Source organism: Vitis riparia, chromosome 18 (genome assembly GCF_004353265.1).
Source record: "Vitis riparia cultivar Riparia Gloire de Montpellier isolate 1030 chromosome 18, EGFV_Vit.rip_1.0, whole genome shotgun sequence".
NCBI lineage: Eukaryota > Viridiplantae > Streptophyta > Magnoliopsida > Vitales > Vitaceae > Vitis > Vitis riparia.
This window is the reverse complement of record NC_048448.1, coordinates 32,638,551-32,782,729: the sequence shown is the minus strand read 5'-3', so window position 1 is coordinate 32,782,729 and position 144,179 is coordinate 32,638,551. Positions and strand designations below refer to the sequence as shown.

General features: G+C 32.9%; 6 protein-coding genes across 16 annotated transcripts; 2 read left to right on the top strand and 4 right to left on the bottom strand.

Annotated features, from left to right (window-relative positions):
* The first annotated feature begins 8,366 nt into the window (after positions 1-8,366).
* Positions 8,367-17,872, top strand: LOC117906490 (disease resistance protein RUN1-like). Of its 4 annotated transcripts, none has more exons than XM_034819513.1 (10): positions 8,367-8,383; positions 8,743-9,375; positions 12,053-13,142; positions 13,274-13,603; positions 13,697-13,799; positions 13,884-14,662; positions 14,735-16,183; positions 16,249-16,931; positions 17,035-17,373; positions 17,518-17,872. In XM_034819513.1, exons 2-8 carry the CDS (start codon positions 8,876-8,878, stop codon positions 16,849-16,851), a joined length of 4,854 nt encoding a protein of 1,617 aa, XP_034675404.1. In that variant the 5' UTR covers positions 8,367-8,383; positions 8,743-8,875; the 3' UTR covers positions 16,852-16,931; positions 17,035-17,373; positions 17,518-17,872. The 4 variants fall into 4 exon arrangements, with proteins under 4 accessions (XP_034675404.1, XP_034675405.1, XP_034675403.1 ...); XM_034819514.1 differs by lacking the exon at positions 8,367-8,383 and adding an exon at positions 8,391-8,614 and having other exon boundaries at positions 17,051-17,373; XM_034819512.1 differs by lacking the exon at positions 8,367-8,383 and adding an exon at positions 8,391-8,614.
* An 11,181-nt stretch (positions 17,873-29,053) lies between these two features.
* Positions 29,054-36,348, bottom strand: LOC117906491 (disease resistance protein RPV1-like). Of its 2 annotated transcripts, none has more exons than XM_034819517.1 (7): positions 35,725-36,348; positions 33,353-34,445; positions 32,969-33,259; positions 32,775-32,877; positions 31,122-32,689; positions 30,311-31,054; positions 29,054-29,546 (listed from the first exon to the last, which is right to left on the bottom strand). In XM_034819517.1, exons 1-6 carry the CDS (start codon positions 36,207-36,209, stop codon positions 30,362-30,364), a joined length of 4,233 nt encoding a protein of 1,410 aa, XP_034675408.1. In that variant the 5' UTR covers positions 36,210-36,348; the 3' UTR covers positions 29,054-29,546; positions 30,311-30,361. The 2 variants fall into 2 exon arrangements, with proteins under 2 accessions (XP_034675408.1, XP_034675407.1); XM_034819516.1 differs by having other exon boundaries at positions 29,054-29,541.
* Positions 36,349-50,710: 14,362 nt separating this feature from the next.
* LOC117906492 (disease resistance protein RPV1-like) lies at positions 50,711-60,236 on the bottom strand. 7 transcript variants are annotated; one of them, XR_004649834.1, is made up of 5 exons: positions 59,842-60,236; positions 59,055-59,774; positions 57,355-57,417; positions 55,347-56,064; positions 54,665-54,753 (listed from the first exon to the last, which is right to left on the bottom strand). XR_004649834.1 is itself a non-coding variant. In XM_034819518.1 (2 exons), exons 1-2 carry the CDS (start codon positions 60,112-60,114, stop codon positions 59,106-59,108), a joined length of 942 nt encoding a protein of 313 aa, XP_034675409.1. In that variant the 5' UTR covers positions 60,115-60,236; the 3' UTR covers positions 58,438-59,105. The 7 variants fall into 7 exon arrangements, 1 of the variants encoding a protein (XP_034675409.1); XR_004649836.1 differs by having other exon boundaries at positions 55,910-56,064; XR_004649837.1 differs by having other exon boundaries at positions 54,667-54,753; positions 55,960-56,064.
* A 159-nt stretch (positions 60,237-60,395) lies between these two features.
* On the bottom strand, positions 60,396-62,823 carry LOC117905734 (disease resistance protein RUN1-like). The gene is made up of 6 exons (XM_034818614.1): positions 62,524-62,823; positions 61,835-62,443; positions 61,391-61,678; positions 61,197-61,299; positions 60,493-61,112; positions 60,396-60,437 (listed from the first exon to the last, which is right to left on the bottom strand). The coding sequence occupies exons 1-6, from the start codon at positions 62,821-62,823 to the stop codon at positions 60,396-60,398; spliced, it is 1,962 nt and encodes a 653-aa protein (XP_034674505.1).
* Positions 62,824-66,792: 3,969 nt separating this feature from the next.
* On the bottom strand, positions 66,793-67,441 carry LOC117906494 (disease resistance protein RUN1-like). Its single transcript, XM_034819519.1, has one exon. It carries the CDS (start codon positions 67,391-67,393, stop codon positions 66,872-66,874), a length of 522 nt encoding a protein of 173 aa, XP_034675410.1. The 5' UTR covers positions 67,394-67,441; the 3' UTR covers positions 66,793-66,871.
* A 10,681-nt stretch (positions 67,442-78,122) lies between these two features.
* LOC117906489 (disease resistance protein RUN1-like) lies at positions 78,123-87,604 on the top strand. The gene is made up of 9 exons (XM_034819510.1): positions 78,123-78,135; positions 78,264-78,368; positions 78,495-79,127; positions 82,739-83,837; positions 83,961-84,290; positions 84,384-84,486; positions 84,571-85,418; positions 85,491-86,939; positions 87,002-87,604. The coding sequence occupies exons 3-9, from the start codon at positions 78,628-78,630 to the stop codon at positions 87,587-87,589; spliced, it is 4,917 nt and encodes a 1,638-aa protein (XP_034675401.1). The 5' UTR covers positions 78,123-78,135; positions 78,264-78,368; positions 78,495-78,627; the 3' UTR covers positions 87,590-87,604.
* Positions 87,605-144,179: the final 56,575 nt, after the last annotated feature.

The following is a 144,179-nucleotide window of genomic DNA, read 5'->3' as shown; positions in this document are numbered from 1 at the left end:
CCTATATTTAGCTTCTAATGAAGATCTAGACATTGTTGTTTGTTTTTTGCTTTTCCAAGACACAAGTGTTTTACCAAGAGATATATAGTACCCTATGACTAACCTTCGAACCCAATCCACATCATAATAGCCAACTAATTTCAATTGACCAGGTGATGGGAAGAATAGTCCTTAGCCTGGTGCATCTTTTAGGTATCGAAGGATTCAATGTACGACATCGAGATGTGGTCTTCTTGGTTGTTGCATAATTTAACTGAGAATGGATACCGAATATTTGATTTTTGGTCTTGTAATGGTAAGATAAATTAATTTCCCAACTATCTTGCGATAATGGGTTGGGTCCTTAAGAATATCTCCATCAGTTGGAGTTAGCTTCAAATTTTGTTCCATTGGGAATTTGGCAGGTTTCACACCAAGTAAATTGGCTTCTTCTAATATATCCAAATACCAAAGTATATTTTCGTTGGCAAATGAAAATTCCAAATTTAGAGTGGGCAACTTCAACCCCAAGAAAATACTTCAAAGGTCCAAGATCCTTGATTTGAAAACAAGTGTTTAGATGTTCCCCTATTAACGAAAACTAGGTGTTGAATGCATGTAAACCTTCTCAAAGAATTCCCTATGTAGAAAAGCATTTTGAACTTCCATTTAATAGAGACCACAATTTCAAACAATGGCAACAATCAAGAGGCAACACATAGTGATTAGTTTGGCAACTAGGGCAAAAGTTTCATTATAGTCAATGTCTTCACGTTGCATAAACCTTTTGGCAACTAGTCGAGCTTTATAACACTCGACAATTCCATCGAAATTATATTTAATTTTGAATATGTGTTTACAATTGATGGGACAATGACCAGGAGGAAAAGAGAGCATGGTCCATGTATTATTGTCTATAAGGGCACAAAGTTCGGTTTGCCTTACTTCAACCCACTTAAGATCATGTCGAGTCTACTCATAAAATGCTGGTTATACTAAGTGAAAAATATTATGCACAAATTTGCGATGAGCAGTAGAGAAGTTGGAGTGAGTGACATACCAATTGAGAGGATATAGTGTATTGGACATGGAAGGAGTGATTGTTCCTTGGTCAAGCAACAAGGCATGGTTGATTTGGTAGTCTTTAAGATGAGTTGGGGCATTGGTGGATTGGGCAAAGCAACAAAGGGGGGCTGATGTTGTGGTAAAATTTGTGTGGATTCAATAGGAATGGGACTTTCCATAGAAGATGGGGGTTCATCTTGTGAAAGTGATGAAGGAGGATCAAGAGAGTCAACCATGGTTGATGGTGTAGAGGTTGTGACTTCATCAAGTGGTATCGGTAAAATAGGATAATCAGGTTGATTTTAAAGTGGTAAGATTGAAAAATGAAATGTGTTCATGAAAAACAACATCTTGAGAGGTGAAAATTTTTTTAGTATCAAGATCATACACAATATCTTTTTTTGCTCAAAGGGATGGCCAACAAAAATGCACCAATGAGCACGCATGTCAAATGTATGCATGGGTAGTTGGTTTCATTGCATAAGCATCCAAAAATACAAATATGAGAATAAGTAGACAACTTTCCATGTAAAATTTTATATGGTGACTTGTGAGACAACAAAGGTGTAGGTGGACAATTAATGAGATAGCAAACTGTTTGGACATTATCTTCCCAAAACTCTATAAAAAAATTTGCTTGAAAGCGAAAGGCACATCCCACATTTAAGAGATGGCGGTATTTGCACTCTACAACCCCATTTTGTTGAGGTGTGTATGTACAAAAATGTTGAAAAATAGTGCCATTACTATAATAATAATAAAAAAAAAAGTGCATAAAGGTGAGTTCATTCCTATTATCAATACGTACAACCTTGATATCACGATGAAATTGAGTTTTAACTTAAGAGAAAAATAATTCCAACAATAATTGTGTTTTAGATTTAAAACTCGTGAGGTGAATCCAAGTACAATGAGAGAAGTCATCCATGATAGTTAAAAAAAACTATGCCCCAAAATGAGATTGGACTTTGTGAGGTCCCCAAATATCACAATGAATTAAATAAATAAGTGCATTAAATGAGATTGAACTATGAGAAAAAAATAAACTTGTTTGTTTGGCTAAATGACAAATGTCACAAGCATGTTGAGAATAAAAAATTATTTTTGGAATGGTCTTGGATAAAGCCTAAAGTGCTGCAGATGATGGATGCCCTAGCTGTTGATACTAAAGTTTAAAGGTACAGTTGACACAATGAGCTAGGTGAGGATTCTGGTTGGATGTGAGGTAGTTTAACCCATTATGTTGCTTGCCTAGGCCAATCATCTTCTTCGTAGACACGTCCTATACCACATAAAAATTAGGGTAAAATGTCACATTACATCTCAATGCTTGAGTAAGCTTGCTAACTAACAACAAATTAACTTCAAAATTTGGAATATGCAACACCCCATCAAAAATCAACTCAGATGATAACTTAATAGACCTAGTCGATTTGATTTTAGCTTGACCACCATCAAATAGTTCCACAAAATCATTATTAGTATTCAATTTATTTTGTGACACTGGTGCCTTAGATATGTGATCGGTCGCACCACTATCCACAGTGTAATGTAAAGTTGAATGTGAACTATAGTGAGCATTATTGCAAATGGATGTGGTTATACCTGTAGTATTTGCGAAAGGTTGATTATTACCATTCTCTTTTTGAGCAAAGCCATGAGTTGATCATATTCCTCAATGGTAAGTGCAACTACCCCTGTTGTTGGTCCTTTGATTGGTTCCACTGTATTAGTGTGAATGTTGTGTGCAGTTGGTTTTTTTAGCTTCACATTCTTGCCATGCAATTTGTAACCAACTGGAAACCCATGTAAATAATAACAATCAACAAGGTAGTCAATTTGATTGCAATAGTTGCACTTGAGTTGTTTTCTTGAAGTCCTATTTTCTTGCATCGTGGAAGGTCGACTTGTTTGGGCAACTTGTATCATCTAATGCAAATAAGTCAGTTGCATTGCATGATGGCCAATATTGGGCCCGCATCGGGGACCTGTATTAGCTTTTCTTTCTTGTTAAAGCATTAGGGCATGGGCCTTGAGCATGTCTGGTAGAGGGCTTATCATCAAAATTGATCCTCAGACAGTGGCATAGGATTCATTCAGTCCTATAAAGAACTGCATGACTCTTTCATTTTCTTCTCATTTGGCAAGGCCCTTTAGAACTATTGTTTATGTTTATGTTCAATAATTTCTTATCAAATCTGATAAATTTTGGAGTCATTTCCTTGTGAGAATCTTCTTTTTGAGATCGTTCCAAACTTTGGCAGTGGTCTTGGCATAAATAGCACTACTAGCTATGTCGGGATGGACCGAGTTGGAGATCCATGACAACACCATGTCATTGCATCACCGCCAAATAGGAAACTTTAGATTTATAGATGTTGGTGCCTCAATGGAACCATTGATGGATCCAATTTTATTCTTTGCACTAGGGTTGATACGCATGGCACAACTTCATTGCCCATAGTTGTAACCTTCAAGAAGTTTGGAGACAAACAATTCCTAGATGGTTAAAGTGATGTAAAACAAGAGGATCTGAAACATCAATCATTGTTTCTACGATCTTTGTTTCTTCCATTGTGTTGTGTTTGTAGCGAAGCAAGCTTAGTTTTCAAGAGTCACCAAGATCATGGATTTGATACCATGTACAATGGTGACTGGAGAAATAAAAATAATGGGGAGAACATTATAGAATTTTTCTTTGTATTTCTCTATACATATACTTTTAGTGTTACAAGGGTTTTATACATAGAAAAAAAAAACTATTCTAAGAAACTATTGATTGCTTTGATATTTACATTGGCATAGTTCGAATTCCTTGCCATTCATACCTTCCAAATCACAATTATACCATATACCAAAATGATTCGTTTTCCTTTAATACAACTCCATCTTCAACCTTTTTTTTTTTTGTATCCTCTTGTGTGCTCTGTTCTTTTTAGCTCTTCTAGAAACCATCAACTTGAACTTTGATACCAATTTGTTGTATCAACGGAAGCTTTAATACAAATAATATTAGTTCAAGAACATAAAAATAAAATAATCCACACAAAAGTACACAAGGTTATAACATGATTAAGTCAACCATGTCTATATCCCATGTTTCCCCATTCTGTGTATTTAAACCTGGAACAACGAGCCCTCTCACTCCATCGAGTGTCTCCTATTCTTCCTCATATATTTATAGTACAAAGTGTTATTCCCATGGAATTAGATTCTACTAGTGATATAGTGTGGCATCTTCAAAAGCCTTTCATAAGAAATTTTTTAGGTCTATGTCACTTTCATACATACAATCTTCTATTTCATTTGTTAATTTTTTTTTTAATGTTTCTTATGGGGAAAACTTAAAATGCAATTTTAAGTGTATTTGCAAAATAATGCTAATTACTAAGGTTTCTCATTAAAACAAATATTGTCATTATTCCTCATTCATAGAAAAGTGTTAATTGAATGATACCAATTGGATGTAAATTACAAGAGGTATAATCATATTACATTCATGACATGTAAATTTAGGTCTAGCATAGTTTATAAGACTAAGTACACTAAAACAAAAGTTCATTTCCTATCTTATCAACTCTTAGAGATGTTGTTTTCATTGTCATATCAATGAAGAAGAATGATAATTTTGTCAACCAATTGCAACTATAGAAATGTTAAAAGCATGTTTAAAATTTCAAATTTTCAATTTTGTTGACTTTTTAATTGCAATTGGTTGATAAAAAATTGTTATGCCATATTCTCTTTGTAATTAGTGATAATTGTGGGATACTTTTTTTGCCTATTGAATGCAAATTTATATTTTTTTGCCTATTGAATGCAAATTTATATATTAAGAATATTTGTTTGTACAAAATAAAAATATTAACAAATCTTTTTTTAAATATAGGGTTTAAGTTAACACTTTTCTTATGCAATATACATCGAAGACTAATTTACCTTAAATACACAAAATCATTTAATTGAGTTTCTTTATCGATAGTTATAACTATCTATTAAAAATGTCATCTTAATTTTTCTTATTTTAAAAAGTAAATACCAAAAACAGGATAAAAAGTTTTATTAGATAGCTGAATTTTATTTTATTTTATTTTATTTTTATCCTTTCTTCAAGGATCAAACGTGAGTTAAAATGATAAGGAGCATGAATTTCGACAAAATTTGTAATAGTCAAATCATATACTTTACTTTTGGTATGCATGTATAAAAGAAAAAAAAGAATTGACTATGAATATAAAAAAGTAATTCAAAATAAACAACAATTCATTCAAGCCCTAAAAACATAACTAAATAATAATAATAATAAAGAATTGAGCAACTTTCCATCCTATGAATCCATATCATCTACCCGCTCGTGATGTTAGCATTCCATTCAAAGATGACAAGGAGCCAGCCAACTGTCTCCCACATTTTAATCCGCTAGTGTACAAATGGTAAGAAACAAAAGATTCTTTTGAATTTTATATGTGCTGGTTTCTTCCTTCCCATTCCTTTTAATTGTTTTTTATGGTTTCAAGAAAAACCCACCATAATGTTATTTTGGTGTGCTAAGACTGCTAGTATAGAAATATTTAAAAAATTAGAAAATTTTCTATTGCATAAATAATTAAGAGAAAATTACCCATTAGGGTAGGCTGGGGAAACATATGACCGAGAAGGCTGGGTATATATAATGATTCTTCTGAAGGGTAGGGTGAAATTATGATAATTCTTCCAAATGCTTTATTTTTTTTAAATGCCAAGACTACCCTTAATAAATGAAAAGCAACAGCAAAAAAAAAAAAAAAAAACTTCTTTAACCCAGCTGCAGCTTGGCCCCACAAGGACTCATACCCATATGGGCCGTCGAAAATGCCGGAATGAAGATCCCACTTAACGCTGTCGCAGCTGGCACGTTCTGGATGATCCTACCAACCGCAACCCCTGTCGCGAGACCCCCAAACCAGCCACAACTTAGCCCAGATGGCTAAAGCTCCTGTGTAGAAATTTGCAGACTACATCTCTAAATTCTTTGTTCCTTTGGTAAACATTACAATGCCTTCTAGGTTCATTGGTTTTCTTATGTCAGTATTGAAGAAGAAAAAAGGGAAAGAGGAAAAAACTCCAGTATTTCAAGATATGATCTGAAACCGTATCCACAAAGCTTGTATTTTTGTGTGAATCTAGCAAGAAATCCATTAAAGGTAAGATTTTTTTTAAAAAAAATGACAAAAAAAAATAAAAATAAGTTAGTTTATACAAATAAATAAATAAATAAATAATTTAAAATTTGGATTAAAGGAACGAAATGTTAATAATTTTAATAATGTAGATCTAAAATATTAAATCTAAAATATTGAAGGAGGTTTTGAGAAAGAAATTACATTTTTTTGTATAAAATTTTATTTAATTTTTTTATATTATTTTGGTCATATTGAAGATGTGTTTTTATTTTTAATTTATTTTCCAGGTGGATTGTTTGATATGATTATTATTGATTTCCATTGAAAAAGTTTGTACTTTAATTTTGTTGTTAAGACTTGTTTGACATGGTAGAAGAAAAAAAAATTTCAATTATTTCATGCTTGTGTGAAACCACTTTGTTTGGGTATTTATGAACATATTTGGATTTTCATTGAAAACTGAAAATTATAATCAATTGAGACATATTTTATATAATAAAGAACAATATTTGTTGTATATTAGACATGTATATGCCAAAAAACCCACAACTACCCAGTTTCATAAGAAATTTGAAATTTTTAAAATTTTACCTTATCGTAATGTTATTATATTTATATTGTAATTGTAGCGTATTTTTATTGTATATTTATATTTTTATATATAAAAAACCCACAACTGTCCAATTTGATAAGAAATTTCAAAATTTCAAAATTTTAGCTTATTGTAATGTATCGTAATGTTATTGTATTTATATTGTAATTGTAGTGCATTTTTATTGTACATTTATTATTTTATATAAAAAAATTAATTTTATAGATTTTTTTTTTATACATCATTGAATTACCATCAATAACTTCATGTATTAAAATTACAACATGATAGCCTATAAATGCTAATTCAGTAAAAAACGAATTTAATATTTTATCATTTTGGTATATTGTAATGTATCATAGTATTAATATTTTTTTATTATAACTATATTGCATTTATATTATACTTATACTTTATAATTGTCAGAAAAGAAGATGTACTTTTCAATTGATAAATAGACTTAAAAAATTGAGGATAAATTGGTCTAATAAAAATATTAGGCCTTCATAAGAATTATCAAATCTACCCACCCTTTTCAGTAATTTTTTTTTCCATCCTTAACCCTAACGTTGTGTTTGGTTCGTGGAAAATACTAAAGAAAGAAAAAAAAATGCAAAGGAAAATGATTTTTTTCATATTTGGTTGTCCTATGAAAAATATAAAAGAAAATAAAATATAATTAAAACTAATTAAAAACTTATATATTTTTAAATTATTTAATCTTTATATTGATGAGTTAAAATAAATAAAATGAGTTTGAAGTAACAAAAAAAAATAATTTATTGATTTTTAATCTATTTTTTATTTTCCTTCATTTTTTCTTTTCTTCTTCTTTTCTTTTATATTTTCTTTCCCTTACATTTTCCCTTAAATTCTCTGGAACCAAACATAGCCTAAGTAATTCTCCCAATAATTAATAGCATCTTGGAATGATCTGTTTCATATGGGTCTCACCTTATCATGCCCATTCTTCATCCTTTAGACGATGATTACTGGCTCACGCATGCGAGCTCAAACTGCACTTTGGATTTGACCCTTTCTTTTTCAGAAAAAAGGAAAAAGGAAAAACTAAAAAGGAAAAAGAAAAGAGAAAAAGATGAGGGGACGTTTGGGGACCCACAAGACTAGCAGCTGCAGGCGGTCTTCAACAGTTCATCGCTTCATCCTACACTCTATCCTCCTTACTCTCGTGCCTGGATCTTCCCTCACCTCCACCTCTTTACCTGAAATTTCACCCACTGATCCAACTACAGCTAATTGTTTGCTTATTCCACTCAAAACCCAGTTCATCGGCAGCACCCGAGCCCCCTCACCATCTTCCACTGAACCAGAGTCGTTTTTATCTCCCAAAAGGTAAAGAATGTGTGAGTTTCTCTTGGATTTGTCTCCTCCGGCCACTTGATTTCATCGTGCCTCTCCTTAATTTGGGTCTTCCCTCACCTCCACCTCTTTCCCTGAGATTTTCACCCACCGATCCAACTACAGCTAGTTGTTTGCTTATTCCACTCGAAACCCAGTTCATCGGCAGCACCTGAGCCCCCTCACCATCTTCCACTGAACTAGAGTCGTTTTTATCTCCCAAAAGGTAAAGAATGTGTGAGTTTCTCTTGGATTTGTCTCCTCCGGCCACTTGATTTCATTGTGCCTCTCCTTAATTTGGGTCTTCCCTCACCTCCACCTCTTTCCCTGAAATTTTCACCCCCTGATCCAACTACAGCTAGTTGTTTGCTTATTCCACTTAAAACCCAGTTCATCGGCAGCCACCTGAGCCCCCTCACCATCTTCCACTGAACCAGAGCTGTTTATCTCCCAAAAGGTAAAGAATATGTGTGAGTTTCTCTTCGATTTGTCACCTCCTGCCACTTGATTTCATACACAGGATGCAAAGAAAGTTTATCAAAGAGGCATTATATGTGTGTGTGTTTTTTCTTATAATGTTTGCAGATGAAGCTTTTCAGCTGCCCCTCCCCCCAGCTTGTCCATAATGAAGAGGCCAGGAGCTAGTAGCCGTGAGCATCCGAAGACCCTTCCCTTTTTTCCCCCAACTCTTTCGTAACTTTGGCAAAAGCACTCCAAAATGGCTTCGACCAGCACCCATAGAGCCTCTTCTACTTCTTCTAATCCTCGTAGTTATGATGTGTTCTTGAGTTTTAGAGGGGGTGACACTCGTAAGAATTTCACTGATCATCTCTATACCACTTTGGTTACACATGGAATTCATACGTTTAGAGATGATGAAGAGCTTGAGAAAGGAGGAGATATTGCGGCTGATCTCTCAAGAGCTATAGAAGAATCAAGGATTTTCATTGTTATTTTCTCAAAGAATTATGCCTACTCCAGATGGTGTTTGAATGAACTTCTAAGGATCATTGAGTGTATGACCCGAAAAGAATCAATGGTTGTACCAATTTTCTATCATGTGCCTCCATCAGATGTACGAAATCAATCGGGAAGTTTTGATGATGCATTCACCTTGCATGAAAAAGATGCAGATCAAAAGAAGAAGGAGATGGTAGAAAAGTGGAGGACTGCCTTGACGAAAGCAGCCAATATATCTGGATGGCACGTGGAAAACCAGTAACTATGCTGCCCTTCACTTTTATTTTAGAATTTATTTATTTTTTGTGAGATAACAAGCATTTTGCCTCTTCATATATAAGATTTTGATCTTAGTAAAATTACTTAAATTTTACCATATTTTTAAATATAAGTTTACTTTCTTTTTCTGTAGGAGGTATCTTTTAATACAGAGGATTTGATATTACTTTGTGACATTATTGAAACTTTTTTAATAAAAAGATATTATAGACCTTTTGGATTGAAAATGTTAATAATAAGATTATCCAAAATTTTCAATGAAATATTTTATCGGTTTGTTTTTTTAACTTAAAATTGTGTTTATTATTTTTCTTGCTCAAATTATTTTTCTATAAATTCTTTTTTTGACCAAATTTAATGATTATTTTGGTTGTTTTCAATTTTCATTTGATTGTATACTATTTTGACAAACTTGACTTAACCTTGATTTGCTTTTAATAAATTACTATTTAAAGTGATACATCATGTTTATATTTGGATATATATGTTTGTTTTAATTTTATAATTATGTTTAGACATGTTGATTAATAATAATTTCAAATATTAAAATTGAGAAATTTTATGGACATGATATAACAATTTGATATTCCACAATAAACACAGAATATAATATGGAAAAACCACCTAACGACCTATTAGATATAAAAACTCTCGATGGTCTCTTGATTGTTAAATAATCTACTAATTTTAAGAAAATGATACACAATTTTACCTTTTTGAATGCACCTATTCTCTATGGTCTTATACCACTAGCTAACAACTACCCTCTTTTTTCATGTTCCTAACACACTACTTTCTCATGCTCCTTGGTAGATCCCTCAAAGCCCTTATCGAAGTTTCCTGATGCAAGTCTCTAATCTTTGCTATAACTGAATATTTCTTTGAAGAAAAATCTTGAAAAACTTGAAAGATGAAGGTAAGCTCTAAGAATGGTTATATTTTCTAAGGTTACTCAACTTTCACAAAATAATCCTTTTTATACTTGAAGAAAACCAAGGGCTAGTTTTGGAAAACAATTAAGCTTTTAAGTTCACAAAATTGCCACTAAAACAATTGAACACCCAATTGAATGTTTGAACGCTCCATTTAAGGTGTTCGAACATTTCCTACAAAATTTGAATTTTGACTCAGTTTTCTTGCATTTTCTCCACAACACATGCCTAGAATTTATATTGTACTCATTCCATAAACTTTAATAACCTCAAATGCATACATTCCTCGAATAACATTGCTGCTAAAATAATTCAAAGTTAGATCTGAATTAGTTAAAAGTCGAATTGGCATGTATAAGTCAGAAGGAAAATTTATCAAAAAGACTTATAAATATATTAGAATAACATTTTTATTTATTTGTGAATAAAATACTTAGTGACTTTGGAATAGTTTTCACGATCTAAGTAATGCATTTTTATCACCTTATAAGGGAGCAACAAATTTGTCTTGTTGAGGTTACTTAGCCCCTAAACTCCAAATTATTTGAAAAGGAACAAATCTGTATAATATAATTATATATATATATATATATATAGCAGAAATTTATATTATACAGAAATTTAAAAGAAAAGTATTATTTTTATTGCAGAAATTTATGATAAAAACTAATATGCTAGCTTAAGAACCTAAAACACAATGAATGGGCTCATATGATTTGAGAGTTTGTTTTCGGTAGTTATCAAAATAGAGTGACACTAGCACTTTTTTTATATCATCATGCTTGTTAAGAGATTCTATGCTAGGACATTTCCACCAATAATTTTTTTCTTTTTCTTCTTTGTATATTTCTTTGAAAATGGACTCATAAACACTGATGGAACATCATATCTGTTATTTGTTATTGATCCATTAATAGGACTTAGATAGCATTCCTCTTTAATCTGAAAATTGAATAGACCTAAGTTTGATTTAAATCTAATTCAAGTTTATTGCCATTTAAAAAAAAAAGGACAAAAAAGGGTTTGTCTTTATCATATTCTAAGTTTTTCTTATGACAATTTTTCTAATTTCTGGTAAATTTACTAATAATTCACATTGCATAAATTGGCATACTTTGATTTATTTTAAAGTCAAAATTTGAAAATCATTTTAAAAATGAATTTGGTTTTTTTTTGTGTGGGAATTGGGTTAAATTGCATAAAAAAGGTTAAAGGTCAAAAAAGAAAAAGAGAAAATAAACTTTTTCCATAAAAGTTTATTAAAAAAAAATCACTTCTTCCTTTAAAAATAAAATTATATGTCTTAAAAATTTTATAAACTCTAAAAATATCTTAAGTCTTAAACAAATAAGGCTCTAGTCCAACTCCAATCACTAATTATACCTAAATATAATTGATTCACTATCAAACCCATTTGAATAATTATATTTTCATATTATATCATTCTAGAATAATTAAGATATTTTGTCATTAATCATTCATCAACATTATATCAAATAAGATCTAGTGATAGGGCTCCTTCCATCAAAATTTTAAAATAGTTTTATTAGCTATATTTACTTATTTTTTTTTTTTAACTTTATTCTTTCCATAATGAAAGTTTATTCATTCATTTTTCTTTCTTCCGAGGAATGCTAGTTTTCTATAATTAAGATTAATATTGTTAGTGAACGTAACTATCTAATTTTGGAATAACGAGTTTTATTATACATTATAATTGACAGGTATGAGTCAGAGGTTATTGGACAAATCATTGAGAAAATCCTTCAAAAATTGGGACCTACACATTTATATGTTGGCAAGAACATTGTTGGAATGGATTATCATTTGGAACAACTCAAAGCATTAATAAATATTGAGTTGAATGATGTTTGTATAATTGGAATTTATGGAATTGGTGGAATTGGCAAGACTACCATTGCCAAAGCAATTTACAATGAAATTTCATGTAAATTTGAGGGCAGTAGCTTTCTTGCAGATGTTCGAGAGCAGTCCAAAGATAATGCTGGTCTGCTTAGATTACAAAATCAACTTCTTGATGATACCTTAGCAGGAACATATAAAAAAAAAAGTAGTAGCATTCATGAAGCAACCCATGAGATAAGGGACAAGCTTCGGTTGAAAAGAGTTCTTGTTATTCTTGATGATGTGGATGGGCGAAGGCAATTAGACTACTTATCTGGAGAATGTGAATGGTTTGGTTCAGGAAGTAGAATTATCATAACAACTAGGCATAAAGATTTGGTAGCTATAGACGGAGCAAATAAATCATATGAGCCTAGAAAGTTAAATGATGAAGAAGCCATCAAGCTTTTCAGTTTATATGCCTTTAAACAAAATGTTCCAAGAGAAAATTATAAAAATCTTTGTGAGAATGCAGTAAAGTATGCCCAAGGCCTTCCCCTAGCACTTGCAGTTTTGGGTTCTACCTTATCTAGCAAGAGAGGAATACGCCAATGGGAAAGTGAATTGCGTAAATTGGAAAAAGAACCTAACAGGGAAATTTATAATGTACTTAGAACAAGTTTTGATGGATTAAGTCGTGTAGAAGGGGAAATATTCCTTGACATTGCTTGTTTTTTTAAAGGAAAAGATAGAGATTTTGTTTCAAGAATATTGGATGATGCTGAAGGTGAAATAAGTAATCTTTGTGAAAGATGTCTTATAACCATTTTAGACAACAAGATATATATGCATGACTTAATACAACAAATGGGTTGGGAAGTTGTTCGCGAAAAGTGTCAAAACGAGCCCGGGGAACAGAGCAGGTTATGGGATCTTGATGATGTCTCTAGTGTATTAACTAGAAATGCGGTAAGAGCTACATGCTTGAACTATATTATGTCACCTTTTTTTTTTTTTCTTTTTTCTAAGAAACTATTATATAATTTTGGTAAAGTTTGATACACTTTATTATTTTCTTATTCTTAGCTCTTATTTTTTAGGGGACAAAGGCAATTGAAGGATTATTCATGGACATGTCTGCACAACAAGAAATTCAATTTACAACTGAAACCTTCGCAAAGATGAATAAACTTAGATTGCTCAAAATTCATCAAGATGCTAAATATGATCATATTATGGAAATTGATGGAGATGTGCATTTTCCTCAAGTGGCCCTTCCTGAAGACTTGAAATTGCCTTCTTTTGAGTTAAGGTATCTCCATTGGGATGAATATTCTTTAAAATACTTGCCACCAAATTTTCTTCCGAAGAATCTTATTGAGCTCAACTTGCGGTGTAGCAACATAGAACAACTTTGGGAAGGAAATAAGGTATTATTAATTATTTAATGTCATGCTTTTTCTTTGGATTAGCTTTAAAGTTGATAGACATTTATTTATTAAATTAATATTCTTTTCTTACAGCGTCTTATAAAGTTAAAGGTCATCAATCTTAATCATTCACAACATCTCATAGAGTTCCCAAGCCTCTCAATGATGCCAAATTTGGAGATACTAACCCTTGAAGGTTGTACATTTACTTAAGATTTATTAATCAATTATAATACTAGCTACTTATTAACTAGCTTTTTTTCCTCCTTGAATTGGGTAGGGTGCATAAGCCTTAAGCGTCTTCCAATGGACATTGATAGGTTGCAACACCTTCAGACTCTCTCTTGCCATGATTGTTCAAAACTAGAGTATTTCCCAGAGATCAAGTACACAATGAAAAATCTCAAAAAGCTTGATTTATATGGAACAGCAATAGAGAAGCTACCATCATCATCAATTGAACATTTGGAAGGGCTTGAATATTTGAATTTGGCACATTGCAAAAATCTTGTGACTCTTCCTGAGAGCCTAGAGAGCCTGCAATGCTTAGAGGAGCTTTATTTAGGTTGGCTGAATTGTGAATTGCCTACTTTGTCAGGTTTATCCTCCTTAAGAGTATTACATCTAAATGGCTCTTCTATAACTCCAAGAGTAATCCACAGCCATGAGTTCTTGTCCTTATTGGAGGAACTCAGTCTCAGTGATTGCAAAGTATTGGAAAGAGGGGCCCTGGATCATATTTTTCATCTATCATCGTTGAAAGAATTAGATCTAAGTAACTGCTATCTAATGGAAGAAGGAATCCCGGATGATATTTATCGTCTATCATCATTGCAAGCATTAGATCTCAGTGGAACTAATATCCATAAAATGCCTGCTAGCATCCACCATCTTTCTAAGCTGAAATTCCTCGGGTTGGGTCACTGCAAGCAGCTTCAAGGAAGTATAAAGCTTCCATTCAGTGTACGATTTTTAGATGGCCATGATAGCTTCAAATCATTGTTGTGGCAGAGGTGGCTATGGGGTTTCCTATTCAATTGCTTTAAATCAGAAATTCAGGTATAATTTTCATTGCACAACAACCCTTTTATATAGGCATGGGATTTACATGCTACATTTTTTTCTGTGCAGGATGTTGAGTGTAGGGGTGGTTGGCATGACATACAATTTGGTCAATCTGGCTTTTTTGGCAAGGGAATTAGTATTGTAATTCCTAGAATGCCACATTGGATAAGTTATCAGAATGTAGGAAATGAGATAAAAATTGAGCTTCCTATGGACTGGTACGAGGACAATGACTTTTTGGGATTTGCTTTATGTGCCGTTTATGTTCCACTTGAGAACACCCTTGGGGATGCACCTACAATGTCTTATGGATTAAGATGTCATTTGAGTTTGTGTGGTGATCAATCCAGGTTCAGGGATTATCTCTCCTTTTATTCTGTCTGTGAATGCTATTGTAGTGGTGAATCAAGCGATCAAGTGTGGATGACCTGCTATCCTCAGATTGCCATTCAGGAGAAGTATCGCTCCAATAAGTGGAGGCAGTTCGCAGCTTTATTTGTTGGCTATGGCACTGGATCCTTTAAATTCATAAAGTGTGGGGTCACACTTATATATGAACAGAAGAGCAAGCTTCTTGGATCAGTTGAGAATGTATCTGTTACTTGCTCAAAGTGTCAAAAGAATGGGGAGCTTCAAGAGAAGCTGTGTTTAGGGGAAACTGATATCAATGAACTACTCAATATTGAGTGCCTCTCCGGAATTCAAAACTTATGTTTGCGGAACTGCAAAAGGCTTGAGAGTCTTCCAAGTGACATTTATAAGTTGAAATCCCTTACAACTCTTTCTTGCTCTGGCTGTTCAAAACTGCAAAGTTTTCCAGAAATTATGGAAGATATGAAAAATTTAAGAGAGCTTCGTTTGGATGGAACTGCTTTAAAAGAACTACCATCATCAATTCAACATCTACAAGGGCTTCAATATTTGGATCTGGAAAACTGCAAAAACCTTCTGAATATTCCAGACAACATTTGTAACTTGAGATCTCTCAAAACTCTCATTATCTCTGGTTGTTCAAAACTCAACAAACTACCCGTGAACTTAGGGAGCCTTACACAGCTACAGTTTCTTTGTGCTGCACATTTACATTCAACGAGTTGTCAATTGCCTTCTTTGTCAGACCTTCGCTCCTTAAGAATATTAAATCTAGATCGGTCAAATTTAGTGCATGGAGCAATTCGGAGTGATATTTCCATCTTATACTCATTGGAAGAAGTAGATCTAAGCTACTGCAATCTAGCTGAAGGAGGAATCCCCAGTGAAATTTGCTACCTATCATCACTGCAAGCATTATATCTGAAAGGGAACCATTTTAGTAGCATACCTTCTGGGATCAGTCAGCTTTCTAAGCTGAAAATCCTTGACTTGAGCCACTGTGAGATGCTTCAACAAATTCCAGAGCTTCCATCAAGTTTGCGAGTTTTGGATGCCCATGGATGCATTCGGCTGGAAAGTTTATCAAGTCCACAGAGTCTACTTTTGTCTTCTCTATTCAAATGCTTCAAATCAGAAATTCAGGTATGATTTTAATTTTACTTAAACATCCTTTATGTGAGCAAGAGTTACATGGTAATTTTGTGCAGGAGTTGGAATGCAGGATGGTTTTGTCTAGCCTCCTTCTGCAAAGATTTTTCTATCATGGAGTGAATATTGTAATTTCTGAAAGTAGTGGAATCCTGGAGGGGACATGGCATCAGGGATCTCAAGTAACAATGGAGCTTCCCTGGAATTGGTATGAAAATAACAACTTCTTGGGATTTGCTTTATGCTCTGCTTATTCTTCACTTGATAATGAATCCGAGGATGGAGATGGGGATGGATATCCTTGTACTTTCAAATGTTGTTTGACTTTCTGGACTAGTAAATCTGGATGGCAGTGTGAGCTCCCATTAAAATCCAGATGTACATGCTACAATGATGGTGGTGTATCAGATCAAGTATGGGTGATGTATTATCCCAAGGGTGCTTTTAGAATGAATCCTGTCTCAGTTGAACATAGGTCCTTGAGTGCTTCATTTCATGGTTATATTCATGGTAGAGCAGTCAAGGTGAAAAAATGTGCAGTGCAATTTCTATTCAGCCAAGGATCATCGGTACAAGATGCTCATGTTATCAAGGGATGCAGTGATTACACACAAGATGACCAAGAAGATGACTCACACCATAAAAGATTAAGAACAGTCTAACACTAGTCTCAAGCTTTATACCCAGATGGCTATTGCACACACAAAGCTCTGTTTATGGCTTTCTTTGTCATCATTCAGCGGTACGTCACCCTTCATTTCTCCTTTAAGATCATATACTAGAGGATTAAATTGAGTAGATTACATTCTTTTTACTTTTTCATCATACTAACAAGTTCAGTGTAGGATACTGAATTTGTAGATTACACAAGCCTTCAATTTGTTAATCTGGGTGGAATATTCAGACGGACGAAAGGTGCAAAAGTTGGTCATTGAATCAAAGACGCAACATTGAATCGATCAAGCCATTAAATCTTCAAGGCAAGTGAATTTGTCTACACAAGAATTTCCAACTCGAAGTACTGTCTTGCCAATAGTAGTTCATGCTCTATTTAATTTGTTGTTTCACTATTTTTTCTTAGTCTCTGAGGTAGATAAATGCCTTGAAGAAAGATTAAGAAAGATCAAAACTTTGGAGGGAGAAGACATGTCCAATTAAGAGATTTGCTTTAGATGTGTTGATAGGTAGGTAAATATGTTCTTTCATTTTACTTTATATTCCATTGTATGTTCTTTCATTTTACTTTATATTCCATTGATAACTTTATAACATGCTCCTTATGCTGCATTTATAAGATTAAAATCTTGTATTTCATGGTCTATCTCTAGGTAAGCTCTTCCTAGACAACTGCAATATGTCAATCTTTGACTGAGATCCTCTAGAGAAAATGTCATGGAGGCATACCTTGACTGGGTTTTCAAAGACTAGGAGGGCAGTCTACTTGGCCTATGAGGCTCAAATTGTAAGTGCAACAAGAGGGATGGGTCATTGGGTCAAAATTCTTAAAGCTCCCAATGAAGACACCTTAGTAGGAGTAAGGTTGCGACTTTGTGATGAGAAGTGTTTACTTCCTAAATGTTGAAAACTCAAATTGAAATATGTTTTTGGTAACTATTTCTCTGCTTTCTCTTAGACTCTGCATTACATTGTTGGCATTAACTACTATGAAATCAGTTCAATTAATCCTACTACTAGCTTTTGTCTTATGACATTTTCTTATATGTTCATTGGAAAATATAATTAGTTTCTATGCTCCATCGAAACCTAAATAAATCATGTCAGGAACTATCGATTGCATGGTTGAGATAAGCTAAGAGCAACCATTACAGTCATAATTTGGTCTCTTAATAGCGATGAAACTGATACTGGGTACATGAATAGTTAGTTAAGGGGCCAATAGACCTGCAGGTGTCTGTTGAACATGTATGAGCACTGTGGTGTTTAGGCTAGAATAACAACAAAATTATCGAAGCATTTGGATTAAAACATTAATCCATTAATCAAAATTATGTACATTGTAATAGTGATTTTTATAGAGTAAAAATATTGCATCCACTTTGGTTGTCATAGAATTTGAATCAAACTCTTGGGAATATTTTTCAATTAATAAAATTTGATCTTAAATTATCGTATGGGCTTCCAATAACTGTGTGGTGTGGCCGTCTATGTGAGGTTGTGCTAGTTTGTGTGGAGTTTGGATTGGCCTCAACAATGATTCTTAAATGGGTTGATTACGCCCTCCTATATTGGGCTTTGTTACAATAGGCCCACCTCTAAGCCCAAACTTTGTGTATTGTGTTTGGATTTGGGCTCTTTCGGCTGACTTCGGTCACCCGGGCCTGTCGTCGGATATATGTGCCACATGAGGTTCTTATTTCTATTGGAACAACGCTATTAACATCAATGCTTAAAAACATTATGACCTTGTTTGGAATATATTCCTTATTTTTTGTTTTAGCTGAAAGTTACATCTAAATTTAAAGTAACATATTAATATTATAAAAATCTTACATAAGTCAAAAATAAACCTTTTATAAGAAATAATATATATATATTAAATTTTTTAACTTTTATATATTTTTTTTAAGTTGTAAATTTTTTTTGGTGATGGAACTTGGGTGGATGGGTTGAATTGATGGTTAACTTAAATTAAGATACAATCATTCCAAGTTAAACCCAACCCGAGGTACTTAAATGAATCTCAATACAATCTCATTTATTTAAATTTAGGTTGAGTTTGAGTTGATCATATTAGAGTCGTGTTGGTTGACTTGATAATGTTACATAATTCAAAGCTTATTTATGATGTTTATAAAAAATTGTATATATATATATATATATTTATATGAAAATTTAAATAACAAATAACACAAAATTTTAAGCTGGTAACATAAGAAAAAAAAATGATATAATATATATTTGTTATGTTAAAAAAAATTAAAAGAAAAATAAATATTATTATATAGAATAACATATTTTATAAATATTGTAAAACATTAAATTGGATTCGGATTCAAATTTAGCTCAAGTTGTTCAAATTCTATGACAACCAAAGTGGATGTAATATTTTTACTCTATAAAGAATCTCAATCTTACCATTTGTGATGTTCAAAAAACTTTTTGTGATATTCAAAAAAAAATTTAGACTATATTTGATTCTTATAATATTTGAGGGAAAATGCAAAGGAAACAAAATAAAAAGAAAAAGCAAAACAAAAGAAAAAGTGAATGAAAATAAAAAATTTATTTAAAGTTAATAAATTATTGTTATTTGTTACTTTAAGTCATTTCACTTATTTTAACTCATTGATATAAAGATTAAATAATTTGAAAAGATATAAATTTCTAATTAGTTTTAATTATATTTGATATTTTTCATAGGACAATAAAATATGTTTTTTTTTTTTTTTTGCCTTAATACTTTTAATGAGCCAAACATAACCTCAAATAACCATGTATATTTGTCAGCTCCTCTTCCATCTTTGTATGCTTATGCTCTATTTCTCAAGTCACTCCCAAAAACAGGTGTTGAGACAGCTTCGGTGGCAGGTTTTGTGGGTTTTTAGTTTTGCTGTCTCAACTGTTTTTCCTGTTCCAGAGTCGAAACTGTTGGCAATTGGCACAGTGCTATCCTTGGTTAGGGCGAAAAGTGACCTGTCAATTATTTCATTTAGAGAATTGGGTAGCAAAGGCGCTGTGTTGCATCATATGCTTTCTTTCTGGAACTCATCAATATTACTGTTTTCCCTAGTCAAATTTCCACATGAATTTAGTTTTTCAATGGTATTTACTGTAAAACTTAGTTGGTTTAACTAAAGCTTGGAGTTAGTCTGAAACTAATTATATTTAATTATAAATTAAACCTAATTTAGTGATAATATTAGGAAACATAGAATCTAATTACAACTGCAGGAAATCCTAAACCCAATAAGTATTAAGCCTGCATAGCCTGAGGATCATCAAGCCCAGCCCAAATTAAGGGTGTATGACCCAAGTTTGGATTGGATGGAAGTATGACCCGAACCAGGGTTCTAATTTAGACCCAATCAATCTTAGTGGATGAAATTTCAATCTAATTATATATTTATCTTCATTAATTGTCTGTTAATTATCAAATTTTTATCTTCATTAATTAATTATAAAAAAAATTATCAAATTATTTGCATTCAAGAGATGCAAACGAGTATATATAATACTCGTGCAAGGGGGCATGACTTTTAAGGCAACAAAGTTAAAATCTCCTTTGTCTTTTACCCGACATAACTTGGTAGAATGGATGCTGTTCTTTATTTTTAATTATTTTCTTTTCATTCAATAAGTGAATCGGGACTAGTTTGGTGAGTCAAGAATCAATGTTGTTCTTGTCTCTATTTAAATTCAAATTATATTTGATAGTTTGATACTGATTTTATAAAATGCTTTTTGATATTGATTTTAGGTAATGTTTTTAATATTTGTTATATTTTTAAAAATTTTATTTTTAAAAATTTTATTTTTTGAATATTAAAAATGTTGAAAATACTTTCAAGTATCACTCTCAAACACACTTTAGAATTTACCACTCAAGTCTACATTTTTTTTTAAATCCTTCCAAAGTTATGATCTCACTCCCTTTGTTAAAGATTGATGATTCCAAATTATTTTATCCGATTCAAAAAGCTCGTGATGCGATATATGTAATAAAGTTAAAATTATGAGATTTTTTGAGAGATTTGTGGTGGTAGTGAAGGGATCGGGCCGATAGACCTCATCCCATAGTTGTTCTCAACTCTCTCATATATATATATATATATATATATATATATATATATATATATATATATATATATATATACATATATAATAATGATGTATAGTTTTAGGGTTATGATGATTATGCTTTTATTGTAGTGACTTTCAAATCTCTCATTTTGTACCAATTTTTGACATAATGAATCTTCTTCTTGTCTCCTCATGTTTTTTTCAGTTTAGAGTTTTCCACATATATTTATGTGTTCTTATTCTATTTTTCTTATTATTTATTCTCATTATTTCGTAACACCCCTTTGGTATTCTTCATCAATCTATAACATCGGTGATGGATTGGCAATTTAGTTATAGCCTTTTCTCTTTTGCACCTTTTGCACAAAAAGCACCCAAAAGCCCCACGAAAGATGAGGAAAGTTAGCAATAATCAGACTTAGGTGGTGTTTTTTTTACTTAATTCTAAATAGAGTCTTAATGCTTAATAGTGTTAAATATTAGGTTGTTTGTTTTTGTAGTATTTTATTTTTATTAAGTATTAAAAAGTAAAAAAAAAAACGAATATGTTATTTTTTCTATTTAGAAAAAGTTACATATTTTGGCTTTTTTTATTTAATAAAAAGTTTATAATAGGTCATGAAAAAATAGAAAAACAAACAACCTAAATTCTGAAAACAAATTGCTTTCAACAAAAAAAATTAAAAAACAAGCACCACATTACTTTATCTAATTACTCTGAGCCTACTGCCCATCCTCCAATCCAGCATTAGAGTGCTGATGTTGCAATTTACTACAAGTTAGTATCATATCCTTTGTAATTATCGTATGATTTATAATGAAATCCTCATCTCCCCTACGTATGGTTCATGACTGTTCATTTACTGTAAATAGTGCACAACATGTATGATTTATGATACCTAGACTATCGAATTCGATTGAATATGCTGCAATCAAATAACAATTTATCTAAGATGATCTCATCAAAGATAATATTTTAATTATGTCAAATGAAAAATAAAGACTAACCCATTAATTATGTCTACTCAAATTTTATAAACCTACTAGAAATCAAGGATATATGTGAATATGTTCGGTTCCAAAAAGCATGAGGAAAAATATGAAAGAAAGAAGATAGAGGAAAATGGAAAGGAAAGAAAAAGTGAAGTTAAAAAAAAAAAAATTTAAAGTCAATAAACTACCTTTATATCTGTTTTAAATCCGTTTTACTTATTTAATTCTTTCATATAAAGATTAAGTAATTTAAAAATATTTAAATTTATTATTAATTTTTTTATATTTAAATTAAATATGAGAAAATTATTTTTTTAATATTTATTTTTCTTAAGTATTTTCCAAGAATCAAACACAATTGAAGTGTAATTCAATCACATCATTTGTTCTTCCATGAAGCAAAAATAATGGAGCTTTCATTGACGGTGTTACTTAAATGTCAAAAGTCAAAGCTCTATATTATTAAATAATAATAGTTGATTTATCATTATATCAAATCGCATTACATCAAAAACATGAAGGAATTCAAGGCACAACCATGAAGCAGAATGAATTGTTGTTTGACAAATCACACCCATGGTGTAAGGCTCTCTGGTCAAACATCGAGATCATTTCATGAGACTCGCCTTATAATTAAAATATCCAGCTCATTAGACGCTGACTAAATACAACCCTTGAACCAGTAATGGTTGAATATCAGGGGCCCTCTTGGTGGCTTTATGTTCATGCATTGAAATTCCAAAAACTTCACTACGATGATTCACCTGCTAATGTTATATTGATATTGATTTACTTGGACTCATCGAAAGCCGAAGCTCAGTTTTGTTAATATTTTCTCTGTTATTCTCATCCCATGGCTTCTTTTCTGCACTATATTTGCAGGTCTATTTAATCAATTAATTCAAGAGGGTACTATTCATATGAATGACAAACTATATTTTCTGTGTCTTACTTGTATGAATGACAAACTATTCATAATTGACCAGCAACATGTTCCCATATATGAATGGCAAACTTATGTCTAATCACACTGTTTAAACATCCATTGTTATGGTTGTATCATGAAATGATGGCCGCAGTACTGACAAAGGAATTGGCCTTCTCTGCACTTCCTTTTTTCCTTTGGCCCTTTCCTCCAACAGACTTTGCTCCTTCAACATGGCAGTCTCTTCTTCCTTTCTCAATTCCTCTACCTTCCTGGTCAGCTCCTCTTCCATCTTTGTTTTCTTATGCTCTATTTCTCAAGTCACTCCAATTTCACCCCTCCCAAAAACAGGTGCTGAGACAGCTCCAGTAGCAGGTTTTTTGGGGTTTTAGTTTTGCAGTCTCAACTGTTTTCCTGTTCCAGAGTCGAGACTGTTGGCACAGAGCTATCCTTGGTTGGGGCAAAAAGCGACCTGTCAATTATTTCATTTAGAGAATTGGGTAGCAAAGGCGTCCATCCAAAATCCTCAGTCTGTGCCTTGTGTTGCATCAGACGCTTTCTTTCTGGAACTCATCAATATTACTGTTTTTCCTAGTCAAATTAACTTCCACATGACTTTAGTTTTTCAATGGTATTTACTACAATACCCAATGGTATTAAGAATATAAACCTTCGGATAAGACTTAGGTGGTGTTTATTTTTTTACTTAATTCTAACTAGAAGCTTAATGCTTAATAGTGTTAAATATTAGGTTGTTTATTTTTATAGTATTTTATTTCTATTAAGTATTAAAAAGTAAAAAAAACCAATATGTTGTTTTTTCTATTTAGAAAAAATTACATATTTTGATTTTTTCTATTTAGTAAAAAGTTTATAATAAATCATGAAAAAGTAAAAAAACAAACAACCTAAATTCTAAAACTAAATTGCTTTAAGTAAAAAGCCAAAAAGAAAAACACCACCTTAGTTGGTTTAACTTAAGATTGGAGTTAGTCTCAAACTAATTATATTTAATTATAAATTAAACCTATTTTAGTGTTAATATTAGAAAAGATACACTCTACTTACAACTGCATGGAAGCCCAGACCCAATCAGTATCAAGCCTGCATAGCCTGAGGACCATCAAGCCCAGCCCAAACTAAGGGCTGTTGGTTACTGATTTCTCTAGTAGGGCCAAGATTGAAGCCCAACTACAAGTTTGGATTGGATGGGACTATGACCCAATCAATCTTAATGGACGAAATTTCAATCTAATTATATGTTTATACTACATTTAAATTAAAATTTGAGTTCATCATGAAAGTCACTACAACAAATATAAGATTTTGCCATAAATTAATTTGTGATTAAAAAGAAAATAAAATTATTATGTACTAATTATTAAAAACAATTCTTCACTATGTTTATTATTTTTCCGTATGCAAATACTTGTTATTTATTAATTCAATCAAATATTTTTCAAATACTTTTAGTTAATTTAATTTTATTAAATCATTATTAGTTTTAATTGAGTTTGAATCATTTAGTGAAAAAGTATGCTTTGATACTCTAATTAAGAAAAAAAATTCAAAAATAGGAGCTCACTTGTTTAAAATAAAATTTATCTCTATAAATTAAAAAATATTAAAAATTTATGTGCTCTGATATTACTTTCGAATAAGTTTTGAGTGGGTGTTAGAAACTCTCAAGTGGACTCCATGTTAAAATCTTCTCCAATAATCCATAGGAGGAAGGAAAATTTTCTTTGTTATGAGAGTTAGACTGGCAGATTCCAATCTATGGCTGGGCAAAAAGTTGCATCAAATCTTTCCTTGAAAAATTACATTACCTGTTACTAAAACTAAAAAAATAAAAAATTATTGATTTTAGTTAACGACCATATGTCTGAAATAATGATCTTGAATCTTCAATGACTAGTATAATGCAAGAAAGTATGTAGAGTTAAAGACTGTTTAAACATCCATTATTATGGCTGTATCATGAAAAGGTAGCAACACTCACAAAGGAATTGGCCTTGTCTGCAGTTCATTGTTTCCTTTCCAGTGCCTCCTTAACGTTGGCTTTCTCCTCCAGCAGACTTTGCTCCTTTCAACATGGCTGCTTCCTCTTCACTTCTCAATTCCCCTACCTTTCTCGCCAACTCCTCTTCCTTCTTTGTTTGCTTATGCTCCTTTTCTTCAGTCCCTTCAATCTCACCCCTCCCAGAAACAGGTGCTGAGACCGCTCCAGTAGCAGGCTTCATGGGGTTTTTAGTTTTTGCGGTCTGATTCTTTTGGTTGACCACCTTCAGCACCAATTCATCATCTGCCCCCTCAGCTTCAGCAGGTACCATTTGTTTTACTTGTTCCACAGTCAAGACTGCTGGCACAGAGGTGTGTCCTTGGTTGAGGCAAAAAGTATAATTAAATATGAAAAATTATTTTTTATAATTTTTTTCTTTTTTTTAATATTTAATACTTTCCGGAAGAAAATATAACCACAAGGAGGAAAAAAAAATAAGAAAACAAATATTGAAATTAATTTTGTCACTATTTAATAATATTGAGATTCTCAGCTATAGTTATGAAAAAAATATTGAAGTTGCTTTTGCTCAAATATTTTGTGTGGGTTTCATGTTTCAACTTCGATGAATGATGGCATCCATGTGAATGAGGGAGGCTTTCAGTAAGTCTTTGTCATTGTGCATGTTAGAGGCACCCATGTAGGGTCCAAGATCTTTGCCTTTATAAGGTGGGACTATTAAATTTAAAATTTTCCTATTTGAATATAAAAACTACAATCTTATTTTCAAAACTAGTATAAAATGAAAAGTCGGCAACCCACTTGCAATATAAAAATATATCTATTATATTTTTAATTCACAACCAAGGATTAAATATTATATCGATTAGGAACTAAAGATTCTTGATGTTGTAATTAATTTTTAATTTTCATGATATGTAGGAGGTGAACTTTATATGATATCTTAAAGGGTGTTTAATTGGTAGATCAATTTGATGACTTAAAGTAGCTTAATGACTTAATTTCTTAATTGATATGAATTTTAAACCTTTTTTATAAACATAGTTTTAAATTTAAATAAAAATAAATTAAGTCATTTTTAACTTTAAACAGTGACATCAAGTTATTTTAATAATTTAAATTAAGTTATTAAATCACTTTAAGTCATTAAATTGATTTATCAAATACTTTTTTAATATAGTACTTAATTATAATTATAATTTGATTAGATGACCTCAGTTATTGAAAGTAATAAATTCATCATAGGGATTGATAATTGTAAAGAAAGAATGGTATTATAAGTTTGTTTGACAACATTCTTAAAAATCGATCTTAAAAATAAAAAATAAAAATATTTATATGATATATGTTTGGGAACAATCCTATGGAATTTTTTTTGAAAAGTAAAGATATATTAAAATATCTAGAATTGAAAAGAAAAAAAAATCTGGAAATAAATTTTCTTATGACAAACAATGAGACATACGAGAATGATTTTTTTTTCTTCTTTCAATTTTATCTTAATAATTTAATGTCGGTATCACCTAGTCAAACTTCCATATGAATTTAGTTTTTCAATGGTATTTACTATAATACCTGATGGTATTAGGAATATAAACCTTTGCATAAAACTTAGTTGATTCAACTAAAGATTGGAGTTAGTCTCAAACTAATTATATTTTATTATAAATTAAACCTAATTTAGTGTTAATATTAGGAAACATAGAATCCAAGTACAACTGCATGGAAGCCCAAACCCAATTAGAATTAAGCCAGCATAGCCTGAGGACCATCAAGCCCAGCCCAAACCAAGGGTTGTTGTCAATGATTTCGCTGGTTGGGCCAAGAAATTCAAGCCCAAGTACAAGTTTGAATTGGATGGGAGTATGACCCGAACCAGGGTTCAAATTCAGACCCAATCAATCCTAGTGGACGAAATATCAATCTAATTATATATTTATACTACATTTAAATTAAAATTTAAGCCCATCATGAAAGACGAATGGTAAGACAACACAATCACTACAACAAATATGAGGTCTTGCCATAAAATAATTTATGATTAAAAGGAAAATAAAATTATTGTGTACTAATTATTAGAAAAAGATTTATGCACATTTTCATATGTAATTACTAGTTATTTATTAATTCCATCAAATATTTTTCAAATACTTTTAGTTAACTTAATTTTTTAGATATTATTAAAAATATCTAAAAGTTTATGTACTCCGATGTAACTTTTTAATAAGTTCTCTAAAATGTCCTTTTGAGTGAGTGTTAGAAACTCTCTAGTGAACTCATGTTAAAATCTTCTTCTTAGGAGAATGGAAAAGTTTCTTTTTTACGAGAGTTCTATATGAAGTTATTATTATTTTTTTTTATTTGTAAAAATAAAAAATAAAAAATACAACCAAGCAACATCATGTTAGCGGATTATAAGATTGAATTCACTTTTCCTTCTTTTCCAAACAACATCAAAATTAGCTTAAATTGTTAGGACCCTTCTTTTAAAGACCTTTGTTTTTTTTTTTTTTCTTTCCTTTTTTTTTTTTTTTTTTTGAAAAACTTCTCTTTTCTAAAAGAATTTTTTTTCTCACTTTGAAAGATGTGTCTCAATAGGGTTTGTGTGGAATATAATCCTTTTCTTATAATAGAAAATGAAAAATTAAGGTATTATTTGAATATATTTCTCATTTTGTTGTAAAAAAAAATGATAGTAATTCAGATAAAATGTAAAAACTCCTATTTATATTTTAAAAGATAGTAACTTTTAAAAATCATTTAAAAAATAGAGATATTAAAAAAAATTATTTTTTAATACATGAAACGTATCCAAAATAATCTTTAACAAGCCTTTAAATTTTGTTTTGAGGGTGCAAAATGATCTTTAACAAGACTTCACTACCTTTACTATTTTTTTAAAAATAAAAATAATATATATATATATATATATATATATATATATATAAATGTTATAGGTAAAAGTCCTTTATCCATATTGTCTTTTACTTCTCCAACCATTCAACGTTTTTTAGTTGTACCTTTTAGTCATTCCAAGGCCTACAATCCATGTGCCCTCTAGAGGTCATAGTTGAATTGTATTATATTTCACTTTTCTCTTACACCTTGATGTCTTCATTTCTAAGAAATTCTAGTTTGATATTTTTTTTACACTTTGATGTAGTTATTTTTAGGAAATCTTGGTAGTGAATTTCCTATTGCCTTCTAAGATTAGGACTCGATAGAAAATTTGCATCAAAAAGCGGCTACCCATAACAACCTTTCATATTAGACTTTTTAAATGAAATATCCACCTAACTCATTGCAAGGATATGATATTTCATTTTCCTCTTCTAATTATATTTAATTATAAGTTCAACCTAATTTAGTGTTAATATTAGGAAACATAGAATCAAATTACATCTGCATGGAAGCCTAAACCCAATCAGTATAAAGCCTGCATAGCATGAGGACTATCAAGCCCAGCCCAAATTAAGGGCTGTTAGTCAATGATTTTATCTAGTTGGGCCAAGAAATTCAAGCCCAGCCACGAGTTTGGATTGGATGGGAGTATGACCCGAACCAGGGTTCAAATTCAGACCCAATCAATCTTAGTGGACGAAATTTCAATCTAATTATATATTTACGCTATATTTAAATTAAAATTTGAGTCCATCATGAAAGCAGAATGTAAGACAACACAATCATTACAACAAATATGAGGTTTTGCCATAAATTAATTTGTGATTGAAAAGAAAATAAAATTATTATGTACTAATCATAAAAAAAAATTCTTCACTATGTTTATTATTTTTTTCATATGCAAATACTAGTTATTTATTAATTCAATCAAACATTTTTCAAATACTTTTAGTTAATTTAATTTTTCAAAGATTTTTAAAAATATCTAAAAATGTATGTACTCTGATGTTACTTTTCAATAAGTTTTCTAAAATGTCCTTTTGAGTGGGTGTTAGAAACTCTCAAGTGGACTACTCCATGTTAAAATCTTCTCCAATTATTCACGGGAGGATGGAAAATTTTCTTTCTTATGAGAGTTAGACTGGCAGATTCCAATCTATGGCTGGGGAAAAAGTTGCATCAAATTTTTCCTTGAAAAATTACATTACTTGTTACTAAAACTAGGAAATGAACGAATTATCGAGTTTAGTGAATGACCATATGTCTGAAATAATGATCCTGAATCTTCAATGACTAGTATAATGCAAGGAAGTATGTAGAGTTAGACTGCTTTTAACATCCATTATTATGGCTGTATCCTGAAAAGGTGGCAGCACTCAAGAGAAATTGGCCTTTTCTGCAGTTCCTTGTTTCGTTTCCAGTGCCTCCTTAACGTTGGCTTTCTCCTCCAACGGACTTTGCTCCTTCAACATGGCTGCTTCTTCTTCACTTCTCAATTCCTCTACCTTCCTGGCCAACTCCTCTTCCTTCTTTGTTTGCTGATCCTCCTTTTCTTCAGTCACTTCAATCTCACCCCTCCTAGAAACAGGTGCTGAGACTGCTTCAGTAGCAGGCTTCATGGGATTTTTAGTTTTTGCTGTCTGATTCTTTTGGTTGACCACCTTCCGCACCAATTTATCATCTGCCCTCTCAGCGTCAGCAGGTACCATTTGTTTTACTTGTTCCACCGTCGAGACTGCTTGCACAGAGCTATCCTTGGTTGGGACAAAAAGTACCAAATGATTGCAAAACAGAGAATATAATGTAAGATTAGTACTGCAAAAAAGCACCAAATCATACGTGTGCTATGACCAGAGAGATAGAGAAGAGTAGAGTCATACATTATTCACCCTCAAAGTTCTTGAAGTTTTTGATGGACCAAAAAAAAAAACACCCAATGTATTCTATAAATTATTCACAAATCCAGAACAAATAACTCCAATGCCCCAAATACACGATCTAGTTTCTCATTGATTAGATTGAAAATTATTTAATTCTCCATCCTCCTTCCACTCTTTCTCAGCAACCAAACAGGGCACAAGCAAATATCGCCAATATCCTAAAACACACGCATTCCATTTCCTGCTAAGAAACTCTGGTTCCATAAATCACCGCTATAAAAAAGTGAACAAGCCACCCAAAACATCCCCAAACATCAAGTCATAAATCAATAACATTACAAACTTCCAGAAAAAAGAAACCCTAGAAATGATTCGGACAGTAGCTACAGGGATTGAAATGCTCGAAGGTAATTGAATTTCATATGGAAATATGAGTTTGAAGAAAATGCAGAAAAATCTAGGGAGAGACGGTTGGAGAGAGAGAAAAACAAACTTGGGAGCTGTATTATTGAAGTTTGCGCCCATGGGTGATAGCCTCAAAGATTTGTTTTTCTTGGGGAAAAAAACAAATAAAAAGGAGAAACACGATAAAAAAATTTCTGACCTTTGAATTAGAAAGAGAAAAGAAGATGAATTACCAGTAAAGAGAACATCAGTGATGCGAGTGTGGTTGAGCCTGATACTTGGGATCAGTCTTGGGTTTCTCTGAATCTTTTATGGTGTGACTCCTCTCCTAGGCTCTGTTCTGTGGGATTCCTTTTATTGTGAGCTTTACTATTAGTATCTAAGAGTAGTAAAGCTTCTCTTTCTAATCCATGGTCACCAAAATTCCCATGAGAAGTACTGCGTTGTGCCATTGTTGGATGCTTCTGTTCATAATCTACTGTGTATACAAGACGGATTCGGCACTCTTTCACTTGGGCATCATACCCATAAAATGAAGCCTCGATGCGTGTCCATTGATTGGTGTGATAACTTTTCTCAATAGCTAACTTGGGATAACATATCACCCACTGCATATCTGATACATCATATTTAACACAGCGAGAACAGAGATAGAAAGAACCCAAGTATTCTGATTGATTATTTCCTTTGATTCTCAAATCACAATGGAACTCTGGTTCACCGTCAAGTTCACTGTCATCCTCAGATATATGACCTGATTCATACTGAGATTCATAGGCAGGTGCAACATAAACACAGCATAAAGCAAATCCCCACAAGTCACCATTTTCATACCAATTCGGAGGGAGCTCTATTGTTACTTCATTCCTTCCCATATTCCGATTCGTTATCCACTCTAGAATTCCACTACTTCTAGGAATAACAATACCAATTCCATTGCCCAAGAAGGAAGAATAACGATTAATAACCACGCCCACCTGCACAAAAGCACCATGTAAATCCAATGGGTACAAAAGAAAAAGGAACATGGCATGAGAATCATACCTCAATTTCTGATTTGAAGCAATTGACCATAGAATGAATAATAGGTAGAAGCCAGGGGCTTGATGAAATACCATCCGAACAGTGCGCATCTAAAAATCGTAGACTTGATGGAAGCTCCGGAATTTGTTGAAGGTTCTTGCAGTGACTCAAGTCAAGGGCTTTTAGATTGGAAAGTCGACGGATGCCAGCAGGAATGCTACTAAAATGGTTCCAACCCAGATATAATTCTTCCAAGGATGTTAGATGGCAAATATGATTGAGGATCTTTCCTTCCGTTAGATTGCAGTCACGTAGAGATAATTGTTGCAGTGGAGATAGGTTCCGAATATCACTGGGGATTCCTTCTTCCTTTAGCTTGCATTTAGTAAGAGATAATTTTACCAATGAAGATAGATGGAAAATCTTATCGAGGATTCCTTCTGCCATGCTAGGGAAGTTCCCTAGAGATAATATTTGCAATGAGGATAGGTGGAAACTGCCACTGAGGATGTCTTTTTCCATGCCATAAAACTTTCTTACAGATAATTCTACCAGTGATGACAGGAGGCACTGTGGGTTTAATGCTTCTAATGAGGAAAAACCATCATCCCAGATTATTTTTGAATTTGAAATGTGACAGGTTACAGGTGAACATAGCCAGGGGAATGGATCAATCCCTAGTTTCATCTCTAACATTTCCTTGAGTTTTGGACAATTTGAAACCTTCAAACTTTTGAGAGAGCTCAAATTGTAAATGCTCATGGGAAGACTCTCAAGGTTTCTGCAACGTGAGAAATCTAACGATTCAAGAGCTTTTAGACTTCCAATATTGATATCTGGAAAGCCCTTCAGTTTTGAACACTGTTCCAATAAAAGAGTTTGAAGAGAGCTCAAACCACCAATACTGTTCGGAAGACTCTCAAGGTTCTCACACTCTGACAAATCCAAATATTCAAGAGCTTTTAGACTTCCAATATTGATATCTGGAAAGCCCTTCAATTTTGAACAGAATCCCAATAAAAGAGTTCGAAGAGAGCTCAAACTATAAATACTGTCCGGAAGACTCTCAAGGTTTCTGCAACATGAGAAATCTAACAATTCAAGAGCTTTTAGACTTCCAATATTGATATCTGGAAAGCCCTTCAGTTTTATACAGCCTTTCAATAAAAGAGTTTGAAGAGAGCTCAAACCACCAATACTGTTCGAAAGACTCTCAAGGTTCTCACACTGTGACAAATCCAAATATTCAAGAGCTTTTAGACTTCCAATATTGATATCTGGAAAGCCCTTCAGTTTTGAACAGAATCCCAATAAAAGAGTTCGAAGAGAGCTCAAACTATAAATACTGTCCGGAAGACTCAAAAGATTACTGCAAAAACTTAAGTCTAAGTCTTCAAGCCCATTTAGATTCCCGATTGATGATGGTAATTCCGTTATACCTGTCTGACTTAAATCAAGCTTTCTTAGACTTCTCATTTCTTCCTCGATCTCCGGAAAACTTTTTAAGTTTGAACAGTACTTACAAGAGAGTGTTTGAAGGCATTCCAGCTTATGAAGGTTCCTTGGAAGACTCTCAAGCCTTATGCACCCTATTATATTCAAGAAAACAGTTAGGTAGTGACTCTAATAATAACATTGAAGCATGGGTGAAACACTTGAGTAACGTTGTACAACCTTCTAGAATTAAAATCTCCAAATTTGGCACACTTGAGATGCTTGAAATATCAACCAGATGCTTGGAATACATAAGATTAATGACTTTTAACTTTTTAGCAGGCTGTAACAGAAGAAAATTTGTTTCAATAAGTAAACTTCAAAAGACTTTAAAATTAGTTTAGAGCAAAAATATAACTAAATAACAGCAATACCATGTTTCCTTCCCAAAAATGTTTTATGTTGCTGAACCAGAGGTCGAGTTCAACAAGATTGTCTGCATGAAAATTTGATGGCAAAGATTCTAAAGGGTAGCCACCCCAATGAAAATATACTAAATCATGACAAGGCAATTCAAAGTCTTGGGAAAGCTGCACTGTCGGATTAGATGTGACTTTGAGCAATCTAAGTCGATTCATCTTTTTGAAAGTTTCAGCAGTAAGTTGCATACGGTTTCCTGTATCGTGAGACTGATTTATGAAAATCCCCTCAATATTTTCTGTCCCCTGAAAATAAGGATTGAGAATAAGCAGTATAAGATGCATAGGGATTCACTAAAATTATAAGATGCATAGTTAAATCTTGTATTTTTCTCTTACCATATTTTGTGGTAATACATTTTCAATATCTTGTAATTCCCATAATCTGCTCCATTCTTCAGGATGTTCTGGATCATTTTGGCGAACAATTGCCCAACCCATTTCTTGTAACAAGTCATGCATCCTTATAGTGTTGTCCTCTATAGAAATAAGACACCTCTCACCAAGAATTCTTAGTCCAATCTTGGGATGGAATTTGCAACCTTCTAGTATTCTTGTAACCATTTTTTCATCCTCATCTTTGAAGAAGCATGCAATATCAAGAAACAACTTCTTGCATTTATCATCTAGTCCATCATAACTTATCTGGAGTACCTTTTGAATATCCTCGAGAGGGTTTGTTTTGAGTTTATCCAATGTGCTTTCCCATTCATCTACATCCCTTCGAAAGAGAAAAGAACCCAAAACTACAAGAGCCAATGGAAGGTCTTTAGCATAATCCAGTATACGATTAGAGAGGTCCACAAAATTTTCTATGGGATGGTCTTGCTTGAAGGCTTTCCAACAAAAGAGTTCCTTAGCTTGCTCACGTGCTAATACCTTAGGCTCATATGATGAATACGACTCATATACATCTAGGCAACGTTTATCTCTCGTGGTCACAATGATTATGCTTCCTTGATGAAAACAGTCAGAGTTAGGAGCTAAGAATTCTAGTTGTCTTTTACAATCTACATCATCAAGAACAATAAGAACCTTTTCAACGCAACACTTACTCTCTATCGTTTCTATTCCTTCACCAATATTACTCAACTTCAGATCTTTCTCCATTAGGATATCACAAAGAAGTTTTTCTTGTAATTCAAGCAAACCACGATCATCTTTAGATTTCTCTCTCACATTTTCAAGAAAGCTGTGACGTTTAAATTGATCTAACATATCATTGTAAACAACCTTGGCAATGGTAGTTTTACCAATCCCACCAGTCCCATAAATCCCAACCATACTCACTTTATTTGATTGGGCATCTATCAATAACTTCACTTCTTTCAACTTTTCATCCTTTCCAACAATGTTCTTACCAACATGTACCCACTTAGGAATTAATCTTCGAATCTGACCAATGATTTCTTCAATAAACTCTGACTCAGATCTGTCCATTATAAAGTACAATAAAACATGCAGTGAGCTACAATCAATTGTCAAAGAAAACAAAGATGAAGTAAATGGAAATTATAGAATGATCTTTAGTTCGGTGCAATTAAATTAAAAATGTGTTGAATTGCATGTTTAAATAAAATTTCATTATGTCATGTCAAGGTCTTAAGAAGAGATTATCCAGATGTCATGGGATAATTAGAATAAAACGAGATACAAACATTAGATTAAAAGGTAAATAAATTTAATAATCAACTTGCAAATATAGAGGAACAAACAATATTAAGTAAACAAGAAATGTAAACTCATGTAGTGCACAAAGAACATGAGAAAATTATTTTAGTAATAGAAAATTCCTCTAAAATTGAAAAAGTTAAGGGTCCCATAAGAGGGTCCAAAAAAATTTAGGGTAGTATTACAATATTTTAAATAATCATCTCAGATTATCTCCAAATTTACAAAGCATATAAATAACCAATTTTAACAATTTAATTGATAGAAATTATGGCTGAGATGGATTGATTAGAAAGGAAGAATATTTTGGAATCTTAATGATTTTTAACAATTCAAAACTTGGCATTTGGCATAATTATTTTATTTTATTTTTTTAATACTGGGCCTAAATGAGCCCACAACAGCTACTATAGATTTTCTAATATTATCCCAATTGTAGGCAAATATATATTTTTTCGATATATTTTAATTATATTTGATTTCCTTTTATAATTTTAATAATAAATTAAATGTGAGAAAGTCAATTTTTTTTTTAATTTTTTTTTTTTTTTACTCTTTCTTATTACTTTCCAAGAAATCGAACATATTAATGTCTACTACTTAAAAATGGATTTTGATTGATAAATGTAATCATAAATATTTTATTTATTAACAAGAATGAAAATAAACCGACAGAAAATTGGAAATGGAAAAAGTGAAATAGGGATTACCTGTTGGGCCTGAATGAGCCCAGAACAACTACTATAGATTTTCTAAGATTATTTTAATTATAAACTAATTATATATATTTTTACAATGTATTTTAATTATATTTTTATTTTCTTTCATATTTTTTAATAATACATTAAATATAAGAAAATCAAATTTTTTAAATTTTTAAATTTTTTTTTTTTAACTCTTCTTATTACTTTCCAAGAAATCAAACATATTAATGTCTACTTCTTAAAAATGGATTTTGATTGATATATGCAATCATATATATTTTATTTATTAAGAAGAATGAAAATAAACGGAAATGGAAAAAGTGAAGTAGGGATTACCTATCCTGCAGAGGAAATCCACCCAAATTACCGGCTTTCCTTAAGGCAGTCCGCCACTGCTCTATCTTCTTCTTCTTCTCCTCGTCTGCATTTCTTTCGTGATTGTTAAATGCTTCTCCATAAATCCCAGTCTGTTTCCTGACTTCAGACGGCTCCACATGATAGAAAATAGGAAAAACCTTTTGTCCCTTTTCTTTCTCGCACTCCATGATCTTGACGAGTTCATCCAAGCACCACTTGGAATCAGCATAGTTTTTCGAGAAGACAATAAGGGCAATCCTTGATCCTTCAATAGCTCTTAGGAGCTCGGGTGCAATCTCTTCTCCCTTTCGAAGTTCTTCATCATCTATAAAGGTTTTAATGTTGGCACGATCCAAAGCCCTAAAGAGATGACTAGTAAAGTTCTTGCGGGTATCCTTGCCTCTGAAACTCAAGAACACATCGTACCTCCAAAAGGTTATCTTAGAATTGCTAGTGGAAGCCATGGTTGGATTGTAACAAAATTACAAGAACAGAATTTGGAAGAAGAAAAAAGAGGGTCTTTGATGCTAAGACGATGGTGGTGAGGATGTCCTGTTCTTCTCTCCCATTTATCCTTTCCTTAGCTGTAACCCTTTAGCATTAACAGTGAGGGTTCACAAAAGTCCAAGTCGTACCTCAATTATTAATTGCAATTCTGAAGCTTTTTCTGACTCTTTTCTTTACATCTTACCATTTTATTTTTTTCTCTTTTGGGCATTCAATATCCAATATCTTCTTTTTGCATTCTAAGAACATTTTTTTTTTTTTGTTTCTTTTATTTCCTAGGAGTTGATATGATAATAGATAGCTAAAGCATCATTTCTTTTCTTTTCCTTTCTTTTTTAACAAAAATTTGTCAGATTCAAATGGTTGAACAACATCTTTATAAAATTTGCAGGGAAAAAAGACTTCTCAAAGTACTATCACTATTCTCAATTGCATTTCTTTTACAACTATTCTCATAGTACAAAATTTGGAAAAAAATAAAATAAAATAAAATAATGTCTTTGGATGCCCCGTAACTTTGCTTTTCTCTCAATTTGGACGAGAGTGGTGAGATGCCCCTCTCTTTACTCTCAATTATTTTGATTGGCTACATCCATTTTCCATTCAATATAGGGGGCCCACAAGACAAAGAATCAAGGTCTACGGTCTACGTCAATTATTAATTTCACTCTTGAAGCATTTTTTTACTCTCTTTTTTTTTTTCACATTTTACTTTTTTCCTTTTATTTTCCCTTATTCGACAACCAACTATCTTTTCTTTGCATTTTTATAGTATTATTTTGTATTTTTCTTCAATATATATATAGTAAATAGTAAATTACAAGAACAGAAATTATGGAGTCTCTTGGGATTGCTAGTGGAAGCCATGGTTAGATTGTAACAAAATTACAAGAACAGAATTTGGAAGAAGAAAAAAGAAAGGGGTCTTTGAATGCTGAGAGTCTGAGACGATGGTGATGAGGATGTCTGGTTCTTCTGTCTCAATTATCTTTGATTGGCTGTAAGCCTGTAACCCTTTGGCATTGAGTGAGAGTGGGGGGTTGACAAGAGTCAAAGTCCTGCCCTCAATTATTAATTGCACTCTCCATGTTTTCTCTGATTTCCTTTACAACTGTACCCCATTAAAATTGGTACTACAGACTTCGGAAAAAGGAAAAATAAAGGGTCCTCGTGGGTCGTGGCTATGCTTTTCTCTACCCATCAATAAATCAACCTTTCAATGGTGATGAGGATGTCCCGTTCCTTTGCTTAGCTGTAACCCTTTAGCATTGAGTGACAGTGGGGGGTTCACAAAAGTCGAAGTCGTACCTCAATTATTAATTGCAATTGTGAAGCTTTTTCTGACTCTTTTCTTTACATCCTACCATTTTATTTTTTTCTCTTTTGGGCATTCAATATCCAATATCTTTCTTTTTGTATTCTTATAATTTTTTTTTTCTTTTCTTTTATTTCCTAGGAGTTGATATGATAATAGATAGCTAAAGCATCATTTCTTTTCTTTTATTTTCTTTTTTAACAAAAATTTGTCAAATTCAAATGGTTAAACAACATCTTTATAAAATTTTCAGGGAAGAAAGACTTCTCAAAGTACTATCACTATTCTCAATTACATTTCTTTTACAACTATTCTCAAAGTACAAAATTTGGAAAAAAATAAAATAAAATAAAGTCTTTGATGCCCCGTGACTTTGCTTTTCTCTCAATTTGGACGAGAGTGGTGAGATGCCCCTCTCTTTACTCTCAATTATTTTGATTGGCTACATCCATTTTCTATTCAATACAGGGGGGCCCACAAGACAAAGAATCAAGGTCTACGGTCTACCTCAATTATTAATTTCAATCTTGAAGCATTTTTTTACTCCTTTTTTTTTTCACATTTTACTTTTTTCCTTTTATTTTCCCTTATTCGACAACCAACTATCTTTTCTTTGCATTTTTATAGTATTATTTTGTATTTTTTTCAATATATATATAGTAAATAGTAGATTACAAGAACAGAAATTATGGAGTCTCTTGGGATTGCTAGTGGAAGCCATGGTTGGATTGTAACAAAATTACAAGAACAGAATTTGGAAGAAGAAAAAAGAAAGGGGTCTTTAAATGCTGAGAGTCTGAGACGATGGTGATGAGGATGTCTGGTTCTTCTGTCTCAATTATCTTAGATTGGCTGTAAGCCTGTAACCCTTTAGCATTGAGTGAGAGTGGGGGGGTTCACGAGAGTCAAAGTCCTGCCTCAATTATTAATTGCACTCTCCGTGTTTTTTCTGATTTCCTTTACAACTGCATCCCATTAAAATTGCTACTGCAGACTTTGGAAAAAGGAAAAAATAAAGGGTCCTCGTGGCTATCCTTTTTCTCTCAATTATTTCTGATTGCGTGTATGATGTATCCCTTTTGGCATTCACTAACAGTGGATTCAAAGAGTATTGAAGCTTTTTTCCTTTTTTTAAATTTTTTTTTATTCAACAATCAACCCTCTTCTCTTTGTATTTTTAGTGCATTATTTTGAATTTTTTTCTTCTTTAGCTATTTTCCTCTATGTCTTATTTTATTTTTTATTGATTTTAAAAGTTTGTTTTACTAAAAGGAGAAAAAATAATCCAATTAGTCATATGACACATGGTAAAAAAACATTTTGTGGTGAGCCATTCAACGATCATTTATTTTATTTTTTTAATTTATTGATTATTTCTTATTTTATTATTATCTTTTACATTTTTAAAAGTTATAAAAAAAATGCTAATCCATAATAAAAGACATTACATCGTTTATTTTCAAATTAAATAAATTTTCACATGAAAAATATTTTCTTATCATTTTAAATAAAATCCAAATTTTAATCAAATGCTTTGATTAGACCTTAAAATTTGTTCTAATTTTATTTTTATATTAATTTTGAATTTAATTTTAAATCTCGATATATATGTGTTATTTTAAGTCTATTCATCTTTTAATTTTTGAGTTTTTGTATTTTATTTTATTTTTATTTTTATTATTATATTATATTTTATTTGTATTTATTTATTTTTTTCATTTTCCTTTTATTTTCTTCGTTTCTCTCTCCTCTCTCTCCCCTACCTACCCCCTGTTACCCCCACCATTTCTACTCTTCATTTCTACTCTTCATCGTTTTTTTTCCATTTTTTATTAGCATCTCCCATCTCCCCCCCACCAAAGCAACCAACTCTTCATCATTTTTTATTAACATCTTTATTAGCATCTCCCCCCATTCCCAAGGCAAGGTTCCATGCCCGCCCCTTTCATCATTTTTTTTCCATTTTTTATTAGCAACCAACTCTTCATCATCAATTTTTTTTCTATTTTTTATTAGCATCTCCCCCGTTCCCAAGGCAAGGTTCCGTGCCCACCACCACCACCACCCCCTCCCTCATTCCCCTCTTTTTTTTTTACCCCTTGGCTCTTTTTTTTGCTATTCCCACTGGTGGCGGGCTCTCCCATTCTGGGCCTGATTTTTTTTTTTTTTGCCCGACACTCAACTCACGGCCAGAGCTCCCCACTCCCTCATTCCCCTCTTTTTTTTTTTTTTTTACCCCTTGGCTCTTTTTTTTTGCCCACTGGTGGCGGGCTCCCCCATTCTGGGCCTGATTTTTTTTTTCTTTTTTTTTTCTTTTTTTTTGCAGGGAAGAAAGACTTCTCAAAGTACTATCACTATTCTCAATTGCATTTCTTTTACAACTATTCTCAAAGTACAAAATTTGAAAAAAAAAATAAAATAAAATAAAATAAAATAAAGTCTTTGGATGCCCCGTGACTTTGCTTTTCTCTCAATTTGGACGAGAATGGTGAGATGCCCCTCTCTTTACTCTCAATTATTTTAATTGGCTACATCCCTTTTCCATTCAATAACAGGGGGACCACAAGACAAAGAATCAAGGTCTACGGTCTACCTCAATTATTAATTTCACTCTTGAAGCATTTTTTTACTTTTCTTTTTTTTTTTTCACATTTTACTTTTTTTCCTATTATTTTCCCTTATTAGACAACCAACTATCTTTTCTTTGCATTTTTATAGTATTATTTTGTATTTTTCTTCAATATATATATAGTAAATAGTAAATTACAAGAACAAAAATTATGGAGTCTCTTGGGATTGCTAGTGGAAGCCATGGTTAGATTGTAACAAAATTACAAGAAGAGAATTTGGAAGAGAACACTATCTTTCAATCTAGCATAATCTTACATGTTCTCGTTTTTTCAAAAGCCAAATATTTCTTTTTCCAAAGTGGTTCTAGTGAAAAAGCTTTAAAGTAGACGCCCGACCAAGTTAAGAATTTTCTTTGTTGTCATTGTACAAATTGATTAAAGTAGACAAGTTGCTGAATATTTTAGTCAATAGGTGGTTCCCACTTGCTCAAGTGAAGTGTAAAGTACATAGGTTATTTTCCTTTCCACCTTTGTTGAAAGTTAATTATTTCATATACTTATTAAAATTGAAAATTAATAGTAATACTGATTTACAAAATTTGAATAGCGATGCCAATTAGAGATAACTCCAAGTGAATTTTCTCCATATACTATTTTGCAATAATATTCATCTTAAATAAGGTTCTTGGTTATCTTTTATCCATATTTTCTTACATAACAACTTTACTTTCCTCTTTGCTAATGCTTATGAAGATTTCAGGAAAATTTATAATTATTTAAATCTTCTTTCCCTAATTTTAGTATTTATTTTGCTATTGAAAATAGCATATCCAGTCTTGTACTTTCATTATTGCTAATAGAATTTCAAAATTATAAATCTTGATTTCATTGAAGGACTGAAGTCTATGAACGAAAAACTATTTGGCACATATGGAAACCACTGCTTATTAGAAAATATGAAAGAATCTATAATTGATTTTTTTTCCATTAATATTATGGTACCAGGCTAGGATATTTGGGCCCAACTTTTTTGATTAGTGTGAAGGAAGTATAAAATTGCAAGAGGAAGGTGGCTAGACAAAACAAATTTTAAACACATTTCTTCTTTATTCTTTAGGTGGTTGGCATTGAATATCTTTCATTGAGCATATTCGAGAATGTTGTCTTGACATCTATCTGTCATGTTTCAAAATCGAGATGTGCCATAATAGATAAGAGCATTGTGATGGACTTGAGCATGGTTACCAACGAAAAGGCCTTCTTATAGTCCAAACTAGGTTTCTAACTATAATCCTTTATTATAAGCCTAGCTTTATACATCTCAACTTTTCCATATATTCCTTTCTTTCCCTTGTAGACCCACTTGCACCCTATGGGTTCTACCCCTTCAGGTGCTTCTACAAGTTTCCAAACTTTTATTAAAATGCATAGATTTTAACTATGCCTTCATAGCTCATTTCCACATATGAACATCCATATCACTCAAGCCTTCATCATAATCTATGAGATTGATCTCATGTTCTACTAGAATTGTCAAAAAGGACTCTTGTAAATACATAAAATTAGTTTGGTTGTGAAACAACCCTTCCACTATGACAAGACACTCATGTAATAGAGCTATTAGGAATGATAAGTGGAGGTAGTATTGGATCCATAATATCCTACAATATTGTGAGACTATCTTCTAGAGCTCTCTAATCAACATCATTTCTAAACTTATTATTTATCATACAATCTTCTTTTAAAAATTTGACATTTGTACTAACAAATACTTTTTGGTTGACCTACCTGTAAAATTAGTAACCCTTTGTTCCTTTTGGATATCTTACAAACAAATAAACTTCTAACCTTGATTCCAACTTATCTACCTTTGGCTTTAGCACATGTGTTGGACACCCCCATATGCAAACATGGTGTAAATTACACTTACGTCTTGTCCACATTTTTATGGGGGCCAAATGTATTGATTTAGAATGAACTAGGTTAAAAAGATATTCTACAGTTTCTAAGATAGATCCCCAAAAGGATGCAGGGAGTGTTAAGAAATTTATCATTGATCTCGCCATGTCCATTAGAGTTCAATGTCTTCTTTCCACTAATCCATTATGTTATAGAGTCTATAGATTTGTAACAACACTTAATTGATATATAATCTCATACTCCTTTAAGAAAGAATCAAACTCACTCGACATATACTCACCATCTTAATTTGATCGAAGTGCCTGGAGATGTTTACCTAATCACTTTTTTTATTCCACCTTAAATTCCTTGAACATAACCGTACTAAGATTTTTTCTATACATAAAGTAAACATAACCATACTAAGATTAATTATTAGTATAGGTGATGAAATATTCATTCACTTCAGATGAATGTACATTAAAAGACCTACACACGTTAGTATGCACCAACTTCAAACAATATTATTTGGCTCTTAGTCCTTTAACAATAAAGGGTGTCTTCATTATTTTACCTTCTATACAGGATTCAAAGGTTGATAAGTCTTCTAGAATCAAAGAGTGTAATGATCCAAACTTAATTTGTCTTTAAATCCTATCTAGATTAATATGACCTAGGAGAAGATGTCATAAGAAGGTTTGATTAGTGTATTATGCTTTCCTCATTAATGAAAGAGAATGAAGAAATTGGTAAGGTAATGAAGTTCTAGAGGTTATAATGTGAGAAATGAGTTGGGATTTTTTGGAAAGTAATAGAAAATAAAGGTAAAGGAACTAAAGTGTAGGTTATAAAGCAATGAGGTTAAACTCCACGAAAGTTGTGACACTGATAGTTACTCTTAAGAGGCAATTCATAACTCATAATGAATACAAATAAAATCTTATTTATGGTGATTCCACTTAGATTTAGCTTCAAGAACCCTTTGAGATATTTCACCATCAAAAAGCGAGTTTCGCCGACAAGTGGAGACACATGAAAAATGTAAGTCCACAACACCACTCATAAGAGATATGGTACTCATTAAGAGTATGTACTCATTCTCAAATGTTAGAAAATATGCACCATTCGTACATCATAGGATGAACTCTTGTATATAAATAACTAATGGTGTACAACATAGTCAATAAGTAACTTATTATTATCCATATGAGCCTACTTACTAGGATCTCTATTCATGTAAGTTGGGTTATCATTGCTCATAACTTTATATTAGGCATAAGCCTCATCCCTTCTTGATGTTTCTTCCACTAATTTTCTATTTGGTGATTTTAGTAGAGGATTAACCAAATTCAACTCTGATCTCATGAAATCTATGGATATGATCTCTTTCTCAACTAGTTGTTGCATACTATTGTGCCTTAGGCATATATGTTTATTTTTTCCGGTATATATCTTGTTTTCAACCTTGACTATTGCAACTTGACTATCACAATGCATAAATATAGGTGGTACTAGTTTCATTTATGAAAGGATATCTGTTAAGAGGTTTTTAATCCACTCAACCTTAGAACTTGTCTTATCTTTCTTAGTTTAAGTTTAGATATTATAATAAAAAAATTGTTATTTATTTTAGTTTTTCTATGTGGGCCATTCACTTATCACCAACTTTTTGAATATCCTGCATTTTCTGGACTAAAAGTCAAGTTCTCACTGATGGCAGTGAGCATTAAAACTTTGTGACAAAATTGTTACTGTTAAAATGCAAAATGATTAAGTTGTATAATAGAAACATGGGATATACAAAGAACTTATAACACTTTTATAGAGTAAATTGTCTTCATGTTTGTTTAAATAATAATACTATTGTTTGCACTTCACTATTTAGATTTCATATTGTGCTAGTGTCTAATAGAATTTTTTATAAATAAGGATATATGTAGGGCTAATTACGTAAGCATTCATCAATTCTTAGGATGATTAACATAACCAATTAATGTTTTATTCATTTGAGTTTAATAATCAAAATGAATAATCTACATGTTTGATGATTCATCTAATTGCCTTGATATTAAATTGTTGTAGGCTTGTGTATGGTCAAAAGATTGACTACAAATATGTTTAGACCTATGATTATATGTTTTTACATCTATACCTTTTTAAGATGCTATTATGATTATGTTATGCTAGGTTATATGTATATTAAAATTATTATATGATATGTTTTAGAATTATTTCATCCTAATATTTGCGTATCCTGATTATTTAAATAAAGACTTTTGTAAGTCTATTGAGGGGTAGAATTAAATTTAAAGAGAAAGTCAATGGGTAGCTACCTCTAATACCTTTTATTGTTGGACCTTTAAACCATGGAATCCATTTCTTTTATATATTTTAGTTTCAATTTAATTGTTCTTACCTATGGGACATCTTGTAAACCTTTGCTTCCACCATCAAGTTATTTTTTTTGTCAAGATGAATCATTTACTTGTGTTTTATTCTTTTCCCACTCTATATTTATTTGTTGAGATGATGATTCTACTTTAGTTCTAATATAGGATGATTGGCTCATCGTCTCCTAAAGAGCCTTATTTTGAGTTAGTTGCTACAATTATGCTTCTATTGTTATTAGTATTATTATTGATCAATTAATTTTGTATAGGCTCAATTGAACATGTAAATGTTGTTAGTTTGGAGTCATGTTGTAATAAGAAATAACAAAAATTTACTTAACCTAAATACAAATTATTTAATTATTACATTATAGTGATTTGAGTGAATATGACTCGTTTATTAGGCAGAGAATACCACACCACTTATACAACTGATTTAACATGTTCAATTTATAAAATATTATTTTGAAAATGCTTTTAATTGTTTTTAACTTTTAGTTTTACACTTGTTTAGAATTTTATTGAATTTTTTATCATAAAATATTTCAAATTTGTATCATTTTTGAAATATATAAAATTTTATTTTAATTATTTTATTTATTTAATAATTTACCTATGTGATATCAATATAATTAATAATTTACCTATTTAATAATTAAATAGGTAGTTATGTGATAATAGGTCATTATTACATAATTAAGCAAATAGGTTGAGTTGTTTGGAAGAGGTTGAACACTCAAGTCCAAAGATAATTTGTTTACTAAATGGATTACACAAAATTGATATTATTATGGAATGAACACAATGATGTTGAGTCCAAACTTGCTAAAATTGTTAAAATTTTTGTTATTTTCAAGTCTTTTGTCCTATAAAAATTTTTATTCCTCATCTCATCCATCAATTTAACAAGTTTTCTATGTTCGCTTCTTCCTTTCCATCTTTGGTATTTGTGATATTAAATTTTTTTTGTTAATAAAGACAGCAAAAAAATTGAACTCACATCTTCCTTAGTAAATACATTAGGTCATCTCTAGATAACAATTTCCACTAATCTTGAGGGAGGTAGAGACACCCAATCAGTAATTAATCTCTTTCAAAGCTGAATGCAGCCATGATCCTTTCTTGCAAGATGTCATGGCTAGCTAACTCATGAAAGGAACCAAACTTGTAATCAAACTCATAATTCAGTTGAAAATGTGAAAGGTGGGTGGTATTGCCCTGAATGCTTGCCTTATAATCAAAATATCCACCCCATACATGACTAAATACAATCCTTGATAAACTAGTAATGGTTGATGATTTACCTGTTAAGGTTATATTGATATACAAATGACCATATTTTGTCATATGAATGACAAACTATATTTTCTTTGTCTCTCCTGTATGAATGACAAACTATTGATAATTGACAATTGACAAGCAACATGTTCCCCATATATGAATGCCAAACTTATGTCTAATCCCAGTGTTTAAACATTCATTATTATGGTTTTATCAGGAAAATTAAGGTGGCAGCACTCACAAAGGGATTGGCCTTTTCAGTATTTCATTTTTCCCTTTCCAGCGCCTCCTTAGCTTTGGCTTTCTCCTCCAACTCACTTTGCTCCTTCAACACGGCGGCTTCTTCTTCCTTTCTCAATCTCCCTACCTTCCTGGCCAACTCCTCTTTCATTTTTGTTTGCTTATGTTCGTCTTCTCTTCACTTCAATCTCATTGATCCCTCCCAGAAACAGGTGCTGATCTGACAGCTCCAGTAGCAGGTTTTGTGGGCTTTTCAGTTTTTGCTATCAGGCAGCCGAGAAATGGTTTCATGAAGCAATGCATGCTAAATATGTCAGTGGTATGTTTCTAGCCTGATCCCATGTCTTTGAAGGCCAATTTCCCACAGCCTATAATAACAAAATGGCATAGTAAATACAACGCTTCAGGCTCATTAATTCAATGGTGAAATTCATGACATTTGGGCCTAAAAAATATTTCCAACCCTTGACAGATTCTAGAAGATTCTGATAACCATGGAATAATCCAAACTCCATGAACACTTCTAATAATTTATCAGCATGAACAAGATGGCTCACTAAAGAATGCAAAAGGTGTAAAAAATCTTGAACTTGTTAAATACTATAAGAAACCAGTGATCGAAGCAGAAGGATCAGAGATGGCCGGTTTCTAGAGAAGTTCTGTGAAAGAAAATGCAATCATTAAGGCCCACAAAGCTTAATTGTTGACAGAAGATTTCATCATATAGACTGAAAGGACACTACCTCGTGAGGAATAAGATGCTGGGGAACATTCTCATTTTACAATTGTTCAAGAGTCTGCAAGAAACTGGAGTGTCGTGGTTACTCACCACTTCATCTGCAAATCAAGTTCAATCAAGACTTATGTAATGAAATGTTGGAGCACCATAAATGCAAACAGCAGATTATCAGAAATTAATATCCATTTCTTGGGGTCACATACCTTTCGAGTACACAGGTTGCTGACTCTTCACAACACCGATAAAAGTCCAATAAAGTTCCAAGAAGATGAGTTTGAACATTGGAAGATGAATTCAAGCTTACACTCAAATCCATATTCCTCCGAGATGAGGAGCAATTCAAGGTCTAAACTGAATGGAAAGTAGGTATTGCGTGATTTTACCAAAGAAAAAAGAATGATAATTTTCAATATGCTTTTCACATGAATAATATGAAGACAAAAAAACCACCCAAGGCAAGAAACAATGCACTAACAGAGTTTTAATTTCTCATGGATCATTGGACTTTTTGCCAAAGAAGTAACGATATTACCATTTTCTCCATCACAAGAATACAAACCTAGCAAACTAAATCCATTAGGATTTAGGTAGGATCTAGCTCAAATTCAATTAGCAGACATGCTCATGGAAATAGACCCACATAAGATTACATATCAAGATATGGCATACCTATGAAACTTAACATGTGTAGATCATCCTCTTACAAGTTGGAATTGTTTTCAAACTATTAAAGAGATAACTTCATCTTTGAAACACTATAACAACACAACACATGCACAAGATCAATAAAAATAACAGGTAAAAGCAAGAAAATCACAAGAACAGAGAAGTTCTAGGGGATGAGGTATATGAAAATCCTCAAATAACTTGAAATTTCTACAAGGATTCAATGTAACCAGTTTTTGCTTTTGATGTATTTTAGATAGTAAAAGCCGAGTTATGTAGTAGGGTTACAAAATTACATGTACAGAACAACTGAAATTTTGCAGTCCCGGACCAGTTTCAAGGGTACAAATTATATTAGATTAACCTATTTTCCTCAATATAATAGAAGATCAAGTTACCTGGTGAATTATTATAGTTGGTAAAAGCTGTGCTGACCATTTGTTCCTGGATTGTCAAAATCAATTGCACCGGCCTCAAATGGAAGTAGCTAGCACACCATATACTCCCTTTCCATTGCTCTCCACGCCAACCTAAATCTGAAATAATTTTGCATGTTGAGAAGACACTTCTAAGATTATAATGCAAGCAGAAGGCCGTGGTACACACCTATTGCATATGAGGGCTGGGCAAACTTCTCTGGGCTTAGGGGTATGGTAAGATGGCCTGAAGACATATTAGAACACGCATAATTACTGGTAGTTTAGAAACAGTGTAAAATATATTACCAGTACTCACTCTTGTGGAATATCTAAGAAATAGATTATCAGCATCTGAAGCACAAATGTGATATAATTGATATATATATCGCTTCAGATGGACAATATGTATCTGCAAGAGAGAGAATATATATACTATAAGATTAGTACTGCAAGCCACCATATGCTTTACTGTTGTGGAAGGCCCGCAAAAAAGTACCAAATCATGTGTGTTATGACCAGAGAGATAAAGAGTACAGTTAGACAATTCACCCTCAACGTTCCTGAAGTTTTTGATGGACCAAAATAAATAAATAAATAAGAACCCCAATGTATTCTATGAATTATTCAAAAATCTAGAACATTGCAAATAAGTCCAAAGTTATTTGCAAAATCCTTTAATTGTTCCAAAGAACTCTAGGATGCAACGCATCCTTCTTTCATCCCTCAACGTGCATCACCTGTATTACTCTAATATTCATTCCCAATCCAAATCCCAAGATAGAAATTGTCTGATGCTAAGTAATTTCAAAATTCCAAAACAACAACCATATACATTCTTGAAGAATGAATACTGATGTTATATCACTAACCCTAGAGCAGCTGAGGCCCATTCCTTTAGTACAAGCATTCAGCCTAGTTTCAACTGTAGTAAAAGTCGTTGAAAGCACAACAACTGCAATTATCACAATAAATACCAACTAGGATGTGAAACCAAAAAAAAAAAAATAGTGGTTGCAAAGAAAGATAAACTTTAATTATATGATTAAAGGGTTATGATTTACCTGAAGTAGTTTTAGATTTCAGCCCTATGAGAATTCTAGCAACATCAACAGGATCAACATTTGCAAAGAATGGGTTGTGATAAGGAAAACGAGTGTAATAGTATTAAGTGAAATAAGTAACAGATTACTTACAAAGGCAGCTGACGTCCTTTTGCAAATTTAATAGCCTCTGGATTTGCAGGTTCTCAAGATTAAACTATAAATATCAGGTGGAGTTTAATATCGAACAATCTCAGACATTTCAAATGAAAAATAATAAAAAAAATTCCCCTTTTGAAAAGATAGAATCAAACCACTTTATAAGCTGCTGACTAAATTATGAATCTAATCTTGTTTGTAGGGCAGTGTGCACAAAAAAAGGTGTAGCTAAGAAGCTGCTACCAATGCCAACAGAAAATTACATCCATTTGGCTTTTCTAGTGGCTGCAACCTACTAAAATTTAATTATTACTTTTTTCGTAGGTCAATATTTAATCCCTACTTGATGATATTTATAGATTACATATCTGTAAACAACAACTTTGATTACCAAGGAACCACTACAGGCAGTCTAAAAAATACTCCGATCTTGTATGGAACCTTGTAGACATCTGGGATCACACTCTTTCCATCACTAGATATTTAAGAAGCCAAAGTTCGCATTTATGACATAACTTAAAAAGAAGTAAAAAGTGACAAGAAGACCATAATTTCTTCTTTACATAAAATGGTGTCTAATTGAAAAGAATGTGTCTAGATAAGTAAATTTTATTATTTATTATTCAAAGAAAAAAAAACCCATATTATTTTAATTTTTATATATGACTTCATTGCTAATTTCTTCTTTACATAAAATGGTGTCTAATTGAAAAGAATGTGTCTAGATAAGTAAATTTTATTATTTATTATTCAAAGAAAAAAAAACCCATATTATTTTAATTTTTATATATGACTTCATTGCTAAGATAACACTTGACTTAATGAAGGAATTTTTATAATGATATCGAAAGTGTGCATAATCAATTTCCAAGTGAAAGGTGCTAATCTTGAGAAGCAATCGATCTTGATATTTTTTTCTCTAAGAGAAATCTAATCCTACTATTAGAATTATCAAACTTGACCGAAGAAAATCAACAGAGTGGATGTGCATCAATTTTATCAAGTTTTGATGGTATTCTTGTATAGTAGTCACATATCTTTACATGGAACTCATGGCAAACTTCCAATATGTCATTAGAACATCGGTATATCATACATATATTCCAAGCCATCTATTGTAAATATTTCCATGCATAGTTTATAGATCATACCTCCTCAAACAAGTTTTTCTTCAAACTTTGCAAATGTGTGTATGCTTCTTGGTGAATATCATTTGTGTCCTTAAATTGAGCTTGCAACTCATTCAGCTTTTTATTTTCACTTACTACTACTTTTTAGCAGCTTATGATGTTACTTAAACTTTTTGAACCTTGTATTTGAGTGAATCTACTTTTTCCCTCAAAAATTGCAAATATTGGAAATCAAATCAATCATTGAAAATCTCATCCACCTCTTATACATTAAGAAAAGAGGAGGTTCGTCTCTATTTTGACTTTGTTTTTAGTTTTTAGAAATTTCCTTAAGATATCGAGCTAATTTGATATAAATACATAATTTGATAATTAAAGAAAGTTGACTACAACATGTTTCTGATTTAATCTTCACTATTTCAACATAGAAAAAAAATCAAGTGTTGTTGCGAACATGTAAAATTTTAATAGAAAAATAAATATGGTACCGCAAAACAAGAGCTCATACTATTTATACTATCATTCATATAGGCAGTATCATTTTTACTTCAGCATAGAATTCAGCATCCTACTTACCGATAAGATGACCAAAGAACAACTTAATCTTCTTAGGAAGCTTTTCAGGTGCCTCCACATGGTTATCCTATCAAGAAAAACATGTAATTGATTAAATAATTGACCCACATTCTTTACTTTTATCCATGTTGTTTTTTACTTCTCCAACCATTCAATGGTTTTTAGTTGTACCTTTTAGTCACTCCAAGCCCAACAACCCATGTGGCCTCTAGAGTTCATAATTATGATATAAGAAATTCATTATTAAAACCAAAAAACTATTTTTCTTTGCAATTGGTATTATCTTGTCCTTCATTTTCATAGTTGAATTGTATTATATTTCACTTTCTAATTTGATTTTTCTCTTATACTTTGACATCGTCATTTCTTAGAAATTCTAATTTGATACTTTTCTTACACTTTGATATAGTTATTTCTTAGAAATCTTGGTAATGAATTTCCGATCATTTTCTAAGATTAGGACTTGATAGAAAATTTGCATCAAAAAGCGACCGCCCAAAACAACCTTTCACATTAAACTTTTCAAATGAAATATCCACCTAACTCATTGCAGGATATGATATTTCATTTTCCTCCTCTAATTATATGTAATTATAAATTAAACCTAATTTAGTGTTAATATTAGGAAACATAGAATCTAATTACAACTGCATGGAAACCCAAACCAATCAGTATTAAGCCTGCATAGCCTGGGATGTTGGTCAATGATTTCTCTGGTTGGGCCAAGAAATTCAAGCCCAACCACAAGTTTGGATTGGATGGGACAAATTCAGACCCAATCAATCTTAGTGGAGCCTGCATAGCCTGAGGACCATCAAGGCCAGTCCAAACTAAGGGCTGTTAGTCAATGATGTCATGGTTGGGCCAAGAAATTCAAGCCTAGCCACAACTTTGGATTGGATGGGAGTATGACTCGAACCAGGGTTCATATTCAGACCCAATCAATCTTAGTGGACGAAATTTCAATCTAATTATATATTTATACTACATTTAAATTAATTTTTGAGTCCATCATGAAAGAAGAATGTAAGTCAACACAATCACTATAACAAATATGAGGTTTTTCCATAAATTAATTTGTGATTAAAAGGAAAATAAAATTATTATGCACTAATTATTAAAAAAAAATTATTCTCTATGTTTATTATTTTTTTTCATATGCAAAAACTTGTTATTTATTAATTCAATCAAATATTTTTCAAATACTTTCAGTTAATTTAATTTTTCAAATATTTTTAAAAATATCTAAAAATTTATGTACTCTGATGTTACTTTTCAATAAGTTTTCTAAAATGTCCTTTTGAGTGGGTATTAGAAACTCTCTAGGGAACTCCATGTTAAAATCTTCTCCAATAATCGATAGGAGGAAGGAAAATTTTCCTTCTTACGAGAGTTAGACCGGCAATTCCAATCTATGGCAGGGAAAAAGTTGCATCAATTTTTACCTTGAAAAATTACATTGTTTGTTACTAAAACTAAAACATGAACAAATTATTGATTTTAGTGAATGACCATGTCTGAAATAATGATCTTGAATCTTCAATGACTAGTATAATGCAAGACAGTGCAGAGTTAGACTGTTTAAACATCCATTAGTGTGCTGTATAATGAAATGGTGGTTTTTTAGTTTTTACAGTCTGATTCGTTTGGTTGACCACTTTCTGCACCAATTTATCATCTGCCTCAGCTTCAGCAGGTACCATTTGTTTTACTCGTTCCACAGTCGAGACTGCTGGCACAAAGCTATCCTTGGTTGGGGCAAAAAGTCACCTGTCTGTTCTTTCATTTAGAGAATTGGAATTGGATAGCAAAGGTGGCACCTTGCCAGGGCCGAGAGACCGTCCATCCAAAATCCTCAGTCCGCTCCTTGTGTTGCATCAGATGTTTTCTTTCTGGAACTCATCAGTATTGTTGTTCCATAGCTCCCAGGAAGCCGAGAAATGGTTTCATGAAGTTGATTCAGAACAAACTCTAAATTTGTTTAATATGTAAGTGGCCTGTTTCTAGTCCGATCCCAAATCAAAAGGCCAATTTCCTCCACCGTTTGATTCAAAGATTGCTCTTCGCACAGCCTGTGATAACAAAAATGCATAGTAAATACTACACTTCCGGCTCATCAATGGTAAAATTCATGACATATGGGAACCCAAAAATTTGTAAGGCTTTAATGATAATCTAACCTTGACAGATTCTAGTAGTTTCTGATCATCATGGAATACTTCAAACTCCATGAACACTTCTAACAATTTATTGGCATGAACAAGATGGTTCAATAAAGGATGAAAAAGGAGTAAAAAATCTCGAACTTGTTCAATATCAAGCATCCAGTGACAGAAGCAGAAGGCTCAGAGATGGCCAGTTGCCAGAGAAAGTCTGTGAAAGGAAATGGAACCATTAAGGCACAAAGCTTAATTGTTGAAAGAAGACTTCGGAGCACAAACTGAAAGGACATTACCTTGTGAGGAATAAGATGCTGGGGAACATTCTCATTCTGCAATTGTTCAGGGGTCTGCAAGAAACTGGAGTGTCGTGGTTACCCACCACTTCATCTGCAAATCATATCCAATCAAGAATTATGTAATGCAATGTAGGAACACCATAAATGTAAACAGCAGATTATCAGAAATATCCCTTTCTTGGGGTCAGGTACACAAGTTGCTGACTCTTCACAACACAAATAAAATCACAATGAATAACTTTGGAAGATGAATTCAAGCTTACACTCAATTCCAAATTCCTCCAAGATGACAAGCAAATGAAGGTGTAAACTGAATGGAAAGTAGGAATTGATTGATTTTACAAAAGGAAAAAGAATGATAATTTTCAGTATGCTTTTCACACGACTGATATGAAAACAAAGAGTCACCCAAGGCAAGAATCAATGCATTTTCAGAGTTTTAATTTCTCATGGATCATTTGACTTTTTGCTAAACTATTAATGATATTACCATTTTCTCAATCACAAGAATACAAACCTAACAAGCTAAATCTATCGGATTTAGGTAGGATCTAGCTCAGATTCAAACAGCATACATGCTCATGCAAATCGTCCCACGTATAATTACATATCAAGAGATGGCATATCCATGAAACATGTAGACCATCCTCCTACTCACAAGTATTGGACTCCCTATTGTTTAGTGCATTTACAAATTGGAATTGTTTTCAGACTATTAAGGAGATAACTTCATCTTTGAAACACCATAACTATGCAACACATGCACAAGATCAATAAAAATAATAGATAAAAGCAAGAAAATCACAAGAACAGAGAAAAGCCACAAATTAATTAAAAGTATGATAAGGGGATGAGGTATATGAAAATCCTTAAATAACTTGAAATATCTACTAGGATTTCACGTATCCAATTTTTGCTTTAGACGTATTGTAGTTAGTAAAAGCCGAGTTATGTACCAGGGTTACAAAATTGCATGTACAGAACAATTGAAACTTTGCCGTCCTAGACCAGTTTCAAGGGTACAAATTTTATTAGATTAACCTATTTTCCTCAATATAATAGAAGATCCAGTCACCTAATGAATTATTAGTTAGTAAAAGCTGTGCTGATCATTTGTTCCTAGATCATTAAACTCAATTGCACAGGCCTCAAATGGAAGTAGCTAGCAAACCATAGACTCCCTTTCCATTGCTCTCCATGCATGCCAACCTAAATCTGCAATAATTTTGCATGTTGAGAAGACACTTTAAAGATTATAATGCAAGCAGGAGGCCATGGTACACACTTATTGCATATGAGAGCCAGGCAAACTTCCCTAGGCTTAGTAGTATGGTAAGATGGCCTGAAGTCATTAGAAGTTGCAGCATTATTAAAAAAAAAAAAAAAAAGAAGTAAACTAGCATCATCAGAACACACATAATTACTGGTAGTTTAGAAACAGTGAAAAATAGATTATCGGGTGCTCACTCTTGTGGAATATCCAAGAAATAGATAATCAGCATCTGAAGCACAAATGTGATATAAGTGAATATATATTGGACATTATCTATCTGCAAGAGGGAGAATATGCTGTAAGATTAGTACTGCAAGCCATCATATGCTTTGCTGCTGTCGAAGCCCTGAAAAAGAGTACAAAATCATACATGTGTTATAGCTAGAGAGATACAGAAGAGTACAGTCAGACATTATTCACTCTCAAAGTTCTTTTAGTTTTTGATGGACCAATAAAAAACCCAATGTATTCTATAAATCATTCAAAAATCCAGAACATTGCAAATATGTCCAAAGTTATTCGCAAAATCCTATAATTATTCCAAAGAACTCAAGGATGCGACACATCCCTCTTTCATCCCTCAACATGCATCACCTGTCTTACTCTAAAAGTCATTCTCATACACTCTCGAATGATTATTAATGGTTCTCAATCCACATAACAAATTTTAAATTGTCTGATGCTAAGTAATTTCAAAATTCCAAATAACAATATACATTCTTGAAGAATGAATACTGATGTTATAGCACTAACCCTAGAGCAGCTGAAGTCCATTCCCTTGGTACAAACATTCAACATGGTTTCAACAGTTGTGAATGTCCTTGAAAGCACCATAGCTGCAATTATCAAAATAAATACCAACTAGGATGTGAGACCAAAAAAAAGTGGTTGCAAAGATATAATTAAATTTAATGATATGATTAAAGAGCTATTATTTACCTAAATTAGTTTCAGGGTTCAGCCCTGTGATAATTCTAGCAACATCAACAGGATCAACATTTGCAAGGCTACAAGCAAATGCAGATAAAAGAATAGGTTGGGATAAGGAAAACGAGGGTAATAGTATTAAGTGATATAAGTAAAAGATTACTTACAAAGGCAGCTGGTGTCCTTTTGCAGATTTAATAGCCTCTGGATTCGCAGGTTGTCAAGATTAAACTATAAATATCAGGCAGAGTTTAATATGGAACAATCTCGGACATTTCAAATGGAAAACAATAAACAAATTCCCCTTTTGAAAAGACAGAATCAAACTACTTACAAGGCTGCTGACTAAATTATGAATCTAATCCTGTTGGTAGAGCAGTGTGCACAAAAAGGAGGGTCTAGCTAAGAAGTTGCCACCAATGCCAACAGAAATTACATCCATTTGGCTTTTCTAGTAGCTACAACCTACCAGGATTTAATTATTACTTTTTTCCTAGCACAACATTTAATTACTACTTGATGATATTTATAGATTACATGTCTGAATTAGATTTATAAACAACAACTTTGATTACCAAGGGACCACTACAGGCAGTCTAAAAAATGCTCTGATCTTGTCTAGAACCTTGTAGACGTCTGGGACCATACTCTTTCCATCACTCTATATAACAGCATCCTTTGGAGCACAGAGAGCAACATGAAGTACTGACCTGTTCTCTATACTGTTTATCTGCACATACCACCCAAATTAGAATGTAAAAGACCAAATAATGAAATAATAAGAACATCTTAAATTCGTAACAATGCTTTTGTTACTTTAATAGATACATAACAAGTTATCATATAGATCGAGATTAGAGGACAAGATCATATGGGGAAACAGACCCCTAACGGTTGAAGTAAGAAGCCAAAGTTTGCATTTATGAGAGAACTTAAGCAGAAGTAAAAAAGAGACAAGAAGACCATAATTTCTTCTTCATATAAAATGGTGTCTAACCGGAAAGAACAAGTGTCTAAATATGTGAATTTTATTATTTATTATTTAAAGAAAAAAAACCCATTTCATGTTAATTTTTATATATGACCTCATTGCTATGAAAACACTTGATTTACATGCACTCATTGCACGAGTAGATGGTATCTATGCGGTCCTTTTAACGAAATGATTTTTATGATGACATTGAGAGTGTGCATAATCAATTTCTAAGTGAAAGGCACTAATCTTAAGAAACAATCAACCCTAATATTATTTTTTCCTCTTAGAGAAATCGAATCCTACTATTAGAATTATCAAACTCGATTGAAGAAAACCAACATAGTGGTTGTGCGTCAATTTTATCAAATTTTGATGGTACTCTTGTATAGTAGTCACATGTCTTCACATGGAACTCATGGCAGACTTCCAACATATCATTAAAAACATCAGCATATCATACATATATGCCAAGCCATCGATTGTAAATATTTCCATGCATAGATTATAGACTATACCTCCTTAGACAAGTTCTTCCTTGAACTCTGCAAATGTGAATGATTCTTGGTGAATATCTTTTCTGGCCTTAAATTGAGCTTGCAACTCATTCAGCTTTTTATTTTCACCTTACTACTCTTGCTTTAGCTTTCTAAGCCTTGTATTTAAGTGAATCTATTTTCTCCCTTAAAAACTGGAAATATTGAAAACTAAATCAATCATAGAAAATCTCATCCACCTCTTATACATTAAGAAAAGAAGGGCTCGTCTCTATTGTGACTTTGTTTTTAGTTCTTAGAAATTTTCGTAACATATTGAGCTAATTAGATATAAATACATAATTTGATAATTAAATAAAGTTGACTACAACATGTTTCTGATTTAATCTTCACTATTTCAACATAGAAAATCAAGTGTTGTAGCGAGAATGTAAATTTTAACTGAAAAATAAATATGGTATCACAGTAAATTAAATAAAGTTGATACTCACTATCATTCATATAGGCGATATCATTTTTACTTTAGCATAGAATTTAGCATTCTACTTACCGATAGAATGACCAAAGAACATCTATTTTTAGGAAGCTCTTCAGGTGTCTCCACATGGTTATCCTGTCATGAAGAGAGTGTAATTGATTAAATAGTTGACCCACATTCTTTAAATTTCAACCTTGTATCTGAGTTTTCACCAAGTATTGTTAGACTTAATTAAATCTAAACTGCTAACAACTGAGTTGTTACTATTCTAAATTTAATGAATCTGAAACCTCTTATAAGCAAAAACATATATAAGTGGAATGCAAAAATTTGTTTTCAACGCAAACACCACATCGAATTAATTTTAATAAGAACAAGAAGAAAGGCGTTCATGCTTGGAAGTAGCAAAAATTTAGACAAATTGGAATCATGTGCCATGGGTGGTTCGAGGAGAGATGAACTCTTTTATTTGGCTTGTTTAAGGTTAGACGATAGTTGTATCTAAACAAATGTAGGATTCCTTTCAGAGCAAGAACCATTTAATAAAGGAATTTCTTTTACTACACAAATGGAACTCCATATGAAGTAGGAAGAAAAACAAGAAGCAGTAATATGTGGATTCCAAACTTTCAGTAAACTTTCTGATTTTGATTTCCTGAATTCTAATTTCTTTTCAAAGAAAGTTGTTAATCCATATAAGCTTGAGGAATGGACCCCGATGAATGCAAGAATCCTAAGAAGCAGAGTTAACTCCATCAATTGAAAGAAAGATACAGTCATTAGCCTTCTACTACCAATTTTGTTAAAATTCATAATTGCTTAAAATTGGGCTCCTAGGTGGACTGAATGTCCACATAGGGATGAAAAATTCTAAACAAACAGGCATTTTATAGCAGTTTCTGATCACTAGTTTATAAAACTCTCCCTCAAGATTAAAAAGGTTATTATTTTCAGATGGTTTCTTAGCAACCACAAATATCACAAGCAAATAACTCCTATTCCCCACAGAGACAAATACACGCATTCCATTTCCTGGTAATTAAATTAAAATAAAAAATATTTATATTCTATTGTTTCCCACACTTGCTGGGCAACAAATAAAGCACAGGCAAATAACTCCAATTCCCCAAAATATACCCATTTCATTTTCCTTTATTTAATTTCAAAATACTTTATTTTCCATGCTTTCCCTGCAGTTTCCTGGAAACCAAACTGAGTAAGAGCAAATAACTCCAATGCCCCAAATACCCAAATCTAATTTCTCATTGATTAGATTGAAAATTATTTAATTCTCCATCCTCCTTTCACTCTTTCTCAGCAACCAAACAGGGCACAAGCAAATAACGCCAATATCCTAAAACACACGCATTCCATTTCCTGCTGAGCAACTCTGGTTCCATAAATCATGCTATAAAAAAGTGAACAAGCCACCCAAAACATCCCCAAACATCAAGTCATAAATCAATAACATTACAAACTTCCAGAAAAAAGAAACCCTAGAAATGATTCAGACAGTCGCTACAGAGATTGAAATGCTCGAATGTAATTGAATTTCATATGGAAATATGAGTTTGAAGAAAATGCAGAAAAATCTAGGGAGAGACGGTTGGAGAGAGAGAAAAACAAACTTGGGAGGTGTACCATTGAAGTTTGTGCCCATGGGTGATAGCCACAAATTTTTGTTTATCTTGGGGAAAAAACAAATAAAAAGGAGAAACACGATAAAAAAATTTCTGACCTTTGAATTAGAAAGAGAAAAGAAGATGAATTACCAGTAAAGAGAACATTAGTGATGCAAGTGTGGTTGAGCCTAATACTTGGGATCAGTCTTGGGTTTCTCTAAATCTTTTGGTGACACTCCTCTCCTGGGCTCTGTTGGGATTCCTTTTATTGTGAGCTTTACTATTAGTATCTTCTCTTACTGATCCATGCTCACCAAAATTCCCATGAGAAGTACTGCCTTGTGCCATTGTTGGATGCTTCTGTTCATAATCTTCTCTGTATACAAGACGGATTCCGCACTCTTCCACTAGGGCACCATAAAATGAAGCATTGAAGTGTGTCCATTGATTGGTGTGATAACTTTTCTCAATAGCTAACTTGGGATAACATATCACCCACTGCATAACTGATACATCACATAGAACTGATTGAACACAGCGAGAAATAAAAGAGAAACAACCCACGAGTTCTAGTTGATTATTTCCTTCGATTGTCAAATTACAATAGAACCTTGGCATAAGTTCAATGTAATCCTCAGATATAGGATCTGGTTCATCCGGAGATTTATAGGCAAGTGTAACATAAACACAGCATAAAGCAAATCCCCACAAGTCATCATTTTCATACCAATTCGGAGGGAGCTCTATTGTTATTTTATTCCTTCCCATGTTCCGATACGTTATCCACTCTAGAATTCCACTACTTCTAGGAATAACAATACCAATTCCATTGCCGTAGAAGATAGAATAACGATTAATAACCTTGCGGCCCTGCACAAAAGCACCATATAAATTCAATGGGTACAAAAGAAAGAGGAACGTGGCATGAGAATCATACCTCAATTTCTGATTTGAAGCAGTTGACCATAGAAAGAATTGGTAGAAGCGAGGGGCTTGATGAAATACTATCCGAACAGTGCGCATCTAAAAATCGTAGACTTGATGGAAGCTCTGGAATTTGTTGAAGGTTCTTGCAGTGACTCAAGTCAAGGGCTTTTAGATTGGAAAGTCGACTGATGCCAGCAGGTATGCTACTAAAATGGTTCCAACCCAAATATAATTCTTCCAAGGATGTTAGATGGCAAATATGATTGAGGATCTTTCCTTCCATTAGATTGCAGTCACGTAGAGATAATTGTTGCAGTGGAGATAGGTTCCAAATATCACCGGGGATTCCTTCTTCCGTTGGCTTGCATTTAGTAAGAGATAATTTTACCAATGAAGATAGATGGAAAATCTTATTGAGGATTCCTTCTGCCACGCTAGGGAAGTTCCCTAGAGATAATATTTGCAATGAGGATAGGTGGAAACTGCCACTGAGGATGTCTTCTTCCATGTGATAAGAGTTTCTTACAGATAATTCTACCAGTGATGACAGGGGGCACTGTGGGTTTAAAGCTTGTAATGAGGAAAAGCAGTCACGCCAGATAATTGCTGAATTTGAAATGTGACAGGTTAGAGGTGAAAATGTCCAGGGGCATAGATCAACCCCTAGTTTCATCTCTAACATTTCCTCGAGTTTTGGACAATTTGCAATCCTCAATGTTTTGAGAGAGCTCAATTTGTAAATGCTCTCAGGAAGACTCTCAAGGGTTCTGCAACTTGAGAAATCTAACGATTCAAGAGCTTTTAGACTTCCAATATTGATATCTGGAAAGCCCTTCAGTTTTGAACAGTTTGTCAATGAAAGAGTTCGAAGAGAGCTCAAACAACCAATACTGTTCGAAAGACTCAAAAGGTTCTTGCAAAATGACAAATCCAAAAATTCAAGAGCTTTTAGACTTCCAATATTGATATCTGGAAAGCCCACTAGTTCTGAACACTCAGATAGATTGAGAGCTTGAAGAGAGCTCAAACTATAAATACTGTCCAGAAGACCCAAAAGGTTTTTGCAATAACTTAAGTCCAAGTTTTCAAGCCCATTTAGATGCCTAATTGATGATGGTAATTCCGTTATACCTGTATCACTTAAATTAAGCTTTCTTAGACTTCTCATTTCTTCCTCAATCTCCGGAAAACTCTCTAAGTTTGAACAGTGATCACAAGAGAGTGTTTGAAGGCATTTCAGCTTGTGAAGGTTCCTTGGAAGACTCTCAAGGCTTTTGCACCCTATTATATTCAAGAAAACAGTTAGTAATAACTCTAATAATAACATTGAAGCATGGGTGAAACACTTAAGTAACCTTGTACAACCTGTTAGAATTAGAGTCTCCAAATTTGGCATACTTGAGATGCTTGAAATATCAACTAGATGGTTGGAATAACTAAGAAAAATGACTTTTAACTTTTCAGCAGGCTGTAACAGAAGAAAATTTGTTTCAATAAGTAAACTTCAAAAGACTTTAAAATTAGTCTGGAGGAAAAATATAACTAAATAATAGCAATACCATATTTCCTTCCCAAAGATGTTTTATGTTGCTGCCCCAGAGGTTGAGTTCAACAAGATTGTCTGTATGAAAATTTGATGGCAAAGATTCTAAAGGGTAGCAATCCCAATGAAAATATACTAAATCATGACAAGGCAATTCAAAGTCTTGGGAAAGCTGCACCATCGAATTGAATCTGACTTTGAGCAATCTAAGTCGTTTCATCTTTCGGAAAGCTTCAGCAGTAAGTATACGTTTTTCTATAATGCGAGACCAATTTATGAAAATCCCCTTAATGTTTTTTGTCCCCTGAAAACAAGCATTGAGAATAAGCAGTATAAGATGCATAGGGATTCAATAAAATTATATAGATAAGATACTCAAACTATAATAACAAGAAAAATAAATCTTGTTGAATCTTTTATGTCTTTAGATCTCAAGTATATTCATGCATTTTTCTCTTACCTTATTTCGGGTAAATACACTTTCAATATCCTGTAATTCCCACAATCTACTCCATTTTTCAGGACGTTCTGAATCAATTTGGCAAACAATTGCCCAACCCATTTCTTGTAACAAGTCATGCATCCTTATAGTGTCGTTTGTTATAGAGATAAGACACCTCTCATCAAGAACTCTTAGTCCAATCTTGGGATGGAATTTGCAACCTTCTAGTATTCTTGTAACAAATTTTTCATCCTCATCTTTGAAGAAACATGCAATATCAAGAAACAACTTCTTGCATTTATCATCTAGTCCATCATAACTTATCTGGAGTACCTTTTGAATATCCTCGAGAGGGTTTGTTTTGAGTTTATCCAATGTGCTTTCCCATTCATCCACATCCCTTTGAAAGAGAAAAGAACCCAAAACTACAAAAGCCAATGGAAGGCCTTTAGCATAATCCAGTATATGATTAGAGAGGTCCACATAATTGTCTTTTGGATGGCATTTTCGAAAGGCATTCCAACAAAAGAGTTCTTTAGCTTGCTCATGTGCTAATCCCTTAGCCTCATATGATGAATATGACTCATATACATCCAGGCAACGTTTATTTCTCGTGGTCACAATATGCTTCCTCGATGAAAACAGTCAGAATTAGGAGCTAAGAATTCTAATTGTCTTGGACAATCTACATCAAGAACAATAAGAACCTTTTCAAAGCAACACTCACTCTTTATCTTTTCAATTCCTTCATCAATATTCCTTAACCCCAGATTTTTCTCCATTAGGATATCAGAAAGAAGTTTTTCTTCTAATTCAAGCAAACCATGACCATCTTTAGATTTCTCCCTCACATTTTCAAGAAAGTTGTGACGTTGAAATTGATCTAACATATCATTGTAAACAACCTTGGCAATGGTAGTTTTACCAATCCCATAAATCCCAACCATGCTCACTCCATTTGATTGGGCGTTTATCAATAACTCCACTTCTTTCAAATTTTCATCCATTCCAACTATGTTCTCACCAACATGTACCAACTTAGGAATTAATCTTCGAATCTCACCAATGATTTTTTTCAATAAACTCTGACTCGGATCTGTCCATTATAAAATACAATAAAACATGCAGTGAGCTACAATCAATTATCAAAGAAAACAAAGATGAAGTAAATGGAAATTATAGAATGATGTTTAGTTTCGTTCGGTGCAATTAAATTAAGGTCAAATAGAATGTAAATTAAAAATGTGTTGAATCGCATGTTTAAATAAAATTTCATTATGTCATGTCAAGTATACATGCAATAAAATAATGTAAATATCTCAATTGCTTCTAAAGGCCCAAATTGAAGTTGACCTTTCTAAAGAATCATTACCCTCTATGATAAGAGATTTTATTACAGAGACAAATACTAGTTTGGCTAGAAATCTACCAATTTGCCACCCAAGTTTCATGATTACTACTCAGAAAGTGTTATTTCATAACTTGTAATTAACTCTTTTAAACACTTTTGAGTAGTAGTTATTCCCTTTTAACTCAATTGGCATGTTAAGGACCCTTGCAATCAATTCTAATCAAATTTGTGTTAAGTTTTGGTGTTTTGATAGCTTTTTGATCACCAGAGCAATCAGAGATTGAGGAGAGTTCTTTGGAATCCATGACAAAAGATGTCCGGACAGGGCGTCCGGACACACCACCGAAGGGAGTTGTTCCAGATAGGGGGAGCGTCGCCATGTGTCCGCTTGGAGGAATCCGGATGTAGTGCTCCGGATAACAATGCGCGGTATAGCTCATTCAACCTGGGGATCCGGATGAAGTTGCTCCGGATAGCAATACGTGCTCCGTGTCATCAGGAGAAGGGGTCTCTACACCTTGTACACACAGATGGTCCCCCTTTGCGATGTTTCATCTTCTCCGGATGTCTCACATCCGGAATTCTGTCCGCCGTCATTCCACCCCTTATCCGGATATTTCACATCCGGCTCTTAGCGCCGAATGGGAGAGGAGGCGTTTCAACTTCCCCAGACAAACATGTCCGGATCATCTTATAGCGCTTACCCGGAGAGCATCTGCAGCCGCCAATTCAGATTCTCCGGACAGCTTGCGCGTCAAACACTTGCGATCCGTCGGATCCATTTCGCAGCCATCTGTGTAACAGCTATGCACAGCTGCAGTGTTCTCCTAAAGCTTCCTGATATTTCCGACCGACATTTTGAGATATTTTGGGATATTTTTCTTTAGATATTTGATGTCTAAATCCCCAAAGTCTCCTTGTAACCCACCTATCATAGGATTCCTTAGTCTTTAAGTAAGAACAGAGGGGTGAATAACCTCTTATATATAGTTTGTAATTTCCTTTACGCAGGGATAATGTAGATTCTGGGAGCTTGTTCTCAGAGACAACCTTTTGTATAAGTAATATATCTACAGAGCACTTGTTCAGTTTTTCATATATATATATTTGTGTTTTCTCGTTAATTTTTCTTACTAGCCAAACAAGCTCTGAGGAAGTTTTCTCAGAGAATGAGTGGCTAGACTTTTAGTTCCTTGGAGCTAAGGTTGCCGGGAAAGGTTCCAAGTGCAAGAATTTATAACTTTGTGGTTTCAGCCATTAATAAAGAGAAAGTATGATCCTTTAATGATTTCTATGTTTTTAGTTAACTTAAAACACCTTCAATTCACTTGAGCCAACACTGGGTAAGGCAAGTGATCTCCGTCCATGGAGATGCACTAGTTTACCTCTTGAGAGCTTTTGGGAAGTGACTTGAAAGTAGGATTTTCTAGAATTGCCAACACTTGGTAAGCTTTTGGACTCCAAGGAGACATCCATTAGTTATCTCTTGCGAGCTTGAGAAGGGAAGTCCAAAGTTAAAGATCATATTGAATGGCAAATGCTAGGTGAGAGGGATGAGCCATTGCAAGTTGTATCAGTGAGAGGGAATTAGAGCTGAAATCCATTAAAGGGATGCATCTGTACAGCACCGGTTAGAGAATTGACTATATGTTAATTCTCTAATGCGAGGAAATGAACCAAATGACCGGAGCTCTGTTTTTGCATAAGGAACCTCCTCAGTGAACCCAAACCTCCAAGGAATGTTTTTCTTCATAAGTAATTTCCATTACTTTCTTTTTGGTTAGCTTAAAACCAATCTTTTTTCAAACATCTTTATGTTTTCTTTTAAAGCTAACCTTGACATGAAAAAACACCAATTTAACTTTGAATTGGTATTAGTTGTGAGTTGAAAACCCTTCCCAGTGAACAACCTAGAACCACTATGCTATATTAGCTAAAGCTATCCTAATGCATGGTGATATAGGTTATAAATTTTGTTGATTACTCTCTTAATCGAAGAGCACCAGCTGGACATGAATCAGCTGAGACACCAATTGGGAACGAATCATTCCATAACCTAGAAATGCTTTTATTAATTACAACATGATTGATGACCATCCTCAATGCTTATGAAATTTTCAACTATTTATTCCTTAAACAAGTCAATTCCCCGTTTTAGTTTTATTTATATTTAGGTTGCTAATAATTGCTACATAAGTTTCATATTTTGATGAAATCCCCATTTTTTTTTCCAAAATATAAATTACAATGACGAGGAAAGTTACACATGTTTGTTTGTTGGTCAAAATCCTAGCAACAATTAGACTCATGGAAAAAGATTTTAAAATGATACTTAAAAGAAAAATGCTTGTATAGATATTGTTTTTGAAAATAGATTTTATTTCAATATAAAATAATTTTATAACTTAATTATATTTTTAATTTTTCTTTTATTAAAAATTATTTTCAAAAATTTGTTCGGTAAACTAGTTCATTTTAAAGAGCATATTTGAAATGTTTTCAAGTATTTTCTTATAGAGTATTATGATAAAGAATTGAAAATATAGATAATACTTAGAGAATTGTTATACTGTACAAAAATTTATAGTACCTTCATAGTTAATAAGTCGAGAAAGGTGTTTTTCATATTTGAATTTTCAAATAAAATTTCGTTCATTATTTTCAACATTGGGTTGGAGAAAACTATTTTTTGAACATTAGTTTCAAGTCAAACAAGCTCTAAGGTTGCTTGCTTTTATTTGTAATTGAGGCATAGAGGAATGTAGAACATACAAGAGAAAAAGAGAAAAATAAAAAAATAAAAAATAAAAAAAACAATTTCGATTACAATATATTATTCCCATGAGTACACAAAGTAGAATAGCAAGGGAATAAGTTTAGCATTAGATAATTCAATGTGAAAGACAAGGTCTTAAGAAGAGACTAATTGTCCTGACATCATGGGATAATTAGAATAAAACGATATACAAACATTAGATTAAAAGGTAAATAAATTTGATAATCAACTTGCAAATATAGAGGAAGAAACAATATTAAGGAATGAAGAAATGTAAGTTCATGTAGTGCATAGAGAGGATGAAAAAATTATTTTAGTAATAGAAAATTCCTCTAAAATTGAAAAAGGTAGAGGGTTCAATAACTCAGTTTTCTGTCCCATAAGAGGGTTCAAAAAAATTTAGGGTAGTATTACAATATTTTAAATAATCATCTCATATTATCTCCAAATTTACAAAGCATGTAAATAACCAATTTTAACAATTTAATTGATAGAAATTATGGCTGAAATGGATCGATTAGAAAGGAAGAATATTTTGGAATCTTAAAAAATTTTAACAGTTCAAAACTTGGCATTTGGCATAATTATTTTATTTTATTTTTTTACTGGTATTACTTGCTGGGCCTGAATGAGCCCACAACACGTACTATAGATTTTCTAATATTATCCCAATTATAGGCAAATATATTTTAATTATATTTGACTTCCTATTTTAATTTTAATAATAAATTAAATGTGAGAAAATCAATTTTATTTTTTTTTAATTTTCTTTTACTCTTTCTTATTACTTTCCAAGAAATCAAACATATTAATGTCTACTACTTAAAAATGGATTTTGATTGATCTATGTAATCATAAATATTTTATTTATTAACAAGAATGAAAATAAACTGACAGAAAATTGGAAATGGAAAAAGTGAAGTAGGGGTTACCTATCCTGCAGAGGAAATCCACTCAAATTACCAGCTTTCCTTAAGGCAGTCCTCCACTTCTCTATCTTCTTCTTCTTCTCCTCCTCCTCGTCTGCATTGCTCTCGTGATTGTTAAATGCTTCTCCATAAATCCCAGTCTGGTTCCTGACTTCAGATGGCTCTACATGATAGAAAATTGGAAAAACCTTTTGTTCATTTTCTTCCTGGCACTCCATGATCTTGGCGAGTTCATCCAAGCACCACTTGGAATGAGCATAGGTTTTCGAGAAGACAATAAGGGCAATCCTTGATCCTTCAATAGCTTTTAGGAGCTCGGGTGCAATCTCTTCTCCCCTTGGAAGTTCTTTATCATCTTTAAAGGTTTCAATGTTGGCATGATCCAAAGCCTTGTAGAGATGACTAGTAAAGTTGTTGCGGGTATCCTCGCCTCTGAAACTCAAGAATACATCGTACCTCCATTTAGAATTGGAAGAAGAAGAAGATGAAGAGGGTCTCTTAGAATGGCTAGAGGAAGCCATGGTTGGATTGTAACAAAATTACAAGGATAGAATTTGGAAGAAGAAAAAAGAAAGTCTGAGACGATGTCTGGTTCTTCTGTCTCAATTATCTTTGATTGGTTGTAAGCCTGTAACCCTTAAGCAATTAGTATTGAGTGAGAGTGGGGGGTTCACGAGAGTCAATTATCTCATTTATTTATGGTAAAGAAAATCGTGTGGTTGGTATGGCAGCAAAGATCATGATTAGGTTGAATAGATGCTGGTCTTTATTTTTAATTATTTTCTTTTCATTGGAGTCAATAGTCAATGATATTATTATTTGATTTTCTTTAAAGTTGAAACTATCATTCATTTTCTTACCCTACACATTTGTCTTTAGAAAACTTGTGTTTAGGTGTGTTCACGTTCTCATAATTGTTCCAATATTTGTAATCACCGTCTTATTTTCTTTTGTTTTCTTGCAGGTAGGTGATTGCATTCGATGATCATCTTTTGGGTCTTTCACTTTACTTCCCCACCAAATTTGATGGTCAAAGAGAAATGCGTAATTTCTGGGAAGTTTCATTTGGGAACACTTTTAAGGCATTAAAGTAAAAATCTTTATTATATTTTAGCAATCATGGTTTTATTTTTTAGATGATGTTATCGCTTGATGTTTTTCAAAATGAGCATAACATCTTTTAAATGAAAATAAAAAAATAATTTATACTATGTATAATGTGAGTTTTTTAAAATGAAAATAAAAAATTATTTTAAAATATTAATGTTAGTTTTTTTTCCGTTGTTACTTAACATTAAAATAGAAATAAATAATCATTCTAATCTACTCCATTTTCCCAGATATCTAGGATACTCTTCATGAACAATTTCCCACCCCATTTCTTGCAATAGATCATGCATCCCTATGGTACCATGGAAAAATGTTATTAGACACTTGTCACTAGGAACTTTTATTCCAATAGTTGCATTGAAACTATAACTCTTTAGTATTCTAGTAACAAAATTCTCATTTTGCCTTGTGAAGAAACATGCAATATCGAGGAATAATTCCTTCTCAAAATCATCTAACCCATCAAAGCTCATCCTAAGAACATTTTGAACTATGGGAAAAAAAGTAAACGTGTTTGTTTGGCTAAAGGACAAAAGTCACAAACATGTTAAGAATAAAAAATTATTTCTGGAATGGTCTTGGATAAAGCCTAAAATGGTGTGGATGATGGATGCCCCAATCGTTGATACTAAAGTTTAAAGGTACGGTTGACACAGTGATCTAGGTGAGGATTTTGGTTGGATTTGAGGTAGTATAACCCATTATGTTGCTTGCCCGGGCCAATCATCTTCTTCATAGACACGTCCTACACCACATAAAAGTCAGGGTAAAATGTCACATTACATCTCAATGCTTGAGTAAGCTTGCTAATTGACAACAAATTAACTTCAAATTTTGGAACATGCAACACCCCATAAAAAATCAAGTCAGATGATAACTCAATAGACCTAGTCGATTTGATTTGAGCTTGACCACCATCAAGTAGTTCCACAAAATCATGATTAGTATTCAATTTATTTTGTGACACTGGTAACTTAGATATGTGATCGGTTGCACCACTATCCACAATACAATGTAAAGTTGAATGTGAACTATATTGAGTATTATTGCAAATGGATGTGGTTATACCTGTAGTATTTACGAAAGGTTGATTATGACCATTATCTTTTTTAGCAAAGTCATGAGTTGATCATATTCCTAAGTGGTAAATGCAACTACCTTTGTGGTTGGTCCTTTGATTGGTTCCACTGTATTAGTGTGAATGTTGTGTGCAACTAGTTTCTTTAGCTTCGCATTCTTGCCATGCAATTTGTAACCAACTGGAAACCCATGTAAATAATAACAATAATCAACAAGGTAGTCGATTTGATTGCAATAGTTGCATTTGAGTTGTTTTCTTGAAGTCCCATTTTCTTGCATTGTGGAAGGTCAACTTGTCTGGGCGACTTGTGTCATCTGATGCAAATGAGTCAGTTGCATTGCATGATAGCCAGTATTTGGGTTGCATCAGGGCCCTGCATTAGCTTTCCTTTCTTGTTAAAGCACCAGGGCATGGTGATTACTACTCAAAAAGTGTTATTTCATAGTTTGTAATTAACTCTTTTAAATACTTTTGAGTAGTAGTTATCACCTTTTAATCCAATTAACATAGTAAGGACCCTTGCAATCAATTCTAATCAAATTGTGTTAAGTTTTGGTGTTTTGATAGCTTTTTGATCACCAAAGCAATCAGAGATTGAGGAGAGTTCTTTAGAATCCATGGCAATGGAAAGCTCAGAAACATGAAGAACCGAAGCTTTGAAGTCTTTTGCCATAAGCAAATCCGGAATGCAAGGAGTAAAAGATGTCTGGACAGGGCGTCCGGACACACCATCGAAAGGCGGCGGAACATGGGCTGTGATAGGCTGTCGAAATGATATAGCAAGGCTGCTCACTTTAGTCAATGATCCGGACAACATATCCGGATAGGATATGCTATCGTCCAGGGTATGATGCTCGCGAGTGCTGTGTACTTCTCCCTGAGGGAGTCCGGATAGGGGAGCGCCGCGATGTCCGGATGGAGTTGCTCTGAATAGCGATGCGCGGTATAGCTCATTCCAGCCGGGGAGGAATTCTGTCTGGCCGAAGTTCCACCTTATCCGGATATCTCACATCCGGAATTCTATCTGGCCAACATTCCACCCTTATCCGGATATTTCACATTCGGCACCTGACGCCGGATGGGAGAGGATGGTGTTTCAACTTCCCCTAACAAACATGTCCGAATCCTCTGATAGCGATTTGTCGGATCCGTTTCGCAGCCATTTTGCACAGTGCCGCAATGTTCTTCTGAAGCTTCCCGATACTTGCGACCGACATTTTGAGATATTTTGCTTTAGACATTTGACGTCGCGGTGTTCTCCTGAAGCTTCCTGATATTTCTGACCGACATTTTGAGATATTTTGGGATATTTTGCTTTAGATATTTGTTGTCTAAATCCCCAAACTCTCCTTGTAACCCACCTATCATAGGATTCCTTAGTCTTTAAGCAAGAATGAAAGGGGTGCATAACCTCTTATATATATAGTTTTGTAATCTTCTTTAGGGGAGATGATCGATCATATACCAAATATCAATATGTAATCGACGAACAAAGCAGTTGCTCTGTTTTTCATATATATATTTGTTTTCTCATTATTTTACTTTCTAGCCGATCAAACTTTGAGGATTTTTCCTCAGATGATGAGAGGCTAGGCTATTCGTCTCTTGGAGTGAAGAAAGCCGGCTAAGTTTCCTCATGCATAAATTAGAAGTTTTGTTGTTTTAACTTTTAATTAAGAGAAAGTGTGACCCGTTAATGGTTTTTATCTTTTTAGTTAACTTAAAATGCCTTTAAATCACCTGGGCCAATACTTGGTAAGGCAAGTGATCTCCATCCATTGAGATGCACTAGTTTACCTCCTGCGAGCTTTTGGGAGGTGGTTTGAAGGAAGGATTTTCTAGAATAGCCAATACCTGGTAAGCTTTTGGACTCCAAGGAGACATCCATTAGTTATCTTTTGCGAGCTTGTGAAGGGAAGTCCAAAGTTAAAGATCACCTTGAGTGGCAAATGCTAGGTGAGAGGCACGAGCCATTGCAAGGTGCATCAGTGAGAGGGATTTATTGTTTGAACCCATTAAAGGGAAGCATCTGTACCATACCGATTAGAGAATTAACTATATGTTAATTCTCTAATTCGAGGAAAAGAAACAAGTGACCGGAACTCTCCTTTTTGTATGAGGAACCTGAGCCTAGTGATCTAAACTCCAAGAAATACTTTTCTTTATAAGTAAAATCAGTTACTATTTTTGGTTAGTTTTAAACCAAACCTTTTTCATTCAAACATCTTTATGTTTTCTTTTAAAGCTAACCCTGAAATGAAAAGCCACTAATTCAGCTTTGAATTAATATCAATTGCGAAGTGAAAACCCATCCCAATGAACGACCCTAGAGCCACTATACTATGCTAGGTAAGGCTATCCTAGTACATGATGTAATAGGTTATAAATTTTGTTCATTACTCCCTTCTGAGGACCAGAATCAAGGGATACCAGCTGGACACGAATCAGCTGAAACACCAATTGGGAACGAATCAAATGGCGCCGTTGTCGGGGATAGTGCCACTTTACAGTGATATCACCTTTTCAGAGTACTTGTGATCTTCATCACAAGTTTGGTGACATATCTTTTCTTTTTACTAACTCTTTTTGTTTGTCTATTTTCCTTTGTTCATATTTTAGTATACCTTTTATTTAGTTTTTAGTTTACCTTAATTTTTTTTCTTAGAATTGTTTTTCTTTTGTTTTCTTTTGTTTTCTCTGTTTTTAATTCACAAATTGCTAGTTGTGCATGCCATATTGAATACAAGATAGCAAAGGAAGCCATGAACTTCACGAGTAATGTGGCTGAAGTTTCAAGAGGATGGGATGAACCAAATGCTAGAGATATGGGAAGAATGACGTCTCAACCTAATGCTAAGGGTGAGATGTATATTTTGAATGACGGCATAGACATGAAGGCAAAGATTGCAGCTATGGCAAGGAGATTGGAAGAACTAGAAATGAAAAAGATGCAAAAAGTGCAAGTCATCTCTCAGACACCATTGCAACCTATGTCCTGTTCTATTTGTCTATCTTATGAGCACTTGGTGGAAGAATATCCTACCATTCCAAAGGTGACGGAAATGTTTGGTGATTGCAACACCTACAATTCCAATTGAAGGGACCATCCAAATTTCTCTTAGAAACCACAGTCGCCTCAGTATAAGCAACCTGTTCAAGCACCTCAGCAAGCCTCAAACCTTGAACAAGTTATGGTGAATCTTAGCAAGGTCATGGGAGACTTTGTTGGAGCTAAAAAATCCATCAATTCTCAACTCAATCAAAGAATTGACAGTGTAGAGAGTTCATTGAACAAAAAGATGGATGGAATGCAAAGTGATCTATCTCAAAAGATAGATAACCTCCAATATTCAATCTCAAGGTTTGCCGACCTCAAAACAGTGCAAGAGAAAGAAAACTTTCCTTCTCAACCATATCAAAATTCCAAGGGTATCCATCAAGTGGAAACTAAAAAGGGAGAATCTTCAATGGTGAAGGAAGTTAAAACGGCTATCACTTTGAGGAGTGGTAAAGAGGTTAATTTGTTCATATCCAAGCTACAACATATGGTAGAAAGTGAAACAGAGAAAGAAAAGAGGAAGGAAATCAAAGGAAAGAGAGAGGGGAAAAACATAGAGAAAGATGACTATATAAATGAAGAACCACAGAGGATAGTCATCAAGGAAGAATTGATGAAGAAACACATGCATCCGCCTTTCCCCCAAGCTTTGTATGGCAAAATCATACAAACCAAGTCTCAAATGAGAGATGCAAACTTCATATGGGATTCAGGCAAGCTAAATCAGGATCGAATTTTTTGATGGATTTAGTCTTTCTAAAGACTAGCTAGTCCATACCTTTTTGTTTTATTTATTACTTGTTTTAATTTTGATTTCAAATGCTTTAATTTTGATTTCAATGCTTTAATTCTAATTTGTTTTGATATAACATAGGTTTTTGGATGATCAAAATCAAGAAGAAGTTATGACCGTTTGAAGACTGTGCAAACAATGAGCTGAAATGGCGCATCCGCACCCCATTTCGCTACTGTAGGACACATTTTTGAAGCACTTCCTGGAGCTCAAATTATGCATACTATATGTCATTTCAAATCTTGGGAAGTCAGGAGTCCAATGCTTCAAACGGTGCGCGATTTGGAATTGAAACGAAAAAGTTATGGCCGTTTGAAGATGAGCCACGCAACCATGAATCTAAAGAGGAGAGCCCTCTCATTGAGATCACACACGAAGCCTCTCACTCCATTTTAGATCTCCTTAAACCATCAGATCAAATAGCTCCAATTGAGAGTTCTAGTTGAGGAAACTATGTCATCTAAGGAGACTACCAGAACAGAGGCCAAAGTCTTGATCCAACCCATTCAACAGGCCACCACAGATGCATCATCTCCACAGGACTCTACCATTACTTGATCATCTCTTTACTTTTTGTCTTTACATATTATATTAGTATAGATAATTTCATGTTTAGATATTCTGGGATTGGATGTATTACTAATGATACATCATATATAGACATCATTTTTGTTTAAACTTGACATTTTTCTATTTTCTCTACTCACTAACTCTGTTGTTTTTTTTTAAACATATGGTTTCTCCTATATGACTCAGACTCCATGTCACTAAGGAGGTACCACTTCCTCCCTATTTTTCAATCGCTTTTGTCACATTGAGGACAATGTTCAGCTTGGTCGGTGGAAGAGTTGAGGAAGGAAGTATTGTTAATAATGCTAAGTTATTTTGGTAATTTAGTTGCTTTTTGCTTAATTTTAAAATTTTTAAAAAGTTTTTATTCTACTCTCTATGGTTATTAAGGAAAAATTTTCAAAATGAAATGGGAGAAATTGAATTTTTGTCTTTTTACTTGACTTAGAGTTTGTATTATGCTTACTAAAGTTGATGAATTGTTGAAGCTTCTATTGAATTCAAGCTTAGTTCTTCCACTTTAAGCTATTCACACACTGTGCACAATAGGTTCCGATTATAAGATGAAAAACTATTTCCCTCTTGACTTAGGAAAATTTTAGACTTGGTACCTTTGACCTCATTTTAATAGTGTTGGGACACCTTATAAAAGGCCAATGAGCCTTTGGAAAAAAAAGAAAGAAAGAAAAATGTTTTACTTGCCTTGAAACCCGAGCAAGGTCTGAGGGGTATATGGTGAAAATCTTTAAAACCTGGTGCCTTAAGCCTTCATTGGTTGGGAGTCACCGACCTCAATGCTCGTTACAAGGGTGAATAGGTGGAGTTTAACATACTGTAGGTGCTTGGGTATTAAAAATTCATTCTCAAAAGTCCGAGGTAAAATCCGAAGAGTTAGTGGTTGAAAGATCCTTAAAACTTGATGCCCTAAACCTTAATTGGTTGGGAGTCATCGATGGACCCCCGTTACATGGACAATTTAGAAAAGAATACCTTTAGCCTTGTACTCCTACAATGAAAAAAAAAAAATGTGAACCAAGAGGTGCGTTCTTAGCCTATTGGAGGTTGATCAGTTTGCTAAGCTTTGAAAAAGAACTAGGTTGGGGGGAGAGATTAGTTCAGCATACTATATTCGGAAACTAATAAATAATACTTAGATTTTTGTGGAAGAGTAAGGTTTGGCCCTTTGGGAGTAGAAACTCTTTTAAAGCTTAAATTTGCATAATGTCTTCTCTTTAAGAATTATGATTAGACAAGTTACTTGATAACTCTTGTTGAAGTTTGAGTTTTATTTCTTTAATGTTCCATGTGAGAGTTAGATCATCGTGCCACTGAAAATTGTTTTTGATCAGCATGATGTTCTGAATTATAGTACTTTTTATTTTTATTTTTCTCTCCTTCATTGCTAAGGGACTAGCAATATGTCGATTGGGGGGAGTGATTACTACTCAAAAAGTGCTATTTCATAGCTTTTAATTAACTCTTTTAAATACTTTTGAGTAGTAGTTATCACCTTTTAACCCAATTAACATATTAAGGACCCTTGCAATCAATTCTAATCAAATTGTGTTAAGTTTTGGTGTTTTGATAGCTTTTTGATCACTAAAGAAATCAGAGATTGAGGAGAGTTCTTTGGAATCCATGGCAATGGAAAGCTCAGAAACATGAAGAACCGAAGCTTTGAAGTCCTTTGCCATAAGCAAATCCGGAATGCAAGGAGTAAAAGATGTCTGGATAAGGCGTCCAGACACACCATCAAAAGGCGGCGGAACATGGGCTGTGGCAGGCTGTCGGAATGATGTAGCAAGGTTGCTCACTTTAGTCAATGATCCGGACAACATATCCGGATAGGATATGCTATCGTCCGGGGTATGATGCTCGCGAGTATCGTGTACTTCTCCCTGAGGGAGTCCGGATAGAGGAGCGCCGCGATGTCCGGATGGAGTTGCTCCGAATAGCGATGCGCGGTATAGCTCATTCCAACCGGGGAGGAATTTTGTCCGGCCGAAGTTCCACCTTATCCGGATATCTCACATCCGGAATTCTATCCGGCCAACATTCCACCCTTATCCGTATATTTCACATCCGGCACCTGACACCGGATGGGAGAGGATGGCGTTTCAACTTCCCCAAACAGACATGTCCGGATCCTCTAATAGCGATTCGCCTGATCCGTTTCGCAGCCATTTTGCACAATGCCGCGGTGTTCTCCTGAAGCTTCCCGATACTCGCGACCGAGATTTTGAGATATTTTGCTTTAGATATTTGACGTCGCGGTGTTCTCCTGAAGCTTCTTGATATTTCCGACCGACATTTTGAGATATTTTGGGATATTTTGCTTCAGATATTTATTGTCTAAATCCCCAAACTCTCCTTGTAACCCACCTATCATAGGATTCCTTAGTCTTTAAGCAAGAACGAAAGGGGTGAATAACCTCTTATATATATAGTTTTGTAATCTTCTTTAGGGGAGATGATCGATCATATACCAGATATCAATATGTAATCGACGAACAGAGCAGTTGCTCTGTTTTTCATATATATATATATATATATATATATATATATATATATATTTGTTTTCTCGTTATTTTACTTTCTAACTAATCAAACTTTGAGGATTTTTCCTCAGAGGATGAGAGACTAGGCTCTTAGTCTCTTGGAGTGAAGAAAGCCGGGTAAGTTTCCTCATGCATAAATTGGAAGTTTTGTTGTTTTAGCTTTTAATGAAGAGAAAGTGTGACCTGTTAATGGTTTTTATCTTTTTAGTTAACTTAAAACGCCTTTAAATTACCTAGGCCAACACTTGGTAAGGCAAGTAATCTCCATGCATTGAGATGCACTAGTTTACCTCCTGCGAGCTTTTGGGAGGTGGTTTGAAGGAAGGATTTTCTAGAATAGCCAACACCTGGTAAGCTTTTGGACTCCAAGGAGACATCCATTAGTTATCTCTTGCGAGCTTGTGAAGGGAAGTCCAAAGTTAAAGATCACCTTGAGTGGCAAATGCTAGGTGAGAGGCACGAGCCATTGCAAGGTGCATCAGTGAGAGGGATTTATTGTTTGAACCCATTAAAGGGAAGCATCTGTACCATACCGATTAGAGAATTAACTATATGTTAATTCTCTAATTCGAGGAAAAGAAACAAGTGACCGGAACTCTCCTTTTTGTATGAGGAACCTGAGCCTAGTGATCTAAACTCCAAGAAATACTTTTCTTTATAAGTAAAATCAGTTATTATTTTTGGTTAGTTTTAAACCAAACCTTTTTCATTCAAATATCTTTATGTTTTCTTTTAAAGCTAACCCTGAAATGAAAAGCCACCAATTCAGCTTTGAATTAATATCAATTACGAAGTGAAAACCCATCCCAGTGAACGACCTTAGAGCTACTATGCTATGCTAGCTAAGGCTATCCTAGTACCTGGTGTAATAGGTTATAAATTTTGTTGATTACTCCCTTCTGAGGACCAGAATCAAGGGATACCAGCTGGACACGAATCAGCTGAGACACCAATTGGGAATGAATCACATGGGCCTTGAGCATGTCTGGTAAAGGACTTATCATCAAAATTGATCCTCAGACAGTGGCATAAGATTCATTCAATCTCATAAAGAACTGCATGACTTTTTCATTTTCTTCTCATTTGGCGAGGTCCTTCAGTCCACCACAAGTGTAAGGTAAGGGATCATGGTATGAGGCCAATTCATCCTAAAGTATTTACATAATCCCAAAGGTAAGGGATCATGTAAATAATTAGTGATTATTGTGGGATACTTGTTTTGCCTATTGAATGCAAATTTATATACTAAGAATATTCATTTGTACAAAATACAAATATTAACAAATCTTTTTTTAGATGTAGGGTTTAAATTAACACTTTTCTTATGCAATATACATCATAGACTAATTTATCTTAAATACACAAAATCATTTAGTGGAGTTTCTTTATCAATAATTATAATTGTTTATTAAAAATGTCATTTTAATTTTTCTTATTTCAAAAAGTAAATACCAAAAATAGGATAAAACATTTTATTAGATAGCTTATGTTTATTTTATTTTATTTTTTATCGTATTTTGACAAAAAGGATGAAACTTGAGTGAGTTAAAATGATAAGGAGCATGAATTTTGACAAAATTTGTAATAGTCCAATCATATACTTTACTGTTGGTGAAATGCAGGAGAGGGTTATTATTTCTTGGAATGCTCTGTTTCATCTAGTCTCACCTTATCATGCCTATTCTTCATCCTTGAGACGATGATTAGTGGCTCACGCATGAGAGCTCAAACTGTACTTTGGATTTGACCCTTTCTTTTTGAGAAAAAAAAAGGGAAAAACTAAAAAGAAAAAAGAAAAGAGAAAGATGAGGGGACGTTTGGGGACCCACAAGACTAGGAGCTGCGTTCAGCTCATAGCCAGAGATGACGCTCCTGCCTTATCTTCAACAGTTCATCACTTCATCCTTCCGTCTATCCTCCATACCCTCGTGCCTGGATCTTCCCTCACGTTAACCTCTTTCCTTGAATTTTTTACCCACTGATCCAACTACAGCTAGTTGTTTGCCTATTCCACTCAAAACCCAGTTCATCGGCAGCACCTGAGCCCCCTCACCATCTTCCACTGAACCAGAGTCGTTTTTATCTCCCAAAAGGTAAAGAATATGTGTGAGTTTCTCTTGGATTTGTCTCCTCCGGCCATTTGATTTCATCGTGCCTCTCCTTTATTTGAATCTTCCCTCACCTCCACCTCTTTCCCTGAATTTTCCATCCACTCATCCAGCTACAGCTGGTTGTTTGCTTATTCCACTCACAACACAGTCCATCGGAAGCCACCTGAGCCCCCTCACCACCTTCCACCGAACCAGAGCTGTTTATCTCCCAAAAGGTAAAGAATATGTGTGAGTTTCTCTTCGATTTGTCACCTCCTGCCACTTGATTTCATACAGAGGACGCAAAGAAAATTTATCAAAGAGGCCTTATATGTGTGTTTTTTTTCTTATAATGTTTGCAGATGAAGCTTTTCAGCTGCCCCTCCCCCCAGCTTGTCCCTCATGAAGAGGCCAGGAGCTAGTCGCCGTGAGCATCCGAAGACCCTCCCCTTTTTTCCCCCAACTCTTTGGTAGCTTCGGTAAAAGCACTCCAAAATGGCTTCGACCAGCATCCGCAGAGCCTCTTCTACTTCTTCTAATCCTCGTAGTTATGATGTGTTCTTGAGTTTTAGAGGGGGTGACACTCGTAAGAATTTCACTGATCATCTCTATACCAGTTTGGTTACACATGGAATTCATACGTTTAGAGATGATGAAGAGCTTGAGAAAGGAGGAGATATTGCGGCTGATCTCTCAAGAGCTATAGAAGAATCAAGGATTTTCATTATTATTTTCTCGAAGAATTATGGCTACTCCAGATGGTGTTTGAATGAACTTCTAAAGATCATTGAGTGTATGACCCGAAAAGAATCAATGGTTGTACCAATTTTCTATCATGTGCCTCCAAGAGATGTACGAAATCAATCGGGAAGTTTTGATGATGCATTCACCTTCCATGAAAAATATGCAGATCAAAAGAAGAAGGAGATGGTAGAAAAGTGGAGGATTGCCTTGACGAAAGCAGCCAATATATCTGGATGGCACGTGGAAAACCAGTAACTATGCTGCCCTTCACTTTTATTTTAGAATTTATTTATTTATTTTTTGTGATACAAGCATTTTGTCTCTTCATATATAAGATTTTGATCTTAGTAAAATTACTTAAATTTTACCATTTTTTTAAATATAAGTTTACTTTCTTTTTCTTAGGAGGTATCTTGCCATACTTGCCTTTTAATACAGAGGATTTGATATTACTTTGTGAAATTATTGAAACTTTTTTAATAATAAGATATTATAGACCTTTTGGATTGAAAAAAATTAATAATATTATCCAAAATTTTCAATGAAATTTAACTTAAAGTTGTGTTTATTAATTTTCTTGCTCAAATTATTTTTCTATAAAAAGTTGTTTCGACCACATCTAATGATTATTTTGGTTGTTTTCAATTTTCATTTGATTATATACAATTTTGACAAACTTGACTTAACCTTGATTTGTTTTTGATAAATTACTATTTAATGTCATATATCATGTTTGTATTTGGATGTATCTCTTTTTTAATCTTATAATTATGTTTAGACATGTTGATTAATACTAATTTCAAATATTAAAATATTGAGAAATTTTATGGACATGATATGACAATTTGGTATCGCACAATAAACACGGGATATAACGTGGGAAAACCACCTAACAACCTAATTGTTAAATAATCCATTAATTTTAAGAAAATGATATACAATTTTACTTGACCAACTAGCCTCCTTTTCCATGTTCCTAACACACTACTTTCACGTGCTCCTTAGTAGATCCCTCATAGCCCTTATCAAAATTTCGTGATGCGAGTCTCCAAACTTTCCTATAATCAAATTTTTCTTTGAAGAAAAATCTTGAAAGACTTGAAAGATGGAGGTACAAGCTCTAAGAATGGTTATATTTTCTAAGGTTACTTAACTTTCACAAAATAAACGCTTTTATACTTGAGAAAACCAAGGGCTAGTTTTGGAAAACAATTAAGCTTTTAAGTTAACAAAATGGCCACTAAAAATGTAATTAAAGTCAAATCAAAATTATGACAAATTTACAATCAGCATTTGAATGCTTGAAGGGAGCATTTTAATTTTGGACATGAATGTTTGAACATTCCTAGGGAGATGTTTGAACACCCAATTGAATGTTTGAACCCTCCATTTAGGGTGTCAAACATTTCCTACAAAATTTGAATTCTGACTCAATTTTCTTCCATTTCTCCACGACACATGCCTAGAATTTATATTCTACTCATTTCAAAAGCTTTAAGAACCTCAAATGCATACATATTTCGAATAACATTGTTGCTAAAACAATTCAAAGTTGTCCTGAATTAGTTAGAAGTCGAATTGGCATGTATAAGTCAAAAGAAAAATTTATCAGAAAGACTTATAAATATATTAGAATAACATTTTTTTTTTTTTTTTGTGAACAAAATACTTAGCGACTTTGGAATAGTTTTCATGATCTAAGTAATGCATTTTTATCACCTTATAATGGAGCAACAGATTTGTCTTGTTGAGGTTACTTAGCCCTAAACTCCAAGTTATTTGAAAAGCAGCAAATCTATATAATATATATATATATATAACAAGTATTTGAAAGAAAAGCATTATTTTTATAGCAGAAATTTATGATAAAAACTAATATGCTAGCTTAACAACCTAAAACACGATGAATGGGCTCATATGATTTGAGAGTTTGTTCCCTGTAGTTATCAAAATAGGCTGACACTAGCACTTTTTTATATCCAATAAATATAAAATATTTTTCAAACAAATAAGAAATAAGGGCATACATTAATATAGCATCATGCTTGTTAAGAGATACTATGCTAGAACATTTCCACCAATAATTTTTTTTTTTTGTGTATTTCTTTGAAAATAGACTCATAAACATAGATAACATCATATTTATTGTTTTTTATTGATCCATTAATAGGACTTAGATAGCATTCCTCTTTAATCTTAAAATTGAATAGACCTAAGTTTGACTTAAACTGGTTAGAGTTTATTATCATTTATTTGTTTATTTGTTTCTATTAATGTCTGAATTTTGTGTTGAATTGTTTTTTTTTTTTTTATTTTCTTAATACTATTAAGTATTAAATCTATTTATTTTTATATGTTAAATATTTTAATAATGAGATTAATTATTATCTTTCTTATTATTTCCTATAATTAAAAATATTTTAAGTAATTAAAAAATAGGTAAAATTTATTATAGTAACAAAAAATTTATAATGATTAATTATATAGCTATTAGGACATTGGTAATTGGGTTGTAATTATGGTTTTAAATTATATTTAGTTGCTACGAAAATGTTTATTTGAAACTTTTCAGGTTAACCTTCATTGATTGTTCACTAGTTTTTATGTGGTGCATCTCTAAATTTATAAATTCGTGATTGAAATATGTATTCATTTGGTGAGATTAATTCATTATTTTTGGATTGTCAATTTGGGAAAAAAAAACTTTTTATTTTTTAAAATTGATTGAAATTGTTTATACTAGTAGTAAGCAGAGGAGTGTGAATTATGTTTTGAAATTCTAACTAGAGAAATTTCATTGGAATTAATGATAATTAATTTATTCAATGTTTGTGGTATTATTAGATGTTGAATTTTGAAAAACTATAGTACATTCAGTCTAATTCAAACTTTATGATTTCAATGTTGTGTTCATTTTTGAATGACAAATCTTTAAAAATATATGGAGTTTAATTTAATTGAGAATTGAATAAATATCATGTGGCAAAAATAGTGGTTGCATGTAGTTGAGTCTTAGTTTTGATTTTGGAATTTTGATGGACTTATTTTAAATCCATGTCTTATTCAAATTAAGTGAATTCAAACTATTGATTTTATTTTTTAGTAAGAAGTCATAAGAAAATTTTAAATCTAATTTATTTTAAGAAATAAGAGAAAAAAAGATGGACAGAAAAAAGGGATTGTCTTTATCATATTCATATTCTGAGTTTTTCTTATGACAATTTTTCTAATTTGTAAATTTACTTATAATTCACATTGCATAAATTGAGGTACTTTGATTTATTTTATAGTCAAAAATTGAAAATCATTTTAAAAAATGAATTTGGTTTTATTTTGAGTGGGAATTGGGTTAAATTGCATAAAAAGGTTAAAGGTCAAAAAAGGAAAAGAGAAAATAAACTTTTTCCATAAAAGTAAAAAACAAAAAAATCGCTTCATCCTTTAAACTAAAATTGTCTTAAAATTTTTATAAGCTATAAAAAAAGTCTTAAACAAATAAGGCTTTAGCCCAACTCCAATGGCTAATTATCCCTAAATATAATGGATTCGCTGTCAAACCCATTGGAATAATTATATTTTCACATTATATAATTATAGAATAATTAAGATATTTTGTCATTAGTCATTCATCAACATTATATCAAATAAGATCTAGTAATAGGGCTCTTTCCATCAAAATTTTAAAATAGTTTTATTAGCTATATTTACTTTTTTTAAAACTCTTTTCTTTCCATAGTGAAAGTATATTCATTCATTTTCTTTCTAAGGAATGCTAGTTTTCTGTTATTAAGATTAAAATTTTTAGTGAACATAACTATCTAATTTTGGAATAATGAGTTTCACTATACATTATAATTGACAGGTATGAGTCAGAGGTTATTGGACAAATCATTGAGAAAATCCTTCAAAAATTGGGAAAATTAGGACCTACGCATTTATATGTTGGCAAGAACATTGTTGGAATGGATTATCATTTGGAACAACTCAAAGCATTAATAAATATTGAGTTGAATGATGTTCGTATAATTGGAATTTATGGAATTGGTGGAATTGGCAAGACTACCATTGCCAAAGCAATTTACAATGAAATTTCATGTAAATTTCAGGGTAGTAGCTTTCTTGCAGATGTTCGAGAGAAGTCTAAAGATAATGCTGGTCTACTGAGATTACAGAATCAACTTCTTAATGATACCTTCGCAGGAACATATAAAAAAAAAAATAGTAGCATTCATGAAGCAACCCATGAGATAAGGGACAGCCTTCGGTGGAAAAGAGTTCTTGTTGTTCTTGATGATGTGGATGGGCAAAGGCAATTAGACTACTTAGTTGGAGAGTGTGAATGGTTTGGTTCAGGAAGTAGAATCATCATAACAACTAGGCATAAAGATTTGATAGTTACAGATGGAGAAAACAAATCATATGAGCCTAGACAGTTAAATGATGAAGATGCCATCAAGCTTTTCAGTTCATATGCCTTTAAACCAAATGTTCCAAGAGAAAGTTATAAAAATCTTTGTGATAAGGCAGTAAAGTATGCCCAAGGCCTTCCCCTAGCACTTGCAGTTTTGGGTTCTACCTTATCTAGCAAGAGAGGAATACGTGAATGGGAAAGCGAATTGCGTAAATTGGAAAAAGAACCTAATAGGGTTATTTATAATGTGCTTAGAATAAGTTTTGATGGATTAAGTCGTGTAGAAAGGGAAATATTCCTTGACATTGCTTGTTTTTTTAAAGGAAAAGAGAGAGATTTTGTTTCAAGAATATTGGATGATGCTGAAGGTGAAATAAGTACTCTGTGTGAAAGATGTCTTATGACTCTTTTAGACAACCGGATATATATGCATGACTTAATACAACAAATGGGATGGGAGATTGTTCGTGAAAATTGTCAAAACGAGCTTGGGAAACAGAGCAGGTTATGGAATCTTGATGATGTCTCTAGTGTATTAGCTAGAAATGCGGTAAGAACTACATGCTTGAACTATATTATGTTACCTTTTCTTTTTCTCTAAGAAACCATTATATAATTTTGGTAAGGTTTGATAAGCTTTATTATTTGCTTATTCTTAGCTCTTATTTTTTAGGGGACAGATGCGATTGAAGGATTATCCATAGACATGTCTGCACAAGAAGAAATTCAATTCACAGCTGAAACCTTCGTAAAGATGAATAGACTTAGATTGCTCAAAGTTCATCATGATGCTAAATGTGATCAGATTGTGGAAAGTGATCGAGGTCTAAATTTTCCTCAAGTATCCCTTCCTGAAGACTTAAAATTGCCTTTTTTTGAGTTAAGGTATCTCCATTGGGATGAGTATTCTTTAAAATGCTTGCCACCAAATTTTTATCCGAAGAATCTTGTTGAGCTCAACTTGCAGTGTAGTAATATAAAACAACTTTGGGAAGGAAATAAGGTATTATTAATCATTTAATTGCATGTTTTTTCTTTGGATTGCCTTTAAAGTTTATAGAAATTTATTTATTAAAATAATATTCTTTACTTACAGCTTCTTAAAAAGTTAAAGGTCATCAATCTTAATCACTCACAACATCTCATGGAGTTCCCAACCTTCTCAATGATGCCAAATTTGGAGATACTAACCCTTGAAGGTTGTACATTTACTTAAGATTTATTAATCAATTATAATACTAGCTACTTATTAACTAGCTTTTTTTCCTCCTTGAATTGGGTAGGGTGCATAAGCCTTGAGAGTCTTCCAATGGACATTGATAAGTTGCAACACCTTCAGATTTTCTCTTGCCATGGTTGTTCAAAAATAGAGCATTTTCCAGAGATCAAGTACACAATGAAAAATCTCAAAAAGCTTGATTTATATGGAACAGCAATAGAGAAGCTACCATCATCAATTGAACATTTGGAAGGCCTTGAATATTTGAATTTAGCACATTGCAAAAACCTTGTGATTCTTCCTGAGAGCATTTGTAATTTGAGATTTCTTAAGTTTCTCAATGTCAATGCATGTTCAAAACTCCACAAGTTGATGGAGAACCTAGAGAGCCTGCAATGCTTAGAGGAGATTTATTTAGGTTGGCTTAATTGTGAATTGCCTACTTTGTCAGGTTTATCCTCCTTAAGAGTATTACATCTAAATGGCTCCTATATAACTCCAAGAGTAATCCGCAACGATAAGTTCTTATCCTTATTGGAGGAACTAAGTCTAAGTGATTGCAATGTAATGGAAACAAGGGTCCTGGACCATATTTTTCATCTATCATCGTTGAAAGAATTAGATCTAAGTAACTGCTCTCTAATGGTAGGAGGAATCCCCAATGATATTTATCATCTATCATCATTGCAAGCATTAGATCTCAGTGGAACTAATATCCCTTACATGCCTACTAGCATCAGCCATCTTTCTAAGCTGAAATTCCTTGGGTTGAGTCACTGCAAGCAGCTTCAAGGAAGTCTAGAGCTTCCATCAAGTGTACGATTTTTAGATGCCCATGATTGCTTCGAATCATTGTCGTGGCAGATATGGCTATGGGGTTCCCTAATCAATTGCTTCAAATCAGAAATTCAGGTATGGTTTTCATGGCACAACAACCCTTTTATGTAGGCATGGGATTTACATACTACCTTTTTTTCTGTGCAGGATGTGGAGTGTAGGGGTGGTTGGCATGACATACAATTTGGTCAATCTGGCTTTTTTGGCAAGGGAATTAGTATTGTAATTAGTGGAATGCCAGATTGGCTAAGGTATCAGAATGCAGGAAATGAGATAAGAATTGAGCTTCCTATGAATTGGTATGACGACAATGACTTTTTGGGATTTGCTTTATGTGCCGTTTATGTTCCACTAAAGAACACACTTGGGGATGCACCTGTAGTGTCTTATGGATTAGGATGTCATTTGAGTTTGTGTGGTGATCAATTCGGGTTCAGGGATTATCTCTCCTTTTATTCTGTTTGTAAATGCTATTGTGGTGGTGAATCAAGGGATCAAGTGTGGATGACCTATTATCCTCAAATTGCTATTCAGGAGAAGTATCGCTCCAATAAGTGGAGGCAGTTTACAGCTTTATTTGTCGGCTATGGCACTGGATCCTTTGAAGTCATAAAGTGTGGTGTCACACTTATATATGAACAGAAAAGGAAGCTTTTTGAATTCGTTGCAAATGTATCTGTTACCTGCTCAAATTGTCAAAAGAATGAGGAGCTTCAAGAGAACCTATGTTTAGGGGGATCTGCTATCAATGAAGTATCCATTAATGAGTGCCTCTCCGGAATTGATAGCTTATGTTTGCGGAACTGCAAAAGTCTTGAGAGTCTTCCAATTGATATTTATAAGTTGAAATCCCTTACAACTCTTTCTTGCTCTGGCTGTTCAAAACTGCAAAATTTTCCAGAAATTATGGAAGATATGAGAAATTTAAGAGAGCTTTGTTTGGATGGAACCTCTTTAAAAGAACTGCCATCATCAATTCAACATCTACAAGGGCTTCAATATTTGAATCTGGAAAACTGCAAAAACCTTGTGAATATTCCAGACAACATTTGTAACTTGAGATCTCTCAAAACTCTCATTGTCTCTGGTTGTTCAAAACTCAACAAACTACCAGAGAACTTGGGGAGCCTTACACATCTACAGCTGCTTTATGCTGCACGTTTAGATTCAATGAGTTGTCAATTGCCTTCTTTGTCAGACCTATGCTTCTTAAGAATATTAAATCTAGATCGGTCAAATTTAGTGCATGGAGCAATTCCGAGTGACATTTCCACCCTGTACTCATTGGAAGAAGTAGATCTAAGCTACTGCAATCTAGCTGAAGGAGGAATCCCCAGTGAAATTTGCTACCTATCATCACTGCAAACATTATATCTGAAGGGGAACCATTTTAGTAGCATACCTTCTGGGATCAGTCAGCTTTCTAAGCTGAAAATCCTTGACTTAAGCCACTGTGAGATGCTTCAACAAATTCCAAAGCTTCCATCAAGTTTGCGAGTTTTGGATGCCCATGGATGCATTCGGCTGGAAAGTTTATCAAGTCCACAGAGTCCAGTCTGGTCTTCTCTATTCAAATGCTTCAAATCAGAAATTCAGGTATGATTTTGACTTAAACATCTTTTATGTAAGGAAAAGAGTCACATGGTACTTTTGTGCAGGAGTTAGAATGCAGGATGGCTTCGCCTAGTCTATTTCTGCAAGGATTTGTCTATCATGGAGTGAATATTGTAATCCCTGAAAGTAGTGGAATCCCAGAGGGGACATTCCATGAGGGATCTCACGTAACACTGAAGCTTCCTTGGAATTGGTATCATGATCACAACTTCTTGGGATTTGCTTTATGGTCTGCTTATTCTCCACTTGATAATGAATCCAAGGATGGAGATGGGGATGAATATCCTTGTACCGTCAAATGTGTGTTGAACTTTCATGGATTTCTGACCGAGCTCCCATTAAAATCAAGGTGTAAATGCTACAATGATGGTGGTGTATCAGATCAAGTATGGGTGATGGATTGTCCTAAGGGTGCTATTGCAAGGTATCGTTTCTTAGGGAATTCTTCGTCCTCGAGTGCTTCATTTCAGGGGTATATTCATGGTAGACCTGCCAAGGTTAAAAAATGTGCAGTGCATCTTCTATACAGACAAGGATCATCAGTAAAAATGTGCAGTGCATCTTCTATGCAGACAAGGATGATCAGTATATTTAAAATTTCAAATTTAAATATAAATTTCATGTTGGACTAATATTTTTCTTTTATTCAAATTTGTTAACCAACTTTAATAGTTGAGCTTTAATCAATATAAATTTCCATCACCCTGCAAGGTCAAAATAAAGAAAACTAATTTAAAATTATTTACAAAGAAGGTTCCTATGAGATTTAGTGGCTCATTTTGAAAACCAACTTTTGAAATACATTTGTTGTATGTCACCACAAACACACGTAGGCAAAAAAATTTAGTAACTTGTCAACTTTAATTAGTAACTATTATAACTTTCAATACATGAAAGGTGCACTAAGATCAAATAAAACTAAACAAAAATTACGCTTTGGGGCCCAAACTGATAAAAAAAAAAAAAAAAAACTTTGGTGCCCCTACTCTTAGTTATAGCCTTATATCACAATTTTTTAAAATATAAAATAAAATAAAATCCCTCCAACGTGCCCATAGTAGCTCTCAAGAGTACTCTTACGTATTTTATAAACCCATTTATGTTATTAAATATAATCTTTTCTAAAATTATCAATTTTTCACATAAACATTATAATTATATTTTTTTCATTAAAAAGAATAGTAACATTGAAAAAAAAAATTAACAATGAACACTAAAATTTTAAAAATTTACTTCAAATTTTATCTACTTTAAAAATATTAAATTACAAGAAAGAAATATAAATAAATAGATTTTATATGTATTTAAGGATATAAAAGAAATGATGATATGAATTATTATTTTTGTTTAAAAATCATTTATAATTTTATTTATAATTTTATGTTTCACTTGTATTCAATTATAATATAAAATATAAAAAAGACTTGGTAAGAAAATTATCATTTACCTTTTGAAAACAATGCTAAAATGTTTTCCCTTTTCCTAGTCCATTATCTTAAGAATGTCAGTAATTTTATCAAAAATAAATTCAATTTTTTACAATAAAATCACTACAAATCAAAGAAAATTAGACCACCAACCTTTCCATGGCACTTATCATATCCAGCTGGTCCAAAATCCAAAATTCCAGAAACAATATTTTTGTTATATATATATATATATATATAGGGACAACAATTGTATTTAAGGATTGGCAATTGGTGAATTCTATAACTTTAACAGACTTTTGGCCCATTTTCATCAACTTTTCCACGGCACCTACCATATCAAGCTAGTCCAAAATCCAAATTTTAGGCAGTATTTTGGTGTACATAGGCAATTATGTTTAAGGGTTAGTAGTTGGTGAAAATGGCCAAAAACTCATCATATTTATATAATTGTGTCCAATGATACATCACTCTCATAATACCCAAAGTAGCCTTCAAGGGTTGATGACCATTGAGCAAATTGTGTGAAATTCAAAATTGTACTCACGTGAATACAAAAAACAATATACTTGCTTCTTACAATAGAAACATGTAAAACTTAATTTTATTATTATCTGTTATAGAATAAAAATAAAAATAAAATGAAAAATCTAAAAATAAAAATAAAATATATATAATTTTCATTTTCATTATTAAAATAATATGATATATATTGATACCGTACAATTTTTTTTATTTTTTATTTAGAAAATGAAGAAAAGTTGATAAATTTTATTAGTTTCAATTTTTTTTATTATTTAGTTTTTTACTTTCTTTGTTATTTTCCCTCATAATATTAGTTTATTCCATATACATATATGCTATGAAAAAATTTCATGTATTCTCTTAGGTTAATTAATTACATCCTCCATGTAAGAAAATAAAACTAATCTAAAAATTATGTCCCTCCAAATAAAAAAGTATCATATCTACTATTCTATTGTCATTTAATAGTTTCAGTTTTGAAAATCTAAATTTATTTATTTACATGGTAAAGTTTATAAGATTGATTCACATGAGGTGCCTCAATGGATGGAGTAATAAATCATTCACAATGTTATTAGAACTATTGAAGGAGGCAGTTCTTGAGGGTGATAATTTTTCAGGTAATTATTATGAAATAAAAAAAAAATACTTCATGATCTTGGGCTTGATTACAAAAAAACTATATGCATGCCCACAAAATTGCATATTGTTTATAAATGAGAATGCAAATACTAACAAATGTATCATTTGTGGTACTTCTAGATGGAAAAATGTCAAGTGTAACTCTAGGGATGGTTTGGGAACATGTCCAAATGATAAGAAAATTCTTGCTAAGGTTTTGCAACACTTTCATCTAATACCAAGGTTTCAGAAGTTGTTTATGCCATCAAAAAACGACTTCCTGCATGAAGTGGGATGCACAAGGTCACACAACTAATGGCTTGATGAGACATCCAATAGACTATTTGTGTTGGAAAAAGTTTGATTATTTACATCCTACATTTGCATAAGATCGAGCTCCACAACATTAGGTTAGGGTTGGCTAGTGATGGTTTCAATTCATTTAGCAATATGTCTATTACCCATAGCATGTGGCTAGTTTTTCTTATCCCATATATTTTACCACCATGGATGTGCATGAAGCAACAATTTTTAATGTTATCGTTGCTTATTCCCAGTCCAACTGCTCCTGGAAATGACATTGATGTGTACTTACAATCCTTAGTAGTTGAATTACAAAAACTATGGGAGCATGGAGTTACTACATATGATGTTGTGAGTAAACAATTTTTTTGCATGCATGCAACTATATTATGGACAATTAGTGACTTGCCTGCATATGTGAACCTTTTAGGGTGGAGTATAAAGCAAAAATTTGCTTGTCCTTCTTGTAATAAAGAAACTTGTTCATATCGATTACAACATGGGCAAAAATTTTGTTACATGAGTCATTGTTGATTTCTTTCAACTAATCATAGATTTAGATATGATAAAAGGTCCTTTAATGGTGAAGAGAAACTTAGACTACCACCTACACAATTATCTAGGGTTGATGTGTTGCAATAATTGGAACAATTAGAACCAATTGTTTTGGGGAAGTAAAAAAAAATAAAAAGGGAAAATGCTACACGTCAGCAAAACTGGAAGAAAAAAAAAATCCTTTTTCAATTACCATATTGGAAAACACTCATCTTACGTCATAATTTAGACGTAATGCATATTGAGAAGAATATGTGTGATAGTATAATTGGGACATTGTTGAACATTGAAGGGAAAACTAAGGACAACCTAAATAGTTGTTTAGATTTACAAGCTTTGGGTATTAGAAACCAACTTCACCTAATAGAAAGAAGGAACAAAATTGTTTGCCTGTAGCATGTTACTCACTAACTCTAGATGAGATGAAGGAATTTTGTAAGATTTTTCAACCAGTGAAGGTTCCTAATGATTATTCTTCAAATATCTCAATGTGTGCAACTTAATAAAAGGAAAATATATGGTCTGCAGTCACATGATTGTCATGTTTTGGTGCAACAACTTCTCCCTAATGCAATTTGTGAAGTTTTGCATAAGAATATATGTGGAATTATCATTGAATTGTGCAACTTTTTCAAACAATTATGTTCAAAGGTCTTATCAATAAATCAATTAAAAAGGTTGGAGAATGATATCATTGTCATATTATGTAAACTAGAGTGGATATTTCCTCAATCATTCTTCAACATTATGATGCATCTATTGGTGCATCTAGCAAATGAAGCAAAGATTGTTGGACTTGTGCAATATCGTTGGATGTTAGGTGCCTACGCACTTTAAAGTCATATGTGCGCAATAGGACTTATCCAAAAGGTTCTATTGTAGAAAGGTACCTTGTCAAGGAATGTACAACATTCTGTTCTAGCTACTTGAATGTTGTGGAAACAAAGTATGATCACACTGATAGAAACTTTGTTGGTTTGACCAACATAAAAGATGAAGGGTTGATTATTTTCAAATGCATTAGACATGCATTGGGAAGGTATACATGTCATGAACTCAGTTCAAAAGAGTGGAAACAAGTGCTTATATGTGCTAACAAATTGTGAAGATGTCATTCCATTCATTAAGTAGGAAATTTATATGAATTTTAAGTAAAACTCTAATTTAAATCCTTAATTGATGTTTCTTTAATTCATAGGGAGCATAAGCAAACCATTAGGTTTAGACCTCATATATCTGCTTGAGATGTAGATTTGATTCATAATAAGGAATTTATGAAGTAGTTTGAAAGACATGTAAGTATATTCCTTATTAAATCTCATTATTGAATTCAATCTCATTATTGCATTGTAGGCTTCACAATTGCATCGTAAAGGTTGTATGTTTGAACACCTTCTAGCATTATCACGTGGTCCAAATCTATCTGTTACATGCTTCAAAGGATACATTATTAATGGATTTCGATTCCACACCAAAGAGCGTGATAACAAAAGAAAGACTCAGAATAGTGGAATTGTTGTAGTTGCAGAGACATCAAGTTTTCCAAGTGCTTGAGATATGAATCCAATTACAAGCGATGTCCCCTACTATGGTGTCTGCACTAAAGTTGTTGAATTGCATTACCTTGGTGGAAATAGGGTTATTTTATTCAATTGTGATTGATGAGATGTTATAAATGTTGGAAGAGGAATAAAAAATGATGAGGATGACTACATTTCTATTAATTTTACATGAACATTATCCACGGATGAACCATTTGTGCTTGCATCTCAAGCACAACAAGTGTTTTATGTGAAGAACTCAAATGAATCAGATTGGCACACAACCATAGAGACGCAACCCCGAGACCTATATCAAATGAGTGAGGACATATCTAATGGTGATTTTAAACCATTTCAACAAAGTGATTCACATGATCAATCACCTACCTATCTCAGAGTTGGTTGATGAAGATACAATTGTGTAGAATAGAAATAACGTTTTAGAAAAAACCATCCTAAAAAATAATGTAGTTCCTCAAAAGGATAACGAAAATGAAGAAGACGAAGATTGATGTTTCATTTTTCTCTTATTGAATGAAAGAAAGAATTGTAACTTTCTTTGCTAATAAAGTTAGTTTCTTTTGTTTTTATTATTTCATTAAAGAAATACATTAGTCATTTTTTTTTGTTAAATTAAAGGGATAAAATATCTTCAAATCAATATGATATTTGTTTTTACTTTAAAGAGGTATGTTTATTCTTTTTTGCATCATTTCATGGTAGTTTGATTTAACCCTCTTCACCAACTATCCATGTTGAACTTTGATATAGTATTAGACCATGTCTCACCATCATGAGAAGCTTAAGCAAGTGATTGCACCTGGTATTTTCAACCATGGGCATGCGACATGTACTCATGATTCAGTGCATATTTCTTACTTACCTACCCAACCTGATAGCTCTGAGTCAAGTGTTTCTGGTATGATGATGACATCTGAAATCATAACCTATAGACCCCCATTTAGGTCATTCTTTGCTGCAGCTGATTTTGCCACGTGGAAGAGCCTTGGCTAGCCACGTGTCGACTCCTGAGGGTCTGCTAGGGAATCATGGTAGTGACTTGAGAGAACCTATGGGGGTGCGACACCTATTAAGAAGGTTCTAGAAGGAGAATCTGCTGGCCGTTAGAGGAGCAGAGGCTGCCAGCTGCATGGGGGTAGTGGAGGCTTGCAGCTGCAGGGTAGTGGAGGCAGAGGCGGCCGTTGGAAGATATTTTTTTAGAGAGAAGAAGCAAAAGAGGAAGGAAGAGGGAAAACAGGGAGTGACTGGAAAGAAAGGAAAGGGGAAGCCATTTTTGGGTTTTCTGGAGAAAAAGGAAAAGGAGCAGAGAGCTTTAGTGGGAGGGGGGACGTGCTGCAGGAGGAAAAAGGATTGAAAGCTAAGAAAGAACAGAGCAGGATTCTGGCAGAGAGGAGCCTTAGCTTCTAGAGAGCAGCATTGGGAGGAAAAGCAAACGGAAATAGAGGCAAGAAAGGGGACAGGTATGTTTTCTAAACCATGTACTGATTGCCATTGATTTTCTTTGGGTTGCTGCAACTATATTAATAAATCCGTGCTTGGTTCTTCATGTGAATTTTGTTAGAGAGTGATCTAATTCCTTTTTTAGCTCTCCCTTGGGTGTTTTGAGTCATATCTTTGGATCTTATTCCCACTTGGTTTTTCCCACCTATATATAAGCCCATTGATTTCTGTATGAGATGAGGTTTGAGTTAAAGTTGTTTTAGTTCATTTGATGCTCTGTTTTTATGCTTGCTCCTCTGTCATTTATCCTTTGCTCTCGATGGCCATCTGTACTCTCGAGGAGAAGAGTTTTGGTAGTATTGCCGTTGATTTTTGTATGGGCACAGCTTCTGAGCTTGGTTTGCTGCATTTTCTTGGAGAAATGGAAAGTGGGCCAGTGAGATTTTTTCGGTTTGGTACCTAGTGTTCTTGGACATTTCGAGCCATCCAGTGGTTTCAGAGTGCCTCTTATGGGATAGAAGGCTCTATATACGATGAAAGACTCAGAAATTTTGAGTGATTTTGGTATCAGTCAGAAGAGGTAATGTGCCTGAGGTGGATTGCCTTATTACTTCACTGAAGAAGAACAAATACGAGTGTTGTTTGATTTCTTTGGACCCTAGCGTGGTTTTGATCTTGCCAAAGAGAGATGGAGACGGCGTTGAATCTCTGGCCAGTGGGTTTATGGTCAATATGGGTTGTATCGGGGCGGTGAATAGGATTGTTAATTCTAATAATGTTGCTGTGGATGCTCTTACCCATGACGCATAGGACCAAAAGCTCTCCAAACCAGAAAGCAGAATGGTTCTCTTCGGACTCACAGCTCCATATTAGAATCTCGTCGGAAAACTTGCTGCTTCTCATGGTGAGTTTTAAGCACAAATAGCCGGAATTAGAAGTTTCAGTGTCGGAGGAGGTTTGAGTTGAGAATATGGGGATTTTGTGACTTATAAGGAAGATGAGAAGTGTGAATAATAGCGTAGAGACCATGAACGTAGCGGCGAGCGCAATTGTCACGGCCGAGAGTCGAGTCCAGTCGACTACGGTTCAGAAGAGAAGATGGGGTAGCTGCCTGAGTTTATACTAGTGCAACAAATACTAATGGTTCGGAATGTTTGATGTTGCATTATCCTGATCCAACCTGTGGTGATGCTATGGATGGGTCACATGTTGATTTGAGTGGAAGACCAGTAGATCATTAGGACTGGTAGAACTCACTTCGTCTCTTTTGTGAACGCCCCAGTCAACTATTCATTGCATGGATATTTTGAATTCACCACCTTTTGCAAACTCACTTGGACGATGGTTTGAAAAGTCCGCTAGAACAGCCATAATTCATACCCACTACCACTTTCCCTAGCCATATCATTACACCTATGTCCTTTCCTTAAACCTTCCTCTGTCAATACCTATTTCTTATCCATTTCTTACCTGTATACATAGGAATGACGCCACTGTTCGCTCTTCATGTCCCTGATATCCACCACCAACCTTACTTGTTGTCTTTCGTATTACTTCCATCACTACCCAACCTTCATCATCTCCCAAACCTGAAACCCACAGCCGAAACACCTCAAACCAATTCCTTCAGCTTTGGTTAACTCCTTTCTCAGAGGAGATTGTTTTCAGAATCTCAAGTGGGAAGATTCAGTTCTAGAAGCTCCAGGAGTCAGGCCTATCCCAGCATCCTTGCATTGCTTTTTGCAGACTTGTTCCGGGAAAGTGATGTACTTCTCCATGTTGCGGATGCACTCTGGGTATCTCATCTTATCCAGAATTCTTCCAGAAATGCTCAGCGACTCGAAGCGGCAGCAGGGACGAGAGTCGCTGTGAACCTTGCTACGGTAGCCCATGCACGCTATATCGAAACCCTTTGTGACGACATGCTCTTGCCATTCCTTGTAAGTTAAAAAGCTGAGGAGTTTCTTGATTTCATGCATCATGGGGTCCTGGTCATCCGCCTGCCTTAGTTGTATCTTGGAGAACAACATGATCTCCAGCCGGGTCTAGAAGAACCAGATCATGGAGAGGTCTCACCAGCAGCGGCTGAGTTTCTTCGCAGTGATGGATGCTATGCATCTTCGAACTTGCTCCCTTTTGGTGCTCTTTCCCATGTACACCATTTCTAGGGGAATCCGTGCAGCTGGTGCAAGCATGGACAGACGTGTTTATATATAGAGTATTTCTGAAGGCCCAGATGAGGAATTCCCGCGTCTTGATTTGGCAAAGGTTAGGATGTTGTAGTAGCCGCTTCAGGCCGAGGAAAAGTTTGAGCCAACTGAGATTGGGGACTGGTGATGCCGTTGCTGTTGCTGTGATATTAAACGTTATACTCGTGATCCTACATCCTGAACTAGAGAGTTGTCTCGTGACTTTTCTTGGGGCTTGCATATGCTTTTGACTTGCCCAGATGGTGTTGTTGTTGCTTATGCTTGGAAATGTCAACTTGCTGGCCAGACTAGTGGTCGACAATTTCCTCTTCAAGTGGTGGGACCATGTTGAGAAGGGGACCCTCCTTGAAGCTGCAGATATGAAAGCGATTCACAAGGTGACTTAAAGGAAAAGGGCGGCCACCTTCAGTGCTATTACCTGACTTGGAATAAATTTGGCTGCAAGAGTTCCAAGCCCCTCTTTTCGAAGGTGTAAGGCTCTCATTGGGCCACGTGTATTTTTTATTTATTTATTTATTTCTTCATCTCCAATTTTAAAATAATTTCTAAATTTCCGGTTTTCAAATAGTTTCCAATTTCTCGATTTTCAAATAATTTTAACTTTTCAGATCTTCATCCTTAGTTTTTTTTTTATTAGGCCTCAAAATCCCATTTTCAATAAAATTTGGCCGCCGTTTTCTTTTTGGCGAGCCACTTTCAAATTTTTCATGATTTTAAAACATTATAAAATAAACATGAACATTAATTCCGTAATTCCGAATAATGGAATTTATGAAATTAATTCATGCAAAAATAAACGGGCTTTGGTGGGGGCCCTACATACTTGATTCTATAATTGATCGATTGATTGATTGATTTGATTATCACGCATGATTGATTCGTTCTGCTCTATGACATGCATGTTATTATTCCTAATTGTGCACTAACCTCACTTCTTGATAGCGCCTTGTGGTTCGTCGCCCAGGTACGCATCTATTCTCATTCTGGTATTTATATATACATATTTTGATTCTCACATGTGCATGATCACTCTGTGTATTCCTTGATTTATTCATCAATTGTCATGATTGTTTCACTTTATTAGTAGAGACCCGACTTTAGGGACTTAGAGGGGTGCTACGGTCTTTACCGTACCTTCCCGATAAGTAACCTGACCCCCGAACCCGATCCGGTTTTTCATAGACCACCTTTTCCAAAATAAGGAGTCACACTTAGGGTTTTTCTTTCTTATTTTGTTTACCCTTTTAAAAATAAAACAAAAATAAGTGGCGACTCCAAGTCATTTTTCATAATCAATAAAAATCATTTTTTGAATTAAATAAAAATCGAGCTCGCCATCGAGTGGGAAACGCATGAGCACGAAATGCGGCGTCCACATAACCATATTTGTATGCTCATGTAATTTATTAATTAATAGTTTTTAATTGTTATGTTTCAATAGGGTTGTCTTTAATTAGGCCAAAAGAGGAAACATTATTTACTTTTATTTACTTCACATTTATATTTGTATCAAATGTAGGTCATCTCTAAAAGAAACAAGGAAAATGGAGCTAAACAGAAGATTAATCACACATCAGGGTCTAAAAGCTTTGCACAACTCCATTATGAACAAGTTAGTACATCATTTTTAACAATATGTTATTCATGATGAGTTTATCATAGTATAATAATTTAAATATAACTTGTTTTTTTTTTTTCAACATGATAAACATAATTAAGAGAGGATGGCACACAACCAAATAGGATAGAGATGTTCAAGCTCACACACACACGAAAGGATGGAATCCTCATTGACAATGCATCCCGTGAAATTATGGTGAGTACTTAATTTCTTTTCATAATTATTATTGGAGAAAAATAATGGTATGCTTATATGTTAATCTAAGAGTGAATTTTCCTTAACCATTCTTGCAGGCTCAGTTTGAGAAGATTATCGTAGCTCAAACACAATCATAAATGGGAGAGTCTTCATCATCTGCTCCATTGTTAATGGATGACATCTACACACAAGTAATGGGCCCGGAAAGACATGGTCGTGTACATGGTTTTGGGTTTGGTGCAACTCTTGCGTTAGTATTTGGAGCCACAACCAAAAAAGAGACAAACGTAGCCCTTGCATCAAAACTTAAGGAAACACAAGAAGAAATAGTTCTTTTTAAACAACGTGAAGAGGAGATGCAACTAGAAATTCAAAATCAACAAGAGTAGTTACAACAAGGACAATTACACCAACAACAACAACAAATGGAGATGATGCAACTACACATATGTAAATATGTTCAAAGTATATTCCTCGTTGTTTAAAATGCAATCAATTGAAAGTTTAACAATATTATTGTAGACCCCTTCAAACTAGAAAAATATAATAGTTTTTCTTTGGTTTTGGGACCACCCGGGGAGAGGAAATTTTCTTCTTTTCTGAAGTACCGGGGGGGGGGGGGGGGGGGACACCTCCCATGAAACCAGCTGCATTGGACATGTAGCAACATGGTTCAAAGTCGCAGTATCGGTCACTGACTTGGAGGGTCCCGAGGCGTATCGGTCTCGATGTATCTGTTTGGTATCGGGCGATACGTAAAATAGGTTACTTAGAAAATTCAAAAAAAATATAAAAATATTATGTAAATCATCAAAAAAATATATACAATTAAATAAGCTCAAAAAATTAATAAAATAAAATTGTCTCACATTTAACATTATTTAAATAATTATAAAAGTATCTGCTCAAAGTTATTTATGATAATGCTAATAAAAGAAAGTTATTTTATTTCAAATATAATAACATTTTTACTAACAAATATACAATACAATAATCAATTCATCATCATTAGTCCTACGACGAGTATACAAATTGGGGTGGCAATTCCCGTAGTGAGGATATGGTTGATAAAGTTGTTCATAACTCGAATATGTTGGTTGAGATGATTGGCTTGATGATCCATAATCAGGAAAATATGGTTTCGAAGGCTGTTCGGGATCAACACCATATTGATAGTATCCAAAACCTCGATAAGCAATGCTACTGCTACAAGAAGATTGATCATATTGTGGACCCGCATTTTTCACGTGCGTCCCAACTCGATCGGCGAGACTCGCTTTTTATTTGTGAAAAATTAATTTTTAGAAAAATTGGAGTCGCCACTTATTTTATTTTTATTTTAAACGGAAAATAAAACAAGAAAGAAAACCCTAAAATGTGACTCCATAATTTTTGGAAAAAAGGCATGTATTTGAAAAACCCGAGTCTATATCCGGGGATCAGGTTACTTATTGGGAAGGTACCTTTAAAAGGTAGCACCCCTCTAAGCCTTAAAAAGGTCTCTACTGACTAAGTTGAGGGAAATGTGGCAATTAATCGATTAATTATGGATACCTAAGTAGGCTAGGTGGTTCCAAGAAAAAATAGCATGCCAAACAAGATCAAATCATAATAAAGAAAGGTTAGGATGCGTACCTGGACCGCTTCTCAAGCGCTATCATAAAACATCGATAGTTAATTTAAACAATATATCATCCAACATGTATTTTATTAGAAATAATCAAACAATGAAACATATATATCAGAACACTCAAGCATTATTAGACATAAGCATTATTTCACAATGACAACCATATTCACATAATTCAGAAAGTAGGTGACAGAGGACATACCTGGATAGCATAGATAATTTGTAACGTGCTTCCTCAAGTTGTAAGGGGTTAGATAACAAATAATAAAATATAGAAATCCTAGCATGCTCATTATCTAATTAGCATAACAAAAGTGATCAAAGTATACAGAATCATCAATTATCACATACATCTTGTATATAATTCATAAAAAATAGATAGACGTGATTTCAACAAGTGTCAAATGTGGCAACAAAAATAAATTTTGAAAAGATTTTCTTATGTAGGGGTTTCACCAATTCCCCAATCGATATACACGAATTTAGCTTAGAATTATCCCATTTATTTGGGACCACAAGCTTTGATTCGTGTTTTATTCAAAACTGTAATTTTATTTGAAAGATGTGAACCGATCAAAACATGGTTGCACATTATTTAAAAAAAAATGAGATTTTGATTCTAAGAACTCTAAATGGATTTTTGAAATGGATTGTTAAGGGGATCTTTTAACTCTAAGAAACTCTAAATGAATTTTTGAGATGGATTTTTAAGGAAAATGAGATTTTGAGAATAGTGTTATATTTTAAAAATAAAAGAAATTAATTTGAAAGCAATAAAGTGTATGAATCAAAATACCAAGCAAAACAAAAGAGAACAAAATCACAAAGTAGAATTTTTGACAACCAAGAAAATTGAAGGTGAGAAATAGAGGCTAATCTTCATGAGTTTCCAAAAGCCTCAGAAAGAAAATCAAATTAAATGAAGGATCACTAAAGCAACGGGCAGGGCATTCTAAATTAGACAAACTAACAAGGTATCGATTTATGAACCAACCGCTAGGATTTTAAAAGCATATAAATTTAGATAAGGGTGATCAGGATCTTACATTAATGATTTTGAAACAAAAACTAAAAATGGATCAATTCAAGTAAGGAACTAAAATTATAGAAGTACCTAAACTAATTAAAACGAGTTTGACTAAATTAAACTAAAAACGTGAACTTGCAAACATAGAATTAATTTTACTAATGAACTACAATTATAAAAGTGCTTAAGCTAATTAAAATGAGCCAAACTAAATCAAAGCAAACTAAAGATATGTACTTTCAAGCATAGAATTAATTTTATTGATGAACCAAAAATTATAAAAGTGTCTAAACTAAATAGATGAATTAAATTAAATCAAAGTACACTAAAAACATGAACTTTTAAATAAAGAATCAATTTTATCAATAAATAAATAAAACTATAAAAACACATAAACTAATTAAAAGGAACCAAATTAAATCAAAGAATACTAAAAATATGAACTTCCAAACATGAAATCAATTTTATTAATAAACTAAGACTATAAAAACACCTAAAATAATGAATATAAATTATTAAATCAAAGCAAACTAAAAAAAAAACTGAAACTTTCAAACATGGGATCAATTTTATTAATAAACTAAACTAAAAAAAATATCTAAACTAACTATAATGAATCAAATTAAATTAAAGTAACCTAAAAACGCAAACTTTCAAACATGGAATCAATTTTATCAATGAACTAAAACTATAAATGTATTTGAACTAAATAGATGAATTAAACTAAATCAAAAGTAAACTAAAAACATGAACTTTTAATATAGAATCAATTTTATTAACGAACTAAAATTATAAAAGTATCTAAACTAATTAAAATGAATCACATTAAATCAAAGAATACTAAAAATATGAACTTCCAAACATGGGATACTAAAAATATGAACTTCCAAACATGAAATCAATTTTATTAATAAACTAAACTATAAAAACACCTAAAATAATGAATATAAATTATTAAATCAAAGCAAACTAAAAAAAACTGAAACTTTCAAACATGGGATCAATTTTATTAATGAACTAAACTATAAAAAATATCTAAACTAACTATAATGAATCAAATTAAATTAAAGTAACCTAAAAACGCAAACTTTCAAACATGGAATCAATTTTATCAATGAACTAAAACTATAAATGTATTTGAACTAAATAGATGAATTAAACTAAATCAAAAGTAAACTAAAGACATGAACTTTTAATATAGAATCAATTTTATTAACGAACTAAAATTGTAAAAGTATCTAAACTAATTAAAATGAATCACACTAAATCAAAGAATACTAAAAATATGAACTTCCAAACATGAAATCAATTTTATTAATAAACTAAAACTATAAAAACACCTAAAATAATGAATATAAATTTATTAAATCAAAGCAAACTAAAAAAAAAACTGAAACTTTCAAACATGGGATCAATTTTATTAATGAACTAAACTATAAAAAATATCTAAACTAACTATAATGAATCAAATTAAATTAAAGTAACCTAAAAACGCAAACTTTCAAACATAAAATCAATTTTATCAATGAACTAAAACTATAAATGTATTTGAATTAAATAGATGAATTAAACTAAATCAAAAGTAAACTAAAGACATGAACTTTTAATATAGAATCAATTTTATTAACGAACTAAAATTATAAAAGTATCTAAACTAATTAAAATGAATCACATTAAATCAAAGAATACTAAAAATATGAACTTCCAAACATGAAATCAATTTTATTAATAAACTAAAACTATAAAAACACCTAAAATAATGAATATAAATTATTAAATCAAAGCAAACTAAAAAAAAAAAAAAAAACTGAAACTTTCAAACATGGGATCAATTTTATTAATGAACTAAACTATAAAAAATATCTAAACTAACTATAATGAATCAAATTAAATTAAAGTAACCTAAAAACGCAAACTTTCAAACATAAAATCAATTTTATCAATGAACTAAAACTATAAATGTATTTGAATTAAATAGATGAATTAAACTAAATCAAAAGTAAACTAAAGACATGAACTTTTAATATAGAATCAATTTTATTAACGAACTGAAATTATAAAAGTATCTAAACTAATTAAAATGAATCACATTAAATCAAAGAATACTAAAAATATGAACTTTCAAATATGGGATCAACTTTATCAATAAATAAATAAATGAAATACAAGTAATTAAAAGAGTAGCAAATACATGAATAAATGAATAAATAAAACTCAAATATTTTCAATCTGATGCAATCAATCAAAATTAAATAGGGATCAAATAATTCTTTTTTTTTTTTCTAATATAATGAATCAAAATTAAAACACACAAACTCATTCAAGCCAAACTAACAAATAAATTAATACTAAATTAAATTGGAATTAAAAAAAAGGAAAAAAAGATATCTAATAAAAAAAATGAAAACTCTTTCAAAAACTAACCTGTGTTATGGAAAAAATCCGTCTTTGATGCGTTAAAGTAGCCCCTCCTCGAAAATCCTTTGTTCCTCTCTATTTCAAAAAGAATATCACGACCTTTTGCTCCAAAAATTCTCTCTTGCGTGTTCTCTAAAAAAAAAAATCCCTTTTAATTTCTCCCAATCCTCCAATGCGTCTTCCACCCCCTATTCTTTTCCTTTTCTCACCTATATATATCACCCCTCAAGACCTAAATTTGTTTCCAAAAAGGAAAATTCTCCTATTTTCTCTCTTCTTTTCTCCTTATCCTTTTTTAAATCTTCCAATTCAAAAGCAATCTTCCCAATTTCAAATTCCTCTCCAAAACCTTCCAAAGAGAGTCCCATCTTCCTTAAACTCCAATAGTAAGTTTCCTTGCAAAAACATGAAATTTTTGAAGTTAAATAATTGAATGAACGGATAAGCAAGTAAATAAATTAAGAAACGGTAAAAATAAATAAATAAATAAATAAATAAAAATAATAAATAAGTTAAGGAAAATAACATAAAAATGAAGATAACCAATAAAAAGTGAATGATAATCATAAAACTAAAACTAAAAAAAATAAAATAAAATAAAATAAAATAAAATAAAAAAATAAAAAAAAATAAACCAATAAACAAAAGCCGAGCCCAAAAGCCATGTAACCATGCAAGTCATACAAGTCACGCTAAAAATGTCCAAATGGGCCAAGTGTGCCTAAACAGGCCTATGATGAGACTAAGTGAGCCTAGGGTGGTGCCTAATGGGCCAAGTGTGTCTAAAAGTTGTCCTAAAAAAAACAAGAAAAGCCTAAGTCTAAGTTAGGGCTACCAAGGGTCACAATAAGGGATCAAATAATCCCTCAACCAAAATCTCCGAGGTGACTCAGAAAAAGGTAAGTGGTATGAGTAGCCACGGGCCACCAAGGAACTATTGTGGAGCATTGAAAACGAATTTTAAAGACATGTGCTAAAGGGACAAAATTGAGGGTCTACACATATCCATATGAGTTACTAACTTGTGTTCCAATATTTGAATATCTCTTTGGATGTATCATTGGAAATTGATCATTTCTAGTAAAAGTACTAGAAGAGCTATCACGGTCTCTAAAGTTGTGATATGATCTATCATCTACCCCTCTGAAATACGGCCTTGATCCTATACCCAAATTCTGTAAGTGCTCATCAATACGGTGATAATTTGATCTATGATAATCATGAACACTAGAATAATCATCATCGCTGGGAAATATAGTTAGTCTTTCCAAATGCTTTCGTTGTTCCCATATCCCTGGTCGATATCCATGATCTGTATCTTGTGTGGCACAGTAATTTTCACCTCCTTATGCCCATGACATGCCAGGATGTACTTGACTAACATAACCGCCCCCAGTGCTACCATCTCCTCCAGTACCCTCACTAGTGCCACCAACTCCTCTATTGCCCCCACTAGTGCCACCACCCCACCTACTGCCACCATTGTCACCATCATCACTACTAGAACTTGAAGAAATTGTTCTAGAAGCCTTACCTTTATGACGGGAATCAACGTCTCTTTCTTTACCTTCTTCATTAGTGGGAAGACCTTTATCCAACTAATCCAAATTATCAGATGATAAAATAGGCTCCTCTCCTTCTCGTATCCACTCATCTAATATATCATCATCATTAAAGATATGATTCAGATCAATTGGATTGTATAAATCTTCATTGCTTCGCTCTTGCATCAAATTCTTAACTCAAAGTCGCATATTGTAGTGCACATAAACTAACTTATGCAACTTTTTCATTGCTAAACGGTTGCGTAACTTTGTGTGAATCAATGACCATGTGCTCCAATTTCTTTCACAACCTGATGAAGAACAAGTTTGGCTTAAAATTTTAACAGCAATCTTTTGTAGATGTGGACCTTCGTCGCCATAGTTGTTCCACCATTCAGCTATAATAAAGAAAATGCATACTTATTAATCACTATGATATATTTAACAAAAAATGATGATAATTTCTTATTTGTTATAGACGTAAATGTATTCAGTACCTGGAAGAGATTGATTTATTGCTTTCTTTGTAAGTGCACTTCCAAATTCTCCTTGGCCGTCAACAAATAATTTCACCTACATCATTAACATTTTTTTTTTGTTAATGCACATTACATATACAAAATGCATTATATAAAGGTGACAAACTATTATTATACCTCGTTAATAGCTTTTGCTTGTTTATCCAAATTTGGTTCTAATATCTTGATAACCTTCTTTAATCCAACTTTAATTTCCGGATGGTTGGAGAAATGCTTTGAATATTGGAACATTGGATTTAAAAAATATGCTGCCATAAGTTAAATAATGATCAGTTTATAATAATTTGTACTTGAAATAAATAATAAAAATATATAAATAATTTTTTATTACCTGCAGCATGCAAATGTCTGTGCAACTGACATTCCCACCTTCTATCAATGACTTCCCAATACTTTTCCCATTGCTTGACCGATGCCTTGATAGCCAATTTAGCTCTATCCATTGCTTCATAAATGATTGATAGTGTGGGCTTTTTATCTTGATCAACCAATTTCAATACTTTGACGAGAGGTTCCATGATGGTTTGAGCTTCCCCTGCCTTCTTCCAAAATCGATCAGTTAAGATAAGGTTGGATACCTTATCTCTTAGACCTTTTCTGCTCCTATCTTTATTGAATTCACGCCACTCATTTGTTGTGCACATTCTCTTCAAATAAGCCTCATAACGTATAAGACTCTCAAGTGAAATGAATTCAGTGGCAAAATGGGTTATTCCTGGCCTTAATAGATCTCTATCCTTGGTGAACACTTTCATCAAATTCACTACTTTCAAGCTATTATAAATAAATCCTGTGATCATCTTAGCTTGATCTAATGTCTCCTTAATCTGCTTCATGCTTCCAATATCTTCAAGCATTAAATCAAAACAGTGGGCTGCACAAGGAGACCAAAACAAATGCTTCCGCTTCTCCATCAACAACATACCGGCTGCTTTAAAACTTGCCTCATTATCAGTGACTACTTGAACAACATTTTCCTCCCCAACCTCCTCTACAACTTTATCCATAAGGGAAAAAATGTAGTCTATTGTCTTAGGTATGTTGGTAGTGTCAACTAAAGAATGATATATTATACTTCTATCACAATAAATCATGAAATTGATGATAGGCTTTCTAGTCCTAGAACTCCAACCATCACACATGATTGTGCACCCATATATAGGTCATTTAGCCTTCAATGTTGTTATGTATACCTCAAGCTCCTGCACCTCATCTTCCAAATATGTATTTCCAATTTGGTATCCCGTGGGACCCTTGATGCCTAGACCTGCTTCTGCTATGGTATCAATCATTGATTGATAGTAAGGCCCACTGTCAGCTACATTAAAGGGTATTGCATTAAAGAGAAAGAATTTAGAAATAGCTTTACCCACTTTCTTCACGCCTTCAGTAGAAAACAAACTTTTTATTGATTTCTGCTTTGATGGGAACATGTAGGGATCAATTCCTTTTGGAGGTATGCTAGCTCCTTCTCTTACACTGAAGCTACGTGTCAGCCTGCACTTAATCCTAGCATTTGAAGGTTGTGAGGAACTACCACCCTTCTGATGCTCTTGTCCACCTTCTTCAAAAATTCGACGACTTTCTTTCATTGCTTGTTTCATTTGTCTTCTTTCAAAATCAGCCATAGCAACTTCCTCAATTTCATCATCAGAATCACCCTCATCAATTTCATAGAATTTTTCTCTATTTAAGGAATTCAAAAGTCGTTCTTTTTTCTTCTTTAATTGTGCTTTTTCTTTTGAAGTATTAGACATATGTTGTCTAACACTATGTGACACTTCTACCGGTACACGTGGACATCCTTCCACTTGTCCAGATATATGTGCGATGTGTTGCTTTAATCTTGTTATACCACCATGTATAACTTTCCCACAATATTTACACTTTGTGGTTCTTCTACTACCATCAACAGGTTCTGCATGCTCCCAACCAATATCATGTTTTGAAGCCATTTTGAAATTTTAACCTAACCATGTATAAAAGGAAAACAACTTACTTTTCAAATTAAATATATGTATCAACACATTTATATAAGAATTATAATATTCAATTTTCCACTCACTTATATGTTTCATATTGGTACCATATAAAAATAAATTGTACTAAAAATGAAATAAACACGCTCTCACCTAAGTTCATCATATTTTGTTTTCCACTTATTTATATGTTTTTTTTAATTAAAATAAATAATAGTTAAATAAATGAATTTTTTTATAAAAAAAATTCTTTTGAAAAAGTTTGTTTTGATAATTATTGATTTTCTATTATAATTTAATTGTAGAATATTATAAAATAAAAAATCTACATGATATAATGAAGTAAGATTGATTCAAATATAAATGTAATTGACCATGTAAATGCATACCCTTCATTACGTATTATTAAATCATTTATGATTATTTGAAAAAAAAATTAAATAATTATTAATTTTCTAATGTAATTTAATTTTACAATATAGTATTAATGTAATTGAGTAATAGGGAAATTTTTTGTCACTAATATAATGTAAATTTATTTATACTAATAGAAAATTGAGTGAAAATTTTAAAATATTCAATACAATTTCTTGTACATTATATTTTATAGCATTATACAAAATTTTATATAATCCTTATATTTGAAGAGTAACTCAATTTATTAAAACCTAATTAGTGAAAAATGATGAAAATAATCCTTATATTTGAAGAGTAACTCATTTTTTTTTATATATAAATACCCTTGATTATTTTAAGTATTTACATGAATGCTTTAAAAGAAATAATTATTTTTATTAGAAAATAATGAGAGTGTTTTTTTAAAAAGATGCCAAAAAAATAATGAAGGGTTAGATTTACAAAATTGGTTTTTCAATAACCTTTTTAATTAAATAAGTCATTTACTAATGCTATATTTGGTTTATGAATATTAGAGGACAAAAAAAAAAAAGAAAACTAAACAAATTTAAGGTTAATAAATTATTTTTTTATGGCTCTTTTAATTCATTTTATTTATTTATTTTTCTATATAAAGATTATATAATTTAAAAATATATAAATGTTTAGCTAATTTTTAATTGCAACTGATTCTCTTTTATATTTTTTATGATAAAAATAGTGAAAAAAATAAATAAATTTTCTTAATAATTTTTTGGGAATCAAATATAACCTAAACAAAGGTTTAGTATCTATTACAAATGAGTACTTATAATTTTTTACTTATATATGATATTATAATAAAATCATAGGTTTATTTTATTTTATTTTTATAAAAAAAATACTATTTTAGTATATGTTAGAAACATAAAAATATTAACATCTTCCTCATTTTTTGGGTTAAAAATTAATAACAAATATTTAAAGTAATAATTTTTAATAATATTTTATTTAAATTGAATAATTAATAAAGTTTAAGTTTTTAAAAATGAGTCAAATTTTTCATTCCATGTACTTATTTAGAATTGAATTATGAACATAATATTATAAAATGTTTTGATTTTATATGTAATAAATTAGATTGGTTTTTTGAACTCAAAATTATTTTTAAAAATTTAAAAATTCATGAAATAATTTAAAATTATTAATTATGTCTTATTTAGTTTATAATTTATATACGTAAATTCAAAATTAAATTATACCATAGTTGAAGAATATAAAACAAAAATCAAAGACCATTCAACCAAAGACTAATAGATCACATCTCAAGGATGGTCAATCACCCAATCGGGCTAAGATTTAATTAATCATTTAATAAACAAATTAGTATTTAATGTCACTTGTCATTGTATAAAATAAAAAATAATGACTAGTTTTATTAAGAGTATTGAGAAATTGATAAAATGTATAATTTAATGGTGATAATAATTTTAAAATATTAAAGATATCCATTTATGTTTTCTGATTTATGTGATGGATGAAAGTCAATCAAATTAATTGGCACCTAAAAATTAGAACCATCCAATATTTGAAAAGGAATGATAGATTATATATAGCAATAATAAACTCTTAAACCATATACAGAGAGTATATATATGCTCATATGCTTCATTAACCACAACTATATAGCAAAAAGGGGGAAATTACCTTTATTAATTATACCCTGCAGGTTTGAAATTAAAACCCTTGCCCTCCCTCTATCTTCTTTCCCAACACGGCAACAACACGAAGATGCAGCCTTGCTAGCTTCTTTCCCAACTCACAAACGAAGACCACGAAGACCGATTCGAACCTTCCCACTGCTAGTCTGCTACCTTCCCACTAGGCACCGCACCAAAGGGCAAAGACGAAGATTCTACACTCCGGCAATGGTGGATTTAGGGCTAGATAAGTTATTTTTCAATCTTCAACCGAGGCTCTTTTTAAAGGCTTTTGAAAGGTCACGGGTGTGTTTCAAATTTTCACGGGTTTGTTTGGGTTTTCTTTTGCAGAGGAATCTCTGATTTCTCTGAAAAATTGATTCTTGTTGTGATGGGTTTTTTTTCCAGAGAATCTGTTGATTGGGGGTTTTTTTTTTCTTTTTCTGAGTTGACCGAGTTAACTCGGAATATCGGTCGAGTCATCCGAGTCGAATCGATTCAAGCCGAGTCTAGGTATCTGGTATCGGGCTCGTCGCGGCTGGCGTCGAGGCGGATATGACTCGGTCGAGTCATATCGGACTCCACCGATTTTTTGAACCCTGTGTAGCAAAGAGGATGGATGGCTGGCCATGGTGGTGGTTGAGGATGACATCTTCCTTCAGCAGAGAGCAGTGAAGTGGGTGGTGGCTTGCGGAGAAAGCCAACGGAGGAAGGAGGAGGATTTTCTTTGGCTCGGGGTGAGGAGCCAGAGGAAGAAAAGAAAAGAAAAAAAGGACGGCCTGAGAAAAAGGAAAGAAAAGTGGGTAGAGAAGAAACCCCGTGCTTCAGGAGAGCATTCCAGGTATAACCATTGGGCCACTCGTTTGCTTTGTTGGATTTACTCTTTATATGCATGCTTTGTTTTTGGTCTTGTTCTTGGATGTTTTGTTCTTTTGTAAATATCTGGTGCTTTGCTCATTCCTGAACTTGACGTATCAAAATCACGTTGTTATTTCCTTTAGATTCCACATGCTCTTAGCACTTTGGCTATCCATGAGGTAAAGCTAGGTTCGCACTCTGTTTTTTTTTTTTTTTCTCTCTTTTTTACGTTTTTTTTTCATTCTTTCCTAGTTATGTCTCTATTTCAGGATGATGGTGGAGTGATGTTGTGAAGGGCCAAGTTGATGGGATTGGAGGAGAATCTTTAGACCACCGCCATTGCCGGATACTCGGTGCAGCTGCTGGAGGCGAGGTTCAGAACAGCGACGGCAGGGCCTTTGACAAAGCTGTACAGAGGTGAGCGTTCGGCGAAAAGAAGGCGGCTGCATGGAGGTTGGCCGCTGCTCTGAAGGCGTCCTCTTCGACGCTCCTACTCCGGAGCTCCGGTGATGTCTTTGGCTTCGGGGATACGCTTCCCTAAATGTAATCCCGGTCTTCAATCCGCTCTCCCCTTGATCGCCACTCTGCCCATCAAACCGCCGCTGCTGGAGGCGGAGACGACGAAAAATTGTTTTTCCTCCATGACATCCTCCATGAGTACCTATTTGGTAAAAAAATTCCCATAATCCAAACCGAGATTTTCTACTAGGGAAAATGGATTTCTCAGAGCAAGATGTGGGCAACTTTGTAGGAGATGGAGCCCGCCAATCGTCGTCTTTCTTTTCATCAAGATCTTCGTCCAATGGCAACGACGGCGGCGAGACCAGCAGCGCCGGCAGTGGCAGCGGCAGTGCAAGCAGCAACCCTTACCCCTTTCCTCCATTTCTTCACAGCCACTCTGTTCCTCACCTCCAGCCTGCTACCCATTAACCATCAACCTAGCTATTTTTTTTTTTTTTTTTTAAATGAGGTGACGGCATTCCTTGATCTTCATGGTAGACATTTTGTTGGTGGGCTCCTAAAGCCTTAAGTTGTGGGCCAATTTGGTTCATGTGGGCCTTAAGCCCCATCCTTTAAGTTAGGCTAGATTAGCCAATGGGCGAAGTTTTTGGCCCTCTTAAGTCCTTGTTTCTTTAATGATACAAACATAATTTTTATGAAGGTTCTATCCTTAAATAACCTTTCAAAATTCGTTTTTAAATTTAATTATACAAAATACCATTTTCGAAACAATTTCCTAAAATTTGGTTTTAAATTTAGTTCATAAAACTTTGATTCCCGAAAATTCAATTTACCTAAACTTTGTTTTTTTTTAAAAAAAATAATTCAATTTTCCAAGTATCCATTCTTGAAATAATTTTCTAAGGTTCCAATTTTAGGTTTAGTTTACCAACATCCAAATTTTTAAGTTTAATTCTCCAACAAAATTCCACAATTCCGAATTTAATTTATTTTTTTTTAAAATGCCACATTCAAATAAGTTTTCACAACTCTATTTCCTTTCAAATCAAATCTTCAAAAATTTCATTCTCAAATAAATCTTCAAAATGCCCTTTTCTTAGACTCAATCCTCAATTTTCCACTTTCAAATAATTTTTCAAAAATCTGACTTCCAAATTTAATTTTTAATCTAAAAAATTCCACTATTCACATTCATTCATTTAAATATTATTTTCGTTATTATTATTATTATTATTTTGTATTTATTTATTTATTTCTTTTAAAAATTCCAATCATTAAAGTACAATTTTTGTAAAATCTGACTTTCAAATTTAATTTTCAATCTAAAAAATTCCCCTATTCATGTTCATTTGTTTAAATATTATTATTATTATTATTATTATTATTTCATATTTATTTATTTATTTCTTTTAAAAATTCCAATCATTAAAGTATAATTCTTCAAAAATCTGACTTCCAAATTTGACTTTCAATCTCAAAAATTCTACCATTCACGTTCATTTGTTGAAATATTATTTTCGTTATTATTATTATTATTATTATTTCATATTTATTTATTTATTTATTTTAAAAATTCCAATCATTAAAGTACAATTCTTCAAAAATCTAACTTCCAAATTTGACTTTCAATCTCAAAAATTCCACCATTCACGTTCATTCGTTTAAATATTATTTTCGTTATCATTATTATTATTTCATATTTATTTATTTATTTCTTTTAAAAATTTCAATCATTAAAGTACAATTTTTCAAAAATCTGACTTCCAAATTTAATTTTCAATCTCAAAAATTCCACTATTCACGTTTATTCGTTTAAATATTATTTTCGTTATCATTATTATTATTTCATATTTATTTATTTATTTCTTTTAAAAATTTTAATCATTAAAATACAATTTTTCAAAAATCTGACTTTTAAATTTAATTTTCAATCTCAAAAATTCCACTATTCACGTTCATTCGTTTAAATATTATTTTCGTTAATATTATTATTATTTCATATTTATTTATTTATTTATTTTAAAAATTCCAACCATTAAAGTACAATTCTTAAAAAATCTGACTTCCAAATTTGACTTTCAATCTCAAAAATTCCACCATTCACGTTCATTCGTTTAAATATTATTTTCGTTATTATTATTATTATTATTATTATTATTCCATATTCATTTATTTATTTCTTTTAAAAAATTCCAATCATTAAAGTACAATTCTTTAAAAATCTGACTTCCAAATTTGATTTTCAATATAAATAATTCCACTATTCACATTCATTCGTCTAAATATTATTTTCGTCATTATTATTATTATTACATATTTATTTATTTATTTCTTTTAAAAATTCCATTCATTAAAGTTCAATTCTTTAAAAATCTGGCTTCCAAATTTAATTTTCAACCTAAAAAATTTCACTATTCACGTTCATTTATTTAATTATTATTTTTTGTTATTATTATTATTTTATTTATTCACTTATTCATTTATTTAAAATTCTCACTCTAAATAATCCTTCGAATTTCCAATCTCTAAATTCAATTTCTAATTTCTAAAAATTCTACTTTTCACACTTATTTATCCAATCTTTATTATTTTCGTTATTCAATTCATTTACTTATTCATCCATTTAAAATTCCGTCTTTAAATAATTCTTCAAAATCCTGATTTCCAAATTTAGCTCTCTGAAATTCCAATTTTCCTATCTCCGAACTTAATTTTCAGTTTCTAATATTCCAACTCTTGTATTTATTCAATTACTCATTTATTATTATCACTATTATTATTATTATCATTTTATTCATTTATTTCATAAAATTCTGCCTTCAAATGATTTCCAAGATTTCCAATCTTTATAATTCAATTTTCATAGTTTCTACTTCTCAAATAATTTTCAATTCTAATTTCTTTCAAAATTTAATTTTCAAAGTCCCAATTTTCATAATTTATTTATTTTTTTAAAATCCCAAACTCTCAAATAATTTCCAAAATTCCAATTTCTTTCAAGTTTAAAATTCTCTTTTTTACATTCAATTCCTAAAAATCCAATTTTTAAATAATATCTAAGACTCCAATCTTCAAATGAATTTCAAAAATCCAGTTTTTCCTCGAACAGTTTTAATTTCTGTTTGGTGATGCATGTGTGCTCTTTATTGTACACTGACCCCATTTTTATGATAGCGCATTCCTCATTCGTGGCTTAGGTACGCATCCACTCCTATTCTGGTCATTCTCTATACATGTTTTGATTCCCATATGTGCATGATCGATTTGAGTATCCATTGATTTTCCTATTGATTGTCATGTTAGCTTCATTTTATTAGTAGAGACTCGACTTTAGGGACTTAGAGGGGTGCTACGGTCTTTACCGTACCTTCCCGATAAGTAACCTAACCCCCGAACCCGATCCCATTTTTCACAGACCACATTTTCCAAAATAAGGAGTCACGCTTAGGGTATTCTTTCTTATTTTGTTTACCCTTTTAAAAATAAAACAAAAATAAGTAGCGACTCCAAGTCACTTTTTTTTTCAATAAATAAAATCATTTTCAAATAAAAATCGAGCTCACCATCGAGTGGAAAATGCATGAGCTGAAATGCGGGATTCACAATTATCTTAATAATTTTGTAGCTGAAAATATATTTTTTATTATAAATTATTTCTTTTCTATTTTATCTCCATAATTTAAACTATATTGTAATCTGAAAATAGAAAATTCATAGAAAATGCTTCAAGATTTAAGGTCATGTAAACATATACAAACTACATTTTACTCCATTTGAAAATAATATTTCCTCATTTTTTTTATATTAAAACTAATAATCTCAACACGTAAGATTTTTTATTAAGTATAAAAAATGCAACATGATAAATGACCTAATCCTTTTATGAAGTTTCTAAGGAGAGACATTACCAAAACTTAAAAAGAAAAAAAAATTAATGAAAAAAAAATCCACATACCACTTCTATTCATTTCATGAAAATTTTGGCATTGTTGTTATATTTTTCTTCAATTATTTTCTTAACTTGAGGTTAGGGCTTCTTTAGCGCATAGCTATGTTTGAAGCTCAAAATGAAGAACATTTCCCACCAAAGGATCAGTCCAATAATACCACTATATTTCTTGGTCATATCCCATGACAATGACCTTTCTATAAATGTTTTGTTATATTTTATCATTTTCAAGTCAAGCTTTTATTCCTTTCTCTCAACCCTAAACATGCATGGTTATTTAAGCCCAGATGATTTGTTATCTTTTTAGCCAAATTGGCATGTGGCAAAAGTAGTCTTGAAATGATTATTTTTATTATTTTTATTATTTTAAAATTATGACTTTGATCATTTACTAAAATTATTTGGTGGTGAGAATATTTATTATAAAATGTATAAGTTGCTAAATTTTATTCGTGCTCATTATATAAACTTTTTTAAAATAAAAAAGCTAAATTAAAGTTAGATCATAAACTACATTTTTAATGTACAACTATTATAGAGAAGTCTAAAACATTTAACATCTCCATTATTCTCATAGGGAAGAAAACTACCAAAAAAAAAAAAAAAAAAAAACTCTAAAACCTTCAAATCCCCCGACCTCCTAAATGAGTAAAAGAAATGAAACATAGTTACATATACTAGAATGAGCAAAACTGCAATATTACCATTCAAGAAGGTTTCCTAAAGTATGGTCAAGGAGTGAAATCAAGAAAAATTGAAATGCACAACCAACTTTTGAATGTATGAGATTAAATTAGTCTCTATTATCTAAATTGAACCCAAGGTGAATAACGACGATAACAAGACAATTTTTTTTTTGGTCCTTGTTCCATTCTATCCTAGTACGATGAGTTTAGGGCAAATATAAATAGATTAAGAGTAGGTTTGGAAAATTGTTTTCTAAATACGAGTTGGATTGATGTCACGTTTGAGTATTACTTTATTCTGAATTATCTAGCCTTGATTATATATATATATATATATATATATATATATAATTAAATTTAAAATTTTAATTTTTTTTATTTATTTTCCCCTTGTTTCACACATAAATTAAAATATATAATTCTCCAATATAATATTTATTTATTTTTAAGTTCTATTTACTTCTAATGTAATTTAAAATAAAAAAAATTAAAAAAAGAAATTTAAAGAATAATAAAAAATTAAATGGAACAAATGAGATGTATATTTTTAAATGGTACAAGGAATTCCATTCCCATTTGTCTCATCCCACTCTACTTAATTTTTTTTTTTCATATTATTTATTGTGATAGAGATGGTAATAGCTTTAAATAATAGGGGTTCCACCCTATTTAATTTTTTTTTTTTCATTTTTTATTGTGATTGAGATGGTAGTAGCTTTAAATAATAGGGGTCCCACCCCATTTAATTTTTTTTTTCATTTTTTATGGGAAACTTGTGTTTTGATGGGGCCATTTGGAAAATATATGGTTTTCGAAACCCAAACTTTATGAACTATGAGAACCAGATTTTAATATGGAAAGTAATATTGCTTTTATACACTCTGAACCAGCTTCATTTTTTATGCCAAGATTGCCCTTCTAGGTCTCTCTTCTGGGTCTCCATTACCGATAAAAAAAAAAAAAATAGAAATGCACAGTAAGAAGTTGGGTTTAACTACAGTGGTGGCGGTAGCGATGGACTGATGTGGAGCTACAATGGCAATGACCTTGGCACCTCCAGATTTTTCTTTTCCTTCCGCTGCTTCGGCTATTGTTAAGATGGAGGTGGATCAGTGGCGAATAGGTGTTGAAGGATTGGAATTTGGTGTGGTGAAGATGAAGATTGTTTTAGAGTTGGAAGTCGTCGGAACTGGAGATGTGAAGAATTTGCAACGGTGATGGTGGGTTTGGCTGCGATTGAGAGGAAGTTGATGGTGATTAATGGCGACAGTGGCTGACGAAGAAAGAGGAGAAATTGAAAAGATGAGCCAGGAAACCTGTTCAAATTTCGATTGGTGCTAACATGGAGGCTTGGATGCTGATGTGGAAGAAAAATCCGAAGGTGCCAAGGCTGTCATAGCTCCACATCAGTCCATCGCTGCCACCACCATTGTAGCTAAACCAAACTTCTACTTTTTTTTTTTGGATTGGTAATGGAGACTCGGAAGGGCAATCTTGGCACAAAAAATGGAGCTAGCTCGGAGTGCATGAAAGCAATATTACTTTCCATCTTAAAATCTGGTTCTCATATTTCATAAAGTTGGTTCCAAAAACCATATATTTCCCAAATGGCCCCATCAAAATACAAATTTCCCTTTTTTTTTTATTGTGATGAGATGGTAATAGCTTTAAATAATAGGGGTCCCACCCCATTTATTTATTTATTTCATTTTTTTATTATAATGGAAATGGTAATAGCTTTAATAAATAAGGGTCGGGTTAGAATTAAGATGTGCCCTCTTGAACGCATCTCATTTTCATCCCTCAAAAGGAATAAATGGTAGTTGAGAATTTAATCTTCCGAAGATTCTTTAGATCACTTTAGAATTGTAACCTTCAAGATAAAGGTGCTTTGACACAACATCTCTACATCTTGTGTGATAGTACTCATCAAAAGCCACCGATAAAAGTTTATACATAACTCAATATTATTGGACACCCAAGTCAAGTGCATCCAAACAAGGTTATTGCCTCTAATGGATTAATTTCCCTATTTCATCACAGTATTTCACTTCTTATAACAACAATTTTAAGATTTAAAATATAAAAAGTCACCAAGATTAGACACTAAAAGTTTTGTTTTTTCTTCTTAAGATAATGGATGAGGAAATGGGGAAACATTTTAGCATTGTTTTTAGAAGGTAAATGATAATTTTCCTAATAAGTTATTTATTTATTTATTTTGTATAATAATTGAATACAAGTGAAACATACATTTGTAAATAAAATTATAAATATTTTTTAAGCAAAAATAATCATTCATATCATCATGTCTTTTATATTCTTAAATACATATAAAATCTATTTATTTATATTTCTTCCTTGTAATTTAATATTTTTTAAAGTAGATAAAAATTTAGTTAAAATTTTAAAATATTAGTGTTCATTGTTAATTTTTTTTAATGTTACTATTTATGTTTAATGAAAAAAAATATAATTAAAATATTTACCTAAAAAATTGATAATTCTAGAAACTTTTTGTAAATGATAAAGATAATAAAAAAGGGAGGGTACATTTAGCATATTTGGGTTTATAAACTAAAAAGTGTTGTAAAATGAGAATAAATGCGACTCAAATAAAAGTAGGGATGACCATGTATTACTTAAATAATATATATAGGGAAGAAATCAAAGAGAAGTGTTGAGAAAATGAAAGAAAGAGAGAGAGAATGAGAGGAAGAGCTTTTTCTTTTTTTTTTCTTAGGATGCTCTTACATGGGGTGTAAGAAGCCTTTTATAAGCTTCATAATATGAACTCCCATTACTCATCTTAAAGATGAGTAAATGGAGTTCATAAATGACCATCAATGTGGTCATTCATCACTTCATTTACAACACTTCCCCTTGGATGACCACCATATTAAAAGAATATGCCTCATTAAAACCTTACTAGTAAAAAACCCTATAGGAAAAACCTAGCAAAGGAAAAAGAGTGCAATATTCTTTTCTTGGTATATTAGGACTGCCTCGTTAAAAACCTTGCCAGTAAAACCCAATAAGACAAAACCTGGACAAAGGAAAAAAGAGTATAGTACACTAACACCCTTTTACAAGCATACTCCTCCTCATGTCTATATCCTTGAGTTGATGCATTCCAATCTTGTGTATTAACTTCTTGAATGCTGAGGTTGACAATGATTTTGTGAATAAATTTGCTAGATTATCACTTGAGCGTATTTGTTGCACATCAATTTCACCACTCTTCTGGATTTCATGTGTATAAAAGAATTTTGGTGAAATGTGTTTAGTTCTATCTCCTTTAATATAACCCCCTGTTATTTGTGCAATGCATGCAACATTATCTTCAAATAATATTGTCGGGTCACCTTTGATATATGAGAGTCCACATGATTCCCGAATATGCTGGATCATAGATCTTAGCCATATACATTCATGACTTGCTTCATGAATTGCCAGTATTTCTGAATGATTTGATGATGTGGCCACCACTGTTTGTTTGACAAATCTCCATGAAATAGCAGTACCATTGCAATTAAACACATACTCTGTTTGTGACCTACCTTTATGTAGATCTGAAAGATATCCTACATCTGCATATCCAAGCAATTGTTGCTTTGATTCCCTTGAGTAAAATAAACCCATATCAGTAGTTCCGCGAAGATAACGCAATATATGTTTGATACCATTCCAATGTCTTCGAGTTGGAGCGGAACTATATCTTGCTAATAAATTGATAGAAAAAACAATGTCTGGATGTATACAATTGGCAAGATACATGAATGCACCAATAGCACTAAGATATGGTACTTCAGGACCAAGTAACTCTTCATTTTTTTTGCAATGACGAAATGAGTCATTTTTCATATCAAGTGATTGGACAACCATTGGAGAACTTAAACAATGCACTTTATCCATATAAAAAAGCTTCAAAACTTTCTTAATGTATGTTGATTGATGTACTAAAACTCCATTTGGAAAATGCTCGATCTGCAGGCCAATACAAAATTTTGTTTTTCCAAGATCTTTCATCTCAAATTCCTTTTTCAAGTAATTTGTTGTTCTTGTGAGCTCTTCAGGAGTTCCAATAAGATTTAAGTCATCAACATACACTACAATAATTGCAAATCCCGTTTCTGATTTCTTAATGAAGATGCATGGGCATATAGGGTTATTCACATGCCCTTCTTTTAGCAAGTATTCGCTAAGGCGATTGTACCACATGCGTCCAGATTGCTTTAATCCATACAAGGATCGTTGTAACTTGATTGAGTACATGGTATGAGGCTTTGTATTATTTTCTTCAGGCAATTTAAATCCTTCAGAGATTTTCATGTATATATCATTATCCATGGTTCCATATAAATATGTTGTAATAACATCCATGAGATGCATATCCAGTCCTTCTGAGACTGCCAAACTAATTAAGAAATGAAATGTGATTGCGTCCATGACGGGAGAATATGTTTCCTCGTAGTCAATACCAGGTCTCTACGAGAAACCTTATGCTACTAATCGCGCTTTATATCTTATGATCTCATTATTCTCATTACGGTTTCGTACAAATACCCATTTGTACCCAATAGGCTTTACATCTTTAGGTGTTTGGACTATAGGTCCAAAAACTTCTCGTTTTGTTAATGAGTTTAACTCTACTTGTATAGCTTCTTTCCATTTTGGCCAATCATTTCTATGTCGACATTCTTCCACATTTCGTGGTTCGGGATCTTCATCATTTCTTATGACTTCAGAGGCCACTTGGAAAGCAAAAATATTGTTAATAACAACATTATTTCGATCCCATTTTTCTCCCGTGTGTACATAACTTATTGAGATCTCACAATTTTCAAGTACCTGTGCCTCTTCAGGGGCTTCTCGTTCAATATGTGGCTCTTCATGGGCTTCTTGTTCAATATGTGCCTCTTTAGGGGTTTTCTGCATTATTTGTGCCTCTTCTAAGGCTATAGATTTATCAATTTTAAACTGATCAGTCATTTTGATGGCCTCTTCTAGAGTGCCAAGTTTTTCTTGGGTTCTCCTCTTTCGGGGAGTTACATCCTTTGAGCCAACATGTCTACCATGCTTCAGGCGTATCTTAGATTCATTTGTTAATTGTCCTACAGGGATATCAATCCGTGCTGGAGTATTTGCAGTCAGGATATGTGACTTTGTCACTTTTTTTGTATCAATGAATGCATTTGGTAATTGATTTGCAAGATTTTGCAAATGAATGATCCTTTGAACTTCTAGTTCACATTGATTTATACGAGGATCAAGATGGGTCATAGTAGATGTTTTCCAACTAATTTCTCGTCATTCTTCAGGAATCAACTTTTCTCTCCTTAATGACGGGAAAACACTCTCATTAAAATGACAATCCGCAAAGCGGGCTGTAAAAACATCGCCTATTAAAGGTTCAAGATACCTTATGATAGATGGAGAATCAAAACCTACATAAATCCCAAGTCTTCGCTGGGGACCCATTTTAGTGCGTTGTGTAGGTGCAATTGGTACATATACTGCATAGCCAAAGATTCGTAAGTGAGAGATATTTGGTTGTTTTCTAAGCACAAGTTGTGAAATGGAGTATTCATGGTAAGTTGTAGGTCGAATACGGACTAAATCTGCAACATGCATAATAGCATGTCCCCAGGCGGAAGTAGGTAATTTGATTTTCATTAGTAATGGTCGAGCTATTAATTGGAGACGTTTGATGAAGGATTCTGTTAAACCATTTTGGGTATGAGTATGAGCAATAGGATGCTTAATATTTATTCCTACTAACATCCAATAGTTAATGAATGTTTGAGAAGTAAATTCACCAGCATTATCAAGACGTATTGTCTTAATTGGATAATCTGGAAATTGTGCTCATAATCTGATTATTTATGCAATGAGTTTAGCAAAGACAACGTTACATGTAGAAAGGAGACAAACATGTGACCACCTAATAGAAACATCTATTAAGATCACAAAATAACGGAATGGTCCACATGGTGGATGGATAGGCCCACATATGTCCCCATGTATTCTTTTAAAAAAACTGGTGACTCAGATATGACTTTAGTAAAAGATGGTTTGACTATCAATTTACCTTGTGAGCAGGCAGCACATGAATATTCATTGGGCAAAAGAATCTTCTGGTTCTTTAGTGGATGTTCATGTGAGTGTTCGATTATTCGACGCATCATTGAAGACCCTAGGTGACCTAGCCTGTCATGCCAAAGGATAAAAACTTTTGGGTCGTTGAACTTCTGGTTCACGACAACATATGATTCAATAGGCTTTATAGTTGTATGATACAACCCAAAGGAGAAAGCCGGGAGTTTTTCCATTATAAGCTTCTGGCCAGATATAATGGAAGTAATGTAAAGATATTCTACATTATCTTCATTCATAGTTTCAATATGATATCCATTTCTACGGATATCTTTAAAACTGAGCAAATTTCTTCTGGATTTACTAGAATATAAAGCATCATTTATATGGAATCTAGTTCCATTTGGCAACGTTATGTTTGCTCTTCCAAAGCCTTCAACTAAGTTTGTAGTACCAGATATGGTACTCACATTAGCTTTTATTAATATCAATTCGAGGAAATATCTTTTATCTCGAAGAATTGTGTGCGTGGTCGCACAGTCTGCGAGACATACATCATCCTCATTCATCTTGAGACCAAATAACACATGGATTTCAGATATAACAAAAAAAACAAGGCATAATGTAATTAACAAAGAAAATCATATGTAAATATAAGACATAATAATATATTATTTCATATATAAAGTAATATCAATCAATGTTAATTTTCTCATCATTTATCAAATGATCTGTTTTGTCATTGGGACCTCCAAAGAAATCAATGTCATAATAGGTTAGGTCCAATCCATCACTATCGGTAAAGTTCATCTCTATCTCTTTTCCTTTAGCTTTTATTGATGCTTGGTAAAGGTTGACCAAATGTTTGGGCGTACGACAGGTACGCGACCAATGCCCCTTCATACCACATCTATAACAATTATTCTCATGGTTCTTAAGAGGTTTATCTTGTAAACGCTTCCATTTTCTTGTTTTGTCTCAGTATTGTTCCACTTTTGGTGGCGCAATGGGGCTTTCATTTTCTAAGAATTATTACTATAAGAACCATGGTATCGGAGATTTCTTCCACGACCACGACCACGTCCTCGTCCTCGTCCATGTCCACGAGTTTGGGACGATATTGCATTCACTTCAAGGAATGGTTCAGATCCAGTTGGACAAGACTGGTGTTTCTCATCAAAAGCTCATTATTTTGTTCAGTAACAAGAAGACACGATATTAATTCGGAATATTTTGTAAATCTACGCTCTTGATATTGTTGCTGTAGGAGCACATTCGAGGCATGAAACGTAGTAAAAGTTTTCTCTAACATGTCTTCTTCTGTGATTTTTTCTCCACACAGCTTTAATTGAGAGCTGATTTTGAAAAGCGCGGAGTTGTATTCACTAACAGTTTTAAAATCTTGCAACCTTAGGTGCATCAAATCATATCGAGCTTTTGGGAGAATCTCAGTTTTCTGGTGGTCATATCTTTCCTTCAAATTACTCCATAGAGTAAAAGGGTCCTTTACCGTAAGATACTCATTTTTTAAACCTTCATGGAGGTGATGGCGAAGGAAAATCAATGCTTTTGCGCGATCCTGCAGGGATGCTTGATTTCTTTCTTTGATTGTAGCTCCACATTTCATTGCATCAAGGATCCAAGATAGATAGTTCTTTCCCGAAATGTCAAGTGCCACAAATTCGAGTTTTGTGAGATTCGACATTGTCAAATAACTTCATACATATGACAAAACAATATTATTATAATCAATTATAATAAATTGATAGCATTGGTATAACTTTGATTATAAACAAAATCAAATAATTTGTTTATAACTTTTAACAATATGTAACAAAATAAATCAACAATAATATAAATATGTAAAATTTTATTCTATATAAATAACTTCAAGTTTAAGATACGAGAATTACCTTCAGAGCAATTCGTGCTGATAACATGTTGTAAAATGAGAATAAATATGACTCAAATAAAAGTAGGGATGACCATGTATTACTTAAATAATATATATATATATATATATATATATATATATAGGGGGAAGAAATCAAAGAGAAGTGTTGAGAGAATGAAAGAAAGAGAGAGAGAATGAGAGGAAGAGCTTTTCTTTCTTTTTCTCGGGATGCTCTTATATGGGGTGTAAGAAGCCTTTTGGGAGAATTATCTTTTGGGGGTAGATGGACCCCCAAGTTAACAAAAGGTCCATATAACACTTCAAATAGTTGAAGGATATGAAATAGTAACGGACAAATATACCCTTTAAGAACACATATAAAATATTTTATAAAATTAAGTTAAATAATTTTTTTTCAATAATTTTTTTTTCAAAAATACTAAATTAAATAAAAGTAGTTTTCAAAAATATTAAATTAAATTAAAGTATTTAAAAAAATATTAAATTAAATATTTTTTAAATATTAAATTAAATAAATTTATTTTTAAAAAATATTAAATTAAATAAATTTATTTTTTAAAAATATTAAATTAAATAAAAGTATTTTAAAAAATATTAAATTACATAAAGTATTTTTAAAAAATATTAAATTAAATCAAAAATATTAAATTAAATAAAAGTATTTTTCAAAAATATTAATTTTTTTTCTCAAAATCAACAAAGGGCATTTTTGGAAATACTGAAGGATGATATCCTTCAACTCAATTTCCATACTTTCATTGGGTCTTGGGTTCAATTTGAAGAGTTACATGGACCTTTTGTTAATTTGGGGGCCCATCTACCCCCAAAACATAATTCTCCCAAGCCTTTTATAGGCTTCATAATATGAACTCCCATTACTCATCTTAAAGATGAGTAAATGGAGTTCATAAATGACCATTAATGTGGTCATTCATCACTTCATTTACAACAAAAAGATAAAATAAAAATAAAAATAAAAAGATGGTTATATTCAGTAACATATATGGGTTTATAAAATAGGGAAGAGCACTTTTGTGAGTTACCATTTTTGGGCACTTTGGAATTTTATTTTATTTTATATTTTTTAAAAACTGTGCTTTAAGGCTAGAATAACTAAGAGTAAGGGCACCAAATGTTTATTTATTTAAAAATATATATATTTTTTAAAAAAAAATTATTATTATTATTATTATTATTTAAATTTGGGCCTCAAAACATAATTTTCCTTTAGTTTTATTTGATTTTAATACACCTTTCATGTATTGAAAGTTATAATAGATACTAATTAAAGTTGACAAATTACTAATTTTTTTTGCCTACATGTGTTTGTGGTGACATATACAAGAAATATGTTTCAAAAGTTGGTTTTCAAAATGAGCCACTAAATCTCATAGGAATCTTCTTTGTAAATATTTTGAAATTAGTTTTCTTTATTTTGACCTTGCACGGTGAAAAATATCAGTTCAACATGGAAGATAAATTAACTATAGAATTTTATAAATGTAAAAAATTCGATATAATTAAATATAAGCAATTCTTTATTAAGATAGAATATAAGTAATAAATACATTGAATGATTCAAAACTGCGTGTGATTAATGTAAAAAAAAGAATTTCTCGTATTTTCATGTAAAGAATTAAAAAGCTTCAAAATATAAATTCTTCACTTAAAATCCAAATGGAAAAAATAATAATTCCCATAACATTTCTAATTTCAGTGTGTATATATGTTGCTCATATATACTTTGATGTTTCGGTGTATTACTCGCACTTTGATTTTTATTTTTATTTTTCAAATAATACACATTTTATTTCAAAGGATCTTAGAAATAGGAACAGAAAATAGATAAAAGCAATGGTATGGAGATGGAGTGTGATCAACATTGATAAATTTTACTTAGTGCTCAGAAATATTGAACCATCCTTATAATGTGTTAATGACATATTCAATAATTTTCTCTGATGGGTCGGTTAACTACATCAAGACTTGTTCAACCCATAGAAGGATATTTCGGTTAAACTCTAGTACCACCGTAGCTTCCTTCATTTATATTCCACCAGATATTGCAAGTGGGGAAGTTGACTTACCAGATATTAGAATACAAGTTCTCTCTTTTGCGCCCAACAATATTTCTTTGGCTTTAGAAACACACAAACCAAAATCATGGAATGGAGGATGTTCGAGATCACCCTCATTTCAGCTCAAAATCTTGAGGTACGGGATAAAGAGGTTGATAATTGTGTGAACCCTATTTTCATTAAAAAACAAATTGTATAAATAATACATTGAAGCAAAACAGAAAACAATAACTATATCCTATATTTCAGCAATATTCAAGCTAACCTATTCTTAAGGAATACTAATAAAAAGATATTTGGAGGACTACATTCAAAATACAATTGCAGTTGGAACTGCTAGAGCTGATATACACCAGAAATTGTGACTACTTCTATATGCCCCCTCAAGATAGGCCACGAGTAGAGAGGCCAATCTTGTCCCGTAATAGTAGAAATTGAGAAGTAGGAAGTGGCTTGGTGAGAAGATCGGCGAGCTGATCAGCAGAGGAGACATGAGCAACTCGAAGTAGACCAGACTAAACTTGATCTCTGATAAAATGATAATCAATAGCAACATGTTTCATGCGAGAGTGAAAAATAGGATTGGAACTTAATTGGGTAGCACCAACATTATCACAATAGACAACTGGAGAAGTGGTTAAGCTAATACCAAGGTCTAAAAGAAGAGAACCAACCCAACGAAGTTCAACAGCAGTAGCAGCAACAGAACGATATTCTGCTTCTATGGATGAGCGAGCAACAGTTTGTTGCTTCTTCAAACTCCAAGAGACAAGGTTCCGGCCAAGATAAACAAGATAATCACTGGTGGAAGAATAATCATCTTTATTACCAGCCTAGTCCTCATCTGAAAAGGCATGAAGAGAATCAGAGAAGCCATGAAGAGTGATGGGAGAATCACGATAGAGAAAGAGCCCTTTGTCTAGTGTGCCACATAAATAGCATAAAATACGCTTAACAAGGACCCAATGCTCAGAGTTAGGTTGATGCATAAATTGGGCCATTCTATTGACTGCAAAGGAAATGTCTGGACAGGTTAAGGAAAGATATTGTAGGCTACCAACTGCTGCACGATATGGTGTGGGGTCAGAGAGAGGGGTGCCTGAGGTTAGGGAAATGGCTATTGAGCTAGTTGGTAAGGGGGTGAGAATAGGTTTTACATCAGCCATATTGGTCCGTTTGAGTAGGTCTTGAATGTATCCTCTTTAGGAGAGCAGAATACCAAGACGGTGAGGGACAACTTCAACTCCAAGAAAGTAAGAGAGTGGACCAAGATCTTTTAGAGAAAATCGTTGAGCCAGATAGTCAACAAACTGTGAAACAAGAGTATCACTGCTGCCAGTTAGGATAATATCATGAACATATAAAAGAAGATACAAGACATGGTTGCTGCTGCAAAGAACAAAGAGATATGCATCTGAGTGTGAGTTCTTGAATCCGAAAGTGAGCAGAAACTGACGCAACTCGTGATACCAAGCTCGGGGAGCTTGTTTGAGGCCATAGATGGCTTTATGAAGTTTACAAACATATGAGGGATGATTAGAGTCAACAAAACCTAGTGGTTGAGCCATAAATACATTTTCAGAGAGTCTGCCTTGAAGAAACGCATTATTGACATCCAATTGGCGAAAAGACCAACCATTACTTACTGCTATACTAAGCACAAGTCTCACTATGGTAGGCTTTGTTAGCTTTTTCCTATAATGTGTGGCCATATATAATTATATTGTATGAATATTATTTAAGGGTATCAATTGATAGGTAGGTGAATCAATTGATTGGGCATCCAAGAGTCTTATGTATGGAAGACTCAAATTACAAATGGGGAGTTAGAAAATTTACTTTATATGAATGTGGTGTTACAACTTTTGTAACCCCATCATTATGAAATTTATCTTGTACATTATGTTTGAGTAATGGAGGAAAATGAAAAGGTATAACCTATGCAATTATAAAGATGCATTCAAGTTCATAAATTTCATAATGATCCAAATAAAAAAATCCTTCAAGAAAGGTAAGGGTAAGAAAAATAAGCAAGGTAATGATGTATCTCACAATGGGCAAAATGACGAAAATAAGATACAATGTCATTTTTGCCACAAGAAAGGTCACAAAAGAAGAGATTGTTCTGGCTTTAAGGCTTGGTTGGAAAAGAAAGGTAAAACTCAATGCTTAGTGTCTTATGAATCTTATTTAGTTGATATTCCACCAAACTCTTGGTGGATTGACACTGGTGCAAGCATTCACATAACGAATTCATTGCAGGGATACCTTACAAGCAAGAGACTAAGTAAAGGAGAGCGAGCCATTACTTTGGGAAATGGAATAGAAGTGGAAATTAAGGTTATTGGCACTCTTCGTTTAATTTTGGATACTGGTTTCATTATGGATTTAGTAGATACAGTTTATGTTCCTGTTTTTACTAGAAACCTAATTTCAGTTCCAAGACTTGATTCTTATGGTTATGAATTAAAGTTTGGAAATAATGAAGTTTCCTTGTTCTATAATTCTTGTTTGGTTGGCTCTGGCACACATGGTAATCTTTATTCATTGAATTTAGATTACAAATACTCATAGTCTCTTTTATCTTATCATGTGTATGAATTCTCTAAAAAACGAAATCGAGTGAATGAAAATTCATCCATATTGTGGCATAAGCGATTGGGTCACATTTCAAGAGAAAAGATGGAACGTCTTATTAAAGATGAAATTTTAACTTCACTTGATTTTTCTGATTTTACTAGTTGTGTTGAATGCATAAAGGGAAAATACACTAAGGTTAAGAAAAAGGGTGCCTCAAGGGCTACTGAATTGTTAGAATGTATTCATTCTGACATTTGGGGACCTTATTCAATTCCAACTATCAATGGACATAAGTACTTTATTAGTTTTATTGATGACTTTTCAAGGTATTCTTACTAGTTGTGTTGAATGTGTATCTCATTCATGAAAAATCTGAAGCATTAGATGTTTTTAAGATTTATAAAGTTGAGGTTGAAAATCAACTCAATCGGCGAATTAAAAGTGTAAGATCTGATAGAGGTGGTGAATATTATGGTAGGTTCACTAAATCAGGTCAACATCTTAGTGCTTTTGCCTTATTTTTAAGAGAGTATGGTATCATTGCAAACTACATAATGCCTGGAACACCAGAGCAAAATGGTGTAGCAGAGCGATGAAATCGTACTCTAATTGACATAGTGAGAAGTATGATGAGTAACTCAACCTTGCCTGAATTTTTGTGGGGTGAAGCATTGAAAACTGCTATTCACATTCTCAATCGTGTTTCTAGTAAGGTTCTACCCAAAACTCCTTATGAGTTATGGGTGGGTAGGAAACCGACTTTGAATTATTTACATGTATGGGGATGTCCAGTTGAAGCTAAAGTTTTTAACCCACAAATAAAGAAATTGGATTCTAAAACCATAAGTTGCAATTTCATTGGCTATCCTGAAAGATCAAAAGGTTTCAGATTTTATTGTCATGGTTAGGGCCCAAAAATTGTTGAAACTAGACATGCTGTGTTTTTGGAAAATGAAGATTTTAGTGGGAGAACTGAGCTTAAAAAGTTAACCTCTAATGAAGTATCAACACCAATGATGGAATATGGTGTGACTTAAGAGGTTTCTCGTAATGAAAATGAGAATGTCCCAACTACAGAAGTGTTTTTACGTAGATCACAAAGAGTGAAAAGACCTGCTATATCAAATGACTATGAAGTTTATCTTAATGAGTGTGATTATGATGTTGGCTTGGAAAGTGATCCTACTTCTTATGATCAAGCCATCAATAGTGAAAATTCAACTCTATGGCTTTATGCTATGGAAAAAGAGTTGAAATCAATGAAAGATAATGAAGTTTGGGATCTTGTAGAATTGCCCAAAGGAGTTAAAACTATTGGTTGCAAATGGATTTTTAAGACCAAATATGATTCTAAGGGCAATGTCGAAAGATACAAGGCTAGGTTAGTTGCAAAAGGATACACCCAAAAAGAAGGAATCGATTATAAGGAAACATTTTCTCCTGTTTCCAAGAAAGATTCCTTAAGAATAGTCATGGCTTTAATAGCTCATTTTGACTTAGAGTTACATCAAATGGACGTTAAAACTGCCTTTTTGAATGGTGACTTGCATGAAGAGGTTTATATGGACCAACCTGCGGGTTTTTAGGATAAAGGCAAGGAACATATGGTATGTAAACTTAAAAAGTCCATATATGGTCTAAAGCAGGCTTCTAGACAATGGTATCTTAAGTTCCATGAAATTCTCATCACTTTTGGTTTCAAAGAGAATCTAGTGGATCAATGTATATACCTTAAGATCAGTGGGAGCAAAATTTGTATTATTGTATTGTATGTTGATGATATGTTGCTTGCTAGCAACAATATGGGAATGATTGTTGAGAACAAACAATTTTTATCCAAGAATTTTGATATGAAAGATCTTGGTGAAGCATCCTATATGATAGGAATTGAAATTCATCGAGATAGGTCACGTGGATTATTAGGGTTATCCCAAAAGAACTATATTGAAAAAGTTCTTAAAAGATTCAACATGCAAAATTATTCTAGCAGTGTTGCTCCTGTTGTGAAAGGGGACGTATTTTGTGAACTTCAATGTCCCAAAAATGATCTTGAAAAGAAACAAATGGACAAAATTCCTTATGCTTCTGTAGTAGGGAGTATCATGTATGCTCAAGTCTGCACTCGACCAGACATAGCTTATGTGGTAGGCATGCTTGGTCGATACCAAAGTAATCCAGGTATTGATCATTGGAAAGCAGTTAAGAAAGTATTGTGTTATTTGCAAGGGACTAAGGACTACATGCCTACATATAGAAGAACAGATAATCTAGAGATTATTGGTTATTCTGATTCTGATTTTGTTGGCTGTAAGGATACCAAAAAGTCTACATCTGGGTATATTTTTATGTTATCAAATGGACCTATTTCATGGAAGAGCCATAAGCAATCATTGATAGCTTCTTCTACAATGGAGGCAGAATATGTATATGTTATGAAGCCACATGTCATGCAATATGGTTGAGAAACTTTGTCTCAGGGTTTCATGTTATTGATTCGATAATGAGACCATTGAGAATATATTGTGATAATAGTGCTGCTGTCCGATTCTCTAAAAATAATAAGGCTACAGGAGGATCAAAGCACATTGATATTAAATATTTGGTTGTAAGGGAGAAAGTTTAAAATGGAGTTGTCTCTATTGAACATATTAAAAATACACTCATGTTGGCAGATCCATTGACAAAAGGCCTTCCACCTAAGCTTTTTATGTATTATGTTGTGTGCATGGGCTTGGTGGCAAGTTTGTCAATTTTAGATTGATTAAGAGTGTAATGTATGTGATCACATTATAATGAAAATAAAGTTATTGATTATGATATATTGATGATTATTATGTTACTTTTATACATCATTTTTTGTGCACAATCTAGATGTTTAAAAGTTGATGGGACCATTATGTGAATGGATTAGCATTATCACCTTAATGTTGCTAATGTCATAAAAGTCATTGATTCATGTTAATGGAAGTGCTAGTACTATAATCCTTGAAGAATATTGGATCGTTGTGTGATCCAGTCATTTCAATGATTTGGTGTTAATGGTTCCATGAAATATAATCTTAATGTGTGGCCATATATAATTATATTGTATGAATATTATTTAAGGGTATCAATTGATAGGTAGGTGAATCAATTGATTGGGCATCCAAGAGTCTTATGTATGGAAGACTCAAATTACAAATGGGGAGTTAGAAAATTTACTTTATATGAATGTGGTGTTACAACTTTTGTAACCCCATCATTATGAAATTTATCTTGTACATTATGTTTGAGTAATGGAGGAAAATGAAAAGGTATAACCTATGCAATTATAAAGATGCATTCAAGTTCATAACCCACCATTGCCCATTAATTTGTACATAATGGGTGTAAATAATGAGTATAACTCTCATATAGTCTTTGATGGGAAGACTAAGAGATGTACAACTTATTATAAATTGAGGTCCCAAGCCACCATCTCATGCTCATGTTATTTTGTTGTTAATTTCTAACAACATACACCACACAAGTGACCCATCCGCTATATGAGAGTAGTGAGTTGAAGACCTTAACAATACAATTCACAAGGTGACTCAATCTCACTTCAAAAGTGTTATTGGAATCATGGATCAAGGTAAGAATATGAGCATTGTAGTATTTACATTTATTTTGTTTTATGCATCCAAAATTGTTTTTAAGATAATTATTTCCACATAAAGATTGAGAAAGTTTGGTTAATAGGCTTGACAATCGGACTGAAAGTTTCATGGTAGTCCACACCCGGTCTTTGATGAAAGCCCTTGGCTACAAGACGAGCTTTGTACCTGTCAATGGAACCATCAGAGTTTCTTTTAATACGAAAAATCCATTTGCAACCAACCAGATTAGTAATGTCTTCAGGTGGAACTAGTTCCCAAGTTCCATTACGAACAAGTGCATCATACTCTTTGGACATAGATTGACGCCAATTGTGATCTTTAAGAGCTTGGGAGATAAATGTAGGAGTAGTGTTTTGGAACATTGGTTTATGGGTGTGAAGGTTGAGTTTCTGAATTGGTTTGGCGATGTTATTCTTGGCTTGGGTAGTCATGCGGTGTTGAGTGGGAGGTGGGACGGGGATTTGTGGTTTGGTGGTTGTAAGGGAAGGTTGAGGAGATGGTTGGGGGACAGAGGAAGCTTGTTGTGGGAACGGGGCAGCTGGTGGTAAAGTAGTCTCGAACAGAGGTAGTCCTTGAGAGCTAGCTGCAGATGGAGTGATGGCTTCCTGCTGGGATGATGTGGGAGTAGAGGCAGAAATGACAGGAGGAATCCAAGTAGATATAGTAGTGGAATTGGGATGTGGAAGAGTGATGTGTAGTGAGGTGTATGGAAAGACTGATTCAACAAATTGCACATGGCAAGAAACATAAATTTTCGAGGTGGAGAGGTCGAGACAGAGATAAGCACTCTGAGATAAAGAGTACCCAAGAAACACACATGGTTTGGAGCGTGGAGTAAGTTTGTGGGAGGTATATAGGCGAAGCCAAGGATAACACAAACAACCGAAAACTTTTAGTCTAGAGTAATTGGGACTTTTGTGCAAAATTAATTCAAATGGAGAGGACAGATTGAGAGTGGTGGTTGGAAGTCTGTTAATGAGGTAAATAGCAGTAGCAAAGGCATGAGGCCAGAAGGTGTTTAGAAGTGAAGCATGAGAGAATAAGGTAAGACTAGTTTCAATGATATGGCGGTGTTTTCTTTCAGAGTAGCCATTGTGTTCAGGGGTATGTAGTGAAGTGGGAAATGCCGTGGAGGGAGAGATAATCTTTGAGGACCATATATTCACCTCCATTATCAGAGTAGAGAGTGATAATTTTTTTAGAAAAATAATTTTCCACAATGGCCTTGTACCGTTTGAAAACTTCCTGAACTTCAGATTTTTTTTTGAGGGGGTAGAACCAAATGTATTTTGTGAAGTGATCAATAAAAATAACATAATATTTGAAACCATCTTGTGATAAAATGGGAGAAGTCCATACATCAGAAAATATTATTTCAAGAGGATTTGTTGAGTGAAGAGATGAAATGGAGAAAGGAAGCTTATGACTTTTATTGCTAAGACAAGCATTACAAGAGAATTCTTTTGGTAAAGGTGCAGAAAAATCTAACTGATAACTAGACATAATGTGTTTTAAAATGGGAAAAGTTGGATGACTTAAGCGATGATGCCAATTTGATGACGTGGTTTTGACATGAGAGAAGGCTAGAATTGGAGAAGAGGCAAGTTATACAGTTGGCCACTCATACACTCCATCCTTAGTGTTGCCCGTCAAGAGTATTGCCCCCATACGAAGATCCTTCACATGAAAACAAGATGGTAAAAATTCAACAGAAGCATTATTAGAGATGCAAAATTGAGAGATAGAAATTAAGTTCTTTTTCATGGATGGTACATAGAGAACATCATTCAAGGTAAAGGTGGTGGTTGATGATGGAAGAGAAGCAGAACCAGTGTGAGAGATGAGTAAACCTGTACCATCACCAATCATAACATCATCTGATCCAGTGTATGGTGCATGAAGAGACAGGTTGTTTAAGTCGATAGTGACATGATGAGAGGCGCCACTGTCCAACAGCCATGATAGATTATTAGTGGTGGTATTTGCAGCATAGTGAGCCCGTGGTTGCCAAGGTGTGGCAAAGTTAGCTGGTGGTGTAGCACTTGTAGTGGAAGATTGGACTGGTACAAGTTGGAAAGATGGGCATCTCTTGGCAGTGTGACCTTGAATACCACAGATTTGGCAGAACCCCTGGTATGGACGGGGTGGAGGGCGATTGGTGCGAGATGGAGTTCCTGAGTGGGTGGCCATAGGAGGACGGGTAGGGAAGGTTGCAGGTGGACGCCAACCTGTGTTACCTAGAGAGTCTGAGTGGTTGGGACGCCAGTTGGTGTTGGTCTTGTGTGACCGCCAGTTGGTGTTCATGGGATTGTTCCCATTTGTGAGATTAGCAGTAATAGGAAGATTTACCTCAGATTTGGTGTTGGCTAAGAGAGAGGCTTCAAAGGATAAGAGTTTCTCATGAAGTTCATCAAATGATATAGAAGTGTCACGGGCTTGAACAGCACGGACAAGTTCTTTGTACTCATCACCTAGTCCATCCAAGATCTTTTTCCTCCATTGGGGCGCCTAGGATGGCAAGTTCATCTGTGCGTGCTTTGACAGAGTGGAGAAAATCAGTTACTGTCATAGTGCCTTTGCTGGGATTTTTAAGAAGATTTTTTACTTGTTTGATGCGACCACGAGATGGTTTGGCATAGGTATTTGCTAGAATAGTCCATGCTTCGCGGGAGGTATTGGCACGAGCAATGAATGAGATGATTGTGGGTGAGAGAGAGCCAATGAGAGCATTCAAAATCAGTTGATCTTGGTGGATCCAGAGGGTGTAGGCAGGATTTAGTGTGTCAACATTGTTTGTGGTTAGAGTTTTGGGTGGACAAGGTTTGGATCCATCAATGTATCCAAGAAGATCATAGCCAATGAAGAGTGTTTCAAATTGGATTTTCCATGAGAGATAGTTGGAGGAGGTAAGTTTGAGAGGAGCTTGTGCAGCTATGTTGATTGTGAGGAGTTGAGATTCATTGGTGGTGGGTAGAATTGGTGTACCGTTTGGAGTAGTCATGACAGTATGGGAAGTGGGAAAAAGGAGAAAAGAAAAATTAGCAGTGAAGGAGAAGTTGCTCTAATACCATAAAGAGGTTGATAATTGTGTGAACCCTATTTTCATTAAAAAATAAATCGTATAAATAATACATTGAAGCAAAACAGAAAGCAATAACTATATCCTATATTTCAGCAATATTCAAGCTGACCTATTCTTAAGGAATACTAGCAGAAAGATATTTGGAGGACTACATTCAAAATACAATTGCAGTTGGAACTACTAGAGCTGATATACACCAGAAATTGTGACTACTTCTATACGGGAAACACAAAAAACGAAGGTTTACGCAAAGATTTCAATTGCAGGCCATTCCAACACGGAGAAAAGAACCCTAGTGGACAATAAAGGGGGCCCAACCCAGCATGGAACTTCACCACTACATGCATGATAGGGAAGCAGGCAGTTGAACATGATGTTGTTAAGCTTGAGATCAAATTATACCGCAGCCGGGTCCTTGGAGACGAATATATTGGGAAGGTATGTGTATCGTTCAAGGAACTCTTTAATCAGGAAAGGACACTCTGGGGTCGTCTGAGAACACTTTTTAGTTGTCCAAAGGGAGCTAGAGTTGGCAAGACAGTGAAATACTCAGTGAAAAAAAATGGTGGTTCTGATTCATCAGGAGTGCTGAAATTTTCATACAGATTTGGGGAAGTAGTGATTGTTATTCAACCATCCGGACATGGAACTACTTCGCCGTTGGTAGCCGAGTTGGTGGTGCTGTTTATAAGAGTTGTGATTGCAGCAGCTCTGTCGATTGATATTCCATTTTCTTGGGCAGGTGTTTAATTCTGGCCGCTGATGTGATTTTTCTTCAACATTTCTCTTGTATTAGCCCTTTAGCATTGCATAATCATCATTTTCTTCAGCATGCGTGGACGTTGAATGATGGTGGGCCCTATGTCAATTAAGACAAACCTCGTTTCCTTACTCTTGCACTATAATTCTTATGATTGTTACGTTACATACTTTTTCTTGTTTGCTGTTGTTTTATGAGTCAATTTATGGGACAAGAGTGGATATTTAAGCTTCTCATTTCTTATAAACGTGCGTTGAAGCAATTGCTTCTATCTTTTATTCCAAATAATACTATTCTGAATTAACAAATGTAAAATTATGGTAATTATGAATAATTTTTATATTATAAATATAAAATACTAAAAATAAAATTATTACAATTAACTTTAATTATAGTTATTAAATACAAGACATATAAATTAATAAATAAAATTATTAATAATTTTATATAAAATATTTATATATATCTATATTATAATTTTTTGAGTTTTTATGAATTATTTTTATCAATTTTCACTTATTGGTATTTTGTGTCAAAATATCTATCGATATGTTTCCAATATATTCCGATATATCTATAAAATCATGTTCCCAATATACCTATCAAATGATATTTTCATTCTTGATTTCGATTGAATTGAAAGGAGGGCGACATGAAATTTTGAGGAAGAAAACGTAGTAGCTTGTATGCATTCATTTCCTATGAAAGTTGAGGAAAAAAAATATGTTGCTTGAAAGCAAGGGAAGATATTTCATTATAGTATGACCATGTCCGCGTGAGAGAAATTTGTTATAAGGAAATAAAATTTGCTTTTTCTAAAATGATTTTTATTAAAACACTAATATAAGTTTATAATTCAACAAAAGTGAAAGGATAATCATTCTTTGTGATAAATATCCCCCTCTCCTAGATATGATTAAGCAAGTTTCTGCATATTCTTTAGATCTATGTTTTCTATAATATCCATACTGTTCTTGAATACATGATTATTCACTTTGATAGATTTAGAGAGCCTACGACAGACTTGCATACACCCTACACGATCCAAGGTATGGGAATGGAGTAATCTATGGTTCCCAACAATTGGGATCAACGCCTTATGATAGGTTCTAGCATGTTAGATCTATTATAGGGTGTGCTAACTCTATTTTGCAGAGTTGTCTTATTCATCCCATGTCCAAAGGGATGAATGAATGTCATTCTAGTGATTATAGTTTTCTTTCTGATTATTTTAATTAATTTTGGGTTATTATTATGTTTGGATCTGTTGATGATATTTAATTATTGGTTCTAGCATTTATTATTGCTAAAAAGGGTCTTCTAAGAATGGTAGGTATAGAAATCTCTCCTTTACGTAATGGCTCAATGTCTAGTACCACGAAATCTACAAGATAATAGAACTTATCAACTCATACTAACACATTTTCTACCACTCCTCTAGGTACTTTGATAGATCGATTAACTAAAGACAAAGTCATAGTAGTGGCCTTAATCTCTCCTAACCCTAGTTGCTTGTATATGGAGTATGGTAGGAGATTTACACTGGCCCCTAAACCAAGTAAAACCTTTTCCACATATGTACTCCCTATTTGCACTAAAACAATAGGACCCTAGATCTTTGAATTTCACTTGAGTTTTATTCTCAAAGATTGTACTTGCTTGTTTGGTGAAGAATGCATTTTTACTAAATTTCATCATTCTTTTCATAGTACACATATCTTTTAGAAACTTGGCATATATAAAGCCATATACCTTTGATCTGGATATTCCCGAATCGATGTAGATAACTCCAAAGTCATAATGGATCTTGTAAACACCATGATCTTCTGCCTGATAACTCTTCCTTGTGTCTAGGAATTGAGATGGTAGAGATCTCAAGGGTAGAGGTTAGGGTTTTCTCTCTGGACTGTAGGAAGAAAATAACATGACATAGAAACCTTAACCTCTAAAAGGGTATTTATAGGCTTAAGTGATTTAAGCCCCACCATGAGCTTGAGTCACTTAATCTAACCCAAAAAGGTTGCTAATTGATTAATTAACCTTACTAGGCTCTAATTAATTAATTAGCATAGTCCAAGGATACCACTCACTTATCCCTCTACAATCTTGTGTAATTACCAAAATGCCCTTTATGCACAAAAGTGAACTAAAAACCCATCCAACCCTCATAAATCGTGTCATAAAGGAATATGAGTTCAGAGTAGGGACTATTGGAACCCATAAGAGTATTGGCTCACTCAGAATAAAATTATGAAATTGACTCAACATCCCATTACAAAAAGTCAACTGTACTCTAGTACCCTATGTAAATTACAACGAGACACCAAGTGCTCGGGTTCGTGACCTACTATCCACTATAGGCAGACTCCCCATGAATTGGTGTCTATAATCTAACAAGGTAGTGCTATCACTTATCAAGATTACCTCTCAAATCCTTGAATTACAAATCCCACTTATTATGTGATCAAATAACATACTCTATCTCCAAGGAACATATATCAAATTCCACTAAAAGAATTATTGTGGCCACAGATTTCATGATCACATGTCCATTGGATCACCTAAGGGGACACACTACCTCAATCCCATGAGATATCATGGTGCCTTTATTGAAAATACTTGTTGTCACTAGCTTCCATCAATAGTTACCCAATCCATATGGATATATGACCACTTTAGGGTCTTACCCATAGGTCAAAGCCTCATGTTGATTTTGACATAGATTCAATATCCTCTCAAGGTTAAGAGTTTATGTAGTACGGTAGCTTGGTGAATCATGACAATTAATAGTCTTGCATCATGATTCACTATAGGTTCTGTTTAGTGTGTATTACATACAATATTGCACTCAATATGGGAAACCCATCCCAATGTCTAAGACAAGTCATCCCTCTAAGTAGGAGGTGATACATTACAGTCTCTATTAGATTGTCCAAATTCATGAACTGGCTACAAACAACTTATCTACTTACAAGGAAGCCATGACTTATATCTTCTATACAACTCCTAATACACCCAAGTCATGTATAATAAGAGACATGTGTTGAACACTGAAATCAATGTCAATACACCAAAGGGATAGCAATGGGATAATTAAGTTTAGCTTTGTTACATCATGTCTTACTTTTAGGGGCTCAATCCCTACAGGAATAAGACAGATAAGTAGCAAGAAACTAGGTTGATTTGGTGAAGTCAGTGACTAGAAAATATCTAAGTAGATGATGAGGCTTGCCATAGAAAGAAATAGGAATAGAGGCAACCTTAGCTCAAGTGAGGGCTTATACCTTTAAAGAAAATACGGGAAGTTGATTAGAAATAGGTAGCATACTCAAGGCACGCTAAATTAACCAAGTCGAGATCATAAAAGTCTGACTGTATATAGACACTTGAGACATAAGCCCACTCACAATAGAATGGATGTTTAAGTAGAACATCCAAACGTGGTGGAGATAAGGCATCCCATACAGAGTTACAAGGGGCTCCTTGTGCTAAAAAAAAGGTTGGTAAAGGAGTATCTTGAAAAACTCTCAAGTCAATGGGTCACTCAACCTCGACTCGATGTCCCATGAGAGAAGAATAATAATGGTCACACAACTCCTTAGGGTGAAAACACTCCATAGGAAGATCATCTAGGCCGAAAGGACCCTAGATAGGAATACCTATAATGGGCTTAGGAAAAAGAGGCACATGAGAGGTCACCTCTCTAAGACGTCTACATCCAACCATATTATAGTGTATAGGAATGGAAAAAAGACACGAAAATTGGAAAAAAAAATGCTTGAAGAAAACTAAACCATTGGAAAGACTTGGAAAACTATCTCAAACAAGACCATGAACTCCGAAAACTCGAAGGAGTGAATAAACACGTTGCAAGGCAAGAAGTGGAGACTTAAAGCATGTAAAACAACTAAAGAAGTGAAAATAAACCAAACAGGCATGTTGGAAAGGTTTAAATAAGCGCTTAGGCCATGCAATGTAGGATTAGCACTCAAGTGATGTGAGCGATGTGAGCATTGGAAGTGGTGTTGGATATGACTTAAGGAGAGCTCGAGTGCTCCTACCACACGAAGCAACATTGGATGTGACTTATAGGTGCTTGAGCACTCTTAGTGCTTGAGTGATAGGATTGACTTATAGGGGTTAGATTAGCGTTGCCTCAAGAGTTCAAGCACCTATCTAAGTGCTCAAGTGTTGTTACTAGTGCTTGAGCAGTCAATCCTATCGCTCAAGCACTAGTAACAATGCTTAAGCGCTTAGATAGGTACTTGAACACTTGAAGCAACGTTAATATAACAATAATAAAGCTACAAGCACTTGAAACAATCAAGATGACATAAAAACATGAGATAGGCAAAGTATAATCATGAAAACCTCCTTTAAAACAAATAAGAAACAAAAAGTTTCATCTTAAGGACAATTATAATTTGAATTTTTCTTTTCTTAGGCATAGTGTGAGATCTACTACTTTCTTAATATTCAAATTTTGATTTTGAAGATAATTTGACTCTCTCACTAGTCTAGTAACAAGAGACTAATATTTTTCAAAGAGTTTACTAAAGCAGTACTTGTCATCCACATGCCCAGATTTATTGTAAGTAATGCAGTTAGAGACTTGTTTGAAAAATATTCCCTCAAAAAATGAGTTTTCTTTAAGTTTCATAAAAGTAGTTTTTCCAATGATGAAAGTTTTAAACTTGCTTAAGTAACTCATCCTCTTTTATCCTAATAGACTTTCTCTTTCTCAATCATTTCATTCAAGATTTTAGAATTATAGTGAAATACTTCATTTTTGACTCCATAAGTTCTTTCCAAGTTAATCTGGCTTGAAATTAAGGTAATTATTTTTAACCACCACATAAGTTCCTTGATCTTATAATCCATGTCAATTTAATTTGTGAGATCTGTAAAAATTTAATTTTTTATTTAGATCAATTTTCTTATATTCAAGGCCTTCAATGAGAATGCTCTTTTTATTCAATATTTTTCTTAACTTCACATTGTCAACCTTTAACTCATAACTCTCATGATATAATGCATTATATGCCTCTTAAAGAGTGTCAAACTTTCTTTCTTCTTCATCAATGAATTTATTGGGACTTTCAATTTTAAAAGATGAGGGAAAAATGTAGTAAACACAACTAGATTATTGTTATCTTTACTTTTAGTTGAGCCTATGGAATTATTATCATTTGATTCGAAAATTAATCCAAGTCATTTGTATGACTTATTCTTTTTAGGTGTAGGATAATCTAAAATAAGGTTTCATTTCCCTCCATAGTTAAAACACCCAACTTGTGATGATTTTGATGAACCTTTTTCTTTATTTTTCTTGGAGAAAGATTTCTTCTCTTTCTTTGAATCATCTTTAGAGTTAGTTTGCTTCCTTTGGCATTTTAATAAAAAATATTGAATTGTCTGGCAAACTCTCAAATTTCAAATTGAGTGAGAACTTACTCTTATCTTTAGACTCCACTTTTTCTTTTGAGGAAGCCTTTAGAGCTATTCCTTTAGGCCTTTAAGATGATGGTACAATCATCTCATAGGTCTCTAGGAAGCCTATAAGTTCATCTATTCTCATTAAGTCCACATTTTTAGTTTCCTCTATTCACTTTAGGTTTAAATCTCACAAGGATTCTTTATCCTAAATTGAAACATGAATTAACAATATCATTGGGTTTAGTATAAAAATAAGAGAAGGTCTCGTCATCTTCATCTTTATGCTTCCAAACTTTGTAGTTTAACATTTGTAATTTTGACTTCATAGTAGAAGTTCCTTCATGTGGTATTGCAAGAATGTCTCAAGCCACTTTCACGTATTTTCAAGTTGCAATCTTATGAATCTTGTTAGGACTAACACCATTGAAAATATAGTAAAGGAATTTGCCATTTGTCTCACTCCCTTTATTCTCCAATTTATTCTAACTTGCTTAGGTTATAGTTCACTAGTTAGACTACCATTCTTGTCAACTAAAAGTGAGGGCAGTCACCATACTTCACTATATTCCAAACTATTTCACCTAGCATTTTAGGGAAAAAAAAAATCATCTAGACTTTTCAGTGGGGATAGTTACTCCTATTGAAGAATGATGGTCAATTTATAGAAGTCCGATTCTTTATAGTTCCAAATATCTGTACTAACAACAATTGATAAAAAATTTGCAAATAATTTTTTCCTACTCTGATACCACTTAAAAGAAAGTTAATGTCTAGTCTTGATATAATAAAACTAAGGAAGTGAATAGGTAGTCCTTGAATTAATACCCAAATTAAGTTTTTATTTCCAACTTTAGGTTTGACTCTTTATTAATTATTTAGTGAGCAAAAATATCATGCACACATAAATTAAATTGATCCCGCACAATTGAGTATAAGGTGGAAAAACCACCTAGTAATGTACCAAGTGTAAAAAATCATGGTTGGTCTTTCGATCACTAAATAATCTACAACTATGAGAAAAGATTACATAATTTTACTTGATCAGATGCACCTACTCCCTAGTGTCTTACTCCATCAATGTCTACACTTCAATTTCCACATTCCTAACGCAATCTTCCCATGTGCTCCTTCGTGGATTCCTCAAAGCCCTTATCAAAGTTTCACGATGAGATTTCAAACCTTTGCTTTAACCAAATGTACTTTCAAGATAAATCTTAAAAGGTTTGAGAGATAGAGGTTTAAACTTTTGATGAATGACTATGCTCTCGTAAGGTTCATGAAAGTCCATCACTTTTCAATAAAACATCTTTATTTATACTTGTAAAACTCTAATGTTTAATGATAAAAAGTTATATAATTTTGAAACATTTCAACAATCCTTTTTCGAATCAAGCAACAGAGATAAACATTATTTTAAAATCTACCAAATATAAATTTTAGAATTAAAAACATAATAGAAACCAAATTAGGAAATACAATATAGTTACTTCCTAATTTCTTATATTAGCCATTCCAAGATCTTTACTAACCATAAATACATACTTATTTCAACACAAATCCAGGAAGTTTGAAGTTGTCTTGCGCTGGATAAGACCCAAGGAAGTAAGTCACATATTGGAAAGAAAGAAACAAAATTACCAACTAAATAAATACACTAACAAAAATGATTAAAGAGGAAGAATTGTCGATTAATAAGGTTGAATATCTTAATATAGTGTCTTATTGTAATGTTTAATCAACTAACCAAAGTAATGAATTGGTTATTGTAAAGGAAGAATGAAGTTAAAATAGATGGGCATATTAAGAAAATGGTGATCATCAACAAAATCATTAGAGTGCTATCTATATCATGTATAATAAAATTTTCTATGGTAACTTAAGAAAACTAGAAAATGAGTTAGTCTTAAATTATATATTTTGATAAAATTCATTGCATGATGACTATAATCATAAGAGTATTTCAGGTTTATGATTAAATTTTGTAAAAGAATCAAGACGTGGTTGCACTAATTATTCTAGTTCATCAACTTACAAAAGTATTGGTCTTTGACAAGTAAGAAGGGTTGAACTTGTTTTCCGTACTTTTTGTGAATGCTTTCATAACTTCTAACATGTAGATTTTTTCCTAAAAATATGATCTCCTTTTCAATATAGTTGTCAGTTATTACTATAACAGCAACTAAACTTCAGAACCTTTTGAAAGTTATTTTTATTTAAAGCACTAAAAAAGTAAAAATAATATGTATGTTACTTTGTATCTTAAAATAAAGAAAAATTTGAAAATATAGAAAAGAAAATTAATGTTAAAATATACTTATATTTTACAAGGTGAAAATTTGCATATTTATTTATCAAAGATTAAACACATAGGGGAAAGTACACTTTCCAAAAAGTATGTGTATTTCACTTTCCATGCCATATATTAAAAAAATAATAATAATAAATTCTGAAAACTGCACCAAAGTGTTACACTAAGTTGTAATTTAGCATTACAAATACTTATAATAACAAATCGTTAAGAAAAAATAGTTCACCCTGAAAAAGACACACAGGACATGTCCATGGCCCCAATCATGTAGGTTTCCTAAAGCTTTTTTGAGGCCTCACAATCTTAGAATATGGTAGTGTGAGCATGGGCTGAGCCATGAGCCCAATCAAATTGGATGTTGTTGAACCCCGATGCCTTTACACTCATATTGGTTCAAAACCCCATCAATCAAATGAATCCACGACCTGTTCCAACAAACATTTGGATGATGGAGGATGAAGTAAAGTAGTAAAAAGCTTCTTAACAGTATAAATAGTTTGAAGAGAGAAGACATGCATGATCCCATAGCATTGCCATTGTAGAAGAGGATTATGAAGCTCATGATATCTCTGCAGCTCTGGTGGCTCACGGAGTCGATGAACTCCTAGCGCTTGAGAAAGAAAGACACAATAAAAGAAAGGCTTGGTTGCAGGAGTCGGCACTGACAAAGATTACTGGCCCAAGGCAGCCATTTACGATTTCAGAGACTTAATCTGTTGATGTAACAGATTTCAATTAACTAGTGCTTGCTGTTCCCAGATGATGCAAGTGTTCTGCATCTTGTTATGCACAAAGCTCCAATCCTACCTTGTATTCAGCTCCACAAGCACATTCAATAATGTGTGAAATATCCTGAAGACAAGCAGAGGCATCCATGGATCAGTGGGACATTTTCATATGGAAAAATAAAAATAAAAAAATACGAAGTGTGCACAGATAGCATAATGCTAGATTAATTCTATAAACATATCAAAGTTGTAGAGATGATCAATGAACTTACACTTGATATAGCTTACTGTTCCAATTTTTATTGATTCATTGTCATGATTCTCGTCATTGCAAATCACAATGCACGATCAATCCTATAAAAACCCCTCTAGTCAAGATTTTTCCTTCAAGCTAGGAATCCAGTTATTTTGCCACATGCAATCTTCATTTTTTCAAATATCAAGTGGGTCCTAAACTGGTCACTGTGCTATAAAATACAGAACCAAAGTTGGTAAATGAATTTACCTTCAGCTTCTCATTTTGACCTTGTACAGAGTGAAAATACTCACCGGTCTTCTGGAGCTTTATATCAGATGAGGGAGCTTTGTGCTCCTCTTCCATGTTCTTCCAGGTCCTTCCATTCACAATAAATATAGTTTAATAAATATGATAAAAAACACAAACATATAAATAAGAGCAAGATGAGAGTCTAAAAAGATCAATCTCAGAAACTATAAGTTCAATGAAACTATCAATTTCATTAAGTAATTGCACAACTGCAAAAGGGAAAAAAATGGAAATAAAAGTACCCTGGTTCTGATTATACCCTGTTATAATTATAAATGCTTTATATTGATTTGGTGGAAGCAACAATACAATCCTGATACTGCTAAAGATGCCAGCAAACGGATTGGAACTGTATACATTTTCTTGCTTATTGGGGCATTCTTTAGTGATCCTTATTCTTATTGGGGAACACACAAAATTAACTT

Bases quoted from the DNA above. Each gene is read 5' to 3' on its own strand.
- LOC117906490 (XM_034819513.1), top strand. From the start codon at position 8,876: ATGGCTTCGACCAGCACCCATAGAGCCTCTTCTACTTCTTCTAATCCT. The intron at 13,143-13,273 runs GTAAGAGCTACA...CTTATTTTTTAG, and splicing joins GTGTATTAACTAGAAATGCG to GGGACAAAGGCAATTGAAGG. The intron at 13,800-13,883 runs GTTGTACATTTA...TGAATTGGGTAG, and splicing joins GGAGATACTAACCCTTGAAG to GGTGCATAAGCCTTAAGCGT.
- LOC117906491 (XM_034819517.1), bottom strand. From the start codon at position 36,209: ATGGCTTCCACTAGCAATTCTAAGATAACCTTTTGGAGGTACGATGTG. The intron at 34,446-35,724 runs GTAATCCCTACT...TATAATGGACAG, and splicing joins GGATTTCCTCTGCAGGATAG to ATCTGAGTCAGAGTTTATTG. The intron at 32,878-32,968 runs GTATTGCTGTTA...CTTCTGTTACAG, and splicing joins ATTTTTGGGAAGGAAACATG to CCTGCTAAAAAGTTAAAAGT.
- LOC117906492 (XM_034819518.1), bottom strand. From the start codon at position 60,114: ATGGAAGGAAAGATCCTCAATCATATTTGCCATCTAACATCCTTGGAA. The intron at 59,775-59,841 runs GTATGATTCTCA...GCTTTTGTGCAG, and splicing joins GCTTCAAATCAGAAATTGAG to GGCCGCAAGGTTATTAATCG.
- LOC117905734 (XM_034818614.1), bottom strand. From the start codon at position 62,823: ATGGATGAAAATTTGAAAGAAGTGGAGTTATTGATAAACGCCCAATCA. The intron at 61,679-61,834 runs GTAAGAGAAAAA...GCTTGTTTTCAG, and splicing joins GTGTATTTACCCGAAATAAG to GGGACAAAAAACATTAAGGG. The intron at 60,438-60,492 runs GTTGATCTATGC...TTTCAAATTCAG, and splicing joins TGTTAGAGATGAAACTAGGG to CAATTATCTGGCGTGACTGC.
- LOC117906494 (XM_034819519.1), bottom strand. From the start codon at position 67,393: ATGGCTTCCTCTAGCCATTCTAAGAGACCCTCTTCATCTTCTTCTTCT.
- LOC117906489 (XM_034819510.1), top strand. From the start codon at position 78,628: ATGGCTTCGACCAGCATCCGCAGAGCCTCTTCTACTTCTTCTAATCCT. The intron at 79,128-82,738 runs GTAACTATGCTG...TATAATTGACAG, and splicing joins GGATGGCACGTGGAAAACCA to GTATGAGTCAGAGGTTATTG. The intron at 85,419-85,490 runs GTATGGTTTTCA...TTTTCTGTGCAG, and splicing joins GCTTCAAATCAGAAATTCAG to GATGTGGAGTGTAGGGGTGG.